At 38.5% G+C, this 144,179-nt stretch overlaps 1 protein-coding gene across 1 annotated transcript; it reads left to right on the top strand.

Moving 5' to 3' along the window:
• Positions 1-68,109: 68,109 nt before the first annotated feature.
• AHR (aryl hydrocarbon receptor) lies at positions 68,110-123,568 on the top strand. Its single transcript, XM_069860341.1, has 11 exons — positions 68,110-68,191; positions 75,598-75,785; positions 103,203-103,318; positions 105,873-105,962; positions 107,680-107,803; positions 110,218-110,348; positions 111,188-111,390; positions 112,214-112,323; positions 113,787-113,928; positions 114,601-115,852; positions 119,860-123,568. The coding sequence occupies exons 1-11, from the start codon at positions 68,136-68,138 to the stop codon at positions 120,013-120,015; spliced, it is 2,568 nt and encodes an 855-aa protein (XP_069716442.1). The 5' UTR covers positions 68,110-68,135; the 3' UTR covers positions 120,016-123,568.
• The last annotated feature ends 20,611 nt before the right edge of the window (positions 123,569-144,179 follow it).

Genomic DNA, 144,179 nt, shown 5'->3' with positions numbered 1-144,179 from the left:
ATTTATGGCTAGCAAAAAGTCAGGAAGCAGGAGAAGAGAAGGAAATAATGGTTTTCTTTTGTGCAGTAGAGTTCTGAATTGCTTACCAAAAACTGACTGCAAAACAAACACTTCTTTGTATTTGCGGCAGGCTGAGATTTCTGACTTATAAGCAGCTTTTGTACAACCTAATAGCTATCATGTATTTTTAGAAAAGGAAGAAATCCTGTTAAAGGAAAAAGGTGATGTTGAGGTAATCAGATCTGGATAAAATAGATTGGAAGAAGAAAACCCCAGTTATCATCCCAGATGCAAAGCCTCGTCTGCACAGTTTGAAGTGCTGCTAATTTCTCCTTGAAAGGCCCTAAAGGCTGGCAAACGGCTACAATTCACAGAATCATTTGCATGTTATGCCATCTGCTCTGCAATTACTGGCATTTCTGAAGAACTGGCCTCCCTACTGGGGTTTTGTATGGTTTGTTGCGGTCTATACCACATCATTTCTCTTAAGAATGGAAACAAATTATGAATTGAAAAAGAAAGGCATCTGTGCATTTAGATTACATTTAGCAACCAGCAAGCAACAAAAAGACCTATTTGCACGTAGATAACAGAGTCAAAGAGTCAGATCTTGAATTGACTTACCTTCAATTTACCTGATTTTACTTTTTTTAAGATTATGCAAAATTACATATGCTGCTCTTACTTCCCCACTGTCCTCAAGGCAATTCAAAAAAGGCTTCTGTTGTGTAGCCTGTCATCACTGCTAGGAAATATTTTTCCTACAAACTGTTTATTTCAGAGCCAATTTGATTGAGAGGACGTAAAAGCATGGATGGTGAAGAAATACTAGAGTGAAAGAAGAGCCATTTGGGGGCAAATTGTTTTAAGCCATCATTCCTGAACACTATTGTTTCTTACTTGCATGTAGTTCAAAAAGTGTGAAAAAAAGTCTCTTCATACAGTTGAATAGTACTGGCTCAGGTTCCTAACCATAAAACACCATCCAATCCTTTGCAGTATTACAGATAGAATCAGTGGGTGAAAACTTCTATGTAATGTAAAATGTCCTAAATGCATTGCTGCAACCCATAGAGATGACCTGGTGCTATCACAAGAGGCTAGTTCTCCTCAAATACCCTCTCCGTATCTTTAGATGGGAAGAAAAGACAGACTGAAAACCAAATAGAAATTTAATTGACATGAACTAGGTTTTTTACAAGATGTGTAAGCTGCCTTTGGAGGAAGTTGAAAACATTGTTCTGCAATGAGGTGAATGCAGTGCAGAAGACTTTCTAACAGGTCAGATTTAAGAAAACAATCAACAAGGAAGGGCTACGATAATTTCAGTTCAAATGTGTTAACTTTTGTAAACTTAATATGGGGTTTTATTATTATTATTAATAAGTTTTAAAGAGAAAATTTCAAATCTATATCTCATAGACAACTCTCTATTTATGCTTAAATGTTGTGGGTACGATTGCAAAGTCAAATTCTTAGGTCAGCCTAATACCAGAATATTGTATTAACATGATAGTGACTGAAGGACAGAAAATACACATTTAATCATTGTTAGGGATGTTTTATGTACTGTCATGGTTCTGTATGTAGAACAGCTCACCTCAAAATGTATATAAGGAGTGGGACTTGGAGGTGAAATCTCATTCAGACATTTCCAAATGCCTAAAAATGTGGCAGCCTGAGCTCTACAATTAGTGATTGGAAGCAATAGGAACTTGGAGGCACGGAAGAAAATTTTGAGGAGTGTGCCATAGGCAGCAGTCTGGCAGCAAGGGGGAACACAGGTGGCATGGAAAGCAACTTTCCATTTTGGTTCCTTTTTCATCTGAGAAAGAGTATAGTGAGAATAAAGGAAAGCATATTAATTTTGGTATATCATCAAGATTTCAAAGCTTTTGAAAAAAATTAGTTACAGGATGTTTGTTCTGGAACAGAGATGGAGAGAGCCCTTCTTGCTGTTGCTGGCTAGTTAGAGCATTCACCTCAGCGCTGACAGCAGCAGATCAGGAAGGTGAACATGAGCCAATTGCTCCAGTCACTGTTCTCTCCCCAGTCTGTATGAATTACTATTAATAAAACATGAAATGCCTTCAAGAATAGTATAGCCAAGAGCCTAGTGTCAAGTTGAAGCTTGTTCATTCTCATAAAAAGAGCTGATTTAGAAGAAATGGCATTTTCCAGCAATAACATACTAGCGAAGACCTCTCAGTCTTGTTTTAAGCACAACACAATCTGTGAAAATGGAACAGGAAGTAATCTTAACAGAAGAACCAAAATCAAAATGTCTCTTTCCAAGGCCAACCTCAGTGGGTCTAATTCCACTGATAACAGTAAACTTTAGATTAGATCTACAGAGATGAACGGTTGCATCCTGTAAAAAAAACAACAAGACAAAACAACAAAAGCAAAAACAGAAGAAAAGCCTTTGAGTTCTCTCAGCTCTTATATTGATGTTTTCCACTTTGTCCCTTGTATGCTTCCTTGTTTTAATCTTTACTTTCTGTCTATAATTTCTGCCTACAACTCTAAGAGACTGATTCTTTCTGGATGCCTTAAACCACTTGTTTTGCTGCCTTAAACAACTGCTGAGACTGCAGCAGAGGCAGCATCCTTCAACACCTTATCTCACTTTCACAAGCAGCCCAAAGAAGAAAAGTAATTTAAGAATGAGTCTGTATCTTCTATTGTTTCTAAAAATGTAGAAAGAGCGTGAAGAAAGCATAAGACACTTCTTCACAAGCTATTATAAAACGTGTTTAGCAAGTTTGGACTTAGATGCTCTACAAAACTTAGCAGTGGGCTAAAAATACAGGGGAGTGTGCATTTTTTGTCAGCCTCATATATATGTTTCGGGTTGCTAATGGTAGGTGGGGTCAGAAGCCGAGGATCTTCCTCTCACTTATGTGTCTTTATGGTTCCTCAGGGACGTGGGGCTGCTGAGGCACTTGAACTGTATGGAGCACTCATTACACATCTGGCAGAAACGGTGTTGGAAATTTGGAGCTTTTGGCCCCAGGGTTGCATGGGAGACCCTGATACTAAATTGAGCAGCACGTTTGTTTACTCTTAGACAAGAAATTATGTGTGTTGGAAGTATTCAAGGCATGAATAAAAATGCTTTTTTTCTACAAGCTGTCCAATTTTATCTGATCCTAATGGCAAAAGAATAAGCAAGTATTATCTCCATTCCTTCACATACATATTGAGATTAGACACTCGATTGGTCTTAATGCTTATCTGCCACAGAATCACGGAATCACAGAATCTTTTAGGTTGGAAAAGACCTTTGAGATAGAGTCTGGCACCAAAATCTGAGAGGCTTGTGACAGCAGCACTGCGAGTGCCTCAAGCTGATAGCCATCTCCTCCTGCTCTCCTCACAGGCCATCACAGCAACCTCTGCGTTCTAAATGCACGTGTCAAAGCTTGTGCTCCCACTTTCAGCTTTGTTACCTGAACTCGAACTGAGCTATCACTCTCAGCTCTCCGCAGAGCACTCGATATGTTGAGGAAGGAAAATCTGTTTTGTGAAAGACCATTGGATTTCAATAATTTTTTTGGACTAATGCTTCAAAATCTGAAATCCCTCATGTGCTAGAGGCAGGGGAAGCCAAACAAATAAAAGATAGTTTCCATTGCAACATGCAGTATGGATGATTACCTCCTGCTTAGGCCAAAATGTGTTTGATGTAAAATGTTTTGTCCTGTAACAATATGACACTGATTTTGATATTTATCAGGGTTCATTTCTGGTTTAGTGAAAGAAATTATGGTTGGAGTGGTCACAATTAAAGGAAGCAGTTGTGTTCTGATGCCAACTCTCTCCATCAAAGTTATCTCAACTAGTGCTGGTTATAGCACTTCATAGCCTTGTTTTTGCCCTAGGTGGGAAGAAATAGATTGTGGCTCAGCCTAACACAATGAAAGGGTGCAAAAGCCACATAAAGTTCCTGCAGAGTCATTACAGCAGAAACAGAAAAGAGAATATATACTGTGTTCTTCATTCAAATGAGTGAAAAGGCCTCCCTGCTAGGAGGAGACAGAGACCTGGTTCTGTTCTACTGCCTTTGTAGTACCACAATTAGAGCTCATCTGCTGCAAGAAGGTAAGTGTTCTGCATCTAGTTTAAAGTCACCTTAGCTTCCTGCTGTGAAGAGTAGAAAGGGATTTTATGGCATAATGTTAACAACCCTTCCTGGGTCTTCCCTGGGAGTAAATTCAACCCTTACTCAAAGGCTCCCTCCAGTCCAAAGCAAACCCTTTTACTATTTTTATCATTAATTTCTAGAGCTAAAATAAACACATGAAAAATGCCTATTTTCTAGGATGAACTGGAATGGCTCCTAGAGAATTTAATTGGTAATAACTTATGCTGCAAATGCATGCTTGAAACAGTGTTTATAAATATCCCACTTAATGGAAAAAAAACAGTTATGAGTGGTGATAGAAATCCTTCTGGCAGAAAATAATGTGCTATCTGCCAGCAAGTAAAGATTCCCAGTACAACTTCAGTGTGGGTCCAGCTGTGTTAAAAGGCTATGTATTAAGGATAATTAAAATATTATAAATCACCACTCAAAATGGTTTACTCCAGAGGTAGTCTTCTGAATCAACTGCTACTGAAGCTAGGAAACTGGAAGGCCAAAATAAAAGGTTGAAAACAGAGGAAAAAAAAAGTAAATAATTGCTTTTTAAAGAACCAATTTCTTTACGCTTATTTCTTAAGAGTACTGATTCTTTCCACTAACAAAAGGACAAATACAATGCGTGGGGGTGAAAAATGTCATCAAAAGAGCACTTAGAGCTGATTCGTAATCAGTCTAACAAGATTTCAATGGAAGAATCTTAGCTATCTTACATATTAGTAACTTCTCCAGAAAGTCTGCCTACTACAGTGAGGTTACACCATAGAACAGTGTTATGGATTCCCTCTGAGGATTATGCCTCCACAGTAACTTCCTTCTATTCCATTTTATTTTCTAATATTTTTCTCGTATATATACAAATATATGTACATATTTATACGTATTTCCAAATGAAAGGGAAGTTAGCACGAACTGAAACGTATCCTCAATGTCTGTCAGCAGCTATAACAAGGCTTAACTACAACTGAATACTGCAGGGGGAGGAAGAATCCTCTCATGGCAAGCAACACTTGCAGGACATTTGATACACAATATTATGCTCTATAAACTACAGTCAAACAGAAACAATCAGCTTGATGACATATACCACATCTGGGTCATAGGCAGCTTGACAGTGTTTTTGCCTTGAGTCATGACCGTGTCAGCTTTAATGTGACATTTAGCATATTTAACCATGAACATATGACACATCTTTGGAAATCCTTATTGTCTAAATAGCCTATTTTTACATGCATAATTGCCAACAACAGTAAATAAAATTCATCGTGAAGTGACATTTTATAAGACCTTATCAATCTTGTCCTGTGGCATTAGTCTAGCATATGCTAGAGAACATGAGGCAGATCCTGAATTGCCTTTCTTTAAATCCTGCACATTGACATTATCTTTAGTATTCAGTGCTAATTGTAACAAGGGATGTGAACTTTACCTGGAATGGATCTGTCCTTCCTTTTCCTTTTTTATTTTCAAATCCTTTGGACAGCAAGTTACTGTATAAAAACCCTGTGGGTGACTGTCATAACTTGTGACAAGGTAGGGGGGCTCAGCTTGGAAAGAATCAGTAACTGTGTACGACATCATTGCAGCGTGTAGTAGCAGCTGAGCAACATATATGATGATGCTTAAAGTACTAATACTTTGGAGTCAACAGTTTGACATAAGGTACCTTTAAAGTTGATTAATTCATTACCTTTTGGGAACTCAACTGGGTTCTCTGAAAAGAATAGAACATGCTGTTTTTTAGTTCAGTGACATTGGTTCTAAATTTAGGACAGAACGTGAATCTTCAAAGGTATCAGGCTTCAAACTGTGTTGATAAAAGATGTAATTGCTATGTATTTTGGTGTAGCATTCTGGTATTCCCCTTTACTATCAGTCTTCCTTGTTCGTTCAGGTTATACTCCCACAGAGAAACCCACATTTCCAATATAACTACCTTTCTAAATAATAGTATGAGAACATCAAATCTAGACTCTGGCATTTCTTGAGAAGACTTGGATCTTGATTCTGATTAAAGTTAAAAGAAACATGCTTTTAGCCTGGCTGCTTGTCTCAGTGAGCTTCTAATATCAAACTTTAGCCTTGAAGAAGCTAAGGTTATGAGTGATTCCCCATCAGCACAGTTCTGTAACAAAATCACCTATGACACGTGTAAAAACCTAATTAGACTCTTCCCATCCTTACATCCGTAATGTCATACACAATAGAAATGAGGAATTATTGTCGAGTTCACACAAACACACACATTTATACATATGCATTTGCACACACAACCCTAAAAACAAGAAACCATTCACTCTTTTCAAATCTATTAGCCCAGATTCAGCTAAATTAACATTCAAAATTAAGAAAGATCATGCAACTGGATGGGGGATACACTTTGGGTGAGGCTTCTAACTGAATTTTTGAACACACATTTGCAACTCTCAGAACCTTTTAGGACTGGGCCACTGGACGTGAGTCAGTTCTGTGACTGATATACACCTTAATTATGCTTTTTAAGAAGAATAATCATTTTGCCAACAATCACGAGGGCAGAAAATTCGAAGACAGTTCAACAGGGTGAAATGGAATTCAGGACCTGGCAAAGGAAGAATAATCTGTCCGTCTCAATTTCTCACAAAGCTGAGCCATTTCTTTATTGGAATGACAAACGATTATGCCAGCAAAGATGTAGTGATAGGGGTTTGTGGATCTACTTCTCAATCAAAAACATTCTTGGTCATATAGGTTGAACTTCGTGTCAATCAAGAGAGCATATAAAGGGGAAACATATATGTATATATCTATATGGGGAAGCTTATTTAGTGAACATCTTTGACAGAGATGTTTTTGCCATGTGCACCAGTTTTTGATGAAGACAACACCATAGATAAATGGATAGCAAGAAAAAAGTATCTCTTGATATCCTTATGCCTATGGTGGTGCCTACATTAAAAACAGAGTGCTATCACACAGTCTTTATTGTTAAGAAGACTAAAAATCTACCTGTGACAACAGAATAGCAGGAAAGTGCACATTACAATAACAGTAGGAGGCAATAGAAGAGCCGGCGTATTCGCATGGTCGAGATTATCTCTGTGTCGTGCTTTGAATAGCTTGGTGCTTCTTCACCCTGCTCTAAGTCCACTGCTTGAAATATCTTAAATACCCATGACTTCATACAGAATTATGTATCTGATATCCTGCCAAAACTGTATCTGCTGTTACAGAAACTGATTTTTTTTCATTTGATCACAGGAACCTTTGTAACATTTCTTCCCCAGGTAAATTAAGAGGCGTTAGCCTCAATGATCAGCTGATGACCACTTTGTTCACAAACTTTAGTTTGCTCTTTGCTGTTCCTCCTCTCCCATTTGGAAGTCCCTACCTAGTCCAGCTTCACAAAGAAGGTAGCAGAAGTTAGAATTGTCACTTATTCAAACTTTCAAACTAATATCTGCATTCTGCGTTCCCTCCATCTTGTTTATGTAGATATTTGGAAGAAACTCTATAACCTGTTCTGGATGAAAAGCAGTTCTTGAAGGAGCAAAGCTAAAACACCACAACAGGGCTATGGGAGAGGCCAAGGTGGATGATCATAACAGTAAATTCAGATCTGGTGAAAAGGATTTTTTGTGTGCAACAAAGAGAAGCCAACAGTTCTGTTAAGTAACTATATTTCCTTTGCTGCTGTTGAACCAGATGACCAGAGAACTGTTTTCACTTCAACACTATTATCAGGTCAGTACTTTATAAATATTGTTGCTCAGAAAGTACCTGGTACATTTTACAGTACTGAAGTGATCGTGTTCTGAAGTTTGATTTGCTTTTTTTGGCTTTTTACTGAAGTACATAGTTAAGTTTTGAATAATACAAAACCAGAATTTTCTCAGCCACAGCTTTGTGCTAAAATAGGTTTAAACTAAAAAGAACTGAAGTTTCTTACTTGGTTTGATGTCTGTAACATGTTTGTGTTAAGAGAAACAAGTATGGAAAGTAAGATCTACCTGATGTAACTGAACCAAAGCAAAACAGACTTTAATCATTTTCAGAAGAATTTGCAAATTTCCATATGATCAGCTAAAGCTAATACTTTACAAATGATTTTTTTTTAGTTCCAAGTTCCATAATATAAATTATCCAGAAATATGATATCTGATATATGGCTTAATAATACTTATGCACTGGGAACAACTATTTTCCATAATAACTAATAGCAGTGGTCTCATATAATAAATAACAGTATGCAGAATTATTTCTGTTTTCTTCATTGAGATTTCATGGATGTTGCTTTCTGAAAGATTTCTATTGCCAGCTACTAAGCTCTGGCTGATGTGATAAAATTACAAACTGTTTCAGCATGCTGAGAGACAGCTGTGAGTTGATCAGGGGTTTAAAAAGTATCTCTTAAACCCAGAGAGAGGAAGAACCACTTGTGTTGGGGTTTAAAATGTAAATGATCTGCCGCATTGGCAGACGCTGAGAAAAATTATTGCTCTAACTATATATATTTAAAGTTAAAGAGAGAGTTGAAAATCTACGACCAGATCAAAAGGTCACAACTGACAAAGTGAGACATTTTCAAAAAGGATAAGAAGAATTTATGTCTTTCAAAAATAAAAAATTATGAACTAAAGGGTGAATCAGAAGGATGTGCTTATATAGCAGAAGAGATACTTAGCAGTCAGACCATCTGAGGTCAAAGGAAGTTTATGTGGAATGGAGAAAAAAAAAGAGATGTAAGCAGACAGACTCATGCACTCTCTGATTTGAACGGGAGTTCCTGGGAGGGCAGCGGATGCTCAGGAGGAGCACAGTTAACCACAGGACTGACTAACAGCACAGAGTCTGGGATGGGATGTTCCCAAATTACTGTGCAGTCCCTCTGCAAGCACTGAGATTGGCTCTAGATGCTCAAGAAGTCACAGCCTAACACAGCAGAAAAAGAGTTTCAAAGCGTTATTTGAAGAAAGGGAAATTTGGCTCACTGTCCTCATATCCCCACTATGCTGTGCTTCGTTTCACCAGGTTTACAATGAGCATAATTGTGTTTACATAACAACATAAATAAAAGGACAGAAATGGTAGTTATTCTCGCCGATACAGTGTGTAGCAGCAAGTCCACAAACTAGCATTTGGTTTCATACTGTAGATAAGATTTCTGTTTTAGCTTACAAGAACTTTTGATGATTTTATTATACAACCTTTATTTCCTAACTCTTGACTAGTAATGAAATTTAAGCTTACAACTAATCTACATTTCAATTGTTTGTGTATCAGGTATATTCTCTAATTTCCTTTTTCTTTCTAGGACATTCTTTTACTTTCCACAAACCATTTGGTTTTGTGCCTGTAACTACATGTTTAAGAAAGAAGCAATAATGCAGTTTGCTTTTTAGAGTTAACTTATTTTACTGCATCAACTCTGTATGTTGTATATCTCCTTCCATGACTATATTAATCCAGTTTAAACTGTTGATCTTAGCAAGCTAAACTAAGTTAACATAAACAGTTGAACAACACGTTTCACATATGGGATCAATTTAATGTAAATTTCAGTTTTATTTGCAGAATCTTGGTATTTTGTCACCCTTGCTTGGCTCTAGGTTATTATATTGCAGTTTGGAAATCATTCTATTCAAGCAGCTTCTTGACATCCTGATCCTCTGGAAGATGACTGCTGTGTCCTTTGATTATGTATTGCAGTTAAAAGCTGAGTGAGGTCAATAATTCTTTTCAATAACAGGTTTTCACTCCTTTGAATACTAAGACCTAGTGAAAAATGACATTTTTTTTTTTTTTACCAGGAAGACTTTCTGACAAAAATATTATGTTTTCAAAAAGACTTGATGGAAATACATTTTATGGGATAAAAGATTTTAAAGGAAATGTTCTCAAGGGAAAAGAGTACCCTGACCAGTTTTAATAATGGAACAGTTTTGTCAAAATAGAGTCTTGAACCTGGAGGAAAGTACAATTGATTTATTTTATTTTATTTAAATCGGAGGAGTTATAAGTATGTGCAAAGTAATTATCAGCATATTTTATTTTTTGCAATAGTATTTTTTTTCAGTGGCAATAGTGTTTTGTTGCAACATGCCCATAAATTCTCTTTTTTATTGATAGGCATTATGGCAGATGATACTACTATAAGGTCAATTTCTGGTTAAAAAGACAAAAGAAATATCTTTCAAGGTACCTACCACATACACTGTGAGCTGTATAAAATTTTGTGTAAGCCCACATTCTGGCTGTAATAAAGAAAGAGGAAATTAAAGGGATTTAAAAAAAAAAATCCCAAACCTTAGTATAAGAAAACATCCATGTCTTAGTTTGATTCTGGTAATCTCCCCAAATCTTCCTTCTTTGTTGAAAAATCTCACTGACAGTTTTCTTATTCTCCAACTGCTCTGTCACTACATCACAGCGCCTCCGATTAAGCTGACTCTTACCACATTAAGCTCCTTCCCCCACTTGTTTGGCTTTAGGAAGAGTCCACTTGCCTATTTTCCTCCTTTCCTGTCATCTTTCTTCTACAGCAAACAAAATATTGCAACCTGCCAAGGTTAAGCCAAAGCAGATAGGTTAATTAACTAGTCAGCATCAATAAATTGCACGGGGCTGATTGCAGACTGACATGCCTGAACACCAGAGCTGGTGAGAGGGGCAAGTGCCCAGAGTCCCACTCCAAAGATGCCTCTGTCCTCATCCTCTTACACATGGCTCATCTCCATCAGCCCAAACCTCCCAGTCTGAGCCACCCAGGAGTTATATATTTGTGTGTGTATATATATACTTCACTGCTGATGCATGGAAACACCCCACAAAAGGAAGCTGTTTGAAAGAAAGGCTTTTAAAGCAATTTTAAATCGATATAAATTCAATAAAAAAGGAAATTCTTATTCGGACTGATGCAATCTTACTGATTATGTGAGAGCTGCCCCTGGCAGCCTTTAGATGTTATTTGGTCTGCTCAGCCCCACACTGTAACATGGTATCTGGGGAAATCAGACAATATTCAGCATTCAATGAAATGCTTATACTTGAATGCATACAAATGCACACAAAGATATGTAATACCTGGAACAAAACATTTGTGGAATATTTTATACATTTACTTTGTAGTAAGACTGGAGTTACTTTCTGTATTCACTGATAATTCTTAAATTTACATTAGTTAAAAGCAAAATAATTACAGTTCTGTATATTTTAAATTCCCCAATCACCTTTTTCTGCATCGTATCACGTAGCCATCTATAATTTTGGATGATAATTCAGCCTATTTAACCTTTTGTTTATCTCAGTTTGATAATTTTACATTATGGGGACAATATCAAGGAAATGATGTAATTTTGTTATTTCATTTGTATAAATTAATTTGTCTGAACTATAGCTGAACCAGAATCCAAACTTGAGTACGAAGGACTAATCCAGGCTTGCAGATTTAATGTGAGAAGGAATATTTCTTGGATCATAGTTTAATTTTATACCAAAATTACTAGGAAAAGATGACGATCTTAAAAGAAAATGCCATGGAAACTTGCAATTGCTGCTGCCCAGAGGAAGACAAGTGAAGAAGCACAGGAGAAAGGTGGGGTCAGCCAGTGTTGAAAGAAAGCACAGGACATTGCTTGCTTGGAGGGATGCCTTGTCTCCTCCTCACATATGATCCAATAGGCAAGTGTAATGCAGGGCTGCGGCTTTCCTAGTGATGACTCTACAAAGGGTTGGAGTGAGGACGCACGAGCAGAGAGTGAGCATGGGGCAGGAGAAAGTCTGGAGCACTAGTTTCGATCTCAACACCAACTGGAGCTCTGTGCTTGGGGAAGCAGTTTACTACGACCACTGCTGTTTCTTATCTTAAAACCCTCATATGTTTTCTGATGGCAGAGAATAATTGTTTCATCTCAAACATGTTATCACACATTCTTGGACTAATGGTCTTTAGATTTAAAAGGAAATCTTGGAAATTTTGATCTTGGATCAGTGATAGTAAAAATTTTCAGCCTCTGGCACCAAATTTACTTTAAAAAGCACTGTAGTTCACTGCCGGTAATGCCCAACCAAATCTGTCAGTGCAAAACTTGGCATCACTACAAACACTTCATGACTGTCTGCTTAGACAATGGAAAATTTCTTTGTAATTCAAGCTGCCTGTTGAATATGTGTGACATACTGCACTGCTAACCAGGCTGCCATTGTCCTTCCTAAGGAATACTTTTCTTCCTAAAACATTACACTCGCACAGAGAATTTAGCTCAAAAGAAATACTTGGTGTCTATTGCATTTCTTTACCCGTTTGTAGAAGACGCAAAAGTTCTTAAGCTGCACAAATCATATTACTATTCTCTACGTTCAGTTTTGAGACCAACATTTCACTTGTTTCAGAAGAATGCAGTTAAAGCTGTGCAGGAGCTTGTATGGATTAATTTCCTCTTAATGGAAGTTTTTAATTGACCCCTGTAAGTCTGACATTTTTTTATGCATTTAGGTCTGGTATTTCTCATTCATTCCAAAATTAGTTTTTTTAGTTGACCGTCACCCTTAATGAGAACAAGGGTTGGCTTAGAAGACTTAATCCACACACAGTATTGCAAAAGGCACTTCAATGGGAAGGCTGCAGCATCGCCTAGGAATACATCTTTGTATCTGAGTTCCAATTATTTGCTTATGCATTCGGAGGTCTTGTTTGTCCTTTTTGTTTTGCTTTGCTTTGAATGTAGACATACACTAAGCTTGATTTTACCATTCAGCGGTTTTCTAGTGCTTCATGACTTCTCTATTTATGCATACTTGCTGTTTTGGTTCCTTGTCCTCTAAATCTATGCAGTGTATTTACATTAGTCTAGTAGCTGAATTTTTGATTGCTGAACCATTCACCTAAATGCAGGATGTGAATGTAGAGGATGCAGATGAAATGCTGCCCTCTTCCAACAGCAAAGTAAGGTCAAGGGAAATGAATTGGACAATTCGGCACGTTGCATGTGTGCCGTTCCGGGATACTCTAAGTCTAAGGAGAGACAGAGTGAGATGTGCCTGCATCACATCTAGAAACTAGTCTTTGAAAAGGTTTGCACCTATATTGAATAGCATGCAAACAGAGGGAATACTAAGTAAGTCAAAACCAGAGCATAGCCCCTTCATTTCAAGAAAAGTGGGAAGAGTTTTCCCAGGTATGAATCTTTCATTATTGCCTTTCCACATGACCTGTATGAGATTTTCACCTCCTTTCAACCTTTGTGCTCTCTTAATCTCTTTTGGCTTTCATATTAACTTCCAGTATGTCATACACGAGTTTCACAGCAGCTTCCACACTTATGCGTGTGACACTGCCTCCACTCTTTCACTCCACTAATAAATTTTCTGTGGAAGACATGGTCAGACGTGAGGCATGACAAAGTCTAATCCTACGTTCGGAAGGTAAGGACCCTGCTACTGGCTGGTTTAATACCATCACAACAAGAACTGCCTTGAGAAAGCAATCAAATCTGAGAAATGGGGCTTCAGGGGTAGTGCTATGTTGATTAGCTTCCTGTGTTTGTATTCTTTTCTGAGATACAGTGCAGATTTTTTATATAAGCTTGGTTGGATATTTCTTGATTATTAGATTATTGCTTTTCTTTTTTGCAAAGCACAAAAACTAAACACTTGCCTTCTTAAAAAAAATGAAGTGTGTGAACATCCACTGCCTTTCCCACAGATACCCTGCAAGGAACTAGGAAATCAAGTAGAGCCTATTTACTGTTGTTTGTTGTTATACTCAAAGCACAATTTTTAATTTTTTTTAAAAGGTAACAATTGCCCAAAGTGGTAGGAGAGCCAATATTTCAGAGATACTTAAAGCAATACAAACATTCCACACACAGTTGATTAAATGAAAAGCAACACTAAATAACACTCTGTCTATGGTACATATTTCATTCATTGCGCAGACCTGGCCTGAGGCTTGTTTAAAAAAGCACCAGATGTTTCTCCAAGAAATGTATTTGTCTTTGTGTGATGACAGATGCGCTTTGAAATTACAAAGTATGTAATAGCAGAGTTTGCCATTTGAAATCAGGAAATTCAATTTGTTTTCTCAGAGGCACAACTGAAGGGCAAAGCCCAGCAAGAATTGCTCCATAAACTAATGCTTTATAACATTATGTACTCAACTTGCTACTTTGAACTTCATTTTCAATACTGTTCCCAAGCAGAAATGAGAAAATCAGCTTCCAAATACAAGAGACCTCTGCCAGTGGGAATTTTTACACTGTACTTTCCCAGTATGTAGTTTTTATTAAACACAAGTTTACCTTTTATATTAGTCACTTCACATGGTCTTGTAGGCTGGGTTTAAAATAAACTAATCAAATGGCTCATGGGAGGTAAATGTGCTCAGTATGAACTAATTAAAAAGAAGAAATATCTGCATACTATGAGATGTATCCTCCCAGTAATTCTCACGTTGCAGCCAATTAAAATGATGCAGTGCAGCAAAGGACAAATGCATGCCTAAATTTGAGAGCAGAATGGTTTTGTTCCAGACTTTTCAAAACAAACTGGCATTAAAAAAAATCACCAATACTATGAGCCCAATATGTGAGTTTGTGGAGATATATCAATAACTCAGAGAAAGTGATGGGCAAGCAGAAACAGAACTATGACTGAAAATAAGTTTTCAACCAAAAATGCATAAAAAATTGTGGGGGCAAAGTGGGCCCAAATTTACCCTGTCTGGGCTTCTGTTAAGAATCAGGAACTTCTGACTCATTCATGACAAAGTTTGTTGAGGTTCAAAACTTTGAAGACTTTCATGCATCCTTAGTTTATTAGAGGTATGGGTTACAAATAATGTAAAATCCCAGTAGCTTGGGCAAAAGTTAAAGCATAAATTCCAGGTCATGCATCCTTAAGAAGAGAAAGAAGTCATTTGAAAAGTGTCTCATAAGGTATATGTCCTGTAATATGTCTGAATATGCAGAACATGATTCCTCACACATTGAGAGCAGCTGAGTTGTTTCGGGCTATAGCAACTTAACTCTAGATTACTTTGAAGTGTTCAAGTGTAAGAAAGTTTTTTAGCTTTTCTTTTTTTTTAGTGCTTCCATGGTTTCAGTCTTCATCATTTGTTTTGGAATAGGACCTTGAAAAAAAAGTAATGCTTATATAAAAGCTTTTCAAAATCCTTTTGCTAAGAAACAATTTTCTTGTAAGATATTTGGCAACATCTGGGTTGAGACAGAAATAGCACAGAACCCCCATATCTTTATGTATCCTAACTGATGTGCTTCAAACGTTACCTCATCTAATGTAATCTCTTTGCAAAAAAGATACAATCTTTATATCATAGTCCAACTCTATTAATCTATAGCAACATAAAATATTCATAGTTCCCTAATAATAAACCCTATGAATTTTTCCACTGCTTTGAGTGGACCCAGATGAGATACACCTAATCCTTTTCTCACTAGTGTGACTGCGAGTTTATGGGTCAACGACAACAGCCATTAGAAGAGGAAATTCAGGGCCAAGACTTGTTCACACAAGAAAATCAGTGTGAATAAAATTAGGACGTACAATGCAATGACCTTGGAAAAGGCAATCCTGCTCCTTTCTATCTGTCCCCACCTGTGCCAACACTAACACACGTGTGACCATCTGATAAAGTAGATCCAGGAACCAACCTGAGTTGGAGCTGAACTGGCAAGAGAGAGGGAGGTTCACTTCTTTTTGGCTGGTGCAGTGATGGCTGTGATGGAAAATGAGGGATCTGCCCTTAGACCCTACCCTTAGAGAACATAGAGAGTCTTAGGAAAATAGCTTCTTAACATGGGCATCATATCTTCTTTTCCTTTTTTTTTCCAAGCTCCTGACAGCACGTGCTGAACGTGCAGTAGACTTCTCAGCTTTCAGATTGCCACTGTGAGGGTGAGGTCAGAAGCTGTGTATCAGCCTTCCAGTTTACCCTACACTAACTTTGTTACCTTGAAAACAACCTAGGGAGAGTAAAGCTTCATTGCAATCCTGCACTGTAAAAATCAGGTCTTTCAGTTATGTTGAGTGGGTTTATACAAGTACAAAAGAAGTCAGAATCTGACTCAGAGGTTCAGATAGCAGGGTTAGGTTTGGGGAATTCCTGAATATAACACTTCTCCAGATTTTGTAATGTATAAAAACAGTGGTACTTTTATACCTACTTCCAGTAACAGTCTGCCCATTACTGAAAAAAACCATGTGTATAGTTAAATATTTTAGGAAGTAATTATTGTGCTCTTAACCCTGCAATAACTGGTACACAGGGGACTGGTCACTTCTGAACACTTTACACTTCGTGCCTACATGACTTCCACTCATTTATGAGCTTTTCCTTTGTTTTCAATTATTGGCAACTCTTAAAAGGTTTTTCACTGTAAAATTTAAATCCTTGAAATTAGATAATGTGCTATATTTACCCACTCTTTGATCATCACTTAGAAATATATCCTAGTAACTCACATATTCTTAGGTAATACATCTGGCTTTGATGGCAGTATTTCTCCTACTGGGCAATATACTCCTGGGAGTGTCACTTAGAATACAAAGAGACACATAACCTGTGGATAAGTCTTTGTGACACTGGGGTCGTATGAGTCCTATTTTTTACACTGTGCTGTGTTTTCTTCATTTTTCCCCTCAGGTAGCACATAAAAGAACTGAGATCAAGTTTCTTCATATCAGAATTGAATTCAATGCCGCATTCATTTTTTAGTGTCGAAGTCATTAATCCATGATAGTTGCTCAGTTGCTGTGGTGCCACCCTATCTCTTATTCCTGATTACAACATTTTTGCTTATCCCTAATAGCCTCTGCGCTGCAATTAGGTACAGAATCACAGAATCATTTAGGCTGGAAAAGACCTTTAAGATCATCAAGGCCAACCGTAAACCAAACACTGACAAATCCACCACTCAACCATGTCCCAAAGTGACACATCTACACATCTTTTTTAATACCTGCCGGGATGGTGACTCAACCACTTCCCTGGACAGTCTGTTCCACTTCTTGACAACTCTTTCCATGATGTAATATTTCCTAATATCCAATTTAAACCTCCCCTGGTGCAACTTAAGGCCGTTTCCCCTCATCCTATCACTTGCTTAGACATGGGTACAGCTTATGAAGGTTTCTGATGTTAATGGATAAGAGCAGAGATTTGAACCCTGGAGAATCTCTGAGAAATGTAACTTCAGTGAAGGCAGGATTTCTCTCTATGAGACAAACTCTGTGCTTAAAGGTAGGTAGATGCTTGCATCACCTGCTGAACTGCAGGCTCAGTGAAAAGAATTTTTTTTTTCACTGTATTTTGCTTCAGGTTTCATATAACCACTTCAGGACTTCATCCTGTTCCATCAATGAAACTCTGATAAAGTGGTCCTGAGAGAGGCATCCTAATTCATAAACTCCTACCACATCATAGAGTCCCTTTCATTACTTTATCCTCATCCATACATCTATAAATCTTTCACCCTTGAAGCTTCCAAAATATGTTACATTAATATTGTTTTATTCTTTTGATGCTATATTTAAGTGAGATAATTTCATGTGCTCATAGCAACCAGAACATAGGGGCCATCAACACAGAAGAAATACACACAAAACTGTTACCAAACGTTCTTGGTATACACTTTTCAATAAAAGAGAAACAAAAAAATGTGCATAGACTGACTTCTCAACATGGCCACTTAATAATTTACTTGACAAACATTGAATAATAAAATGCAAATGAATTCCTTCAAGATTTTGGATTCTTTTAGCACCAAAATACAGAATATTTTCAGTGAGTGGGTGGTCTATGAATCCACCTTTTGTTCAACAATTTTTCTTGAGATGTGAATAAGTCTGTATTTTCCTAAGTGAATCAGTGCAACAGTGATATATTATCAGATAATTCACAGGGCAAATTGGTGGGGAAGGGGAGAAAACATGAATGAAGGTCTTTTGCAAAAGATTGACTCTTGAAAGTAGGAGCTACTGGTAATGAGCTCCAGACACATCGCTGCAGGAGCGATAAGAACGGGAAATGCTTTGGGCAACATTGTTCTACGAAAATAGCCCTTTTAAAAGGCAACATGGCTGGCCTGACTTTAGCAGCAGAGTTGTTGAAAGGATTGCATTAAATGAATTGTACGATAGATGACTCTTGACATGCTGGGCTCCTTCTTGTTTCAGATTCTGCTTCATGGATCTTGTTAAGCTCTGGGACTGGAACAGCAGACTCTTTCAATAGATAACACGAACAAATTCAGCTAATCTTCTCTGTAGCTCCCTGTTATCTAAAATTAATGAAAAGATTAAGAATCTTAGCTTATTCTCATTTGATGGGAAAGGCTCTGGGTACTTTTTTTACAGCCATGAAAGGAGTGTCTGACACAATCTGGGAAAGTACTGACATTCAAACAAGTATTCTTCTGAACCCAGACAGTTATATAAGTTTCTCTGGGTGCCATTGCCAATTTACTGAAAGCAATGTTTTTGATATTACGTATCATTTCAATGATGTAAAGACCCCGCAGACCGGAATATTTGCTACCTCTTGTTCTAAAGACTTTATTAGTTTGGGAATGTCAGATTCCAAACAATGCAACTATTTATCATTAAATATTTTACCGCTTTTCCCTCTGGAATACACTCCATTTCAGGCCAGGCTTGTTGGGAAACTTCAAATAAGAGCAACCAGACAGTAAACAAAGGCAAAAGTTCGGTTGTCATGGATGTATTTTTAAATCATGTCCCAAAAGCATTGCTCATACAAAGGTGTGCAGGTGTGTAAGCATGACTGTAGTTATGCAATACAGTAATTATCTAGGTCTAAGGGCTTTGCTGTTGGCAGAAAAAAAAGTATCAACAGTTTCATTTAGCAGTAGACAGTTTAGGCACAGAAAATTTGCAGCAGATGTTCCCTGCAAAACCTTGACCCTTTGGAGGCAGATAAGACTTCTGGATACATCTTTCTACAAAATACCCACTTCCAGAAATTGCAGAATCTGCTGTGTAGTTTGCTACTAATCAGAGAATAATACTCCATAAAAACAATTGCGTGTGAACTCTTTCCTTTAAAAACACAACCCTCAAAGGGAGTTGACTTCCTTACTCTCTTCTGAAAATTTCATCCCTGGTATTTATTATTATATTAGTAAGCAGTTATTATTCAGAAATTGTTACTGGCTAATTACATTAATTGGAGAAGGCAGATAAGGAAGAGACCTCATGACTGACTAATTACAGTAAATAGTATGCATGTCTTCTTAATTGCGGGGATACAGTGAGTTCTGCAAAAAAACTCCACTTCGAGCTGCAAAGGGTGCAGAAATAAGTAATTTCTTCTGAAGATACATACCCTGTTGAAAGAGCTTTTCATTTTTCACATGGTTGCACTTGCATTTTCTCTGCAGCTATTCATTCATTCCCAGACTCCTACACTGTTAAGAGAGTAAGGCTTCTGAGCCCATCGCTTCTCTGAGGTTGTCACAGGAACTAAAAATGTCAAATTTATACTCAAAATCTCAGTAAGTACAAGAAGAAACAGTACGGCTTATATCACACAGACATTGTTGGAGTAAACTCTTTTTCTCTCCCAAAACAAGTATAACTGGCCAGACCTAAAAGTTACTAAATCATGGTAAATAGGCTCAGTCCAATCAGGAGGACTTGAAATTACTTAAAAAAGGTCACTGAGTCCCAAATGACAACAAACAAATGGGTGCAAGCGCGCATTACACACTCTCTGAATATGCTTTAATGTTTTTGTTCTAAATGCCTGCTTGAATATTTTTTGATTGTTTTTGGCAATTTCTTTTGGCATGAGATTATGATCTATGATGAAATTATAAAGGAGACATTGTTACAATGGAGCCAGTGGCTCTGAATCATAACTCCCTGCATAATTGTTTCTCTCTTTTACCGGCAACGTACTAATACTGAGGATGCTTTTGGGTGTCAATTCCCTGTTACTGAGGTATTTCCTATGCCCTGCGGTAAGCATTCTTCTCATGGAACAAAGAGTCTGAGAAAACAGTCTCTTTAAAGGACTGAGTTACGATATCTGGGAATAATGGTGAAATAAATTCATACCCACAAGTCGTAGTATGCCTATAAACCAGTTAAGTGCTGTTATTCTATCCTAAAGAATGGATAGGTCAGATCTGAGGCTTCTGCAGCTCAAGATGCTCTTTCTTATTTTGATCCACAGCAAGTGACGCTGCTTAGGAGTCTCCAAAAATGAAAAGCATCAGATATAAGAATTTGGTGGTCATTGTACTGCATTGTGATAGGCAAAACTATATGACATGTTTTATATAAAAAGCTCTCTATTGCAAATTGTGTTGAAGCATGGGGTATGTTCAGCAAAGACTGAAGACGAAAGAAAGTCAACGTGGCATCCCTGATTTGGGTACCAAAAAATATGCTGTACCTGGATTTGGGTCATAAGGTTAGGTATGAATTTAGGGTTATTTTCCTCTTTAATTATTCTTGTACCTGCCACAGGAATGTAAATGCCTCAGAAAACTACACTCAGGGCTTTAAATTTCCAGTCTCCTTTTCTAATTCATCAATAATTCTGCTTCTCACTGAGGAATTATTGGTCTGGCCATTATACTGAGTTAGGCAAAGACAATCAACAGTTAGTATTGACATAAATTTATTGAAGGTGCGCCTTTCCGAGTTTTATTTTTTGATATGAATCTTTCAAAACACCTGGCTCATGCCAAAGTGATTTAAAACTAAGAACAGAGAACACTCTTCCATGAATACTCTGTGTTCTTTGAAGTTATTTCCCAGTTGCTAAGAATAAAAAACATAACATGAAATGAAGGCATGAAGTGCATAGAGCTTGTATTGGGTTTATATTAAGAAATAATAATCTAGGTTGTAAAAGATAGCATTGTTGAGTGAACAACTTAAAAATTTATTCTTCCAACAAAAAAATAAACTTCCCCTACGCAGAAGGAAATAAGTCCTAGCAAAATTTTTGTGTGGAGATTCTATGGCTACAGAATCGTGTAGGGGAATGCAAACATCACGTGCTTGCTACTCCAGTTATCAAACATTTTGCTCTAATATAAAGCTCTTTATCTAAGTGCATTGCTTCTCATTTGAGGTCTGGTGCATATAGATGCATTTACATCACTCACAAGAGCTTCCTTTCTTAGACATAGAATGTATAATTTATCCTATTTTTGAGCAGATGAAAGCAGAAATTGACCCAATGTGTTCTAGAGGCATCTTAATACCTCTCCATTTGATCCAGAATTATTCAGAACTAAAAGTAATATTTGATACCTAAAGCTAAAATTAATAGTGTTCATGACTGACTTAAATGTGCAGGTGGATCTCACTCAATGGAAGAAACACACAAATTTTAGAAGTCCAACTGTCAAAATTCCTCTCAGGATGGGGCGGATTGTTCAAATTCAGACCGAATCTGTTTTTCTTCCTGCATCTGCTCTGAGTTTACATGTAAGTACATGAATTTGAAATAAATGGAATTACGTATGTGTAACTGAGAACAGAATTCAACCCTTCAGCTGTCTCTGCACTTCTCCTTTCTCATAAAATTTTATTTTTCTCAAGCAAATGATTTAAATATGTTCAGTTATATTGTTGTCCAACATAGATATCTGCTCATTAGGCATCTGTGTTGTGGACTAAGCTGTGGATCAGTGGTTAAACATGAGATTTTAAACAGATTCCTATAAACCCTGGTTTGTTTCAAGTCCAGCACAGATGTAGAGCTGTTCATCTTCCTTTAATAGCTAGTATATCCCTGAGGTTTTGGTATTTAAATGGTCTCATTTTGCCTTCTATGCCTCATAATCTTCATATTGCACCTCTTCATTAAATATTGTTTCCAGGCCATGATATGCAGCTCACTGTTATTTAATTTTCCTTACATTTTTTCCCACTAAATTTCTTCCTTCAGAGCCAAAATTGGAGTGTTCTTACAGGCTGAAATCTTGGTGAAACTCCCACTGAAACTGGTGCAGCCAATACTTGGTGCTCTGTTTTCATTCTGACAAAATAATTTTCATGGCAGCTGGCACTCACTTAGGAAACTCAAGGCACTTTTAGCCCCTATGTTAGCCCCACCAGTTAAGACAAGGAAAGGATCTCTGAGCTTGGCGGTCTGTGAATAAATTGCTACTATTTTTGCTAAACCAGTTGCTCCCTATGAAACCCTTTCTGCAAATTCTCTATCTGTAAGCACTCTGTTCCCCTCCTATTGGTTCAAATCTGGTGACTGGATTACTATTCCAAGGACCATAAGTACAATATAAACAATGTTTGCATTACATATTCATAAAATAAGAATAAATTCCCATGACATTCATGCAAACTTCTACTCTTGTTTGTATAAACTGTACATTCCCAGTGTACATAGAACAGACTTTATTATATTAGTGAAAATAGGCTGAGAAGTTAAAAGAAAGTATTACTGATTCCAACCCAAAGTAAACGCATAAAAAATCAAAATTAAAGACGATAATGTTAGAATCTTGGGGATTAGGTGGAGGGAAAAAACTAACAACACAAATGTGAAAAAAAAGAACAAGTTAACCTTAAATTCCCTGCTGGCATCCTTAGCTTGCACATGTGTTTGGCAACCATGAAATACTTGAAATATGAGACCTGGCAGTATCATGGTGCCATAGTTAGCATTAAAAATATTATTCCAAATTATTAAAAGGTGCTCTGAAACTGCTGCAAAAACAAAGAGCTCCTAATCCTAAAATATACTCCTTACATTGAGCATATATATGTATTATCATCCTTCCATTAGAAGAAACCGAGGTAAATTTACAGACTCAGGACAGATCGTCCTCCATCAAATACAGTTACGAAATGGATCCAGGTTGCAAAATCACTGGTAATTTAACTTTACAAAGCCTTTGTTTTCCCCCATGATGCCATCACAGACAACTGCTAGAGCCTGCAGCGGCCAATCAAAGGTTTCTGCTACTCAACTCTGTGCTTTTTCTTATCAGAATTTACTTTTTTCACATTGATCATAAGAAAATGAAAGGGGTCAGCGTTCATTCAATTTCTGTAATCCTATGAGGTTCTAAACAGTATGGATAAATGAAGAGTACATCTTAAGTTTTTAAAGTACTACTTCTAGCAGTACTTTAACTTTATTTCAAATTTAGTTGATGTCAGTTCCTCTTGAATAAGTGCGTTCATCCAAAACATGGTGAGCACATGAAAGGCTGAAGGTGAATTAGAGGTAAACTTTCCTATATTTGCACAGGATTAATGTACGTACATATTCCCATTTGCCTTCTACAAGTATTGTATGGTTTAAGGGGAGCCACTGTTTAAATTGAGAAAAAACAAAAGGCTGGAAAAGTGTATGGATTTGGATGAAAATTCAGTTTACTTTTAAAAAATACATAAGTCGGGCCACCTGAAAGTAACAAAACAATCTTTTAAGGTAATGTAAATAAAAAAGCTTCTCTAACACCTCAGTGGAATATTCCCTATTTTACATTAAAATTACTTTTTTAACTAAGAAAACTCAACATTTTTTAATATTGAAGGTAGAGACATTTAAAATTTTTCAATATTTCCAAAAGAAATGAGCTATGGAAATGCATGATTTGTCCTTTGTCCCTAAGACAAACTAAACATGCTCCAGGGAACAACAAAATTCTCTGTTACAGTAACAGCTCTGGCTGTAACCCAGCAAATTCTTCCCTCTTTATAATCTTCTCTCCCTTGTGCCAGTAACAAATATGGTAGAAAGAACTTATTGGCTGAGAGTGTATTCCATATCCTGACTCTCCTTCAGAAAACTATTTAAGGACTATTTAAGGACTGAGGGACATGGTTTAGCATTTGATAGGAATGGTTGGACTCCATGATCCAGCGGGTCTTTTCCAACCTGGTGATTCTATGATTCTATGATTCTATGACTTATAACCTATCACTCAGTGTAGTGTGCCTGGTTAGCTGTAGGTTAATAAAAGCCAACTATACGCTGGTTTTGATCACTCTTTTTCCTTAACTTCTTTAGTTTTAGAAGATCAGTTAGAGCAAGACAGCAGGAGCTGAATGTGCACAAGCTGTCTGGGATTATCCATGTGGAAAATAAAGATTTAACATTGAGCTTACTGATATAAACCTTTTGAAGGATAGATGCATAAGAGGGAATAGCAGAGTCTAAAGCTTTAGGTACAGAGAAGTGCTGAAAGGAGACGAAAGCTCCATTGACATTGTACTACATCAAGACTGAAGAGTTGGTAGCCTAGTCCACAGGTTTCTCAAATAAACTTAACTTTTTGACCCACTTCTGTATACTTGTGCTAAGGGGCATGGTTTAGTGTTTGATGGGAATGGTTGGACTCGATGATCTGGTGGGTCTCTTTCAACCTGGTTATTCTATGATTCTATGATTCTATGATTCTTGTATAGCTGTGAAAACTGGTGACAGAAAGATGTGGTCACTTAATGCCGGAATCAACAACACTTGAAGTACAGCCCAATTCCCACCCATCCTCTCTGCTGAGGGAGCAGCCTTCAGGTCTCCATCACTTACAGGGGGATATGCTAGTGTCAGATTGGGTGTAGGTTAAAGTAGGAGAGTTAATATTCATGATGACTATATTTGTGCATCTGGGGACAATAATCAGCAATTAATCGATACATAATTGATGATAAAGAAAGAGTAATTATCTCTATAAAAAGACATACAAAATAGTATCTGAAATTCCCTGTAGTACATGTTTTGCATTTGTACATCTCTTAAGACTGCAAACCATCTGTTATGTGGGTGTGTAAAATGTTGCTAATTTAACTGGTAAGATGCCAGAATATAATCTCTGTAAAAGTAGTTGGTGGTCTCTTTAATTTAAAATTTCTTACACCCTCCTGCTGGTAGTTTTTCCTGTAGACCTCCTTTTTCTAGTTCCTCAGAGTGTGATTTTCAGCAGCCAGAATTTTAACTAACTCAGTCAGATTTAAAGTTGTTTAGGACAATATGTACACTGAGAGTTGGAGGGAGGTTTAAGACTCTCTTAGGCAGTGAGTTTTGAAGGCAGGTTCTCAACAAAGAAATCATGAAATGCATCTACTGCTTCCTCTTAATTCAATGACAGACTTTCAGACTCTGTGGAAATTGTTAGCTTTAAAAGACCAGTCTGCCTTTAATTATGCCAATAAACTCTGTATGTCTATCTGTCTATTAGCAAAAACATTGCTGGCGTTGTTTTTAATACGATGTTTTTAATTTACTTAAAGAGTAGGAAAATAGAGTTAAAACCATTGTCCTCCAAGCAGGACTTAGAGGAGAATGCAAAAAAAAGTGCTGGGTTTGCCAGTGGCTAAGAATGGATTTTCAGCAGCCTGACAGAAAATTTTCCGTCTTTTCCTGCCAAAATAATGCAATGAAAAGTAGAAACATAAATGAAACACATACTAAAAGTAACAGGTCATAGGCCATATCCTAAAATTGCTATTAGTACCCAATAATTTCATAAAACTAGGAACTGTGATCATGGAGCACTTGGATAGGAACCCACTGCAACCTACAGAAATTCACAGACAGAATTTGAGGCTCTAGATTGGGGAAACATGAGTACAAGGGCCCATCATCAACAAAACCATAACATGGCTCTCCACAGAAGCCAAAGACAGAGGTTCGTGTCAAGTCTGTCCTCAGCGTGTTGTAGTTGAGGAGCCTTTTTTGGCCAGGGAGTCCTGGGAGCCTTGACTCCTTGCCTGTTCTCTGAGGGAGGGATGGGGACCCTTTCCCCAGATCATAGGATCATATAATCACCAGGTTGGAAGAGACCCGCTGGATCATCAGGTCCAACCATTCCCATCAATCACTAACCCACGTCCCTCAGCACCTCGTCCACCCGTGCCTTAAACCCCTCCAGGGAAGGTGCCTCAACCACCTCCCTGGGCAGCCTCTGCCAGGGACCAATGACCTTTTCTGTGAAAAGTTTTTTCCTAATGTCCAGCCTGACCCTCCCCTGGTGGAGCTTGAGGCCATTCCCTCTCGTCCTGTCCCCTGTCCCTTGGGAGAAGAGCCCAGCTCCCTCTTCTCCACAACCTCCTTTCAGGTAGTTGTAGAGAGCAATGAGGTCTCCCCTCAGCCTCCTCTTCTCCAGGCTAAACACCCCCAGCTCTCTCAGCCGCTCCTCATAAGGCCTGTTCTCCAGCCCCCTCACCAGCTTTGTTGCCCTTCTCTGGACTCGCTCCAGAGCCTCAACATCCTTCTTGTGGTGAGGGGCCCAGAACTGAACACAGGATTCGAGGAGCGGTCTCACCAGTGCCGAGTACAGAGGCACAGAGTAACCTCTCTGGACCTGCTGGTCACACCATTTCTGATCCAAGCCAAGATGCCATCGGCCTTCTTGGCCACCTGGGCCACTGCTGGCTCATGTTCAGTCGCTGTCAACCAACACCCCCAGGTCCCTCTCCTCCAGGCAGTTTCCAGCCAGACTTCTCCTAGTCTGTAGCTGCTCAGGGTTGTTGTGCCCCAAGTGCAGGACCCGGCATTTGGCCTTGTTAAACCTCCTGCCATTGGTCTCAGCCCAGCGGTCCAGCCTGTTCAGATGCCCACCTTGCTTTCCTGCTGAGGGATTTTCAGGGCTGGCTTGAGGTAGATCCAGGCTGTGTTTGTGCATGTGTGGTGTGGGAATCAAGAGGACAGGAGGTGAGGGAGCATGCCCTTCCCAGGAGTCTAGTGTGCTACTCATAGACACATCTCACCAGCCTGGACAAGGCCTTGGGCTGCCCAGCCCACCCATATATTCTCATCTTCATCCTAGAGAAATGAGTGTTGTATGGCAGGTCACTGAAGTGCATAAACAACCGTGACCAGATGATTTACACCTACTTAGAGGGCAGGATGCTGAGTGTCCTTAGCACTCAGGACCCAAGCAGATGTCTAGGTTTACTGCTTTTTCTTGGTCTTTCCCAGCTGACTATTTCCTTTACCATTATAACAATTCCTTTTCCTTCTCATGTTTCAGAGCTTTCTTTTTCACTGAAAATGTTCTACTACATGGCAATTTCAGGATTTTTTTTCCCCAAAACTTGGTTTATTGTTCAGTTATTAATTCTCAGGAGTTTATAGCTTTTTCTTAGCAGAGGCAGAGTAGGCAAATGATGTGTTGTACTAACATTTCAGAAAAGCTACAGTTACCAAAGGGAACCTCTTGAAAGTTGAGTCTCTTGGAAGTTTATTCTGTTTGACACTAGTAAAAGGCAAAAGTCCCAGCTGAAATAAGATGACAGTTGTTTATATAAGCAGATCCCAGTTACTTTAATTATTGCTTTTGGCAGGGTCCTAGAAGTTTAATCTTTCTTAAGTCCCACAGTAATGTCTGCTGGCTAAAGGATTTGGTTACCATGAAAAAACATTCAGCCACTACCTAACATAAATGCAGCTATAAACCGGGGAAATGTTACCCAAGACAGTTTCACTTGGGTGAAGTGGGAAGATTGTTCCCATTTACTAATTCAGCTGCAAGCCTGCAGAACATGAGATACATATAAATCTAATTTCTTCAGCACAGCAATTTAGAAAGACTTCAGGTCTTTGAAGTTAAAAAGATGTTATTTACATTTCCTGATGTAGGTCAGTCATTGCAGCACAATTTGCTCAGTCACCATTTTCGGGGAGCCAGTTTTATAAGAACAAAAAAGAGTATATTCATAATATGGATACACAGTGGAAACAGCCTGTCAGTTTAGGAGGAACTATCCCAGTGTGCATCAAAGGAGATTTCACTGCCATTGCAGTTCCAAGACTTCAACTTACTCTTGAAAATACCGCACAAAATACCAGGCATCTGTAATGGACTGTGGTTTCTGGGGATGCTGAGCTGCCTGGTGACTGCAGCTTCGTGATGGAGAGGGTAAAATCATTCTTTGAGTGAAGTTCTGTTCAAGCCAACTGCAACACGGCTGGTCAAACCCAACACCAATGGTCAGGAGGAAATTTATGCTCACTACAGTGAGATTTTTCTAAAGCTGTGAGCTTTTACTTTTAAAATCTATTTTGACTACTGATTTGGCTGAAATATCTGCTTAGTTAAATTTTCTTGTACAATGAATGACTAAAAGCTATCATTTGATAGTAACTTATCCATCCGGCCTTAGCAACTTTTCCTCTTCTCTGGGGCTTGTGATTCCATACAGCCCCATTAATTTAAGAAAACCAATGCCGTGACTCTTCTAGGTTGAATGATAAAATTCCCTTTTGTTTCAAAGCGCAACTGAAGGTGGAGTAAATCTCTACTTCTAGTTCTTATAACCCAAATAAAATACTTCTTGGAGATTTTTAAGAAATAAAGATTTTTTCACTTCTGCATTTTATTTCTATTAGAAAACTGGATTTTGGAAAGGTGATCAAAATGTAAAAATAAACTTAAGACAGTTTCACCTATTGCTAAAAGTTAAATTACAATTTACATTACACTTAAAAATATTATATCGAAATAAAATATGAGTTTGAAAAATCTAAACATTTCTGGAAAGATAAAAATGTTTCTGGTGAAAAATTTCATTACTGGCAAGCCCTCATTTTTTCAACTAAAAGTTTCAGTCAAAAAGAAATAATCAGATCTAGTGGCCACACTATCACAGTATCCAATCATTCAATAAGCAACTGCACATAACCAAGCCACGTTCGTGTGACAATTCCATTAGCAATCAAAGCAGATGCTCTGTATCCAGTAACACTATGCTGAATCACCACCAAATAAGCATTTTATCAGTTTAATATAAAAAAGGGTGACATCAGGAAATAACAAATGACTGCAAAATTTTTGACATTGAGTCTCTGTGAACAGTACTTTACTTCAAGAGTGATTTAACCTCCTCCCTCAGTATTATAGTGCTTGGAGGAGCTCTTCCTGAGGTAAGGCATGAAACTGATGTACATGTCACTCGTGATATCTGAAGATTCCTTGATAACAGATCTTTTTATTAAAAATGTCAGAAAAAAATAGAGAAACACCCAACAGACTTCTTCTCAAAATAGGTTTCCATGAAAATAAAGAAAGATGTAGCATACAGAAAAAATGTATATACTGTTACATATTCAACATATGGTGCAGTGATTTCAGCCATAACTAGGAAAAAATAATGTTTGGATTCAAACATTAAGTAGTTTAGAGCTATTGAGGGTTTGGGGTTTTTTTACATTTTTCTGTCGTATAGCATTGAGTAAAACAGTCCATAAAGATCTCTTTGTTCCACTACGGGTTGCCTTACTGGGTATTTTTGAATCATTTTAGTAAGTTCTGGCACAAGACACTAAAAAGAAAAAGTAAAATATATTCCACACACAGTTCTACAACAAGAGTGCAGATGCTGTGTCAGAAACCACGTTGGAGATTGTGCTGACTGTGTATTTGGTAATAGCAGAGAAAAGCAGAATGTGTATGGAGGTCAAATGGAATTAATAAAATGGACTAAACTATTTTTTTCACATTAAAAATTGAATCTAACTTATCTCAAAATGCCTCTTGGGGGATTGGATAGAGATCTCCTGACAGCTGCAGATGTAGTCACAGCAGTTATTAGAAAAATAGAGATTTTTTCTTCCAAAGTTCAAGACCTGAGCACTGCCTAAAAAGGGAGACATGCCTTCGAGCATTGAACTTTTGATATTTTTCTGATTTTAATGCATGCCAACACTTGAAGTTCAAAGCATGGATTTAGTAACCCAAGGAAAAAAAATATTAATTTCAACCTGATTACATAACAATGCACAATACAACATAACTTTTACTTGGGCAGCCTTGGAAATACCTGACTGTTGTTTTGGTTTTCTTTTCCTTCTGGGGTAAAAATGGAGCAGGGAGAAAAAAGGGTTGTATTCACCATCATCTAAAAAAATTTCAAACTTAGCAGACACTTCTGATAGGTGTAAAAGTGGAGATATCTAGCAGGTAGCAACACGAATGTCTTCAACAACAATGTTATGTGCTTCCAGATTGAGATAGATGGTTATCCAGCCAGCAACCCAAACAGCTGTCCACGTCATCTGGGCTCCTGTAGTGCTGCTCTGTGCGAGGCTAAAGCCAGAGGTGCCTTACAGTGTTTAAACAAATGTCGCATCGTTAACTTTGTATCTATAAACTGTATTTAACTCAGTAATTTTTCTGTAGCTCAGGCTATAAGAAATACAATCTTTTGTATTTTTAAGTTGATCTTTCAGTACTTGATGCTTGGAAAGTGGAAAAAAACCCAAGGCATTATTTCTAGTGGTAACTGAAGGGAAGTTTCACAACAAGAGTGTTTTATTCAGCCTCCCTTCTGGGCAAGAAAATATCACTGAGAAGATTCAGAAGAGCACGGTCTGTTGTCCCAGAAGTGTTAAACCCAGTGTTATCCTTTTTTCTATTGGTGCAAATCCCTATAGAAGAAACCAATGAGAAAAATTTGCAAGTAACCTGAGATAAAACGGAGTCTTTACCTAATGTAACAAATGTTCTCAGGTCCTGGATTACAGTCAATTCCTGGTCTCACTGAAGTCAATAGAGCTTTTATTGTTTATTTCAAGTGAACTAGTTAAAACTTAAAATTGTATTAAGAAAGAGTTACCACCTAAAATATGCTTAACATTTGACACATGGGAGATTCAAGGGAGCTTGAACATGAAGCAAACAGAGCTTGGCTTCCAGCTGGACCACTGATCCTGCTGGCCACATCCACAGTTATAATTATGTTACTTTTTTGCTTGTTTGGCAATGCAATGGGTCTTTGAAGTCTATATTTCCTTCCTGCAATTCTCTCCAAACCACTAAAGACATAAGGCTCTGCTCCAACCTTGCCTCCAGGTCTCTCACGTAGAGCCCCTGCTGATGTGCCACACTCCCTCCTCTATCAGCAGCCACATAGCGGAGGCTCCAGGGTCGTGGACACTGCAGCCAAAAGCTGGCTGAGAGTGAAGCTGGGAGAGTGGAAGAGCTGGCTCTTCTCTCTTCCTATGGGATCTTTTAATCGACTTCAGGGCTGGGCAAATAGGCTCTCTTTGCTTTGACTTCCTGGCAAGTTAAAGGGCTATACTGGTGTGTGCAGTAAACCATGGAAAGACAAGCTGGGGGAAGTGAGACGTTCTGCATTAGCACCTTGGAAATGGACTCCAGCTTCAGTCATTGGCCCCTACCTAGCCAGCTATGCACTGCACTTAGAAAGCCAGTAAAAAAAATAGTTTCTGGCCCAAGAAAAAGACTATATTGTACCCTGAAGAGTATATCGTGATCATCTAACTCTTTCTCACAGTGTGGAGGGTCTAACAAGTATCAGACTTAAAAGAAAATTTTCTTTTTTATTATCTATATATTCTTTATTATGATTTTATATCTATATACTTATTATTTTTATCATTTTTGTTTTCTGTGTTTATTATGTCAAGTGGATATAAACTCCAAAAAAGATAAGAGATTCATATCTTCTCGGATGAAAAACACTGAATGCAAAAGTGGGCATTGAAACCTTCTGTTGAAATCTGTTCCTAGCTATTTATTATATACATATGTATAAAAATAGATATAATTACAAGCAAGCTTAATCACATGGTCATGGGAAGACAGAAATAAATATTCCTGGTCTTCATTTGGCCCTCATATTTGCATTTTTATGTATTTAAAAGTTACAGATGTACACAAATTCTTTTTAAAATGCAATTGGCTTTTCTAAATATGCATATATTTAGGTATATTTACTTTCCATAGCGCAAAAAGATACTGTACAACATCTTACTAAAAGAAAACATGCATAAAATGGCATTTTACTCCATCTCCATGCTTCTTGTACTACAGAATTATTCTTCCCACAGATATTAGGTTTTGATAGCAATTTAGGGAACTTTTATCTTATCTAAATCTTTACTTAGAGTTAAGAATGTAAGTGCTTTGCTGGACCAAAGCCACCCTGCTACACCGAATCAGGTTTGCCAGGACTTCTTTCTGCCAAAACACAATTTAGTAAAAACCAATAAGTTTTGATTTGGCTACGAGAAATTAAAAAATGGTTTAAAAAGAAGAAGAATTTCTAATGAAAGTATGCTATAGTACATAGATTACCACGGGAAGTAGGTTTGATTCTCTTGGTAGAAGACACAGGTTTAAGTTACTTTTCTGATTGGCTTGAAGCAAAGATTTTGTCTCAGATCATTCTGAACTGAAAAAAGTATACACTTTCACTGTAGAACTCCTAAATTCCAAGTTTGGAATAATTGCCTTTCCCAGTACAGTGCTGAGCTTCCTCCTTCTCCTGAAATATCTTTATCATAAAAGTCCATAAAATATTCCGCAAGGTCACTTATTTGCGCAGAAAAGAAAACAGTTAAAGTATATTGGATGCCATTTCAGTTCTCTATCCTTAGAGCAGACAGATCTGGTGACAATAATGCCAGTTTCATTGAGAGTGAAAAAGATAAGATATTTTGCAGTTAATTGAAAATGTTGAAAAGATTGATTTAATCTATTTTGGATGTAAATCACATTGAAAATAGAAACTCAAAAAACCCACAATATTTTTTACAAACCAGAAAACCGCTTTAAAGTGCCTCCAATTTTAGCTTATTTCTTGTTGAAATGGTTTCAGAAATCAAGGAAGTATTTCAGTAAAAACCCATCAACCCCCTTACACAATTCAGATTCAGGGTGTATTATAGGTGAAATCACGTAGCAGAACAAATTTAACAGTTTTGCAGAAGACAGATTGTAAGCTGCAGATCATATCATTTTCCAGTTTGATTTCTAGTTGACCACTGGTAGTTCTAAGCCACAGAAATTAATGATGATATTAAGAAAACCTATTTTACACAACTTTTACAAGAAGTTGGTATTTAGCACTAATGAAGAACAGCAAAGCAATATTGTGGCTTGATACCATTCCGGTTGTAGCGATGATGTGGTAGGAAGTGGGTGTTACGTTCCCTTGGTAACAAATACAGGGTAAATGATACACTCTGAATCACCTATGAATCATTAACAGAATTCGGTTTCTGATTTTTGGCTTTTATTTCTAGATTCTAAAAACATAAGAGTTTTAATATGATGGATGAAGGTGTGTGGTAAGGGTTATATTCTTTTTAAATGTCCTAACACCATGAAAATGGGAAGTTTCAACAACCAGCAGTTGCTGTTTCCTTCAGCTACAGTTATTTAGACATATCCAGATTCTTTGTATAACAAGATAGAGGATGAGGGTAGAAGTATGAACTCTCGGTGGCCAGCAGCAGAACCACTAAGTTCAGCAGAGTTCAGGGAGGATGGGATTTTTCACAGTTTCACAAAGTTCACAAGAACTCATGGCCTGTAAGCACACGCTGTACTACACACTGTGCTGGAAAATGAACTACAGTATTTCTTAATGTGAATAAATATAAGGATTTTGATGACAAATCAAAATAAAATTATAACATATGCTAATTTGAGCAACTGGGATCTTCCTCAAACTTAAGAAATTATGCCACAAGTGAAAGTAAGAAATAGTTGAAGGGGACAAGGTTATCTTATTAGAGTATGTGTCTGTATACATGTACATACATAGGTTCATTATATGTGTGTATATTCATTATCATCAGTTTTAGTTTGAAATTGTTTTAAACAGAAGCCGAAAAAACAATAGCAGAGTTCAGACCGTCACTTTTTAATAAGTTTAATTACATAAATTATTTACTATAAAGATACACATAAAGTCTATTCTGCATTGATTCTTAATTCCTGTGGGAGTTCGTTCACTAGGACCTGGACCAGCTGAAGGTCAAGGTTCTGGTGCCTTTACACACCAGCTGGAATTGGACAGCAACCAGATCCACCCTGTCAGAAGCTTTGCCCTCCACTGGGTTTGTCTGTTTAGTACCGTAAAACGAACTGCACTTATTGAATAGGCAGGAGGAGAAAGAGGCTGGTAAAGTTTTAGCACAGCAAGTGAAGAAATTTATTCTGCAGGTTTTCCATCTGAACATTTCTAGATGTGGATATTTACAGCGATGTTTGCATATTTATTGCCAACCATATCAGCTGCAGGGTTTTCTTCTGTTACTAAGTGATTGCATTGAATTAACGATAGTCTAATAATATAATCTACCCAGGTCTTCGTAATGGTTGTCTTGCACATTCCAGCACTCCTGAGCTTGAGCAAACAATGTTGACAGAAAAATGTTTACGGATGGTGTAGGGCTATGATGTAGTGGCAGTGAGATAACTACGATGAAAATGAAGTGCATCTTATAGACTCTCAACATCACATGCTCTAAATTATTGCTTGTATTTCTACCAAGAGACATTTTCTCAGAAGAGAAGCATCATGACACATGTAGGACTAATTTATCTTTTTTTATCATCAAAGCTCTAATAACCCCTTTTGAAATGTTTAACTCTGGTCAAAAGAAAATTACAGATTCAAAGCTGGTTCCGGCTGCCACCCCAGGGCACTATAAAGAGTAGGTTTAAATTAGTGCATAGGCTGTTATCTTGGCAACAACACCACTACAACTTTTCTTGAATTTCAACTTTTCTGGTGTATTTTTTAAATTACAGAAGCACATTCAACTGTGAAAGATCTTGTTGGGTCATTCCATACCCTTTTCTTACTAAGCTGAATTCAATCATAAAAGTTTGCTTCCAGCAAAAGCTTTCAAGGGAAGGATACAATGTTCTTAACTATCACTCTCTTTCTGTCTTATGAAATTCTACATACATCCTGCTAACCTGAAAATCAATGTTTTTAAGAAAATGAAGTTTTTGATGTCTTTACTGGAACTAAGTAACTTCTTCTTCAAATCTATTGCATTAAATGGTGGTAAATAAATACCTCTGCAGATCAAGAGGTGACAATTGCAGCCAAAACCTTCCAAACATTTCTACCACCTGTACCTGTGTACTTGAATGCTGAGGTCATGCAGTGAAAAGCACAATGGAATCCACATCATACCATTTCGTGCTGTTGTCAGCAGCAGTTAGTGAATCTTAACATTAGAAAATTATAAACTAGCAGCCCAATTAAAGCAAGATTGACTCCAAACTTGACATGATACAAGGTTCTTATTCACTCTGATTTTTTTAGTATCAGTTTTCAGAATAAAGCCTCCATAACCATAAGGAAAATTGAAGCCCATCATTCTCTATTGGTAAAGGCCCAGACATATCTGTTCTTGAAATTACTGAGTTTAAGTTCAGTTATGACTCAAAAGTTGAGCAAGGGAGGCTGATTAGGGTCAGCAGATTATGCTTTCTCTGATTCCTGATGTGCACTGCCTGGTACTCAGCACAGTCTTAAGTACATAATTGTCTTCAGCTACCCTGGAGACTACACCAGTGCAGCTTCACCTGGTGCTTTTCATGGACTGCTGAGCTTAGTTCTCCCAAATGCAGGTAAATCCTCCATGTGATACAGTTACCTACTAAATCTTCACCCAGCAGAATCCTGATAAAAAAGTGGATGCATGTTTATGCTACAGTTTCTGTCTTGACTTCCTTTAGTAGCAGTATCCCAGGTGGATACTTTGGCCCCTCACCACAAGAAGGATGCTGAGGCTCTGGAGCGAGTCCAGAGAAGAGCAACGAAGCTGGTGAGGGGGCTGGAGAACAGGCCTGATGAGGAGCGGCTGAGAGAGCTGGGGGTGTTTATCCTGGAGAAGAGGAGGCTGAGGGGAGACCTCATTGCTCTCTACAACTCCCTGAAAGGAGGTTGTGGAGAGGAGGGAGCTGGGCTCTTCTCCCAGGGGACAGGACAAGAGGGAATGGCCTCAAGCTCCACCAGGGGAGGTTCAGCTTGACATCAGAAAAGAAATTTTCACAGAAAGGGTGATTGGTCCCTGTCCGAGGCTGTCCAGGGAGGGGATTGAGTCACCTTCCCTGGGGGTTTTTAAGGGACGGGTGGACGAGGTGCTTGGGGACATGGTTTAGTATTTGATGGGAATGGTTGGACTTGATGAACTTGTGGGTCTTTTCCAACCTGGTTGTTCTGTGGTTCTGTGATTCTGTCTATTAATTGTATGTGAAAGGAAGACCCTATGTTGATGAACTCCCCTTTCCTCAGTCAACATAAATAAAACCATGGCAAGGCAATACTAAAATGGGACTCTTAAATTGGAGACTCATTCACCACTGATTTTTGCTAAAGCTGCACACGGTTGGTGGAAGTGATTGTCATCACTTATCTCAACATGCTGGCAGCCCATCTGAACCAAATTGAGGAGCATGTGGTTACTCCAATTTGTACCAAAGTTTCGTTTCACTGACTCTGGATCAATGGTGAGAAAAATTCTGTAAGTTTTGATGAACAAACCCAAACACATGTAATGTAATAAGTGCTGATACTGGTGTTTAAATTTCACAAGTACAAAGTTTCTGCCTTTGCAGACTCATCTGATCCAACCCTAGCAGACATAGTCTTTCCTTTGTGATATTGTGCAATATTTTTTCTCAATATTTTGGCTTTTACTTCCTTAGTTAAGGAACAAAATAAATAGCATACCTTGGGAGTTTAGGAAGTTATTAAGAAGAAAAACTTTTTCAGAAAACTAACTTCTTGTTTCTCATAGATACCAGACACAGACAGAAGATGTTTTGTCTCTCCATTTTTTTTTCAGATACAACGTTGTCCTTTAGTTTATCTTCTTCAAAGTTCTGTCTGAATACAAAGCCTTTTCCAGACAGTTCTTTTTATTTTACAGTTGCAACCACTACAGTTTCACCTGGCCAGCTTCACCTCAGTATTTCATCAGTGTCACAGGTGGAGATCATTTGCTATGACTTCAAGGTTATTATTCTTTCTCTTTGCAGATGAGAGAAAACAGATAAGCTATTATTGGCCCTGAAGGGAAATTATTTTGTCTTGTACTAGCAACAACTCAGCAACATATTAGGATGTTTGTGATCCTCTCATTGCATGAATTTTCAGGTGACTGTACACAGAATGTTAGCTTGTTTGCTGTGCATTTTCTATTTCTTATTGAAGAATTGCATTCAGAGAATCATTCTGGGTTCAAACAACAACATAAATAAAATTTGGACAGCAGGGAATTACATAACTAATTTTACCCAGGCTCTGTCACATCTTTACCTTCTGAATTTGTTTGTTTATAGATATAGGATGAACATCTTATGTATGTTTGACTTCCATCCCTTTTTTTTTTATATTCTTCATACCTGGAACCACCTGTACTCAAAAGAATCCCATGGAGGCAAGCACAGCCCTCATGCTCAGCATCACCAGTGAGTAACAGAGTGCGGGAGAAGCTCTAGAGCCATTGGTATCTACGAGGTGTCTTTCCTCTCCATCCTTGCAATTTTAGGGAAAGTCACAGGGTGTGTAGCAGAGTGCCCAAATTTCAGGAGTAACCATAAAAACCAAATCAGATGCTTTGCCATTCAGATAACATTCTCGGATTTGGCCACATTTACTCTGTTCTGTGATGACTGACTCTTTACCATCTTGTTTTTCCTGAGTTTCATTTTACACTTTGATTCTTACCCTCTTTCCTTCAATATTCTCCATACTCTTTTTAATATTTGCTTTAGTCCTTTCTAGTCAATGAGGAAACTGAGATGAATGTGCTGCCTTCACACAGCTCAAATATATAATTATTTTACCACCTCGTCTACCTTGGGTCTTCCCTCTCAATTTGCTCCATAAGCTTTACAGGAAAACTGCCTCTGTATAGATAGACATAATGATCCAGGGTTTTGCTCTTTATTAGCCCTCAGGAACTACCAAGTAGAATCATATCTATGTTCTTAAATTAAGACCTGTACTTTGATGACAGAGAAACTCACCTGCAGCAGAGGTTTGGTGGGGTTTTTTTTTATTTTTTTCTGCTTTCTAATTTCCTCCCAGATGAAACCATGGAGTTAGAGGTTTCTTAAGCCCTCACTTTGAAGCTGTTTTATCTTGTCCACTTAATGACCAGGTAAAAGTCAGGCATGCAGGGTAGTTACAGCAGCTCACAGAATTACTGCATAGGAGCAGAGGCAAAGCAGGTCTTGATAGGAGTGTCTTTATGCAATGTGATGGAATTCTGTCAATGGTATATTGTAATTGTGAGTATTTACTCTCATCTTTTAAATACTTGATGTTAGCAGATTCTGACTTTTTTGGGGGGGCAGTGAAGGCTGTTTTAGATCACTTGTAACAAAAAGAAGCAGAGGTCATCTGCTTTTTTCTTCATTTTCTTATGTTATCCACTGAAGAAAAAAGACAAATATGTTTTGTCAACACTTCTTGAAGGATGCTATTGTTCTGAAAACTTGTGACTGTAACAAATCAACCCAGGTGTCTGACACAAGCTTGCAATAGGATTTATGATGGAAATAGCTCATAAGGGTTAGTTTTGTACAGTAAACGTAGCCTTTGAACAATTACTGCACTGCTCCACCGAGCCTTTGAAATAATGCAGGGCATCCTGGTAGCAGTGGGAGGTTAGGGTGTAAGAAGAGAGACTCAGGAAGGACACTTGGCTGGAAGAAGAGCTGGAGGAAGAGCTGTGGGAAGGGGGGGAAGTGATCTCTGAGAAGTCACCTGCGTAGATGTTATGTTGATGGCCATGCCAAATTAAAAGAAATGACTGAGGTGGGGGGAAACACAACTGAGGAGGAATGGCATTTCCTTTAATGCTGTGAAAGAGAAGAAGTGCAGTTATTTAGCCATGGTGTAATCTGAGTTATTTCAATGTGAACAGAATTACCTGCTTTGACTGGTTGTCTCTGGAGTGAAAGAACGCAAAGGGAAAAAGGTAGGGAGCAGCTGGAGCCCACCAGTGCCTGCACTGAGTGTCAGTGGGAACAGCCTGGGCTTCCCCAGGAGCGTCATTCAAAGTCTCAGACTGGTTTGCATAGTGAAATTCTACGTTTTAGTTTCTGCTGATTTTCTCCGTACCTACCTGTTGAGTTATATCTCAGGTTCCCATCTGAGATGCGAAAGAAAACAAAGGAACAGGAAATATTTTTCTTAAGTCAGAGGGGTTTGGGCCTTTGGACGGGGCAGGGGAGAGATCAATTTAGAACAAGGTCACCTCTTACTGAGACACTGTCATTGATGACAATTTAGAATATCTTGAAATACTTTATTCTTTTTTTTTCCATTCCCTTCTGAGGGACTGTGCATTTGTGTCTCTTGGATACATTTGTAAATCTTGTTGTCTTTTGTTATCAGTTCCCATTATTTATATTTCCCCTTCAGGGAAGAAAACTTCTCTTCAAGTGAAGAGTCAGTCTTAAAATAACAGAAACAAAAAGCAGGTGGACTACCTATTTTAGATAAAAGGATCTATTCATGAAAGTAATTTGGTTTGTTTGTTTCTGTTGCTCATGTCAGGACCTATTTACTTCACCTGCAGGAGTAATCTGAATTCAATTATTTCCACTCTTTGGATTGAAAATCTATCAAAAGAACAAAGCACAGATGTGTCTACTACAATTTGCACCTCAGAACATATAATAGGCTCAATAAAGCAGTATGTAGAGGTTTTCAGCTCTTAGAAAGTAAATATTTATTTCTTTTGGGACAAATGCTTCAAATTTTCATCCTAAATTAGGAAGAATATGTTTACAGAATAACTAAACAAAACAAAACACACACATAAAGCTTCATTTTAAGGATTATGACTTGAGTGCTTCTATTCTAGACAATTGTGAAAACATGGTGGTTGTTTTGGGGCTCTTATTCCAAAGCAAAATAAAACATTTTTATTTTTTTTTTACTTTCAAAGGAAATACTTTTCTCTAATACAAAATCTTAGGGAAGAAAGGGAACATACTAATCTAATTTTCCTTTTTATTTTTTTTTTGAAGCACTGCTAGGAAGTAATGCTCAAGTAAATTAGAGAAGCATGAAAATATGGCATAGGCTACAGTTCCTCTTCCTTGATATAAACAGGACTTCTTATCTGACACGGTTATACAAGGAACTTCATAATGAAGCAAAATCTGCCTGAACAATGCCCAAATGAAGATCTGGAAACCTTAACTTTATTTCATCCATGTCGGGGACTGCCAGACTTTGAATATGATGTTGTTAGGCTAAAAGTTTCAGAACTTTTCAGCACTTTCGGATCTTGTCATCCGTGTTCCTCCCCACCCCTGACATTTTCAGCTTTTCAGAGCATTTTCTCACAGTGGCTGTCCTGGGGAGAGAGAGATGTATCTCCTCTTCAGCTTTTCCATGGGTGGAAAGCTGCTTCATCAAGGTCTTGCTGGGAAATCTGAGCAGCTTTCTCAAGTGCATGCAGTTAAGTCTGATGGAAGTTGATCCTGCCATAGGAGATGGGTAGCACTGGATGCTTCACACTGGAGAGAACTGAACCTGAGGTCCATTATCTGTGTCCTAAACACATGGCTGAGTAGTAGATTGAGTGAGACACGGCTCTGGAGGTTGAAGCTGACTCACCTGTGCTGCTGAAAAACAGAGGTGTCATGGGGTAAGAAAGAAAGGAGGTAAAAGAGAGCCTGACCTCATCTGGCAGTGTGAGTATCCTGCTAAGGAACACAACTGAAATGCCGTGTCCAGGTTTACGTATGCATTTATGTTAGATCATCAGTGAATAAAATCAAAACCAGTCCTGGAAGTAGGGTCTACAACCCCAGTCTTTTGCTGAGGCTAGATCTGAAAAAAAGCATATGAATTAGAGAGAATGATTTCCATGTTGTTTTGTGAGAACTATGTTATTTGAAACCTTAAACAAATGCTATAAACATACGTAAAAATATACATAAACATGGATGAATATAAAAATAGTCATTTGTGCACCAGTATCACCTGCTAAACCATTAAGTGTTCATTAGTTAAACAAGAGACAATCTAATTGCTCTGTGCTTTATATTGCTGTAACTAATCCAAGTTTTCTTGATAAAACACTTGCCAGAAACCTGTGGTTTGCATATATCTCAGAACTATATCACTAGTTACTTCTATTATTTGGTGATGTTTCATTTTGGCTGTCAGATTCTAGCATCCCTTACTTTAGTGATTCATTTTTACTAAAAGAAATCAACCCCCCTCTAAAGTTGCTTAAAATCACTTGCCTGAATTACTAAGAAATGCAGTTCCACAATATCACAGGACTTCCCAAACACTCTTTCTTCAAATACTAAGTCCTGAAGTTCCTTTAATGCTGTTCCCAGAAAATGACTCATGATTCTTTATTAATTATGAAGGATGTTAACTTAATGACTGCACTAAAAATGTGTTTCTCTTCTCTCACCATAGCTTGAAGGAAATATCATTGCCAAGGAACTATCTCTAACACTGATCTCATACTAGTACTATACATGTAACCTTTTCATGATTGATTCTCTAAAGCCAAGCCAAATGGAGTTTTTTAACATGTTAATGCATATCTGATTTCATTTCATTTCAATAGACTACATCTTTAATTGCATGAATAATTGTTGACATTTAAGGTTAAATATTAATTTCTTAAAAAATGATGACAAAAACTCTCTGATGTAGAGTGGTCAGCATTTTGCCATGTTCATACATGAGTTGATTGTTGATACAGCACATCGGGCTACTAATCATTACTGGGTTTTGTCGTAATAATCTGAATAATAGTACACTGGAAATAACCTGCTTTTATGAGTCTGATGGATAGGTTATCCCAGTGTCAGGAAGTAAACGGATATATTCCAGTGTTAGCTTCAGATACATTCTCCTGGTATCATCAAGGGCATGTCTGTAGAAAAAATCTTGTGTTTGCATAGAGATGGTAAGTGGAGCAGTTCATATTCTTAGTTATGTTGTGCCCTCTGGCAAGCCTGCCAGGAGAGTGCTGTGCTTGTTTTGTGAAGAGAAACCTCTTCCACATTCCAGCTTGAGCATATCTATTGTTTTCAGAAATAAACAGATGTGTTCCTTACCTAAGGGAAGCTCTCAAAAATATGGAAGTAAAACAGAAGAAACTGATGTGAAACCACAACAGTATTTGCCCTGTCTGTATGCATTAATAATCCTAACTTTAGCTGAAGGCAGAGGTCTGTTGCATTCAGATTCATTTATTTGCTTGGTTTCTGCCCTGCAGTATGCAAGAGCAATAAAGGATATGAGTATTGACTTCATTTTCTAAATTTTAATTAGGATTTTGTTAAATACATACATGCTTATTATGTCATTCCTAATTGTTAAACATAGGATAATTCAGGTTTTCTTGGCATGAGCTGGGGAAAGCAAACATGTTCTTTGTTCTGCCAAACCACCTTCCATTCCACAGGCCAAAATATCAAAACTTGTTATTAGACCAAACTATAGATGCAGAACAGAGCTTTTTCTAATAATTTGGATAGGATGGATGAATTTTATTTGCATGCATCTCTGATGAGTGCTAACAAAAAAAGATATATATTTGTCCATACCTGGATCTTTTTCACTTCTGCACATTCACTTTTTGCAGCATGCTGATCTGTATTTTCCAACTTTAAAACCACATCTGTAGGATGTTCAGACGTGTTAGACTTTAGCTGTATGTGGGAGGTAAAATGATAACCCACAAGTGGCTCAGGTTTACAACTCCTTCATATAGGCAAGGTACATCAAACTCACATACCTACTGGGTTTGCACACATCCATTTGGAGAATTAGCATCTTGGATGTAACACACCTTATTTAAAAGCAGAAATCCCAATTTTTAATTCACAGATACCAGATGATCAGAATAGAAGCTGGTTGTGACTCCCCAGTCCTGGAATGATGAAACTGTAGTAGTACAGGAAGGATTTGAATCTAGAAAATAGTACGGCAAAAAGTGATGGAAAGATTCAAGAACTGGAACTTTTTTTGTAAACCTTGTAAATTCCAAAGTATTCAAGTTTTAAGTATTCAAAATCTAAGTAAAAGTAGCACCTCATTTCCATAAAACACAGTGAGACACAATTTAAAAGATGAGAGTAAATATAAACTAGAACTACCTGCAAAAAAAGGATAATTAATGGTTCAGAACACTTTTACTCAGAAACAGATGATTTTAATCAGTCTCATTCATAAGTAAACTGTAAAGTTTAATTTGTTAATGCAAAGATTTCCAGTAGAAATTCTTAAGAATTATAGTTATCATGATAGGCTGCTATCTTTTTTCTTTATTTGTTGTTTCTGAACGAGCATCATATTAAAACCTTGGTTTCCATGCTACTGCAGCGTGATTCATATCTTGTGGTTTAAAAGACTGGCTTTTGTTTCCAAAATTTCTGCTGTGAGAAAACATCTACCAAAATGTAGACAGTCTGTGGTGTGTGGATGAAATGTATTTTATAACCTCCTCCAGTAAGAACAGACTCATCACAAGACATGTGAGAACATCATCCACACAGTTGCAGTTGAGCTGGCACATGACGCACTAATTGTATGACAGAACATTTTTTCTATTTAGAAAGAAAAGTTTCATGTGATATTTCCACATGTATGATTTGAATAATTTCCACCTTCTAGGTATATACATTAATCTTGTTGCAGGATAGACCATCTCTATCACTTAAAATAAGATAATCAAAATTATTGGTCCATAAAATGTAATAACTTCTGTTACACAGAGCAAAGGCTCCTTACAATACCAAGAAATACTAGTTTGACTGGAAATCTAGCTTTAAATCCTAAGAGCAGAGAGTTTTTCTTATTCAATTACATTTTATTGGGCTATAATGGGAACTGCCTAATACGTCACAACATGAGTACTCATTGACAGAAGCTACCTAATGCTGATGGAATCTCTGAAGCTTCCAAATAGAATTCATATGTCCAGACCAGAAATGCATGGGTTTGCATCCCTATGCTTCTCTACTCCCTTTCTCAGGTTTCTGGAGAAGTGATATTACTTCTAGAGAGTGGTGGATGCAGACGGTCTTCCTGGAATCCCATTGTGGCTGAGACAGCGTTGTCATTTTGTATTGTAACATGGAAGGGAAATGGAATTCCACAAAGTTTTGATGTGAGAATTCTCATAAAATCATGTAATCCTTTAGGTTGGATAAAACCTTTCAGATCATTGTGTCCAATTGCAACCTAACACTGCCAAGTTCACCTCTAAACCACATCCTAAAAAAAATACCCTAATATTTTGTGATAGACAGGCAACTTGTGAGGATTCTGAAATTCAGGCTGCCTTAATTGGATCACAGTATATTTTCAGCTTCAGCAAGTTCAAAATGCTTGTATTTAGTGCAGACATAGATAACGAAATCATTAATACACTGTTGTCTAGCATTTTTTAGCAGTTGTGTGAGGAAGAATTCAAAAAGGACAAAACTTGTGGCTTTTCTGAGTATGTCAGACTATCTGATAATCAGCTGCCCACACAGCTTCTTTTACTTTCTCAGTCAAGGGCTTTGCCAGAGTTTTGGAGGTATCAGCAATATTCCTATCTAAGGCTACAATTTCATCTGCTTTGTTAAGTATCACCAGCAACTGTAGTGACCCCCTAATTTCCTTTATTTGGGTTGTAACAACTTTACTGTAGTTGTCAAGTACAGAGGGATAATGCCTCAATGTTTGCAGCAGACTTCACTCTAGATAACTAAGTGCTCATCCAGTAAATGTACATGTGTAATTTCATACTTAACCTTCTCCTTTCCATGTTTCTTCAGCCTCATGCATTTAACAGAAATGTCACTGATCATCTTCAACCCCCTAAAAAACACCTCAGATACATATGTTCTCCCTGATCTATATACTAGATAAAATACAGTTGAGAAGAAAATTTTCCCCAGTGTCAAGATAATGTTTTGCAACAAAAGAAAAAATTGCACTTCTCTTACAATAAAAGAGAAAAACAGAGTGGCCCCTTGCTCATATTTAAACAAGTTTTTAAAAACTATGTTGCACATAGGAACACAGTATGCTCACTTGTCCACAGGAAAGCTCAGCTTCATTTCTTAATTATTAAAATCAAACTGCAAACTGCATTCTAGACTTTAGAGAATATGGGAAATAAAATGCGTGTGCACGTACCCTGGCTGATTCTTTAAAACATGTGAAAATGTATTCCCACAGCTAAGTAGTTAATGTAACAGATGTCTTACATCCTCCTAGACTGACTTTTTCTTTTGCTGCTTCCTAATACTGAAAAGCAGAAATATGTATTATGTTTGGTAAGCAGTGTGGTATTCAAAGACTGATGTATTCAGCTATGATCCTAAGAAAATTTTTTTCATCATTGGTTACAAGTTTCCCCAATGGTGTTCAGCCATAATCTTCTCTAACTATTTTTCTTTGCTCTTTCTTTTTCACATTTTGAGATGAAGCTCGTTTTTGAATAGTTTGTAGGACTGTCTTGATATTAACAGATACGAAAAGAACACGTTTAGTTTGAGACGCTTGAAGAAAGGAGTCATGGAATGAAGTGGGTGTTCCCCTGTTCACTGACATTTTAAGAAGCTGAGATAAACTTTCCAATCACATATGCCTGTTACCTCAATGGGATTCCTCTTGTATGGAAGTGATCAGATGCTCTTAAGAGGGAACCTCCCTTGGATAGGGAACAGACAGTCTGATCAGCAGGACATATATTGTCTCTATAGGGAACTGTGACCTCATTCAAAGCCCTTTATGGAACTTACGGTATTGGTGACATTTTGAAAACTCATGTTTCCTTCCTTGATTGTCTCTCATTTTTTATACACAACTGCTAACAGTATGGTTATTCAAGTTTTAAAGATTTTTATTTTTGGTAGACATGGGGGAAGTAGTGGAGGAAAATGATTAATTTAGTTGCTCTGTGTGGGTGTGTAAGCCTATGGGTTCAGAAAGCCACAGGAGTACAGAAAGACATAGAGGGAGGAGAAATTGCACTGCAGATTTTGTCAGCTTCACAAGTAATGGGTGTAGTTTCTGATCTATATTTCTTTATATGGCTGTATCAGTAAGAACGTGGTTTTTCAGTCATGGTTTGATTTCCATCATTCTAACTGATTAACAAATATAGTAATGTTTTGTCTATCAAGTGGTTTGACAGCTCTGTGGTATAAATGTCAAGAAATGGAAGAAATTTTCACTTCTGGGCTGGTGTGCCTGAGTGTTTACCTCTGCCAAAAATGGTAAGTGTACAACCCCTGTCTGAAATAGATGGATGAACAGATCAGAAGAGTAAGCCTTGAAGCACTCCGAGGCTGCTTTGATCTGAAACACAGCCAGGCAAGGGCACACTGCAATGACAGGGGCTGTACAAAAGGAAAGAGGCAGGGGGGCATCAGCCACACTTTTAGAGGATTTTTAGAGCCTACCAAGAATGCCAAATTCAAATGCCAGCACCAAAACAATAATGTTTTGCTGCAGTATAGCAGACCTCAGTGCCAACATTGAATCTAAATCTGCCTTAAAAGACTAATGTTTTCTGCTCACTTTATATCCACCCAAGTATAAATTTTGAATTAACAATAATAACCACCCTGCCCCTTATCCTGACAGCATGTTTTTTTTAAACACGGCTTTAAAGAAAGAAATTTTGGAGACTAGTGGTGCTTTTTCTTGCCAAGTCTGGCTAAACTGGGAGTTATGGGATTTATTTCTGATCCCTGTCTCAGTCAAGAGACAAAGGGAGTGTTCCCTCACTCTTGAGGTGGGCTTCTGGCTTATGAAGCAAAGTGTGAACCTCTCACTCAAGAAGCTGATGAACTCCCCAGCAGAGGGAGCTTGCCCGTGGGCTAGGGGAGATAAAACAGATTTCTGGACTGCAAAGGATTCTGGCTGCAAGAAACAACTCACAAATATCAGCTAAGGGCAGTTTTTCCTCTGTGAGGTATAAGCGGCCGCTATTATTATTTTTATTTTTTTTTGCCACTAGTAAATGTTTGCATTTCAAAGGTAGCTGTGGATTTGGAGAATGGCTGGAGAAGACTGAGTCCCCACAGCTGCTTTTTGTTTTTATTTTTATGGTTGTTGTATATGTGAAGACACTGACTTGTACTCTGACAAAACAGAAATTCCACCTTCTCTTTTTGTCAGACAGGTGGTCTTCTGAAATGAATATTAACTGTTGATCTGTTTGTGTTCTTATCTCTGTGAAAAGCCATGTCCCTCAGGGGTCCGTACTGGGACCAGTGCTGTTAAATATCTTCCTCAATGGCATAGACAGTGGCACCCGCAGCAAGTTTGCAGATGACACCAAGCTGAGTGGTGCAGTTGCCACAGTGGAAGAACGGGGTATCATCCAGAGGGACTTGGACAGGCTGGAGAAGTGGGGCTGTGCAAACCTCACAAGGTTCAACAACACTGAGTGTAAGGCCCTACACCTGGGTTGGGGCAATCCCCGATTCCAATACAGGATGGGGGATGATGTAATTGAGAGCAGCCCTGTGGAGAAGGACTTGGGGCTGCTGGTTGATGAGAAGCTCAACATGAGTTGGCAACGTGCGCTTGCAGCCCCAAAGGCCAAACGTATCCTGGGCTGCATCAAAAGCAGCGTGGCCAGAAGGGCAAGGGCGAGGATTCTGCCCCTCTGTTCCTCTCTTGTGAGACCTCATCTGGAGCACTGTGTCCAGTTCTGGAATCCTCAACATAAGAAGGATAGGGAGCTGTTGGAACGGGTCCAGAGGAGGCTACAAAGATGATCAGAGGGCTGCAGCACCTCCCGTATGAGGACAGGCTGAGAGAGTTGGGGTTGTTCAGCCTGGAGAAGAGAAGGCTCCAAGGAGACTTTATAGAAACCTTCCAGTACCTGAAAGGAGCCTACAAGAAAGCTGGAGAGGGACTGTTCACAAAGGCCTGTAGTGACAGGACTGGGGGCAATGGGTATAAACTGGAAAGGGGCAGATTTAGACTGGACATAAGGAAGAATTTCTTCACCATGAGCGTGAGGAGGCCCAGGCTGCCCAGGGAAGCTGTGGCTGCCCCATCCCTGGAGGGGTTCAAGGCCAGGTTGGATGGGGACTTGGGCAACCTGAGTTAGTAGGAGGTGTCCTGCCCATGTCAGGGGGGTTGGGACTGGATGATCTTTAAGGTCCCTTCCAACCCTAACTATTCTATGATTCGATGATTCTGTGATCTATTCAGTGCAAACACGCAGGAGAATGTTAATGCTCAGTGCCTGCTGCTGAAGGTCGTAGACCTTTCTGTGAGAAGCGGACCAGAAAAGGAAGACATGAGTGATCGTTTGGTTAAAAGGCTAATGACTAAATTAGAGGCTAAGCTGAAGAAAGAACTGGAATGCAAGAGAGTAGAGAACTTACTCTTACTAAAGGTCAAAGAAGCCTTGCAGATTTACTTTGTGGCCTGTAGTTACACGCACATCACCCTGTATAGTGTGGCAGGGGAAGAAGCCCCAAAACATTGTGGCTACAGGATTTACAAAAGGGAATCATGGACCTCGTCTGGCGTTCTAGGTCAAAGGTTCTCTAACAGAGATTCAGGAGTTCACAATCAAAATTAGTTCAGGCTCTGTAAATTTTCAGGGCCAGTAACTAGGAAAAACATAAGGTCATGTTTCAATTTACAATTTGTTCCTTGCTGTCTGGCATTGCTGATGATATTTAAGTAATGGTTCTTAGAATGATTTACTTATCGTGCTGGGATTTGGCTCAAGATTTCTTTTGTATTTGTATACATTTAGAGTCGCCTATGTCCAGAGTTTGTTAGTTACAGCTTTTGAATCTGTTCTCCTCAGCATTGCAGAGATCCTATTATTTAAAATAACAGTGGGCACATAATGAACCAAGTGAGGAGAATAATCAAACACAACTGCCTTTAGCTGGTCCACATCATGTTATATTGGATACTCCATCAAAATAAAAAGCACTTAGAAAAGAGTTACTCTTTAATGCTAGTGAAGACCAAATATGTTCAAATTTTTATTGGAAATATTAATCAAATTACATCATGTTTCTCCCTTAATCCCATTAGGAGTTAAAGAACGTTAGTTTGTTCACTGCCTTCTTTCATCTAACACTAGACAAAGCACTATGTTAAATCATTATTCAGAGTCACTTTGATATTGTAGATCCCAATTCCATGTTTCTCACTCACACTGAAAATGGCTTTTTTCCTACTTGTCATCTAATTAATACCATATTAACAATATCAGTTGTCTTTACTAAGAGGGATGTGGCTGTAGCTTATCTGCACACTAAGGCTTTAGAAATGATGTTTAGTTCTGTTCATTTATATTCCTAGAAATGCCTCTTTTGTGGTTCACCTTTTGCCCAGGACCCTCATATTCTAGCTTTTCCATATTCTTATCAACACAGAATCTCTCTCAGTCCCCGGAAGGTTTGGTTTTAAGCCACTTGTTTCCAGTTTGTCTCAAATCTTTTCCCACAATATCATTCAGTGCCATACAGAGCAGCTATTCACCAGATGCCAGATGCATAAAATGCTCTTCGGTTGGCTCTTTTCCTCAAAATTACTGATATCTATGCCAAACTAATTTCTAATTTTTGGACTTCATAGCTGCTGACTGTGCTGTGTCCTCAGGGCAGTTGTACTGGAAACGGTCCCATATGTCAGTGACTACTGTTACAATACTTTTGAAAAACTCTCAGTATATTCTCTTTCTCATGCATTTTTCCTGGAACTTCCAAGGGTGAGAAACTAAATCTCAGTAGAAGTAGGTAACTGTGGAACCCAGAACTTGCTGCAGAGCTGAAGCATCATATTCATAATCTATGTGAGCTAGATTTCAATAGCTGCTTTTACATCATAATGTTATTTTAGAATCTTTTTCCAGACGTTATTTAAACACACATGACTGTGTAGCTATAGTCTTTGGGAATTCATTTTGCTTGCCTGCCCTACTAGGCTTCTTGACATTTTTTCTCAGAAGATGAAAATATGCATAAATAATGGTAGATGTGACAGAATTATGTTTGGTAGTTTACAGTACCACATCCAAGCCACATATTAATACTGCTTTTCCATTTCCTAGACTTGTTCTTCTCCCTTATTCTTCTTTAGGCCTAACAAAAGAGTCTTTTTTTTCTCCCTACCTCATACCTTGTAGTAGATGTTTTGCTGATCCTTTCCCCAGAGAAAGAAGAGGACACAGAAGCAACAGCTCCCCAGGAGCACAATCTAATCCCTTTAAGGACTTACTATAAGTCTCCCATCAGAACAATTTTGCGGAAAAGCACCTGAGTGGAGTGAGTACTTCTGATTTGCCTTGAGTCGCTTTCTCTGGAGAAGTGATGATTACAACAAGACACTGGGCAGTCTGTTGTCCCTCCCCATGTTCCATTCTCAGGACCTACATAGAAGTACAAAATAAAGGCCAGGATTTCACATTTGACAATATTACGTGGTGAAAAATACAAACAGAAGGCACAAAGGTGATTTTTATACACACCTGTGTCGGGTAAATCATTGAATAATCCCTGAAATAAGGAATCAAAGTACAGGTTTTCAGACACAATGCTCATTTTCCTTTCTGCATTTTAATCCATTTTACAAGAGATAATTTTCCTCTATTATATATATTTTAGAATATCCCAGTACCTTATTTTTTAAGATGCTGCAGCCTGTGTCTGGTGACAACATAAAACACTAGCATAGAGCTGGATTCTCTAATCTATCATCAGCCCTTCCTATTTCTCAGCACTATGATAAAATAACATTCTTTTACTTTATGTGCTGGCTATTCTGCCTTAGAGCCCAGCTTCCTCAGTGCTAATGGGATAGTTACAGCTGTCCAGTCTTCCCACTGCCAGCCCTCCAAGATTAAATACATCCAAACATTTTGGATGCAGATGAGGAGAAAGAGAATTCGGCTTCCTCGTTGACCTGCTTCTTATCAAAAGACAGAATAATCCTGGGTAGTGGTTAAAGAAATAACTTTGTTTGTTTTGCACATTCCCTGGCATGACAGACAAGTTAAATGACACATTAGTCAAGACATCGCATCCATTGGAGAAAATCCTAAGTGTCTTCTGAAATCCATACCTGCTTAGGAAAGTACAGGTGCAACTGTGGATGGTTTGGGTTTTTTTTTTTTAGTTATTGCTATTTGAATTAGTCCTACTGGAACTGATCTTTTATAGGAGTAGAACTAGGACTTTCAATTTAAGGAAATTTAAGAAAATCTTCTAAGAAAATAAATCCAGATTAAAAAGACATTGCGAATGTATCTTAATAATAGTAGCTATGCTCCAAAACAAATGGCTAATTTAACCATATGATATGACTGCAAACTTTGATTGATATGGTTAGAGATTTTAAAAATATATTTATTCATATTAGAACTTACTATCTACTGAATAAAAGGCTGGCTGCTTTTTCAGAGGAGAAGCAGAAGTCACCTTGGCTTTAAAAATCCAGATACACAGATCTACAGATATTTTCTTTTTATATAAAACATACCAGCTACAGGCATAGAGTTCAGCATTATGATAAAAACTATCTATGAGCTGTCCTCCTTCCCCTATCTCTCTTCCAGGAAGCATTACTACTGAGAAATTTTCACAGGTGGGAAGAGAGTAAGGAACGGTTTGAGTGTGGCTTTTTTTTTTAAGTCATTCATAACTTATTCTAATGAAAATATTTCTGAAACTGCATTTAACCATGCAGAGTATGTACAGTGCCATATCTACTGTGCTATGCCATGAAGTCAAAAATATGCATCCATGCATACATATTTAGTGCCTGAAAAGTTCTCTTGCACAACTAGTTTTCTGTCGTGTCATGTGCTGACACCTTTGAAATCTTGCTTGAAGTAGTTTATAGCTTTGTCAAAACTGAGGTATTTGCCCATGATGGTTTATACAACGACGACTTGCTCTTCGCATGCACAGCACTCTACAGTTGTTAGGTTTAGCACTGCTATATAAAGCATTAAGCTTATTACGCCCAAAAGAATTAAATTATGCTGAGGCAATTTGATTAGTTGTGTCCAAAGGAAGACCACAACTGCAATGAGTGAAAAGCTTCAAGTGAACACTGTTAACAGTAACACATCATAACTAAAGAAAAATATTTGCTTAACTATTTTCATTGAATCTACTTTCCCTTTTATCTGGTCTATTTGCAGTTCTTGTAAAAATGGGGGTTTGCCTTCCAGATGATTCAAAGCACAATAGCTGATGGAGCTTTCTAACCTTATTTCAGTATTTATACACACTACACACCATCTCTCAAATTCTGGATTTGTTGGATATCTTTGAAAATGTTATATTGAATGGTTGGACTCGATGATCCGGTGGGTCTCTTCCAACCTGGTTATTCTACGATTCTATATTGTAGGCATCTTAAATTAAGTTTTCTTGTTACATCCAGGACTGTGTAAGAACTGTGATATGAAAATTAAATAGCACCAACTTATTTCATTCTGGTAAACTTAGACCAGTCATGAATGGAAGCTGGTTGATAGTTCATTAACTTTATTTTCAGTTGAAGCAAATGGAAATCCTAGGTATCTCACAGTGGTCTGCTAAACGCTGAAAGAAAGAATCCTACTGAAGCAGGGAGGCAACAAACTGAGCAAATCAACAGATTCCCGCAGGGCAGGTTATTTAAAACGAGTACCTTGTCTTCAGAAGCAAGCAGTGATGCAGTGCTATTTTCAGTCAAAAATAATTTGATAAGCATTTTCATCTCAGCACAATTTTAGCATATTTATTCCTTCATAAGTTTTAATTCCTCTTAAGAGGAATGATCCTATCAACATAAAGGGGTCATAAGGATTGCTGCATGATCAGATTAACCTCTCTTCTACTTCATTGCCTCCAAGCTTTAGATCAGTGCAGCTTGATTTTGGAAACAGTTTGTGTGCTGTTTCCAGGCTACTCTTTCCATTTTATTGTCATGATATTTTATTTATTTATCACTATCTATCACTTTATTTATTTATATTAATATTATTTGCCCATTCCTATATAAACAGAAGGTCACAATCCCCTCCCTTGCCCTTCTGGCCACGCTTCTTTTGATGCAGCCCAGGATACGTTTGGCCTTTGGGGCTGCAAGCGCACATTGCCGGCTCATGTTGAGCTTCTCATCACCCAGCAGCCCCAAGTCCTTCTCCGCAGGGCTGCTCTCAATCATAGCCATCAGAACTTCACCTTAAGACTAAGGCTTTCTGGGTTTATGAATCTTAGCTCATTCCTACAGAAGGTTTTAGATGTTTCCTACAGTGGTTGGTAGGATACTGTGGTTGCCCTCTGAAGATACTTACAACAGTCCCATGATTCCTCATTGCCCTTGTTGAGCTGGAAACACTTGTTTCCTGGAGATCTTATGGGGTGAAATTGTGAGGTTGAGGTTGTTTTGCTCCAAGGTGAATGTATAGAATAAAAGCGAATAGGCATGACTTAGGGGTTTGCCTAATCAGGGTTTGTGCAGTATGTTTATGGCTCAGGAGCTATTTATTAGTTATTTAAATTAGTAATGTTATTATTTCAAAATCTGAGCCGGAATTGTGTTGGATTCATTGTGCATGGTACTTTATAAACCCATAGCAAAAAGCAAATTTTCTTCCATTTTGAGTACAGCTGGATTCAAATAGTTTATTTATTATGTGTATAAGATTCACTTATTTCAGTAAATCCACTGAGCAGTAATCCTGACTTAGTTTCAACTGACATTAAAAAAAAAACCAAACTGCAGTGCTTTTTAAAGTATTTGCTTCAAAGGCTGGAAACCTTAACCCATTCTTTTGGAAAGAAACTTGGAGATAAGGAAGTGTTAATTTTTCTAGTGAGTCTGAATTACTGCTCTTTCAGTGCAACCCACACAAATATTTTTCTGATTCTCTCTCACTCCTTTTTTCCCCCTAGAAAAAGAATGAGTCTACATTGTAAGAATAGGTCTCAACTTACACACTACACCCGTAATTTTCCATTGTGGTTTACAAGTGAGTATTACTGATATTTTCTAATTTCAGCCTTTGTATTTGTTTAGTAACACAATAAGAGTCACAGCAGGTAAAACCTCATGTCAACACTGTCATAAGAACTAATAAGAAATAAAATTATTTATTTTAATTTTATCTAATATCACTTTCCATGCAATTAAAGAGGATATTTATACTCCTGGATTTTTTGCTTGTTTTGCTCTTGTTTCTTGTTTTCTGCATGTCTTCAAAATAATGAAAGTTGTGTGTGATTTCATGAATGTGTCTTTGTGCAGTGTGCAGCTGCAGAAGAAACAAAATATTCTGAGAAGATCGATGAAGGTACTTTCATTGACTAATGTGTTTAGCTTTGTCTTGTTGCCTGCCTTTTCAACAGCTAAGAGTTAGATAAAAAAAAAGCAATAAAGGAACAGTAAAAATTGAGAAAGAAAGGTAAAGTAATAGTACTGGTACAATCTCCCCAGAAACTTCAAAGCTTAGAGAAAAGTGCTTGCACATTGAGTATATTGGGATAAGAAGGCTTGGGAGGAATACAACACAGATAAATCAGTAATCCTCGGATAAAGGGAAAGCAAAAATCTCAAGAATCCCTCAAACAGGAGGAAGCTTGAAAGAAAGGAGAAGCTATCAAAAATGTGCCATCGATAACTGCTCAAAACAACAAGGTGACTTTTTCTTTGTTTTCTTTTCAGAGGTGAGATTTGCTCACAAAGAGGATTTATTTATTTATTACTTTTCCTAAAGGCTTTCTACTTGCAAAATGTAATATGAATTACTCTGTTTTTAAAGCCTTCTGTCAGTGCAAACATGCCATGACAAGTTCCCCTAAGGAAAGTCCTGTAGGGTCCAAATCCCAGCTGAAATTCCTCAGCAAGCCCTGCTGGATGTTTAAGATTTACCTGATTGCTGGTCAGAGTGACTGGATTGCAGAATCCTGACTCGGAAGGTACAAAAGCCTGAGGATCTGTACATCTGGCAGTGCAGGTGGCTGCTTATCAAACCAAAGAGCACCATTGTTTGCGTTATTTTTACTGAATCCTACCACTCTAAGAAAAGTATGATAAAATTGCAAAAGTACTCATCATTGCTTAGCTTCTGTTAACTTTATATTGAGTAACATCTCTTCTTGGACTGCATTTAGACCACGGAGCTGGAGTAGTTTGCAATTGTTGCTCTGATACACAGCACACACTGACTTTCCTTCCTATTGGTGTTTCTTCTGGTGTAAACTGGAGTGTAGAAAACAAGGGAAGACGAAGAGAGAAAATTATATTCAATTGCAGCTCACCTCACCCCACTACTGGGTACATCCAGCACCTGCACCCAGGCTCATGGACTAACAGCACCTGCAGTTAGGATGAATCATTAATTTCGACACAAGCCTTTACAAAGCAGCATGCTGCTCAGAGTCGATGAGAAAAGCCACTTTTTCTACTAAATTTGAGTGATTTCTGGGAATAACATAGGCTAGATATTAAAAAACCCACACGAAAGTCATAGTTTTCTAGAAATTGTTACGCTTTTTCTTCCTATATAACCATTGTAATAGTTTCGGTAACAAGAGAAGAGAAGAATAGTGCCATCAGCTTGCTGTCCTGATTATTTTCTTGAACAACAAGCTTGAAAAGGACTGATTTGTTTCCATCTGTGTGCTTCTGTACATCTGTTAAGCTAAACAGATTGAAGGGATTGGGAAATACTACCAGACTTAACACTGTGATTTCTGTGCTTTTTATAGACAGAAATGACCTAGCTACTCAAAATAATGTTTTATTTCATAAAGAGGACGCAGGTGACTTAGAATAGGGACTACTATTCCAAGCTTATTCTGTAGGTTGTGTCATTCTTACTTCTGAAAACATGTAGTATCTCTGCTGTTCAGATGCATGCAAATATCAGTCTGAAAGAAGCTCAATTAAATGAGCTCAGTATATCAGATATTACTACTACAGGCTGTTCTTATACCTTGTGAATATGAAGAAACCCCATTAAATGCCTATTTTTTAATAATAGTAATTCAAGAGCAAAAAGGATATCGTAGTCTTTCCTTTCTCTCCCCTGTGACACATCGCAGCTTAAACAAGAATCATTTGTTCATTTGCAGGAGATTCTACTCCAAGTCTGCATATAGTTTGACATTAGAAATTGTTGTTTTTCTGACTGTATGTTAGGCATTTGTAAATCTCTGCAGGATAGTTTGATGTATATATACATTTATATATATGTCTAATACAATTTGCACTGCTTATGGCCTGCAGTCGTAATAAACTTGGAGAGAACCTCAGTAGGTTGTTCCAGCCACCACGAGCCTAAGTTACCTACTGTATCAGCATAAAGTTCAACGTCATTAATCATGTCGATGTGAAATTATGTTATAATGGCATCTGTGTGGCTGCTTATGGGTAGAGTGTACATAGATGCTACAGGAACAAACTCAGTGAAGTCAGAGTATCAATAAGCACAGCAGGAATGGAATGGCACAAACGTACCTGAAATATCTGTATCTAATGTTATTTTTGTCTAATAAAAGCAGTTCAGGCGAGCAGCAACCATGATTTGAAGGTAACCATACTTCCAGCTATTAAGAACTGTAACATTTTGTGCCCAAAATCCTAAACTGGCGGTTTTTAGTGATGGATGGGAATGGTTGGACTCGATGATCCAGTGGGTCTTTTCCAACCTGGTGATGCTATGGATTCTATGGATTCTTTATTCTGCTATGCCTACAATATAAAAATTTGAGATGAAGGGCAGAAAATCCCCAGTGAGCTGTGTTTCCTCCACCTGTGTAGCTACAAAGGGAAGGAAAATAAGGGGAAAATACACACAAGGTAACTAGCAGGTTCTGTCCTGATCAAGCTAACTGCCCCATTGTGTCCATTATAAATGTTGTCAAGACTTCAGTTCAAACTTCGGCCTTAAATAATGGAGACCACAAAAACACGGATTTGCTACATATTGAGAATGTTATGGGAACGGCCTAAATGTTTTATACAAGGGTAGAAATACATCTTGAACAAACATTACCCAGCCATAACATTCTGGATCACGGACTGTTGAAACAATTGTGGCTGGGGAGAAGTTCCTACAGGAAGACTAATATCCCAGAGTAAACTTGTTTTCGGGTCTCCTTTTAGAAAGGCTTTCTTTTCTTAATTTTACTGCAGAAGGACTGCGTGCTGGGGGAGGTGGAGTTTCCTTGTGTATGCCCTTCCCGAAGGGTTTCACTGAGGAAGAACTATTCTAAGTTCACTAGACGCTTTGGGAGCCAAAAGGCCACGAGAAAACTCTACAGAAAGAAACTGAAGATTATTCCCATATATTTCCCTTTCTTTGTCCGTTTTTCAGACTTACTGATTTTAGAACAGGGGCATTAAAGGCAACATCTACCTAGGAAATTAAGTAGATCCTAGACATTGGCAATGATCTAGACAACGCAGCTCAGGCATGTTAAATTTGTAGAATTTTTTTATGTCTCTCTGCCACTGTAATTACTGCCGTGAAAACCTCTAGGAAAGATCTTTTAAATGTAACAATATAGCAATCACTAGATTCTACAGTTACCTTCCTAAGTGGACTATTAGGAAATAATAGATTCCATGATTCTATGAGCTACTAGTGGAATTCTGTGATTTTCTCTTTTGCTTCTTTTTTTTCAGATTCTTTTCTTCTATATACCTTCTTTCTGGTCACAAGTTTCTCCTTAGCCATTGTCAGTTTTCCCATCAATAACCACCTCTTTTAACTATTGGCTTATTTTTATTTCCAGATTTCATTGTCTGCTGTGCTCTTTTTCCTTTTCATCAGTTTTCTCTTCCTGTTCAATTCTGGTTGTATTTCTGGAAGGTACTGTGTGAATCCCACTTTTACAGAGTAAGTCTTTAGAAGGTCTGTGAATGTCATAAAATGCCGCAAGACTTATTGTTGTTAAACTTTTCAAGATTGTATAGAGATGCTTAATTACTTTTAACAGATAATTAATGCATCACTGCACCAAGAACAAGATGTTCTCTTATTACTTAGCGTGCACACGACTACTTGCCAGATTTTCTGATCTAATGGAGATAGGGAAGTGGATGAAACATAGATTCAATTCAGTGTGTATTGTTATAACTATAGTAGGAATGTTCACCATAAAACAGAAAAAAGAAAACGTAACAGTTGTATTTCATTCAATAAGACAACTTCAGTAACTGAAACAACTTTCAGCTGTAACCCCTGCTTCTTTTAGGGTCAAGGGAGCAACAAGGTAAACCCCAATTTCTTCCATCTTTGGAAACCTGCTTAAAAGGAACCTCGTTGGTTTTGGGACATTATGCAGACCACATGCCACCTTCGTTCTTAACATAGACGAGACCACCTCTCCCACTTTTTGTGCTGATTGCTTGGTTTCTTTCCAAATCCCACTCTCCTTGAAAATACTGCCATACATTTCTTGAAAGGATTATCAACTACTTTTGAAGGACCATCCCTCATGTTGCCCATTACTAGAGAAACCTCATCCTTGATTTCATAACCTGAAAGAGTCCAGATCCAAACTTGCCCAGTGTTGAGGCAAGGAATTCTTATAAGCAAAATCTTAGATGAAAAATTCATGCCTGCTGGACTCCTGCTGCCTCTAAGGACATCTCTTTTAGTAAGCCTTCCTTACAGAAGAAGCTGAGAACTGGCTCCAAATATGCACCCTCTGAAATAAACCAGCAATATTTTATACCTCTTAAATGAATATTTTTTAATCTCTGGCAAGTAGACTAGACAGCAGCTCCACTGACTATTTAGGGGAAATGATAACCTTCTAATGCATCATGATAATTTGGTGATGCAGTCCATAGTAGCTATAGGGACACAGTAAGAATATTTTTGTGAAAAGCTGAAGAAACTTCTGAACACTATTGTGCTGAAATAACTGATATTGCTAAGAGTGCTGACAGTCACAAAAACTGGCACTGTGTGGCCTTTGAAGCTGTTTTTTTCTACAAGATTAGAGACACACACTAAAAATAAGCACTTCTTTTTAAAAGATCTTTCATCACAAAGAATTCCCTGACAGATTTTTTTACCACTTCAATATTTTATTTGTTAGGGACAGTATAAAGTTGCATATACAATACAGAATGCAAGCTAGAAATAGGAAAAAAAAAAAAAACAAACAAAAAAACCAAAACAAAACCAAAACAAAACCAAAACCACCCAAAATAGAACAGAAGAAAAGCTTTTTTTCACCAGAAAGATAGTTTTCTAATCCAGTATTTTCAATGATGTCAGTGCAAACAGAAAACTATTTAAAGAACATTCTGAATTGCAAAAGAATGCTCTAGACATCGGTCTGTTTTTTTTTTTATTTCTATAATACACAAACATTTAAGAGAGAGCTTCTGCTTTGCTGAGATTTTAAAATGTTACTTTTTAGATAGCACCTGAGGCTCTACATTGAAGCTGATGCTACATAGCTAGATGCGAAAATTAACAGATAATGCATTATAACTGGGGAGCTAAACATTGATCTTGTATGCAAGGCACATTGATTAGAAGGTTTTCAGAAGACTCATTATCAGCAAGTGTTAAATACTACACGTTACTCTGTAGGCTAGACTGAATCAGAGAACCAGAGATAATGGGACTATAAAAATGATACGTAGCTAGCAACAGTTGGGCCTGCTTATGGATACACGTAAACAAATTCTGGTTAGGGCACTTAACAGGATAAATGAGGAAAAAAAAGAAAGGAGAAAGCAAACAACATATCCGTTTGTGGGCAGTTTTCAGTACGTGCATGTTCTCCTGTAAAGCTGAGAATAAATCATGCCATGACTACTAGTTGTCGAATAGAAGTATCCAAGTGTTTTCCATAGCAAAAACCTACTCCTGCTACCCTTTCTCCAGCATTGCTGTTTGCTTTAATTAATGTGGTGGCTTTCTGGATTCGTGCTGACATTAATTCTCCAAAGACAGTTGTTTCCCTACTTTCCTGCCCTAATAGACTCACTGTCCCCTTTATTCAGGTCTCGCAGGCAAGGCAGAAATCAAAGAAAATTTATTGTTGGAATGATGGAAAGTTGTAATCACACTTGTTGAAAAAAATGTTACAGGTTTAAATTGCAAAACTTAAATATTACAACTGCTCAGTGAGAAACAGTCTCTAGGAGTAAGCCATGGACAAGTTTCCCAGGGAGGCTGTAGAATCCTTGTGACTGTAAACGATGGGTAGAGCAATTACCTGTCAGGCATGACACAGGTGAAGCTCTCTATGCTTTTGAGAACTAAGGACTCACAGAATGACTGCATTTTGTATTACATCAATGAAAATAGTTTGAACAGAACTAAGACATATTATACTTTTGTTCTCAAGTAGGCTATTTCCTCAGCAGATATTAAGGTCTCTATTTGGGCTTCCTTGTTTGGTTGGTTTTGTTTATTATTAATTATACATTACGTTCATGGAAATCTCTCTCTGCAGTTATACAGATTTTGTATTGATTTTAGCCTTCGTCTTTGGATCCAGACATCTGTGTATCTATTTGATATTTTTTCATATTCTTCTCTATGTATACCTGTTAGATTTGATAGGAACTCCCATTAAATAGTGAGAGAATACAGTTGCTGTTAGTACCATACCTGTAGCTTGTCTTTGTCACGGAAAGGTTTTATAAACTAAATCAAAATTCATGACAACTAGTTATACTTACTAAAATTAGCTCAGGCTTGTAGGTACACAATTTCAACTCCAGCACTGCATTGTCACTTCTAATCTAGATAATTTTTTTTACTCATTAGTTTTACTTTCTGCATACCCTTTCCTCTTAATGAGAGCAGAGAGAGAATTTGCAGCCTACTGAGTTATCCATCATAGCTGTAAGCTTGTTTCAGACTCTCAAACCACAGGTTTTGTTGCTATTATAAGCCAATTCAGCAACAAAGCCCTGTTAATAAATATAGTTCAGTAGGGTTTTATAGCAGAAGTAAAATGATCAGCTCTTTATGTATTTGTTCCATGTTTAACAGCACAGATGGCCTCAGTACAGCAAGACTGTATGTTGGTGCAGCTGGATCATATGCTGCCCACATTTGCTGATTGTCATGGTGATTTACTGTTGTGACCAAAACTTTCCTGATTCTGCAGACTAATAATTGTAGGCTATTTGCTTCATAGTTTTCATGCTGGAAGTATACTCCCAGTTTATATCTACACTAGTAAATTTAATGAGTGCCATGGAACTTCCTGGGCATTAAAATTCACATCATTGGTAATTTTAAATCATTAGAATCGTACTTTCTACTGTTTGGGCACGTTCCCACACCATTCCCAAAAGCAATTCAGAAATTAGCACAGGCTAGTGGCCATCTGCAGTTTGCGCGCAGCCACCTTAGTTTGAAAACTAAGAAAATATAATAGTATGGATCTGATTTGTTGTGTGCCAGGGAGTCTCTGTGGCAGGGAAGAATCGTGGGAAATGAAAGTATTTGTTGATCCCCATATTCTGACCATCAGAAACATCATACAATGTATGCAGAAACAGTGTTTTTCTTTAAATGGGTTTGTAGTTACAGGCATACTCTGTCTATTAATGTGACAAACATAAACTTACTTCTACAACAAGGAAGCAGGGGAGAAGGAGGGAGTGGTGGTCAGTCATACAGGTGTCTAACTGCTGCTGTCTTGGTTAAGAGGCTCTACCAGGTCCTTCAGACTTGTCCTTGGGAAGGGATGACTTGTTATCACTGATTGCTTTATAGTTCTCCATGCTTAATTGGGAAAGGAGTATATTGGATTAAAATAATGAGTAGCTCTTTACATTTCAGAAAAAAAAACCCATGAAGCTCATCAGGCATGATAACATAAAGACTATTTTAGCCATACAATACAATTTGCCTTTAATGTTTATGGGGGAAGAGGGTTGTTGAATGTCTTAGGCAGGCAAGATTAGCTAACTTGCTTGCTATATCTATGTAGCTCTTACATTATTTTTTTTTTAGATTAAAAAAGGGAGGTCTCTTGAACAGAGAAGCAGTTTCTGTATGAAGTTATGTTCTTTTCTCTAGATGAGAAAAAACCTGAAACTAGTAAGTAATATACTGGGTTTTATACTTATAATTATACTTTTATAATGATACTGTTCCTTTATTCCTGTATTTACAGGTTAAACATGCTTTTCATTTTACATTTTATAGGATCTGAGCAGAATTATCATCCTGCCTCACAGATAATGCTTATTAATTTCTCAAATTTTCTCAAAGTGAAGAAATCTTGAACACTGTCTCTAACACTGAAATCTTGAAAGAAATCTTGAACACTGTTCTCTTGAACACTTGTCTACTCCGGATATTTTTCTGACTCATGATGGAGCAATTAAGACTATAGATTTTATTAGTTTAATGTAATTAAATGAATTTAAAATAATTAAAATACCTTTATTAACAAAGATTAACCAGCACTTACCATTATGTGCAAATCATAGTCTTCTTGCTCAAATACTAATCCTGTTTCATATTTTTTAATCTTTTATGTGGCTCTTCAACTTCTGGAAATGCTCCCCAGTAAAGATACTCAAGAGAAAACTGAGCGTAATTTTACACACTGGCCATAAAACAGTGCACTATTAGTCCCATTATGGAGTTTCTTTCTTTCTAGGTGTAATTATTTGTGTTTAAGTTTTTAAAAGGTGGGGAACCATTTCCCTCAATATTCCTGGTTCCTCCCTCTATGGCCTTCCCAGTCACTAAGAATCATCACACAGACTATTCACCAACTCTAGTTCAACTTCCCTAGATAATTAGTTCCATGAATTGAGGATGAAGGGAGTTATCTAAGTTGCTATATTCTTTCTTAGCAGAACAAAGGTGCCACGGAAAACAATGCCTAAAACAGCAGCAATTCTTTATATCCGCAGAATTTGAGCTGCATAAATGACAATTTGAGATCACAATCTTTGTTCCTCATCTCCAGGGAGGTAGAATAGAAATGGAAGACAACCCAAATAGATTTCTTCTGCGTTATTTGCACTGGAGACAGCTACAACAAGTAAGCACACACAGTTAGGCTTAAAGAAGAAAAATCTTGGCCATGGACAGAAAGAGTAGGATAAAGACTAGAAATGAGTCAGAGATGACCCCAAGATAACAAGCAGTGTTTATAATTCTTATAAATTCCTCCCAAATGACAAGATTTTTGTTGATCTAGTGGTGATCCTTTGAAACATCAGCCCACTCAGGAATTTTTCTGTTTAGTATAAGTCCCCTCTTCCAAAAAGCTCCCACCTTGTGAAATGAGAGGCCAGGAGACAGAGCTGAGGAGGGGACTGTGCAGGGCAGGAGAAGCAGAAATGGGGCAGAATGGATGCACAGAGCAAAAGAGTATCGTTCATTTTGGAGTCAGGGCAGCAGATGTGACTGCCAACAAGCGAGACCTCTGAAAACTTCAGAGGATGATAAGCACAAAGTATACAAGGGACAGAACAACACATTCATTAATACAGCTACAGCACCTCACATAAGCTAGGGATGGGAAAGGTCACTGTTTGCTAGATGCGCAAACACATTTTTCTTAAAAATCTCATCACTGGCCAGCATCTCGATTCATGACTTTCAAGGCAGAAATGCTGGATTTAGGCAATAAGAAGAAAATGGATCACTAAGGGTTTGAGAGAAGTTACTATGGGAAGATATGATCTTTAGTTTAGACCTAGTAAACCACCTACGTACGTAGTAGACTAGAGATAAAATGAGAAGAGACTAGTTAGAGCTGTATAATGCACTTGCAAGTTAATTCCTTGCAAAGGAATTAAATCCTTTTAATTGTCCTAAAGATGACAGCAACTGTCAACTTTTGCAAGACCTAACATGTTGTTAAACCTGACAAATTATTACTTTAAAAAATATTAGTAATAAAAAGAAAAGCCGAACAAAAAAAACTTACACTGTAAAGAAGGCTCCAAGATACCTGAATCACAGTTATATAGTTTTTGCCTGTTTTACACTGGATATGAGGCAAGTACCAAAATAGTCAAATAAAAAAAGAAAATACTGAGACAATGGACTAGGCAAAGAGACAGCAAGTGCATCAGGAGAAGACAGATGTACAAAAGCTGCAGATAATGTGATACAGAAATTTTTAGTCAACTATCTAAAAGGCCCCAGTGACACATAAGGATGTTCTCCATGCATTCTGTGACTCTCTGTGTGCTGAACATCTGAACTCTCATATTTGCTGTTAAAATAGACGGCTGAATCATAGAACTGGATTTACAATAGCAGGCAGCAGATTTCAAATTTACAGAAGTGTTTTTTTGTTTGGCAGCACCAGTTTTTCTTACTCTATTTCCAACTTAGGGAGTTAAAGAGTAACCACAGTGCTTCCTGGTGCTATACAATTTCTCATGGTCCCAGAAGGGAACTGGGAGATGAAGTGCATTCCAAGAGGCTAAAGCCTACTTCCCTCTTCATGTAGCCCCCAGAAGATTTGGAGCTGGTACCTGAGGCAGTGTAAGTATAGGTGTCTCTGGCAGAATCTAGGTACCACAAAAGGTCAAGAAACACTTGAGAATTTGAAGTTCAGTGAAGAAAGAAGTTGATAAGAGAATTTTGTTCAATCTCAGTAAGGAAGTAAAAGATGGACCAAAAGCAATTATATTAAAAATTAGAAAACGAGGAGCCTTAAACGATGCTTGTGAGCTTGGAACACAAAGATAATGTCGCTGAAGGAAAGCAGAGCTGCAATTTAGGTTGTGTATGGACTGATCACAGCTCGCTTGGGTTGACAGGAAGAAACCAGTAAGCAGGAAGAGCCTAAGTGGGAAAGAGGACTGAAAGGGATTGGGAAGTTCAGGCTGCAAGAAACTGAGTGCTTGAATGGGTTTGGACTAAGGAAAACGTGTTCATTTCAAGTTTCAGCCCTAAGACTAAAAGAAGAAGTGGGCTGGAGAAGAGAAGGAAGGCAGACACGATGCACAGTATTGCCCACCTTTTTTTCTCAGGATGCTGGCAAGATCTTGTGAAGAGAGGAGAGAAAGTGAAGAGGAAAGGGATTGAGGAGAGAGGTAAGCTAGCAAATAGTTGATACCCTCTGCAAAGGTGTTGGGCTGGGAACGTGGCAGGAATGTCACTGCAAGGCACTGACCTCCTAAGCAGTACGGTTCTTTTATATTTGTTTAAAAATCTTGTTTGCTGCAAATTCACTTTTCAAGACATCATTTGACCAACTCCTGGCACACTAACAACCACACTACCATCGTTAAGGTTTAGTCAAATTAATTTTATCTGCATGTTGTGGCTTCAGCGTACTTTGCATCTGGGATAGCTTCCCAGGCAATTAAACCCAAGCAATTAAGCTGGTAAACAAGAGCACGGTTATGCTTCCTTAATTCCTGCTGCGAGATCCCGCGGAGGCCCGGGCAGTGGGATAACCTCTCCCATGGGATACCCTTTCCTGCAGGATAATGGCCTCAAGCTCCACGAGGGGAGGGTCAGGCTGGACATTAGGAAAAAATTTTTCACAGAAAGGGTCATTGGTCCCTGTCCGAGGCTGCCCAGGGAGGGGGTTGAGTCACCTTCCCTGGAAGGGTTTAAGGGACAGGTGGATGAGGCGCTGAGGGACATGGTTTAGTGATTGATGGGAATGGTTGGACTCGATGATCCGATGGGTCTTTTCCAACCTGGTGATTCTATGATTCTATAACGCCTCCTGTGGGATAATCCTCCCATGGGATACCCTCTCCTGGGGGATAACTTCTCCTGTGGGTTACCCCTCCCATGGGACACCGTCTCCCATGGGATACCCTCTCCTGTGGGACACCCTCTCCTGTGGGATACCCCTCCCATGGGATACCCTCCCCCCTAGGGTAACCTCTCCCATAGGATATCGTCTCCTGTTGGATATCCCCTCCCGCGGGATACCCCTCCATCCCCGGGGGAAGCCGGGGCGAGCGCCGCTGGGCTCGGCGGGGCCCGGGACCGTGACCGGGGCCGCTCTCCGGGGCCCGGGCTCGGCCGCCCCCGCGGGGGCGTTGACGGGGAGGGCAGGGAGCCCCTCCCGGCTCTCGGCTCCGCCGGGACCGCGAACAAGTGGTGCTCGCGCAGGGCGGCTCCCGGGCTCCCGAGTTCAGCCCCCAGATAAAATGTATTGCGGTTATTCCGAGGGGAGCGCCCGGCTGCGGCGACGGGAAACGGAGGAGGAAAAAGGGCGGAAGGAGCGGTCAGGAAGGCCCCGGGGCTGCTCGTGGACGGGTTTATTTATCAGCAGTTGGGCAACACCTCTTCCTTTCCGCGACGCTGCTCCTTTCCTTTAAAATAAGCGTTTCCCTTAAAACGGCTCAGGGGTTTATCCCCTAACGAGACGAGCCTGGTCTGGCAGGAGGTCTCATCTTGCAGCGCAGCCGGTGTCATTTTTCTTTCCCACCTGAAAGCTTTGTTTATTTTTTTCCTCGGGTATTTTTGTTGTTGCCGTTCTTACGGCTACGTGGCTGCTCGGAGCCGACCTTCATCCCCGGCCACCCTCTCCTCCTCCTCCTCTCCAGCGCGTTTCTTCTTTTAGTTTTGGGAGTGAAACTTGAAATGGATGCGTTTTCTTCAGTCCAAACCCATCCAAGCGCTCAGTTTTGGAAAAAAAGAAAATAAAAGAACCACTTTCCTTAGGAGGACAGTGCCTTGCAGTTAGATTCCTGCCACGTTCCCAGCCCAGCATCTTTGCAGAGGGTATCAACTACTTGCTAGCTTCCCTCTCTCCTCATAGAATCATAGAATAACCAGGTTGGAAGAGACCCACCGGATCATCGAGTCCAACCATTCCCATCAAACACTAACCCATGTCCCTCAGCACCTCGTCCACCCGTCCACCCAGGGAGGGGGTTGAGTCCCCTTCCCTGGGCAGCCTCTGCCAGGGACCAATGACCCTTTCCGTGAAACATTTTTTCCTAATGTCCAGCCTAAATCTCCCCTGGTGGAGCTTGAGGCCATTCCCTCTCGTCCTGTCCCTTGGGAGAAGAGCCCAGCTCCCTCCTCTCCACAACCTCCTTTCAGGGAGTTGCAGAGAGCAATGAGGTTTCCCCTCAGCCTCCTCTTCTCCAGGTTAAACACCCCCAGCTCACTCAGACGCTCCTCCTAAGACTTGTTCTCCAGCCCCTTCACCAGCTTTGTTGCTCTTCTCTGGACTCGCTCCAGAGCCTCAGTCCCTTTCCTCTTCACTTTCTCTCCTCTCTTCACAAGATCCTGCCAGCGTCCTGGGAAAAAAAGGTGAGCCATACTGGACATCGTGTCTGCCTTCCTTCTCTTCTCTGCTTTCAGTCTTAGGGCTGAAACTTGAAATGAGCACATTCTCCTCAGTCCAAACGCACAGGAATGGTTGGACTCGATGATCCGGCGGGTCTCTTCCAACCTGATGATTCTATGATTCTATGATCCAAGCAGTCAGTTTCTTCCAGCCTGAAGTTCCCAGCGCCTTTCAGTCCTCTTTTCCCACTCAGGCTCTCCCTGCTGACTGGTTTCTTCCCGTCAACACCAGCGAGCTGCGATCCCTCCCCACGCACCCTAAATACCCGCCGTGCTCTCATTCTTTCCTTCAGCGACATTATCTCCGTGTTCCGAGCTCAGAGGCGTCGCTTCAGGCTCCTCTATCGCTTCATCCCTGCCCCGACCCCCCCGCCCCCAGCCTCCCGGCGCTCCCTCTCCCCGCCCGACCTTCCCAAGATGGCGGCGCCCCCGCCCCCCTCTCCGCCCGGGGCCGCGTCTGCGGGGGCTGCGGGCCGGGCGGGGCGGGCCCCGGCCCGGGGGGCGCGGCGGGAGGAGCGGGGCCGGGCTGGGCCGGGCCGGGCCGGGCTGGGCGGGGCGATCGGGCGCCGCGCGCGCTGACAGGCGCTCGGCAGGCGGAGCGGCCGCCGTGCGCTCCCACCCACCCACCCCGCGATCCCTCCCCGCGCCGAACCGCTCCGACACCGGCGCCGCGGCGGGGACCGCGCGCGTGTGTGTGTGAGTGTGTGTGTGTGTGAGGGGGGCAGACGCGGTACGAGCGGCGCCGGGGAGCCCCGGCCGCCCCCCCTCCCCTCTCGCACACACACACACACACCTGCGCCCTCGCTGGGGGCGGTGAGTGGGCGTCGCCGCCGCCGATCACCTGGGATCCTCGCCCCGGCGCGTCCCCGCCCCCCGCCCTCGCGCGGCCGGGGAAGGCGCCGCCGCCGCCGGGAGCTGAACGAGCGCTGCTCCGGGCCGGGCGAGGCGAGGGCTGCGGCGCCGGTGCGGCTGCCCCGGGCCGGCGGGGCTGGAGCCGCGGCGAGGATGAACCCCAATGTCACCTACGCCAGCCGCAAGCGGCGGAAACCTGTGCAGAAAATGTAAGCGGGGCGAGAGGGGAGAGAGAGAGAGGAGGCAGGCGGGGAGGGAGGGACCGGCTTCCCGGCGCCGGGAGAGGAAGAGGGGGGGAAGCGGCGGGATTTCAAATTAAAATGAAAAAACGAAAAGGGGGGGGGGGGTGTCGCGGCGGTAGGAGGGAAGGGAGCGGTGGCGGCGCTGACCTAGATCGGGAGGCACCTGAGGTGACGGCTCCGGACGGGGGGGACCGGGGTGGGGGGGGGGAGGCTGCGCTGAGGACGCTGCGACCCCCGCCCCGCTCTGCCCCGTGTCCCCCGTGTCCGTCCGGCCCCCGCGTCCCCCCGGCCCCCGCGCCCCCCGTGTCCCCCCGGCCCCCGCTTCCCTTCCCCCCCGTTCCCTCCCTCAGCCGGTCCGGGAGCGCTGAACCGGCTCTGCCCCTTAATAAAGACATTAAATGTCTTTATTTATCCGGCTCTGGGCAAACCCGAGCGCTGCGGGCCGGTCGGGAGAGGAGAAAAGAAAAGAAATAAAAAGCCTGTCCGTGCGATGGCTTTTTGTTTATTAATTTGTTATTATTATTTCTTAAAACTCTTGCTACCCATGCAATTTCACGTTATGCACCTGCTCGAGGCTTTCAGGCTCCGCTAAGAGACTGTTCTCAGCAGAATGATGCTGAACTTGAGCTTTTAACTGAAAGTCAAGAATCTATAGGTCATATAAAACCGCAGTCGCAAAGCTAAAAGCAGAGCTAGAAACATCCCCGTGTATTTCTGCAGGGTAGCTCAGTCGATGTGAAATAGCTGCTGAGTGTACAAAAGCCTTAAAAGAGAGAATGACAAATATTTAATGAAATTCTGTTGTGGAGGATGTGTTTTTAGATTTATAGCAGGCAACTGTCTTGGAGGCAGGGGAATTACCCGGAGTACTTGTTCCCTTGCAGTTGGAGTTAGAATAAATGCATGTACATAGCTGGGTTTCACCCTATGAATTAAGACAGAATGTCTAAAAATGTATTTCTTTAAAAAAATCCCTTGCTTAGAGGATACATTAATTATGAAAACAGCAGTGGTTTTGACCATTCATTTCCAGACAGAAACGTGGAGATACTGAGCTCAAGTCATGGTGTAGACCTGGGTTTTAAGAATGAAATGACTGTGTTTTCATGAAGAAGTTAAAATGTGTTGGCAGTATTTGCAGGCGGTTAATAGGTAAAGGCAAATAATTCTTAAGTTCTGATTGTGAAAGGGTAAGGGGTTTTGCCTTTCTGGTAGGAATGATCATGTCTGGGTTACTACTAAATTCTGGTTAGTCTTGGTTAGAGGATGTGAAACCTTCTCTTTTACGTTACTGTAATATCTGCTTAAGTAATCCTTTTCCACGTATCTCCTTTATGTGAGTTGACTGATCTTCTCTGATTAGTTGAACTTGAACTTTTTAATTACTAATGGGAGCCACTTATCTATTGATGGACTTTGCCCTTTAGGACTGAAGGGAGAAGTGTATGTTTCTTTCTAAAATGGAAATTTTCATATTAAAATAGCTTGGTCACCCATAAATTGCAGTGAGGGCTGATGATAAACTCACCTTTAATGAGTTACTAGAAATTGTTCTTATGCAAGGCAGATTTAACTCGCATGTAAGGGTTATGTGTTGTTTTTTTCCTCAAAATGACTGTGGTTTTTGGTCGCTTCTTTGGTTAGACCCACCCGGCAGAACATTGCTAGTGGGTCAGAGGGCTCCAATTTCTTGTGTAGCTCATTACAGACCCTACCTTTAGGCCAGAAAAAGTGAGACACACACTAAGCTTTGTAACTGGCTGGGGGACGGAGGGAAATTGTACTCACTGCTGGTTAATATAGGTTTTTAAACTTTATGAACATTTACAGTGTTGTGTTTTCTTGTCCTGTGGTTGGACACTACCATGATTTTAATCTGTTTGAAGTTGGTTTTTCTTCCCCTTTTCAGAAAAAAAAAAAAAGTAAGAGAAAAGAAAAAGAAATGAGGAGGTGGTGCATTTTTGGGACTGGGATCTTCTATAGAAAAAATTGTTTCTGTAGATATTTCTTCTTATGTTTTATTTGCCATTTATGTAACTCGGAATGGAACATAATAATCAGCAACATGTGGTAATAGGCAGCTTGTTTGTAGAAATGGAAGAAGCTATTTAGATAATGCCATAGCTGCCATGGGGGAAAAAAAATAAGTAAAACTACCTCTCGCTTCAGGTTCAAATAGCTCATTAAAGCCATGGTGGTAACGCAGAACTGCTTCATGAAGCATGTCCCCTTTTTTATGATGTGCCATGTGAAGAACTGAACTTGGGAGGGAATCTTGGACTACTGCCCATCAGTGCCGAGTCTTGAAATGTGCTTTTTTTTGTGATTCAGGAGGGAAATGCAGCATCACAGCTGAAAAAGAAAAGCAATCATCAGGGAACTTAATAGGCAACTGTAACTGCAGTTCATCTTGTTATCTTGTCATCTGAAAAAAAAAAATAAAGTGCCTTCTAAACCGTGTGCACTCCAATTCTGTGTCATAGCCTGCAGAAATCACTTTCTGAAAACCCTGGAGCCTTTAAATTTCCTCCTCATCTCCTGCTGGAAGCGGCGAGTCCCCCTGCTGGCAGTGGGGAGTGTCCCTGGGAGACCTGGGGAGCCCTGGGTGGCCCCTGATGCTGCTTTTACAATCCTCAATGTCCTGAACTGCTAAATTAACCTCATACTATTATAGCAGGAAGGATAAAACGCAAGTTTTGTGAGTTTACTGCCGATAGAATCTAATGTTAGATGGAAGATGTTATATAAACGTCGCTTCAACCTGTATAGTTTTTATATTTTTCTGCTACGAGCTCCGATTTGCCTTGGTTTTATTTTTTTTCCAGTGATTTTGCATAACTGGTTGAATAATAGGTGAGGAAGGAGGCAGGGAGGTTTAAATGTTTCATATTGTGCAGGTGCAGAAAAAACCCAGCATGTTTCTTTAACAGACTAAATGGAAATGATGATATGGTTTTGTTCTGTTAGATGTATTTATGTTATTAAATACTCCAGAGAAAAATGTTTGACTGTTTGATCCTTCAGTGCGAGTAGACACAGTAATCTCTGAAAGCAGTACAGAGATACTTTAATTTTAAAATGAAATTATTTATGTATTTTTTCAAGGCAAACGAACAAGAAATGACAGAAAAAGCTTTCAGAATGGAAGCTCATCAGAAGAGAAAAATGATGATTTTTGAAAGATTCCTTTACATAGAGCAGCACCTGCTACGAATATCAGTTTGCCTCTCTTATTTGAAAGCTGTTATCATATACAGAATACATTTATTCTGTATAGATTGTAACTTGCCAGTCTTGGGGTGCCTGTGTGTTACACGGAGGCTGCTACTTAAAATTCACCATTGGTGAGGTTTGAGGGGGGTTTCTTGGCTGGCTGGTGTTCGGTCAGTGCTTCTTGTGGCCGTATGCTCCTTTTAGAAAGAGAATCTGCAGTGATTAGATAGACCAATATAGATAACATAGTCAGTAGATAGAATCATAGAATAACCAGGTTGAAGAGACCCACTGGATCATTGAGTCCAACCGTTCCTATCAAACACTAAACCAACATAGGAACATAGGGGTTTGGGTTTTCTTCCTCGTTTTTTTTTTTTCCAAATAGCCATGGCTTGTCATTTTAAACAGTAGTGATATCTGTTAAAACTGAGTGTGAAACTTGAATTCTTGTTTGATGTCCTGGCTGTCTTTCTCTTATCACTCTGGTGGAGTCCTCTATATGCCAAAACAACCTTAGCAAACTAAGACTCTATTTACTACTGGAGGACAAACAGGTGTCCAGCATCAGAAAAGTAGCACAACACTCCCAGGTTTGTTTGTTTGTTTTAGTAGAAACAATTTTATCCTTCCAGGTGACAGAAACTTTGCTGCTTTCATTGCTTGCTGGAGCATGTACTATTAAATATGGGATGGAAAATATACATAGCTGAAAGATTGAAGCCTTTGACTAGGTGACATATGTGTTCTTCCTGATGTTCTTCTTTCCTAGGTAATAAAACAGTTCTGATGAACTTCTAGTTAGCTTTTTAAACAGAAATAGCTTTTAACGCATCAGTATCTTTTATTTCCTGACTTCATTTCAAGCTTCAGTCTTGTTAATAAGGTATCATGCCTTTCAGTGCTTCATTGTTGGGGTTTTTCCCTTGTTTCAAAGTTTATATTGTCATATTATGAACAAAATTAATTTGTGCTTTCTTTTCATTTTCTCAAAGAAAATGCTTCAGTTTCACTCAAAAAAACCCCAAACATGAACATGTAAATACTGAAACTTTATTTTGGTCTTTTGATAATAATGAAGACTCGGGTACTTGGGCACTTTCTTTTCAATAATTTAGTGTTGTTAATGCCTGTGATGGCACATGTAGTAAGCATGTTTGATGAAAACTTCTGATTCAGTAGTGTGTAGCAGACCTGTGGAAGCAGTAGTTAGTATTATGATGGCAAATCCTTTAGAATTGTTAAAACAACAATTAACAGCACCTGCTTGTCTTGCAGCTGTTAGAAGCTCAGTTTGGAGCCAGTGAGTGTACAGAGACCTCTAGCCTTTGATTAGGGAATTCAGATTTCCTGTGAAAGGTAAAAGATCAAGAACTGAAAGATGAGCTTAAAATCCATTCCCTCCCTTAGTCTTCCCCCCGCCTTTTAAATAAGACACATGCATAGATTTAATCTTGAAGTGGCATGTAATTTTCCTTGGAGATAATTTTCTGCAACACAGTGAGGGCTGTCTTTAGCATCAAGGGTTTACGTAAGTGGATGGAAAATGGTTTAGCCTGCTACTTATGCCTTCAGTGTTTCCGCCCTCATTCCCTTCATCGGTGAAGGATCCATTTTTATATAATGGATTTTAGTTGAGGGATAAAGAAGAAAATTAGGGAAAATCAGTGTTTTATTTGGAGGGAGAGAACATGGTAAGATCTATGCTGCAAATACTGGTAACTTAATATTCAGAAATGTATAATACAAATAGAAAATCATTATGCTTTGAACTAGTTAAGTGTAAGGAAGACAGATTGCTAGAAAGTGAAGCAAAACCAAGTAGATCTAACTAACAACTCGATGAGATAGCATAACAGTTGCATATATGAGATGTGTATATATATATCTTACAGAGGTTCAACTAGCTTGTCAAATTGCTTATGTAAGTTTTAAGCAAAGTAGAGGACAGTTGTTAAGAAAAAGATTCTGCTATTTAGTGGTGATTTACTTGGAAAAGATTCCATATTTTGAATGGCTTCCACGGGGACCTCCAGTTTTCAGAAGCAGACCTCTTTGATTTGATAGTAGCAAGTTGTTCGCTGGTTGTTATAAAACTGTTATCTGCTTAAAACTCGGAATTTTCATTCTGTCTCTACATTTATGGCAGTTTAATACATAAAAATATTTATGAAGTAACTTTAGAGTTACTGGTAATGCTTGGTGATTTTTGAGCTTTTTTTATTAGGGTTATATTTAAATTCTGTTTATCGTACGGCTTCTACAAGTGAACGTTCTGCAAGATTAAGAGAATGAGAAGAAAGCTTACTAAATGATGTTGTTTAATATACACTTGAAGTCATGGTGAGCTACAGGTGTCATAGTCAGGGCTTGTGACCTCAGCACGCATCTAACCAAAGATTTCGTTTGCCATGTATTGGAGTTGATGATAAGCCTATGTTTTTGGTTTTTTTTTTTCCAAAAGAGAATTTTCATATTTCTTTCTTCATCTGTGTTCCCCACTTTTCCAGTGTTTTTAGGATAAAGCTGCATTAGAATTGTGTCCTGGACAATCTTTACCCTGCAGTAAGCTTAGCTTTGTCCATCTGGGGAGTAAGTAGTTGCTGCTGATATATTTCTGTGTGTTGACAACATTTTGTATTATGGCATCTTCAAGTTTCCAGGCTCCAGATGAAAGAAATGTGCTTCCTTTAATGTGCAAAAGGGCAGCTGTAGCGCGAGGGAACAGGCAGCCGGACTGAAGTGCAAGTTTTTGACAAGTGACACTTGAATAAACAGTGCCTGTAAAAAGGAGGACTTGAATTTAAACTAACAAGAAGTGCAATTGAAACATAAAGAAAAACAAGCTAAAAATAGGAATGTCCACTGTATCACTACTTATGTGACTGTAAATACAAGGTGAAATGATTTTTCAGTACGATTTGCTTTCAGCAATGCCAAGAATAGGAGAATTTCAGAATCACAGAATAACCAGGTTGGAAGAGACCCACCGGATCACCGAGTCCAACCGTTATTTGGGAGCTTTTGCAGTTTCTAGTAAAATTGATACAAGGCTGAAGTTTGGAAACAGACTAAGTGAAATACTGAAGAAATTAACTAGCAAAGGTCTTTATGTTCAATAGTTTTGCGAGTGATAAGTCTTGTGGAACCAGCATTCCTGTGAGAGCAGCACAAATTAACTGCTGCAGATCTTGAGTAGAGATGTGATACTGGAAAAGTGAGAATGAATCACTCTAACTAGAAGACTGTTTAATATCCTAATGTGTGGCTTGTGTTTAATATCCTTGTGTGGCTTGTGCAGATAAATTATTTGGTTTTGGTATTGAGTTGTAATGACTAATTATTATTACAATGAATAGGGGCTTAGACCTGTTGCTTGACTCTTGCATATATGGGAAGGTGTGTATCCAAGTGTCTGGAACTGGAACTTGGAGTGATTATGAATGGAAAATAGCAAGTTTACAAAATCTTTATTAAGCAATTCACAGCAGAAAGCTTTTTAAATTGCAAGGTACAAAGGCATGCCTGTGTCATGCCATACTGGAATGAAATGCCTTCAGGTGAGAGGTGACTTAAAGGATGAGCTCAACAGTATTTGCCAGAAAGGTTTTACCTGCTGACTGAGCTGTATCTCTTGTTTTCTTGTGCAGTTTTAGGGGCTTCGTTGTCTAGCAAGTTACTAAAACTTCTGTTGTATTCATTTCACAACAGCTTGTTTCAAACATTGACCAAAATTAAGGGCACCTATGAAAAATTGTAATGGAAGTGGGAAAATGTACTGTCAAATTCATTTGTACACAAATATTACTGAAAGGTATTGAGTTATTTGTAATAGAACATTTGAAGAATTCAAGTGAAATTTGAGTACAGGAAGCTTTTTATAAAAAATGCTGGAACTCATTTAAATGTTTCAAATGTTTGTTACCTGTTCTAATAGCCATTGTAGCTCTAACTGCTTCATTTAACTGTGTGTATTGGAGAAAGAGGTAAACAATCAGATTTTGGTTTTTTTTCCAGTGGGAAAGAGAAGTCACTTGGGGGAAAACCATTTTGCTTGTTAAAGTTTAAATGGCAATTTGTAACACTAGGTTTGGCAAATATTTACCTTTATTTTGGGAAGGAACTTGCAGTTATATTGTACTGGCTTTGTTTTGCTACAGAGTAAAGCCATCCCCAGCTGAAGGAGTCAAGTCCAATCCATCCAAGAGGCACAGGGACCGCTTGAATGCAGAGTTGGACCGCTTGGCCAGCCTTCTGCCTTTCCCTCAAGATGTCATCGCCAAATTGGATAAGCTGTCTGTACTTAGGCTTAGCGTCAGTTACCTGCGAGCCAAAAGTTTCTTTGACGGTAAGCGTTGGGAGTTTATTTGGTTTTGGACTGCTTGTAAATTTCTGTTATTACCATATGTTCATTTCAGCTGTTTAAGTACTTAAACCTGTTAATTTATCAATATTTTAGTGGAACATCCAGTTGTGTAGGTATATACAAACTAACTCTATAAAGTAAGCTTTCCAGTTGATTGAAACCCAAATGTAACTACTTCTATTTCACTTAAATCGCCAGCCTTTCAAAGCTTTGCATTTGGAAGTGATATTGCCTTTAATGAATCATAGAATCATAGAATAACCAGGTTGGAAGAGACCCACCGGATCATCGAGTCCAAAATGAGTCTTCCAGTCCTTTTCCTTAGACTTTCAAAGGCATGGAAGAGCTTTCATAGAATCATAGAATAACCAGGTTGGAAAAGACCCACCGGATCATCGAGTCCAACTATTCCTATCAAACACTAACCCATGCCCCTCAGCACCTCGTCCACCCGTGCCTTAAACCCCTCCAGGGAAGGTGACTCAACCCCCTCCCTGGGCAGCCTGTTCCAGTGCCCAATGACCCTTTCTGTGAAGAATTTTTTCCTAATGTCCATTCTGACCCTCCCCTGGTGGAGCTTGAGGCCATTCCCTCTTGTCCTGTCCCCCGTCACTTGGGAGAAGAGGCCAGCACCCTCCTCTCTACAACCTAGTTTGGTTGTTTTATTGCTGGGATAAAGCAGGGAGCATGTATTTAAATAATTGTAATTTTTTTATCAGCCTGAAGTTTTACAATATTGTATTGAAGATGGAATTATATTCGTCAGCTGTAGCTGAAGTGTCTTGCTTGCAATGGGCTAGATATTAAACTGCAAGCTGCAAGGACTGAAGAAATTTAACTGCCTAGGATAGATTTTCCTGCAGGAATACAGAACACTTATTTCTTGCATCTAGTGGCTTCATTTAATAGTGCTCATAAATTTATATCCTACATTTTATTGCTTGAATAATACATGCAAGTGTCTTGACTCCTGTGCTTTTTCTAGCAGAGTTCTTGGTACAGAATCTACTCAGGGTTAGGGTTGGTCAAATACTGTGTTTTTAAAATTATTTTCTCACATGAAATGAAAGAATTCTCTTGGTGCATCGGTTTCATCAAAGTCTTTGTTAGACAGTGACTCGCTTTTACTGCCATGAAACAAAAGATTTGGCTTGTCTGTGCTTTCTTGCTCAATTGAAGAGGAAATGAATGAGATCAATGAAACTTTTTTTTTAATTACGTTTTCTCAAACAAATACGTGATTGCATTTTTTTGCTGTTCTTGGGATGGAGTTGTAATAGCCAGTCTTAATTTCTCATGCAACGGAAATGCTTGATTTCTAATTTGCTCTTGAAGGTTCTAGAATAAAGGGGTTTATGGCTCTGATTTCTGAATAGGAGAAAAATTCATGGCTTTAGCTCCAAAGAGATGACCAAAATCACTTCACATCAATGTTTACATCAGTTGCTTGTTTCCAATTTGAACACAAATGTGGTGAAGAATTAGGCACGTGTTAGTGGCACAGAAGTTATATTTGCATTTCAGGTTGCAATTTAACTACTGCACACCCAGAATTGAAGCAAGCTTAACCTGTGCTTTCAGCTCAGTAGCAAACTATTAGGTGATAACCACATCAGACAAGCTCATGTAGGTGATGCTAGCATACTGGCCCTCAGTTGTAGGGTACAGGGTATTTAATTGCATTATAATGAATTAAGTAGCAGAATTTTGATTTACTGCATAGGAAAAGACTTTTCAAGCAACAAGCGTGTGCATATACTATGTGCATTACTGCAGAATATTTTTATGTAGTCTCCATAAAATGAAAATGCCTGGTGAATGTGAGAAGATAAATAATTTGATGTTTCTTCTCTTGTGCAAGACATTTGGCACAGTGTATGGTGAAGCAAGTTTAAGTTATACCTTCAGATAGAATAGCTTCAGTAGAAGTGCTCCTAACTTTTTTTTTTAGTAGAAAAAGGGTTTTTGCCACTTTTCAGGTCTTTGAACTACAAGTTCTTTGGACTACAAGTTAGATTAGTAATCAGTATCAATCTGAAGACATTTAAAGGCTAACATCAATGACTAAAAGTGAAGAAAAGCAAGAGTAATCAATCCATGATTGAACTATGATAGATTCAGTATTGGAAATAAGATTGTTTATACTATTTTGATGCACCTAAATAAAATGGAATCTATGTCACTTGAAACTTACCCTTCGAAAAAGCGATAAGTGCTTTGAAGTATAGAATTAACAAAAATATGGTGAAAACCCCTTGGTTAGAGGGTCTGTGCAGTGCTTCTTGGAGAACTGCTTTTTTTGAAGGAATGGATTGTGTAGTTCTTCTGTAGGGCTTTCTGCGTGTACTTAGATCTGACAAATGCAAGAGTGAGCGCTGATCGTCACCTTGAGTGCCTAGACTGAGCCAACGGGTCCACTTTATTAACGCAGCGGGCTGAAGTAAAGGGAAACGCTAAATGAATAACAGGATGCAAATGGGGGGTGTGCAAATTCCTGCGGAAAGTAAAATATAAACGTGTAATCATATAATCTTGCTTGAAAGGAAACCCAAGGTTTTGCTGTAACAATAGATATTTTTTCAAAGAAAGCACTTGCATTTTTCCAAGTTTAAATAATCCAGAGTAAATGTCTGTTTTCTGAAGGTGGAAGTCTGGTGGGGGAAAAAAAACCCCTCTTTTGTGAAAGACATCTCAAGAAGTTACATTAACTTGAATAAATGTACCTCACTTAGCTTTTAAAGTAACAACTACAAAACTTGTAGACATCTAAGTGTGTGTCTGTGTGCATATATATGTTTATATACATAAAAAAACAACACCAGAAAAGCATCTTCCCTTGCCTGCAGTCATTAAGATGGGACAGAACTGTCCCAGAGCTAAAGACAGATGAGTTTTCTGGTTATGTGGGCTGAAACTTCTGCATACTGTATTTCAGGTTGTGGGAAATAGGTATACAATTTTTTTCGTCTTCCACAACCTCAAAGCGTCTTGCTTTCTTCTGCTGGTGGTTAGTGAAATCAGTGTGCTTCTCAGTGATCCACTGCCCTTGAGATGTACTAGTTCTGTGTGGTCAGGTCAGTCTCATGTCCATGTGGTGGCAGAAGCCTTCTGTATCTCCGTGTGGGGCACTGACATGCTTTTATATATATACAAATATGACCTTGAAGAAGAGGGAGAATTCAGTAGTGGCTGAAAAGAATGTGTCCCAAGTCTGTTTGTTTATAAGGTCAAGTTCTTGTGTGGTGAGTCAAAGCTAAGAAGTGATTTAAGGTGGTGTTGCTTCTCAGATGGATGGTGCTACCTGCCTGTACTGTAGTGGATTAGCAGTCCTCAAAGTCAAGCAGGTTAGCAAATGACTGCTAGAGTATTTATTTTGTGCGTGTAAGATACTTTCTGAAAGTGGCTTAAGGCAAGCTTTTTCTTTTTAAGAGACTAGGATAAATCAGGCAGGTGTCTGCTGACAGTCAGTAAAGAAAGACTTTATATGTTGTCCTGGTATTATTTCACACTGTTTTGATGCTAAGTGCTCGTGCATGTGTGCATTTAGTGGTGAAAAAGGGAATATGGGAGAACTGCTCTTTGTGTAGGTGCAGGTTAGTGAGAGTTATCTGGAGCACAACTGGATGGTCATAGCCTGTGTTCCCCATGCAGACTAAAGCAAAAAGCCCTTTCCCTCTATCTTTGGTCCTTATATGATGAATTGATAACCATATAAATATTTCACTGCAGTAAGAATGCTTGTAATGAACCTTCTTGGGGTTTTGGTCAAGCGGTTAAATTAAAGGGATAAAAGTAGAGTTTGTATGATTGTTTTATTTTTTTAATGTTAGGGGCGTTCTTTTTCTTTCAAAAGGTATACCGAGAATCAAGGAGAGGCTTGCAGTATCTAAACTGAAGTAGCTGTGCTCTGTGTGTGTATCAGGACATTAGAAACAAAGTTTAACTTATTGGTTATTTAATTATTTTTTCATCCATTTCACTAAGAATTCCTGTGGTTTAAAGCATGTGTTTTTTTCCTCTTGCTTATAGAACAGTGTTCTGCAATTACAGAAGAAAGTTTCTGTTCAAAATTAATTTAGAATTGGTTTCTTATGTTGTACGCAAGTGATTCTGGCAAGCACAGCAATAACAAAATAATTAAGAATTTTTCCACTAAGTTTGCATTGCCTAATTTTGCTTTGTAATATAATTAACATGCATTCCTTGGCATAACATAGCTTCAATTTGCAATGCACCCATTGTCATCACATAGAATATATTCTTTGATATAATGTATTTTTCCTTTGATGCCCACTGTTCTATCATACTGCGTATTGGAGAGAACAGGCTGCATGTGGCTTCTGCTCTGGAGAGTGTAGCTCAAGATAAGATGTACATGTGGGAAAGGCAGGCAAAGTTGGAGACAATGTGTTTATTCTGTCACATTGAGAAGGGCTTCAACATACCCGTAGCACAAAATAACTGATTAAAAACCTGTTATGGCCAGGATAGAAGAGATCTGGCCTGACTTGCTTTTATTTGTCTGTTACTATATTTGCCTTCCTTGTTTGTCTAATGCACCTTTCCTCTTTCCCTGCTCCTCCTGCTACATATACAGACCCTCCCGATACCTTCATCATGCCATATAGGAATTTACCTTTGCCAGCAGCTTGGGGATGGAAGGGGCTTGACTAGTTTTACTTGATTCATGACTCCTTTTTTGTTCTCCCAAGGTAGAAAACACCTCATAGCTTGAGATAGTCGGTCTGTGGGTTTTATAGAAAACCATATGATTTTTATGTGAAGAAGTTAAATGGAGAATCCAACACATCTCTTGGCGATTCTTCTAGCAGATATATCACCCTCTTGAAATACAACTCAGATTTAAATTTGCTTGGTTGCCAGCCTTAGAAGTTATATCATTCTCTGTCTAATAATCTTTGTGTTTGGTATGCCTACGGATTAATTTTCACATTTTTTAATGACCTGCTTTGAATCTTATCTGAGAGTTGGAGGGGAAAAAAAAAATTAAAAAAAAGAAAACCCAAACAAACCATCTGTTTCTTTTGGTATTGTCTTCCCTCCTGGCCTCAATCCAAAATTTTTATAAAACATGAACTTGGAATTGTATGGCTGTTTCACTATCAGACTCCCACACCATTCAGGTTATTTCCTAATCCATCCTCATGCTTGTGCTTCTACACTGCTGTACTTGTCTTTTTTTTTTTATTCACCCCTAAATGGCCCCCCCCGTCCCCAATCTGCCGAGATTCATGAGTGTTTGTGGCTGTCTGCTACAGGCTATTTTAGCCTGTATTTTACATAACAGAACATAAGTAGGGATTTAGGCTTTGAGGTCCTAAATCCTTATCCTCAAAAATGATGATTAGAGCCATGTAGCTGTGACATCACCTTAAATCTCAAAATGTGTATGTTTTCATTGTTGCATGCTCATTCTTAGCTTGCTTAGGAACATTTTATTTTTAGGAGTGCTATGTCACAGGGCACGTCATGCAGCTAGGCAGCCCTGTACCCATGTGGATTGATGTAATTGACATTTAATATACCCCAAACCAAATGTGTAAAAATGAAAATTCTGTTTATATCACAACGAGCATAATATGCCAATTTATTTGTAGAATAAACAGGAGAAACTGGGTAAAAATACTCAATGTATTCTTTGGACTTGGTTTTCCCGTTGCACTGTAGTATTTCAGTGATTAATATTAATCATTGTTAGAACTCCCTTTGCCAGGAAAAGAAATAGGTCTCTGCCCTATATGTATTATTTAATCAAAGGCATATGGAAGTCAGTGTAGGAGCCTCTTGTGTTCCTCAGAGCTGTGGTAAAATTTCTTGAAAACCTTGTCCCACTATGCAGAGCATTTACCTTTTCTTTATAGCCCTTGCTAAGAGGGAGATTAGTTTTAAGCATTCTGTTCCGGGCTTTGCTCTGGATACCTGTCACAGTGAACATTTTCTCATTTGCAAGATCAGAGCCTAAAATATAATTTATCCTGTGCTGACCATGTAAGCGTTCTGGAGATGGACATTGTTAGGGTTAGTTCTCTGACACTGCGTATTCAATATCTTGTAATCTTCATTAACATTTTTATTACTATACTGTGGCACCTACAGATAGTGAGATTTGGAGCTTTTAGGTTTGGTTGGTTGGTTTTTTGGTTTGTTTGGGTTTTTTCCCTTTTAATACAAACTACAGTAGCTGTTGATCCATCCCCCGAAGACAGTTTGAGTGGAGAAGTATAATTGGAGGTAGCGCCGGGCTCTCAACATCTTCTCCGCCGTGGGCTTTGTGATTCACCCATTTGAATTTGTACAAGTGTGATTCGCTTCAATATGACCTTAAAAATATGCCCTGGTAATTCAAGACTTCAGCACGAATACACTTTAAAAACGCGTACAAATAATCTGTTAATACTGGGATGGCTTTTAATGCTGTGTTTGCCTTTGACTCAGCAGTTTTCCTCCTTTGTGTGCTTGTTGATGGGAGAAGTGCTGTAGCTTTTCCTGTTTGACTTTATCTGCATTCTGATAAGGAACTAAGGCTTGCTTGTATGATTGAGCTCTGTATATATTTACGGTTCTAGCTAGTTATAACACTGTTTATTTTTCCTGAGAAAACAAAAACTTTAGCTCTTAAGAGTTTCTGCTCCACATGCTTTGATCCACTAACTAGTTAAAGAATGATTGCTTTGTGAATAGTTTTGGAAATCTAGCTCAATAAATAGAAGCTAATTCTAGTTCCAAGAGCTCAGTTGTTGTAATGGATTAATTTATGATTTTTTTTTAAAGTAAATCTGAAAACCAATTTCCAAAAAGCTTTTCAGAGTTTCAGATGATGTATTGGTACATTTTTCCTGGGGAAAAAACATCCTGTAGGAGTTCTTGCACCTTAGTGAATCATAGAATAACCAGGTTGGAAGAGACCCACCGGATCATCGAGTCCAACCGTTCCCATCAAACACTAAACCATGTCCCTCAGCACCTTGTCCACCTGTGCCTTAAACCCCTCCAGGGAAGGGGACTCAACCACCTCCCTGAAGTGATGGCCTGTCCAAGCTATATGTTTTAACAAGACATTATGTTAATGTAGAAAGTTTATATGTATAAAGCTAATCAGATATTACATACCGTTTAAAAATCATCCATTTATTATTCTCTCGATTTGTGGAAAAGACAGGTTAATACCAAGCAGAATGACAGAAAATACCACTGATTTTTTTTTAATTATATCAGATGCAGACATCAAGAGGCAAAAATTAATTCACTGTAACTGAATACTTCATTACAAAAAGATAAGTGTCTCCTGCTGGCCCACAGGACTTGTACTGCTGAAGATGTGACAATGGAGTCTGAGCAGGGAGTTGGGATATTGGACCAGCCAGGCCATGGATTTGCTCCAGTAAATTCCTACTTTATGCAATCAGTTAGAATTTGTCTTGAGAGGCCAAGTATGTATGTCTTTCAGCTTATTAGATGTTATATGATGCCACACAGTGCGCAGCACTGAGCAATTCAAAAGGCACACGGGTTGAATTTCAAAAGGCAATTATTCAGTGGGGAAAAAATGAGCATCTATTTGTTCAATTAAAAACAGAGTTTAGCATGCATCACTGAGGGCAACTAATTCTTATTTCTACATCCCCTTCAACATCCACAGCCAGCGAACAGAAAACCTACAATTTCTTAAGGCAACTTCAGATAATTCTATTTAGTTCTCACAGTTAATTTCATTTAATTTTCTAGAATAACTATTATGATATTCTAATGTATGGAAAAATTAAGTTATAGGAAAATAAAACTCTGTTTTAGCAATCGGAGGTTCAAAAAACCAAAAATGTGATAGATGGGTACCTCTGTGCATCTAGCCTCAACTTCCCATAGCTGTCATTCCACAGTGAAGTAAATCACTTAATGTTGTTTTTGAATTTTCAACCCTCGCCTCAAAAAATTTAGTGACTCCCCCTTTTGTGGATAAAGCAATATCATAACAACAAGTCTGAAAGTAAGTTACTGTTCAGAAGCGTGCATCTCTCACTGGCTTTTTTGGTAGGAACAAGGAAAATGTACCAAGACAGCAATTGAATGGGAAATAACCTTGGAAGAAATGTGGGTGTGTCAGGAGATGGTTTTGATGATTCAGCAGGTGACTGTCATCTTTGCGATAGTTATGGAAGTTCATTGCTTCCAAGTCTTGAAACAGCAAGCAGTATACACTTTGGTATGTGGTAGTTAAGGTTCAAAGCTCAAGTGCATGTTGACAAATTTGAACTACTACGCGTGTCCTGAGATTTACTCAGGGGTAAATGATAAAAGCAAAAGTGAAGTTATATTCTCTCTGTGTATTTAAAAAAAAAAAAAAGAAAATCCTGTACTTAAATTCTGGCATGAGGTGCCTAGGTATGACTGGCAAGCTAAAAAGCGCTGCACGCTAGTTGCTGTTCTGCTGTGTTATAGCTATGTCCTGTACAGTGATTCTTCAGGGTGTTTTTTTCCTGAGCTCCAGGCTCTTCTCTAAGTTGAGGAGAATTACCACTGATATATTATAAGCTTGGAAATTTCCAAAGAGCATATAGATACCATTGACCCTCTTGGGCAAAGACTATAATTATTTATTCCTAGTCCTACATTTCCTGGTAATGTAACCTTCTGTTGTCTTCCTGCTACTTAAAAATGTCTGTTTTCCTTTCAACTCCCATATAAATCTCATCCCGTCTTCCTTTTACCTTCTTCCAATCTGGGAGCCTGATGGAGTTCTGAGGAAGAAGCACACAGATGGTTTTAGGCTTAGAGGGAATAAGGTTTTATTGCATAGTAGTTGCAATAGCTTCTAACTCTTCTTCTCCTTTTTTACCTTTTCTTTTTTTTTTTTTTTTTTCTCTCTTCACCCCCTCTTCCTGCCACTCAGGAGTGGTGGCTCCTGATACCTACCACACACAATAATTTTGAGGCATCTTGCACAGCACAGTTTGGGAACATCTGCTTTGGGTAGTGCAAGTGTTCTTGTGAACAAAGACTTGAGTCTTCCAAATGTAATGATTGAGCTCTCATTTTTGAAAGTAGGCGCATGTTGATTTACTGTAATGTTTCTGGAGTGATTAATTAGCGCACTGCGAACTAAGATCAGCATCACTCAGTCACTTAAGAAAAAAAAATACACAATTTGGCTGTTGGTTTTTCTTTCTACTTAAGAAAACTTAGCAGTATGTCAAGTACCGCTTTGTGGCAACTGAAGTTATGCCCCCATTTAAGGGAGGCTGCTGCATAAACACTTAATGTTCCACATTGGATAGTGCTGTTAGGCTTTTTTTAAAAAGCAATGTTAAAAAACATAAAGAACATAAAAATTACCCCTGAGTTCAGCTGTCCTGCATAGCAGAGCCTGAGTTGGTTTTAATCCATGTTGTGAACAATTCAGTGGTGTATAATGCTTTTTCAGATCTTTAATAGAATATTTTTTTAATTTTATTTTTTAATTTCTTTAACCTTCTGTGAGTTTTGAGGAATACCAGTCTGCTTCAAGAAACAGTACAGGACTTGTTGAGCTGCATTTTTGGTAAGGGCTCAAAAGAAAATGTCCAGCAAAAGCTGAGGAAACTTACACAGAATCTGGTTAAATTTCAAGTTCTTGAGTTATGTATTTTATAACAGCTTTTTATGCCTTTTTGATATATGTGTTGGGCAAGTCTTGTAAAATCTGATGTCTTTGCTCTGTAAAGTTCTTTTAAAACCAGTAAGTATGTTCCTTCAGGGTCATAACTTAAACACAGCTTAAGAATGCCATAGCTCCTGTTAATCCTTTTAAAAGAAACACTGATTCTATGTGGGTGTGATATCATAAGCAAAATAATTCAATTACTCTGCAATTTACATTTTTCAAAGCATTTTGCTCTTAAGAACACAGTGGGCTTTTTTCTACAAGCCAGTAGGGGTTGATTGACATCATGTGCCATGTAACCAACTTGACAAACTGTCCCTCTTCTGATGTCCCACATGAAGGACTGGAATATTATGCAAGGTAGTGAAAATGGAATTAATTCTACAGATGTGGAGAAAAAAAGCATTTTTCTGTTGCTAATACAACTTCACAGTTTGGTACCACTAAATTTTATAGATGGCAACATGTATGACTTGAGAAATGGGATTTAGCCAACAGTTTGTAGATTTGTCGGGGCAGGAGGAGAGGATGGGCAGTAAGAGCTCAGGCGTTAAACTGATGATGCTCATACTAGTCTTTTATTTTAGTTGTCTAGCAGTAGAATGTTTGAGATTTTTTTTCGGACTTGCAACATTTTTGGTGCCTCAAAAGTCAAGAGATCTCTGTCGGGAAATTTTTGAGGATAAACAGCTGATGTTATGGGACTTGAGTATTTGAGCTGAATCAGGCAAAGTTTAGCAGAACATTGTCAAGAGGCTTTCTATTTGCATTTAGTCTAATTTTGTGGGGGGTTTTGAAAACATTTTAAACCTACCACTTAATATTTACCATGCTTCAGAATTCAGGAGCAAAATAGATGTTTGCTTCTCTCAAACCATAGCAGAAGACAAGGTTATTGGCGTCTTCAGTTTATGGTAAGTTATGGTGTTCCTGTTGCTTTTTAAAAATTTTTTGCATTAGTGATATGGAAAAACAATGATTGAGAATCTTTTTTTTTTTTTTTTAAGTAGTAACTAATTGCCTGGGCTTTTGAGTACTGCGTTAAGCAAGGTGGTTTCCTTCTCAGACACAAGTTCTGCTTGCTTAATTGAAGTGCTTGCAGTAATGTGAACAGGCTTATAAAGCTCAATCTTGTTTTGCTGTACAGGCCAAGTAAAGGTTACCTTTTATAAACAATAAAAGGCCTTGATTTTAAAGAAAAAAATCAGTGAGATGGGCCTCTGTGCAAGCAGGTCACACTTCATGAAATGGATCTCAGCTGCCTGCTCAGAAAATGTGATTTAGTGTATATGCAGAATTGGAAGTCGGGGCAAAACTTCAAGAAGTGAGATGGATCAATTGCTGTACTTCTGATGTCTTCAGCAAATGCTTTTCCAGTAAAACATAGTCTGTAAAAATAAATAAATAAAAAATTGAACTGGAGCCAATTATTACCTAATAAGAATTATTAGAAGATTCTAATGATAGAAGAGGAAGTGCCTGAACAGACAAACTTTAAAAAAATAATTTGACATCAGGCTTTTCCTGTGTGAGAGCACTGGCAGAACCTTGCAGGCTTTCTTCTTGCAGGATTTGACTCAGTCTGAATTAGACCAAATGGAAGAATGAGACCAGAAACTTGCATAAAAAGTGGAAGAATGGCTGTGTTTGAGAGGAGCCGTAGGAGAATGTTTCCGTTCCACACCTCCCGACTTCAAATTGCTTTACTGTCATTTTATGTCCCCTGCAACATCCATTCCAGTCTGTTCAGTGCAAAGTCTTGTGTTTCTCGTGTTACCATTTACGTATGTTTTCATTCATTGGTTCAAGTAGCAGCGCTAAGGAGCCACTCAGGTTGTGAAATGCATTTCATCTGGAGAGGTATGGCTGAAATGAGTCATTACATCCATATACAAGGACATGTTTTTGAGAGGGCTGTTGACTGTATAGATTTCATTCTCTCTTTTAATGGAGAGAGACACTACCTGAAGTGGAAATGTGGGGACAGGTTATCTGTCTTTTTGTGCCTTCCTGAGGTCTCATACTTTACTATTAGTGAGTAACCTGACGATAAACAGCTAAGACTCTTCTTAATTTTTAGCCCTTCACCTTATTTTCCCAGTTAAAGCTGCAAAAGGTCCTAGGAAGGAATGTAGACGTATTAATTTTTGCCTTTTCTCTCCCAGGAAAGCCCATATGTGAATTGCTGTATAATCTTTTTGGAGAGAACTTGCCTGAATAAGAGACCAATGGAAATGACTAGGGGGGGAAAGCAGTATTGGGTGGAAGGAAGGAGATTGAAATGACATGTTATTGGACAGTTATAACGGTTCAGAAAACACTTCTGTGATAAACCCATCTTGGGGAAAATGGCCTTTGTGGAATCTTCCAGCCCTGTTCAAAGTCGTGTGCCGCTTCCTTTATGGGATCATAGAATCATAGAATAACCAGGTTGGAAGAGACCCACCGGATCATCGAGTCCGACCATTCCTATCAGCCACTACGACCATACATCCTCTCTCATACAATTTCACATAGATAGGATCTGTCTCCTTTCTGATCTGGTAATGCCTCCAAGCCTACGGTTGCTCTCTTCTGTAAAGTGGGTCACGTTCCCTTCAGGATGATGAAAATAAAACATGGGAATTTACACAGTGTATAAATATTTTCATACTTGAGGTGTCTTTCAAGAGTTCTGAAGATTCTTTGGCTGCATTAGCCAGCCCTACGTCCATAGCCATTTTAAAGTAAATGTCAAATTAGTCATATTAAACTAAATAGAAGGAACGGAACAACAGACTCTTGGATTAATTGCCTTAACTTATCTCTCTCTTATTCCAGGTTTCTGTTGGTTTAGTTTGTTTTTTTTCTTTTTTGGCTGTTTTGGGGTTTTTTTGTTCTTTTAGCAAGCTGCATTTCTGACAGTTGGTGCTATTAGGACCCTTGTTAGCATCAAGGATTTGAACTCCACATTCGAGGAGCTTTTAGTACGCAAGTCATACCAGCAAATGCTTATAGGAATACTTTAGACTTACAGATATCTGGAAGGTCCTCTGGGAAGATACACAGTCAAGATCATTGCTTTCAGTGTTACTGCTGTGATATAACACAGGAGGATTTCATCTCCCGTAATTAGAAACTTAATGCTTAACAGAGGGTGTAGTTCATTTGGCAGCATTTGTGAAATGTCTGGGGAATCAGTTCTGTATTTTAATAGCTTTATATTTTTGTTTATTTGTGACTTCATAATTATAATCGGTAGGAACCAAAGTACTGAACCACTTCACTATATGCTACCTTTAGTCAAAAATCAACCTAGGAAATAAAAAAACCCCACCCATATTATGGGATATTTATTATATTTACATAGATATTTAAGTCACAAACTGAAGTGTTTTCCTTTCAGGACATTGATAATAGCTGTAACTGATTTGCTCTTAAATGATAATTGCATAATTTCTGATAATTCAAAAATTAATATCAACCTTGTAGATTGTTAGGTGGTGCAGTAGGTTTTAATACAACATTGATACCACATCATCTTTTCCATGTACTTGTCTGCAAATGCTGCTTTCTCCTGTCTAACTGTGATAATGGACTGCATATATCTCAAATTGAATTTAAAGGTGAAAAGTCACCTTGTTTAAAGGCTCTGTGTAAGGAGTTACATGCATAAGACAAATAGAGTTGAGATGCAAATAATGAATTTTATAAAAGCGGATTAGTTTTTATTTTTATACCATGCAACAATAGAAGTTATAATAAGTTGTGATACCTTAATTTGTTTTTTAGTTTTATGAGCAGGATGAATTGTTTATAGCAGAAGCTTTGGCTGTTTTGCTTGAAGAGTTCAGTTCCTGGGAACAGATTGGATGTCAAGTATTTTATCACTTGAATTTATTCTACAAAGCTAGCAGTTATATATTTATGGATGCATAGCTGGCATAATACTGCTAAATGTTTGGAATGAAATAGTAGATTTTTTTTGGCACTAGGATCTAAGGATGAAAATGCCATTAGGTACATAAAAGCAGAAAGTTGCAAATTATTACAGTGCTAATTAGACTAAACTATAGTTCCTTTCTTCAGAAATACATCCCTTCATCTAGTTTATTTACAATATGCCCTTAAATTATGCTAGTTATGTTTGAGGAGAAAGGCAAGTATTGGTTTTCACAACCTTCCATCCATGAAGAACAAGAAATCAAATCTGATACTATGGGCACTACTTTTTTTTATAACTTTTGTGTCTGTCTTTTATGACACTGAACAAGATCAGTTCATCTCAGAGGGTCTGGATGTCTATCATGTCTATCCCAGATGCCACTTTAGCTTTGTACAAGTCGATATCTTCCTCTGCTCATACATCAGTGTAGTCATCACCAGTTTTATGACTTTTTAATTCTCTTTTGCATTTGAACTTTTGTTTAAACATACTTGAGACACCAGTCAGAAGTTGTGCTTTTGGCATATGAAATCTTTTGCTGACCAAACAGTTGATACACGTGTACCACAAAACTAGTGACAGTACGGGCTCATTTCACTTTTCCTAAATTGGTAAAATAACATAAATCGCTTAATTTTTCCAGCAGCCTTGCACAGTCAAGTTGTTTTAATTTAATATGTTTGGGTCAGAGAGATTTAAGGGCTGTTTATGAAATATTAACATTTGGAAAAGATAGCAGTGGTCATCAAGATTCAGTGACATTTAATATTTATCCATCGCATTTGCAAATATCATTTAATGTAGGCAAAGTTGGCTTACAAAGTTGGGAGGTTGCAGCTGATGTTACTAACTATGTTCTATTAAACTTTATTTGGGCTTCTGGCTTGCATTAGCAGTTGAGCTTTGCAGCAATGGCTGAAGTTTGGTAGCTGTGAATGTTGAGATGCAGCGATCTACTACTCACTGTGTTGAGGAAGCCTGTTGGATTTGTTTTACGTGAGCATCGTGTGCTGTGAACTGTCGTAGCTTAAAGGCTAATAGGTCCCCTGCTAAAGCTAGCCAGGTTGTAGAGCTAGTTATGGACACTTCCAGGTGGGAAACCAAGCTGGAGGGAATATTTGATGGCTGTTTTAGCTTCTGTTCATTAAATGCTTGCATGCTTTTCCATCTTATTACGTGCTATAAGAATGAGCGTCACTCAACTTTGAAGTCAATTTGGAATGTAGATATCTGAAACTGAACTTCAGAGTTAATAAACTACATCCAAAATTTGTTTGCATGTAAGTGCTATTAAACTGTTCTTCAAAGTTTTCAACTATGTTGGAGAAAGAAACATTCCTCTATGTCCTTTTATAAATGTATATGGCTTATTAAATGTAAAGGTAAAATCAATTCCTTATATTGACTGGAAATTTGGTTACAGAAATGGTGACATGCAAGGCTGTAAAGGAGCTGCATAAAGTTTTTGCCAAGAATTCTCATGTTGCTGTTTCTTCACTTGAGGGCAACGATATGAACTTGTGCCCAGAATCAATCGTTACTCATTTCTAGAAAAAATTTCAGCAGTATATTTGAAAAACAACCAAACAAAACAACCAACATCCTATTAGAATATGATGTAGTTTACAGACACTAATAAAAAAGTCTTGAAGAATTCAGAATCCTGCTGCACAAAGGCCTGGGATACAGGAAGGAAATGGGGTTCCTGTCAGTAACGGTCACTGTCTGAATTCCAGGGAGAACCCGAGGTCATCTTGTAATCCGTCCTCTGTCTGTTTCCCTCACTGACATATTAAGACTAATAATAGTTTCTCGTTCTGTTTTATCGAAGCTTATCTTTAATTAGATGGATTAATTTTAGAACAGAAGTCTTAAATTAAAAATATGGGAGTGAAACCTATTTTCTATTAAAAGATTAAACAGGGATGTGAATACTTAAAACTGTACCAGATTTTTTAATATAAAAATACATCTTGTCATTAATGACAGATGTTAAAAGAATATATTTATAAATGTTAATAATTCAAAAGGCCTAGTGAAGCGAATGGAGTCAGTTGAGTGAATTGGTCCATAGAGTATTTCAAAGTGTTTTTGTACAATTTTCTCTCGTATTTTGAACTGTTAAGCTAAATGCATATGTTTCTGCCACTAGGTGATTTTTTTTCCTGGTCAGCATAAAGAATTGAAATAATTAGTACAAATCTTATTATCTAAGAATCAGTTGTGCAAAGGTAAGTTGATGCACATTTTGGGGAGGAACTGCTTAACTACCAGAAGGGCTTTTGCTTTTCTTCCTGGCTAAATCCCAAATATTCTAAGCACATGGAACAATTTAGCAGAAAACACGTAATTATCAACCAGATCTCTTTGCCACCTTGAACATTATTTCTTGTGGCAAAGTAAATGGAACCTTATGTTTAGATTTTATTTCATTTGATCTTCTGCTGTGTTGGCAGAAGATTACAAAAAAAAAAAAAAGATGGCACCATTAAAATATGAGTTGATTTGTACTTACTCTAATATGAATCTGATTATACTTGATAAAGGCATGGCAGAAACTTCTAACTGAAATTTTGAAGCAGAGGAACCACGTTCTTCTTGGGACATGAACAATCTGTGTAACTGTGAAAACAAATTTAATATCATGCAGGTGTTCACAAGCAAATGTATGCAAATGCTTTGCATTCATTATAAATAAAGCTGCCATCAAGCTTTGGCTCTAACGTTTGGGGTTTTTTTTCTGTTTCTCATTTCTATGAGGAGGCCAAAATCAGTGAATGTTAATTCCCTGTTGCAGTGGCCACTCTGTGGGTAGATATCCCTATTGATGGTGTAGACTTATCTATAAAAAACACCTTTTACATTGTAACAGGTGTGCTGTCAAGATTAATTCAATATGCTTTCTGTTAAATGACTTCTGATTTCTCTTAATGAACTCACTTGGTCTAAAGTCCTTTCAAAACTGAATTTTCTGGACTAGGTTATGCGTTTCCCATGAAGATCAGAATGGCCCTTTCGGTGGGGACTGGATCAGGGATCCTTTGTGGTCATTGCCTCACCTGGGAACCTGTTTTCTGATTTTATTTTTATTTTTTTTTTCTTTGATGTATGGTAGAAGAATTTCAACAGGAAGAGTAGGTATCACCTGTACCCCCAGCTTTAAGACTGACTTCTACTGCAGTGGAAGAAAGGATTGAGAACCACCTGAAGCTGAGGGAGGAATGAAATCTGGGTTTAGCATATCCTTATGCTGTAAAAAAGGGCTATGTATTTTTCTCCAGGCATATAAAAGAATCATATAAAAGTGGCTCACAGCTGTCAGAAGAACCTGGATTTATGGGGGAAAGTCAGGAGAACACCTAGTTTCTGGACCGTGCTTGGGGTCAGAGTGAAGAACTCCAAATTTCATGTGTCTGGTCCTTTATACGGACCTGGCCTTCTGGAGTTGAGTTGCACAGTACTCTGGCCTATTGCCACATCAATCTGTATTAATACTGCCCATGTTGAAACAGTATTTCCTATTATGTAACTTTTCAGAAATCTGGGAGCCAGACAACTGTTCAAACCAGCTACTAAAATATTAAGTATGTTTTTTACTTCAGTAGCTACAGTTAATAAATACTGATGAAAAGTATTTTTATAAACTTGTAGTTGTTCTTTTTTCAGCTTTTGGGGAAGACTGTTCATGAAGTTGGGCTAGTCATCTTTTGTTCTTTCCTTTTTGAAGGTATTGGTGAGACCTCCTGAAGCAGTTTTGGAGATAGTACTGGGTGGTGTGTTCCCATAACACATGGTTACTCTGTTTATCAAATTCTGAGATTCTCTAGACTACCTGAGAGTTTGTAAAATCATTCAGTTTGTAAAATCAAGTTATGGTCTTACGAATATAATTGTAACAGATGCAGAGAAGACCTAGAGTGTGTAATTAGAGGAGATGACTCCAAGTTTGCCATGTTTAGCATAGCATGGAGATTTGAAGGTTTCTTGTAGCAAAATAAGCCTTACTAGAATTGCAGGAAGAAAAGAGGAAGAATTAAGTATTCTTAAGAATGAGCTTGATATTTATTGTGGTGATGGAGTCCCTCTCAGGTCTTAAATTTCTACAAATACTGACTGAAAATATTAGTCTCCTTCAAGACATTACACCTTCCAGTTCAGTCTTCCAGTGGCATTTCAGCTGCAGTGAAGGTTGAATGTACTTCAAAAGGCATTTCAAGAGGAAATGGTGATTACTTACATACAGCTCCAAATGTCAAAGTTTCTTTAAAAATAAGAATTTATGGTATTCCCAAGCAAGAAAGGAATGTGTGTGAAGTGAAGAGTCAAGTCAGCAAAAGGGATTGTTCTTTCTGTACATCTAGCAAAGCCTCATATTTTCTGTAAAACTGTGGAACAAAGTTCTATAGAAACAGATTTTTAAATTGTAGTGTAGAATTGTCGGCCCCAGAGATACAAGATACTGCAATAACTCATTATGGGTACCTTATCAGCTCACTGGCCTGGTAGTGTCACAACTCTAGAAAGGTCCCTTGTGCTGTCAGGTTGTCACAAGAAGTTGTATATCTAAATAGTTTGAAAACAAAGAAAGAAAACATAATACAAACAGAAAACAAACAAGCGAAACGCCCTAGACCCTCAAAACCTCTCAACCCATCCCCTCCCCAGGCAAGTCCAAACAAGTCTTGTAGCTCTTCTGAAGAGTGAAACTGCAACAAGAAACTGAAATCGCATATAACAAGTCTGAGATACTATCACTTGCCTTTGTTTTTTGTGTGGTTGGCCTCCAGGGCACTCTTCTAAAGGCAGGAACTTTCCTTGCTTAGATGTATCAATGGGTCAATTAAGTGGTGATGCTTAATGAACGCTGTTTGAGTAGTTCCATTGATTTATGAGCCAATTTATTAATAGTAGAATGGAAGTATTGAAAATATTGACAAGATTTTATGCACTTTTTGGTTTACTGAAAACCTTGTGGTATGAAAGGGATGTATCACTTCTGTGTTTAGAATTATTGGTAATAGAGCCTTAACTGGACTGATTATTAAGATCATAGGTAAAACTCTGGATTAAATGTTGAATCTTAAAACATAAAGTATGTTAAAATATTTTTAAGGTAAAAAAAGTGTTCTGTTTATGACAACTGGTAGATGTGTCTGCTAACGTGCTAATCAAGCTAGCCTGTTGTGTTGGTTTTACTGTGTCTTCATGGACTTCCCAGTCAGCTGAGCAGTTTCTTTTCTGAAAGACTAGAAAATCATAGAATGGTTTGAGTTGGAAGGGACGTTAAAGATCATCCAGTTCCAACCCCACTGCCATGGGCAGGGACACCTCCCATTAAATCACGTTGCTCAAAGCGTTATGCAACTTGACCTTGAACATCTCCAGAGATGAGGCATCGGTGACCTCTCTGAGTAAACTGTTCCAGTAGCAAGTCCCTGTTAATGCTCAGTGTAATGTATCCAAGGTATATTTCAGCATTTAGTATAAAATCCTCTGATGGTAGAATTAAGGAAACAAGCTCTGCAAAGCTTACAGTTGTGGTTTGTCTGTGGTTTTATCACAGAATGTCTGAAAATTGAGGTATTCATAGGTTTACTCATGGACATTCTGCAACAGGCCTTCTGTGAAATCATAGAATAACCAGGTTGGAAGAGACCCACCGGATCATCGAGTCCAACCATTCCTATCAAAAAATGCAGCCCCGTGGGGGAGAGCAGATGACAGGAGACAGATTCCTCAAATCCTTTTCTTCTAGAGTCTGTTTGCTCCGGCTCCCCTTCTTCACAGCCCTCCTTGCCTTTCTCCTTCTTGCCTCCTTAGGGTTGTAATGAATAAAATATAGCTTTTCTTTGCGTCACAGTCTAACCCCTAACAACAGATGTTATATAATGCTTGCTGCTGCTAATTCTGCTTTCTGACGCTTGATCAGAAATACAGGCGTCTCCTGTGTGACCTTCTAAAGCACAGTGCTTGCTAAAAGTGCCTGGGATGAAATCCAGTCCAATATTTTTTTCCCTTTTTCTGCTCTCTATGTAGAAAGAGATGAAATTTTTAATTTTTATATTCAGATTATAACCGTTCACAGTTCTTTAACTGATAAACTCTAGAGTTCATTGGAACAATCTAAAGCTGTCAGAAAAGATATTAAAATATGGTGCAATCATAAGCTTTAAACTGTGTATTATCTAATATGATTTTCATATGAATGGCACTAAAATCTCTCCCAACTACTGAATCTGAACTTCTAAATCTTTAGTGCATTTATCCTTGCAGTGCTGCCTGGGTTAGAGTTGCTTATTCCAGTTTCATCATTAAGGAAATGAAGTGTGAGGTGCCTGCATGATTTCTATTACATCGCACGGGAAGACGGTGTCAGAACCACAAAACCATCCATCCTCTCACTTAGCTTTTAGACGTGTTTTTGGTAGCTTCCTCCTTGTCTTCAGCCTCTCTGCCTTTCTCTTTTCGCCTGCCCACCACAAACTCTGCCCCACGTACTCACTATAGTGTAACTTGTAGTCCTGTATTTACTTGAAAAGTATAACAGTATCTGTTACTGTCAGAAAAATATACCTAAGCCACAGATGTTGTACTCTTTATAGTCTTTCTCATTTTTAGATAATAGTTCTACTGTCTTAAAATACTGCTGGAGAAGGACAGTTGTCGGATTTGGAGGCTGTTGCAGTTAAATATCCTAAAAGAATGACAGTTTAACTATGAAGGCTGAGGTGATTCTTGTAAATAACAGTGTAAATCCAGCATCTTGTCCAATTTCTGACTTAGGAAGTTACTGTACTTTTAGAACATCACGAAGAAACTCCTTAGCTAAGATGTAATTCCTGTCCTGGTTACCTGCCATTACCTATGCAGCTTTCCGTAGGAGAGAGGCTGAGGTTCATTTCGTGTGAAAGGCTTTCTGCTGGTATAAAAAGAAAACCAGGGAGAGCCAGACCTTTTTAGTAGAGGCTTTACCATATTTCATATTCTAAAAAGGGTTTTATGGTTTTCTTCCTCCTCATGTTTAGTATTTACCCATGTAGCTATGCACTTAGTAGAACAATGGATCAAATGACAAAAAATAAAAATTCAAATACAAATCTTCTGTGAAAGACACATTCCAATACGTACTCTGTTAAAATACAACATACCAAAACCAGACTGAAGAAAGGGAAATTAAAGTTTTATGTTACGGTATTTGGGATGAAGTGGTTTATCAACAGAAGGTGTACAGAAGGGTTTTGAAACCTTTTGAAAGTTTCTTCTTTTATCAGCAATATTAGATTTTTTTTAGAAGCATTTTTTTTGTACTAGAACAGTAAAACCATTGACAGTGTCATAAATAATCTTGTGGTCCAGAAATGTAATTTCTGAGAAATTCACAGCTCCCTTTGAGACTTGGCCAGTGAAATTTGCTTGAAGTTTAGGTAGAAAAAAGAGCGATTCTCCTGCCAAGTTTTTGTCCGTCTTATGATTTATAACTCTGAACATTGGAAATGTATCCTTGCCATAGACCTGGAAGTCAAGTAGCAGTGGTCTGAGCTCACAGACACTCGGTTTTGAAAGGGCAAACAACAGACTTCCTCTGCCAAAAATAGCTTTTGTGCTAAATTATTTCAGCATCGTATTTGATCACAGATAAATGGAAAATAATATTTCTTACTTTTGGCCTTTTTTGTATAGTGAGGGAAACTCAAGGTCACTTTAAAATTAGATGGGTTTTGTATGGTGAATCTGAAATACCACACACTCTAAAACCATAGTACTTGGCATTGAGAAAAATGCTGTGTGCTGTTTTTCTTCCTCACGTCTATTTTTTACATATTGGTCGCAGTGAAAACAATATTTTAGACTTCTTCAGCAGTTAATGTGTACCACTTCTGTGCTTTTCTGTTGTTCAGTGTAAAATATGTATGAGGACATGTCTGAAGTGTAAGTACAGCAGACCCTTGGGAAGATCTGAAGCTCTACCTTGAGTAATTTCAGTCCAATGCTGACAAAATAGTTACTGGGTTATTTTTGGATTTTAAGTCTTTTTTCATCTATAGTCTATGAAATGTTCAGGGATGATTTTTAATACAAGCTCAATTTTGAAAGTTCTTCATCTTGATTATACCAAAAATATAAAAAGTTCTCTAGCAAACAAATACGGTTTTATTGTAGCAGAAGATTTGGTGGCAACCCCTAAAGGTTTGTAATAGTTTCTATTGAAACCATTTGTACTAAGGCACTTTTAACCCTCAGAGTCATCCGCCTTTAGAGATGAAAATTTCCTCTTTTCTGTTTTCTCTCTAGGTTAAGCACTTTCAGAAAAATCCTACCTTTTTTCCTTCCTTAAAGAAAATGTCTTATACACTTGAACATCCTGACATCTGGGTAGACTTATGCTCTCTCTGCCGTGTCAGATTGTATAGCTGATGAGTTTGCATTTTACTTGGTTTGAATTTGGGTTAAACCAGAAGGTTCTGGATAACTGAAAATGTAGGAGTGCATGTGTGCAAAACTTGCATCGTGTTCAGTGCGGGTCTGTGGAACCAAGGGACTTTGGTTCCCCAGATGTAACATATTTTACTCGTATATGCAGCCTAAAAAGAAGTCTATCTTACCTCTTTGTAATAACATATAATAACATTAATACTTTAGAGATACATTTATGGTGATTCTCAACTGTATTTATTTTCTTTTGTATCTCTAAGTACAGAGCAATTCTTAGCCAGTTTTAATAATGACATGAGCAGTTCATGCTCTCTAGTAGAAGTGCAGCTATTTACAAAATATGCAATCAATGCATGTTTTATCTTAAGAATCATTAATTGCATTTTTTCTTTGTGTTACTTAATAACTTTCATAAACATTTTTCCCTTTACAGTCTCAGAGATAGCAGATGCATAATGTTTCGTATAATCTTAAGTATGGAGATAGCTAAGGTTGTATGTAGATAATTGAATATTTATAGTATTTTTCTCCCACTTAAAATGGATGTTTTGCCAGAATAAATAGTTTAGCATACGTTAATGATTTAGGCAGGAGTTTAATATTAAATTCTGTTTTCTCAGTAGTGTCTTCCTTGTCTTGTTTTGGCTGGTGAACATCGTGTTAGAGGTTAGTGTTCGTCACTGAAGCGAGTAAGACCAGCCCCCTCCCCATGAGAACTGTTGTATTTTAAAGTAATCTGGAACAGACTAGTTGAATTTATAATTCTACTGAAAAGGCTATGAAACAGTCTAAATTTGCTCTGACTGCAAACTTTGATCTGTTTGGCCAAACAGTGGGAACTGTGCCAAAGTTTGATATAAAACAGTTCTGGGAAGCGCTTTAAGATTAAATTCCAGGACTGCATGACTGATGTGCTAATGATATGCTTGTGATACAGGCAAGTGTTACTTCAATACAGTTTTAGGCTTGAACACATCATTCATCTAAAAGTAAAAGTTATCTCCAGTCTGATTGAAGTAATTTGTTGCATCTCAATATGATTTTAAAAGGCCCAAATAAAATTTGAGATCTCTATATTCCTCTCTACACTTCCCTGTGGTGAGCTACCCTGGCTTCTCAAAACCTTTATATTATGTTTTTCCTTTGGGGAAGAGAAGTAGGAAAGAGAAAAGGTGCGAACTTCGGAGTATCTTGGTATGTTTTCCGTGAAGCTTTTTAGCCAGCTGAATTGATTAAGCACTTTTATAACCTATAGCTGGTTTAGGTGAATTTTGAGGTGGAAAATCTGTTCAATCAGACATATCTTCACTCCTTTAATAATAGTAAGAGATGTTTGGTGTGGGAACACTCAGGTTTCAGTTGAGAATAATCTCAGTTTCCACAGCTGAGCACCAGCAAATGTGGTATATATTCTTCATTTCTGTTAGAAAAACTTTATTCCCTTAATGGAGAAAGAGATATTTTTTCTTGTTTATTTTGTTCTTTCTGTTCCTTTGCAAAAATGTCTTTTTTTTTTTTTTTCCAAATTAAGTAGTTTTTGTATTTTAGGGAAACAGTATAACAGAACTTGGTTGGCTGAGTTGACTATTGCCACTACTAGGGATGCTCATCTTTTGTTCTGTGGCCAGACAACTCAATATTCCATAAGGCAGTAGCACATGCAGGTTAAAGGGATATTTATTAGATTTCATTTTTCAATATTTGTTAAAATATTGTAGGTGTGTCATTTCTTTTTGTATTGGTGTACTAAGTCAGGCTTTTATATGACGCTGTATCCGCTGAGTAATCACAGTTGATGTTAAGTGTGTCTTAGTTCAGGGACCTGGCTTGAAGAGAGGAATAATCTGAGAATCTTCTCCCATAAAGGTGAAGGTGACAGGTCTAATGTTGAGTGAAATGCCTTTTGAAAGGCTAGATGTGTTGTTATTCCTACAACTCCAGCAGCTGCAAAGCGTGCTGATTTTTTGCATCACAACCAAGAGAATAATTTCTGAGCATCTCAGCAAATAGTTCCTGAAATTTATCTGTCATGTACTGTCAGTTAATTCAGCATGCTGCTTGTAACTCATGCAGTTTGGGATATATCCTGAAGCACATTCTCACACTGAATGTTATTCCCTGGAAAGAAGGAAGAGTGCTTAGTACCTGCTCTCCTTGGGTATTGAAAGTAATGTTTCAGTGAGTAATTATATGGGTTTAAAACAAAAGATGGCTTTTGGCAGTAGTTAGAACTAGGTTTCTTGTATTCTGTTCCAGACCTGAAGAAAGGGGTTTTATGTCAGGTTTATTTATTGATAATCTAATAAAGTCCACTACCTCTTTATCACCTGAATGCAATGGTTAGAACCAGAGATAAGGAGCTGGTAAACATCGCTGTTACCATTGTTATTTAATTTGTCTGCAGATACAATGTAAAACTGTCTTTTAATTTTGCTGGTTTGTGTGCTAGAGCATTTCAGAATTCTAAAACAAATGTACGAGAAACTATAATGTTCTGTGTCTAGAAAAACTATTAAAGGTCACTATCTAGTTTTTTGGGGTTTGGGATTTAGCTTTTACTTCAAATGGGGAAAGTCCAGGCAATCAAAATGATGCTTGTTTCTGGACACAGGATTAAGTGACAATCATTAACCTACTTGGAAAGCACGTGCTTAAAATCTAACCCTCTTGTTTTATAGCAGAAAATCTCTAACGTTATTCATGGGAAATTCTGAGAAATAAATTGATTGTCTGTTTTGCATTTTTGAGCATTATAGAGAATTTTTTTCTATTTATCCTATAGGAATATTGCATTGTGTTGTCTACCCAGCAGGAAACTCAACAAGCTGTTTCTAAAATCTTGACTGAAGTTTCTGAAGTCTTGTTAATCTAAAATATCTATATTCAGTAACTTCTCTTTAGCTCTGTTGGAATAGAAGGACTCAAAGTGAAATGTCAATATCTCACTTGTTATTCTCAGAAGTATTAAATAGAAATATTTGGTCATCTTTCCTGTTTACTTCTACATTATTACTTATATTTTTCTCACTTCCTCCTAACAACAAACAGATTCTGTTGTTGCTATTTTTGTGCTTCTAGCCAGTTTGGCTTTTGATATTTGTGACATTGCCCTTTTCTAGTACCAGATAAACACAATTTGAGTTTTATATAGTAAATGCAATTTACTTTTTATGCAATCAAGAAACCACACCTACCTAAGCAACATCTGCACTTCAGTCTGATACCTGTATTACTTGAGAAGAGGGATGATAAAAATTTTCCATTCCTTAGATGGAACAGTTAACCTTTTTCCAACTTAGCCTGTAAAAGCGTATAGGTATGTTAGAGCCATCACTCAGTGTTGCATATCCAGAGTCTCAGAACATGAAGTCCCCTGTACTGCAGTCTTTTCATCCTGTCTATGAGTGTTGAGGGAGAAATTCTAGTGACTGACTGAGTGGCAGGTGGTTTTTTCGGGAGTTGGACACACCAAATGACGTATCCCGCTGTAATTTCCACTGTATCTTTTATTCCTTTTACCCCAGATTGTCAACAGTTTTCCATCTGTCTCAGTTTACAACAGCTCGGTTTCATCTGCACTCTTACTTCTGCAAATACAGCAAAAAGAGTGAATTCACCACTACCTATATATAAGCTTTGAAAGCTAGGAGGAGTACAGCCATACCAGTATTTCAGCTGTGTTTGAGCTCTAGAGCTCTGTTACTTGATAGAGGTGGAACAGAGGTCGTTGGTCAAGCACCTGTAATTCCTCCTTCTCATTTAGTATTTTATAAAGGAAAAAATCCACATGTATGTAATTGAAAATGATGTTTTTCAGAATGCGAAGCGTGGTTAGATATCTTTACTTGCAACTTCCAAAGCTGAATGTGGCATCTCTCAGTAATCATACAGTATAAATTAAAAAATGAAATTTTATTCTACTGCCAGTGAACTTCAGGGAGGTTTAGTGAGTGTTATATATATCCCTTTAAAGTAATACTTGGGAAAAAGAATATTGCTACCTCTTTCACTCACTTTGTGATCGTAACTCTGTGTGGCCCATTGCAGGACTTTTTAACTATCTGGTAGGAAGAAAAGCATTAAGGTTTTAATTTCAAAGCAAACCCTCAGATAAATTCCTGACTGATTAATCAGTTAATGTCTTTTTAGAACGCGTTTTTACTCTGCAGTGCCTTTGAGGGATATTTTAATGAAAACTGTCTGGCTTGAAAGCTGTTAGCAGCAGTGATAGCTTAAAAAAAAAAATGAAAGGCATAATTTATCTTTCAGTTAATATACTTAGTGTAAAATATCATTTAATGTAGTTGAAAAGTGAGTAAACAAGCGTTCTGTAGGATTCTTGACTAAAGTTGTGAGCTGCTGAAAAATGAAGGTTTTCAGCAGGCTGAAAAATCCTTTGGGATTTAGGGTGAATATCTCAGTGTTACGAGATAAACTTTACAGAAGTGCTGTTGCTTTTATAAATTGCCTTTGCTTTGCAGTTTAGAAGGTTTTGGGTAGCAGGGCTGGAGATGGTGTTTAGCTTTATGGTAATGGTTCAAGGTTAAATTACTCGAGTAATTTTAAGCTTTTTAGACACTACAGACCCACACTGACTTAATTTCAGATTTGGAGGCTATTAAAATTTTTAGGGCTATGTGGTAAGTAGATAAATTCTGAATTTTTATGGACAATCGTGGAGTATTTAGTTTTACTTGGCAGCATCATGTTTAGTAGAAGACACAGCGCAGAGGTGGGAGGATGTATTCGTGACCTGAATAGTGGTGATTCATGGTTATGGTATTTTATCTGAAATTGGAAAGTTTGCTTAATTGTTTAAATGGTTAAAATTTAACTGTGGCAGAAAAAAAAAAAAACACCAAACCCTTTTTGTTTAAATAGCTTTCTTTTGTTTTCTTTAATATGTAATATGCATTTAGGGTTCCTGTGTTTTTCCTTCCTCTCTCTAAAGGGAGTTTTATGTCTAGGTCAGGCTTATCTGAGGTACCATAGTTTAATGTCTGAAATTAGATGGGTAAGTGGTGTCGTCATTGTTATCAGTTTATAGGAGGTGGTTTTATGACAAACTAAAAGTGAGCCTTATAGTAAAGAGAAGGAGAAGTAGAAATAAAAAGAATAAAATAATGAGATTGGGAATTATTTCAATAATATTGATTCTCTTGTGTAAGTATTAGAGTTTATGAAGGAGATGGGTGATACATTTTCAGGTTATCTCTAAAGTTAAAGAAAAAGCCTGACATTGAAACAGAAATCTTTCATTAGATTGACTTTATAAGCATTTTTTAAATATAACTTTTCTTACACAAAATACCACATTATCGCATAGATTTCTAGTGAGCCTTTCAAAGGTCAAACAACTTTTCTCTTTCTTTTTTTTTTTTAGTTGCATTAAAATCTTCTAACTCTACAAGACCAGAAAGAAATGGCATTCAGGAAAACAGTAGAACAGGAAAACATGGAGAAGGGATGCAGATCCTGGAAGGAGAACTGTTACTGCAGGTATGTTTTGCATTGGGTGCATTCCAGAAAGATTTACATTTTCAAGGAAGGATTTTATTGCATCTAACCTATCAGTTATTCACTGGTGAGATTTAAAAAGGAATTTTTCTTATTGTTAGGCTCTTTCCTCATTTTCTTTGGGTTAATATACACCTCTGGCACTTTTCTCTGGTGGTAGTAATGACTTTGAAGAGTGGGTGTTAGACTACATCATACTCAGCTCTTTCTGAGGAATTTTAGATTTGGTTTTTTTGCATCTTTTTGCATCTATTGTTAATAAAGATGTTCACATGAAGAAACAATTTTCATAACTAATTGTTCCTTAAAAGATCTCTGGCGTGCTGGATATCGTTCTTTCTCAGGGGTTTGAAAGAGTGCAGAGTTCACAGTATAGACTCAGGACAAATTTTACAGGGCTTTTAATAACTTTTAGCAATGTGAACTCCTGGAAACTATTAATGAAAAACAGGGATTTTTGTAAGTATATAGTTGGTTTTACAATCTGTTTTAATGTCCTGAAGTGTCAAAGTACATGAAATATAACACTGTAATGCTACGTCCAGATTAAACTTAAGAAATGACTAAATACAATAAATACTAAATACAAATGATCTAGAAAGGTACAGTGTATGACTTCCATTGGAGTGAAATGCAGTTATTGTTTTACTTCTAAATGGAAATTATATGATGAGGCTGTTATAGCAAACTACTTTCCCATATGAAAATGAAATGGATGATATATTTGTTACAGTAAATTCTGCCTACTTGGGAAGTAAATAAATGAACTGGATTTTCTCAGTTGAATTTCTTGCTTTTTAAATATTTTATGTTTAAAAATCGGAGTGAACGTGCAGATAGTTTTCTTAGTGAATGTAACAAATAAGTGATGAGAATGGAAATTTTCCAGAAGATGCTGAGCATCAGTAAGGTGTAAATAGTGGTAACAGCCTTACTTCTGCCTGAGCTTAGGAGTCTGTTTTGTCACACAGGTTTCCATAAACCATAACTGATGATGAACGTTTCCTTTTTATTCTCGCTCTATTTTCTTACAAAAGTAGTGTGAATATATGCCATATTGGTTTTATTTGGGTTTATTTGTTCATCAGATGTTTTTTATTGTTTCAGAACAAACAGAAAATGGTCTCTTTAAATTTCAATGTTGAAACTGTCTTACCAAATCAATATGTTTTGGAAACAGAGATCAAATACGTAGATGTTCCTTCCTGAAAATTAAGCTGTATCTTCTTCTTAAAACTTGCAGATTATTACTGTTGTTTGTTGTGGTTTTGTTTTTGTTTTTTAAGCTCATACTGTTTTCAGGTATAAAAACTATAAGGAGGTTTTACAGACCTTATAGCTGTTTATGAGAAGAGATTAGGAAATGTCTCCACATTGAGTAGGTGATTCACAGCATTTTAAGACCAGTCATTTAGTCAGATCTTTAACCTTAACTTAATTAGACTGTATTAGTAAAGAACAAGAACTAGTAAAACTGTGTATTTGGAAAACATGGAAAAGCAACTGTGGTGGTTACCAGTGTGAGGCTGTGGGGTTAATGTTTGCAGAAGAATGATGCTGTTTCATAATAATAACAACACATTATGTTGTTGCTAAAGGAAGCTATAGGATATCCTTCTCTTACTTCGCATTTTCTATCTGTTAAAATAAGTTCACATAATGAAGAGATTTTAAAAATGTGCTTTGTGTATGCTGGCCGGCTTTGGGTCTGAATGCAGATGAGGAAATGAAGTGGCACAATATACTTAATCCAGTCCCTCGAGACAGCCTTTTGTTAACTCTCAACTGAAATCCACAGAAGTACATCAGCACCTTTCAGATGAGCTGCCAAGTCACAAATGTACTGCTTGCTATCACAATTGCCATGAAACATATTGATTGCGAGTTCAGATAAATGTCCTTTGCATGACTTTGAGTGAGGAGCCACTTAGTCTGCTGCTTCATGAAGAGGGAAATCGCTTCAAAAACATTGTTTACTTGCAGCAGTCCGCGTGTGCAGAGGTCTCCTATTTTAAGTAAGCTATAAAATGGGTTTTTTGGACTATATAGGGGATCTTGATCACTTGATTTCCTGTCCTCTTAGGCCTGTCTGCACTATGAATGGAACGTATTCTGGGAATGGATTTGTGACGTGGCTCCTGTTCATGCTGCAGGCATGGAGGCTTGAACTAAAGCAAACGTTCTGAACTACTATATAAACCTACAGTTGATATAGATTGATATGATATTAGATAAACCTATTGTTCACATTGCTGTCCCTCATCTTCTACAATCAAGACTAAATAAGTCATCAATGGGCTTTGCTTTCTGCCCTGAATCTCCCTAAAGAACGTTTTTTATTCTTGTTGTTAAATGTGGTTTTCTTCATTGTGCCATGTATAGTTTAGAGAGGTGCAACAGAGTCCTTCTGTTCATGCTGTTTGATAATCATAAGATCTTGCATTTTATTGGGGTACTAGAGTATAGGTAGGCTTACAGACACAATAATAATCTAAATTTTCTCTAAAGCTGACAGGTCGGTGTGTTTTCTCCCCAGGCATTAAATGGTTTTGTATTAGTTGTTACGGCCGATGCTCTCGTTTTTTATGTCTCTTCTACTATCCAAGACTACTTGGGATTCCAACAAGTAAGTTTATTTCTTTCTCTTTTTTTTTTTTTTCCTGCAGAGGTTTTGTCTAATTTCAGAGGGTATCAGTGTTAATATTTGGATAGTTTGTGTAATAAAAATCTCAGTTAGGTACTTTGTGTTGGATTACTTTGAAACCGTATTACTTTTTTATCAGCTTACATAGCTCAAATGGGACCTCAGGCCAAGCACAACAGGAATATAATTTCCAAAGCTGAGTTAGGCGAGATAGGATATTTTCACACATAATTAGTCTTTACTGGAACAACTGTTTGAAATTTATGCTGTGGTGTTACCCAGTTTATGATGCTGAGTGAGACATAATTCAATGAGAAGGTAATTATTTTAATATAAACCTTTCGTACAAAATTAAATCAGTATGCCTTGAGGTTTTAAGTATCGGCTGAGTGATTTTAATATTTTTAGAATTTAGTGTTCTCTCACGTGTATTTACTTAGTTTATTTACTTATTTATTTCAAAACAAGCATTTTTTATTTAAAATTTATGGTGCAATCATGTATAGATAACTTACTTGGGGTCTAAAGCCAGATACCAAAATAATAAAGACCCAGAGTCAGTGGGCATCTATTGCCTTCCTTAGAGAACTCCTAGGATTTAGTGTACGTTAAGGTGATAGAAACTTATTTATAGTTATCAGTTGGGTACTGGATAATGATCAATCCAGTTGCTGCCTGAAAATAAGGAGAAACTCTGCTTGGTCTGCAATTTTAGCTAGCGGATAAGAGATTGTGGGATGTTTGTGTAAAAGAAAGTATTCCAAACATAATATTATTGTTCCTAGGGTTATGGATTTTGTTCAGTGTTGGGGAATGAAGAAAAAAGCTTGAAAAACAATTTGGCCTTAAAATTTCTATTGTAATGTCAGTAAATCAAGTGCATGATACAGAATTGAAGTCTTAAAGTTACAAAAATTAGCCTTTCTGGCAATTTATTCTGGAAAATGCTAATTCTTTTAAGAAATTCATCACAGCAAAGTTTGCCTTTGTCTATTGCCAGCTTAATTTCTTTAGATCTGTGTTTTATTTTAAACATTTTCTGTTTATGTAAGGGTTGAGTTTTCAGTCAATGCAGAGAACAGGCAATTTAACTCCTCTCTGTTGACTGAGGCTTTTCTTGAATATTTTAGGTTGATTTTTTTCCCTTAATTTATTTCACTCGCTGATCCTGGCTGTTGTAGCTTTGCCATTTAGATCACATTCCTCACCACACAATTAGTGGTGTTTAGTAATTACAGATTTTAATGCATCTGTAAGGAGTGACAAACCTTTCAAGAAAACAAAACCAATGCTTTTAACCTACTTGGATTAGTTTGGCGAGTTATTTGATTCAGGTTCTTTGGCTTTTTTTTTTTTATTGCTGTAGCACCTAGAATGGGTCAGCTCCAAGCTGTATGTGTATGTTCACCAGTATGTGAAATTAAATTATTTAAATAAAACCTAAATAACAATTCCAGGCATACTTTGATAAAAGCAGGTAAAGAAATGCTTCACACAGTGTTATTTTTTTATAAGGTGATATTGTTTATTGTTATTTCTCACATTTGCAGTCGCGAGTATGACTGAATTATTTTCTGTGCTGCTAAAAATTGTTCTGCAAAGCTTTGCCGCATGCATGAAAATGTTATGTTTTTATCACTGAGCAAGTATAAGTTTCTTATTCTCTTTTTTTTCTCACCTTTTTCCTGTCTGTTTGCAGTCTGATATCATACACCAGAGTGTATTTGAATTGATTCACACAGAAGACAGACCTGAGTTTCAACGACAGCTACATTGGGCATTAAATCCTGCCCAGTCTGCAGAGTCTGGACCAAGTGCACAAGGTGACAGTGCAGCTAACTTGTTTGGGTTTTCTTAAAATTTATGTATGTATTTGGACACTGAGGCTTTTTAAACTGAATTTGGATTTATAACAAAGGATAATGCTATGACTGTAAGAATCCTCCCCATTTTTGCTAATTCAATTCATTTCTTTTTTAATATATTCAGCTGGCATTGTGTAGGTATTTATAGTCATTATAATTGTGCTCAGGCTTAAGCACAGATTCCAGCCTGAGTCCAGGAGCTAATTCTGTTTTACTTAGTCTGAACTGGTTGCTTCTCACTGAATACTCTGGTATGGCCCTAGACGACCTCTCTCCTCACCTGTTTACTGTGATTCCAAGACACTACTCCTAGTCTTGTGTTCCCAGAGAAGATTTCAAAATTCTGGTTTTTTCAGTTCCATATACCTGTTTTACGGCCTCGAGTTTGGGCTTATCTTTTCAAGATCACTTGCTAGACAACCATGTATGGTCTTGAGGTTAAAGGGAAAGAAAAGGACTTAATTCACAGCATGTTCTGCAGTTTGCCTCATGGTGTCAATGAACTCCAATGTAAACTTCACAAGGAATATGGGTTCTACCCCCTGTAGTGTTAATTGGTAATTTTTCTCCAGGGTTTGCAGGTACTCTGCATGACTCTCTGCCTTCTAATACTACATCTCTTCTCCAGGGTCCTGGCACTAAAACCTCTCTGACCCCTGTCTGCCTGGGAAATTACAGCAGTATTCCTATCACAAACTTCGGAGGCTTGGGCTTGAAGCCCATTCCCTCCTGTTTTGAGTTCTGTTCTCTTTCCTCTTACAAGCTGCAGATTGTATTACTACTTCCAACAATGGCTTGGGAACAGCCTGTTTTACTAGGGATGTTGACAGACACTTAAGAGAATGTAGATAAGATACTTGCATTCAAATTCCAGATTTGTATTTACCAAAAGAGTAAAACTGAGTTGCTCCAGTGGTAGAAGTGCTGAAAGACATGCCTGCCAGTGCCAAAGATGCCAGCAGAAAGCCTTGCACTGCTTCTTGGATACTAGAGCCACCCTTAGCAGGCACTCCTCAGCCTCAGATTTGTCTGAGTTTTAGGACTCAATTGGAGCCTTACAAGGAACCTGCTGTTGATTCTCTATACCCTCTCCAAGAAGTTGTCCACAGTCCCAATTTTATTTTGGCCTCGCTAGCTGGCACCTTTCTCAGCAGTTGTCAGTCTTGCAGGAATAAAGTAGTGGCTGCAGAAAAGGAACACGAATATTGGGATTGCTTGGGAAAAAAAAAAATAGTGGCTTCCTTGGTGCTGATACTTGTGAAACGTGAGTGTTGATATGTGCAGTGGGTTAACCATCTTGAAAACCAGAGTAATGGGCACGCAGAGATTCTCAAGGATGTCAGAGAAGGTATTTTTGACAGATGAGCTGGGGATTTTCAGGCGTTCTTTGATGTCCTTTCTTCATAATCATTGCTTCTTCAGAGAGCGTCTAGCCTATTTCAGTATTTTATTACATTTATATGTAATACAAACTTTGCTAAATTTGCTGTGAGTAGTCATGCTCTGGTATCTCTGTATATGTAGTGTCATGTACAACATGTATTCTGTCAGAAGTTTATTGATTTACCTTCTGGATTTATTTTATAATTAAAATATTTAAGTCTGTTTTCTAAGTGCCACTTAGCAGCAAATGCTTGTCATAAAGTGGCAAAAGAATATGGTGATGTAATCCTAGATGCCAACCATGTTTTTGAGTCTTATTTTTTTTTAAACAAACAGGCCACACAGAAATGCAAATACTCCAGGTTCCTCTGTTTTCTTGAGCAGCAAAGCCCAGAAGGATTTTCACTCTTTAATTGGGGTCTTATTCATCTGTTAGAGAAAGTATGCACATCAATTCATTGTGGTGGTTGCCCAAAGATGCTTCTTTTTATTTATTGTTGTGGCTTTCACCTGGATGTCTGGGAAGTAATGATTTCAGTTTGATACAATCTACTGAGCTGTTGAATACTCGGTTCCTGTAGTTCCTATGCCTTTTGCAGATCCTGCCGTTCAGAAATGTGGGTCTGCTCTCTGCTGAGAACTCCACTCTCTGCAACTTGTTCAGAAACTAGATTGTTGACAAACATAACGAATAAATTAAATGCCAAACACAAACCCCAAACAAAGTACAAACCCCCACCAATTAAAAAACAATAAATTACATGCAGTTTTCAAATACCATAACCTGCAAATTGTAATCCCATACAAAGAACTGCGACTTAACCTGGTGTCATAATCAGTACAGGTTCTGAGGATGTTTCCAGTCTACATTGTTCTCTCTCAGTTCATGGCCTAATGCTTTGTTTATGAGACAGAAGATGATTTGTTACAGATAGCCTTCGCTAGGTGTTCTTCTAAAAATAATCCTTATAAATAATCCTTTCCTGTAGGAGATAATGGCTTTTCACAGCCAGCAACCTATTATAACCCAGACCAGCTTCCTCCAGAGAATTCTTCCTTTATGGAAAGGAATTTCATCTGCAGGTTACGATGCCTCCTGGATAATTCATCTGGGTTCCTGGTGAGTATGGAGTTACATAAAAACTTCCACACGTTTGCAGGTTGCATTATCTTTTCAACATATACAGCAAATGGGTTTTTTTTCCATTAAGAGCCTGAGCTGCTTAACCCAGTATGTTTCAGCTAGTGTCATTAAATGTGTTCCCTTCAATATGTTGGTACAGCTAGGTGCAAGTTCTCTCATTACTTACGGCTCAGTTTCCTTGGTGAAAAATGAATAAGCATCTGCTTCTGTCAAGTGCTGCATGATCTGCAGATAAAAAGAAGCATTAAGAAGATTGCTTTCTATTGGATATCTTGAAATATAATAAGTCATAATAAGTAGCAGAACTGTAGTCTTACCTTGGGAAAGTCTGTGCTTGCTCTTTTTAATACATTTTTTGGTTTGTCAGTGCTGCAGATTTAATTTAAAAGAAGAATGGGTTTGTCACCCTCCAGGTGACTTCATACAAATACAGTGGTTTGTGTAGGATTTTGCAGTTGTGTGTGCTTGCGTACCTAATGCTAACGACTAATAAAAATGCAAGAGAAATCATGTCAATTGTATGAAAGAATAGTGCAGTGTTCATTAGAATATTAGAAGGTCTAGTTGGCATTTGCTGTTACGTGTCTGTACAGCCTTCCCATCAGTGTTTTTTTCAGGTTTATTGGTAGATCTCTAGTGACATGCTCAGGGGTACAGCAACAGTATTCTGTGAGCTAACTTCTGTGTATGCCACGCTACTAAGCTTGAATCTGATGAGTTTTAAAATAAATAAATACACATTTTACAGCATAACAGAAATATCTTACTCTTAAATACATCTGACATATAACAATTCCTTATTTCTTTGTCCTAAGGCTATGAATTTTCAAGGAAGATTAAAGTTTCTCCATGGACAAAACAAGAAAGGGAAGGATGGTGCTACTCTGTCTCCTCAGCTCGCTCTGTTTGCAGTAGCTACTCCCCTGCAGCCACCATCTATCCTTGAGATACGAACCAAAAACTTAATCTTCAGAACTAAACACAAACTGGATTTCACGCCTACTGGTTGTGATGCAAAGTAGGTGTAAATTATTCTGACTAATGCTGTAATACTTCGCTGATGTTTCGAGTGTGTGTTTGAAATATAGAGCTGGTTACTATTTCAGTCGATACTGATGAGTGTTTAGAAATATAAGGATTTCTAAATCTTATGTTTACTAGCAGTCCTGCTAGTAAGTAAATATCTCATAGTATTCACACAGATGTTAAGTTCTTCAGCTTTCTGACTTCTGGTAAAGTACTCTCATTTTAGCTAGCAGGGTCAAACATCACTCTTGCCAGTTCTCCTCTGAGGCATCTCTTAGAACGCTTACATGCAAACACAGTGGTCCCAAACCACTGAATAGCAAAAGGGATGTAGTTCTGAGAGGTGCCCTGTTTTGAATTTTAAGCTTCGAAAAATACTAATTTAGGCAAGGAGATTTAGATAACTGCACGTAAGTCTCTACACGTGAGCACCTATAGGTAAATGCTGTGAAATAAGGCGAGTCAAACAGTGTCTTTTATTGCAACAAAAGGCAGCTACCTGTTAGAAGTGAGTATGTTCAAAAGTATGGAAGTAAGAGTCCAGCTGAACTGTAGACAGATGCTGTTTTTTAATGATTTAATACTTTGTGAATCTGTTCCTAGTCACTGAAGATACCTTGGGGGACAAGGAAAAATTTTATGATTTGGTAACTATTTTTTATTAGAACTGTCATGCTTCTGTGTACAGTTCATATTGCAACAAAAAGTAGTTAGCATTTACGTCTGAAATGTTCTAGTCATAATTAACTTACTTGGCATTCCTTCTGTGAGCTGGTTCATCAGCAGTGTTGCAATTTTTTGTTTCTATGTTCCAGAGGAAAGATTGTTCTGGGATACACTGAAGCAGAGCTTTGTATGCGAGGAACAGGATACCAGTTTATTCATGCAGCTGATATGCTTTATTGTGCTGAAAATCACGTCCGAAGTAAGCTTCGTTTCCTAAGAAAGGCTGAAAAGTCAAAGCATGAATTTTTTTTGTTTGTTTTAAAAAAGGTGGTTGTTAACAAAAAGAACACTGTTCATTTCATGTAATCTTTCCGTCCCTATAAAACCATATGTTGGATGAAGAAATATTTAGTATTTCTATCTAGACCCTTTTAGGTTATATATTGCAGTTTCTGTCACATCCTTCTCTTCTCACTTCCCTCTCTGCTCAGCCCAACTTCTGCTATTTCAACAACTTCCTTTGGGCAAGGAGACTATTTCAAAGATAGCTTTCCTGGTAGGAAGCTAAATAAAATATTCTCTTTTGAAATCACTGCAAGATTTTCTTGACAGGAATTAACCTCTGATTTAACGTGCTAGTGACTTATACATTTCTGGATTTGATTCTTGGCAGCTTGATTTGGTTTAAGTAACATGTTTAGGAGAGAAGCATAATGTTTTAACCTAAGGAAATAAGTATCAGCTATCTGATACATAACTTTTTACTGGGCTTCTTGCTTTACTTTTGGTTTAGCTTTAACATATTTGTCTTTGGAAGCTATGGAATCTTCTTCAGATATTTTGGTGCTTCTTCTTTTCTACTATCTTTTATTGAAAAAAAACATTCTTTCTTTTGTCCCCTTGTATACAGTTAAATAAGCCCCCTCAGTGGGTTAGTTCTAAACTGATATTAAGCATTTTCTCTTTTGGGTATAGTTCAGCCACTGTTGCCTATCAGTGGTTTTATTTATTTAGTAAGGAATAAGATAGAAAATATTTCCAGCATAGTCGTTTGAAATTTTGATTTGAAACTTTGTCTTATAACTAGTTTTGCTTAATTTCTGATGCTAAGATTAAAGGTCTTGTATCAAAGATTATTTTTATTTGGATTCTTAAACTTTCCTAGTTGTTTTTTTTTTTAATTTAATTTTTCTGATGAGGAAGGCAGTGTTTGCAGCCATCTGAACCAAAAATGTGGTATGTTTATCAAACATTGCTAGTGAAGTGACAGTGGGAGTTAAAAGTAATGGATTTTGAAGTACCTCTGCATTAACCATTCAGAATGGATTCAGAACTAATGTGTTTTCTAAATTCTTAAGTAATAGTCACTTTTTGAATATAAAGAAGACTTAGGCTTTTGTCATTTACATATCTAGTATTTATTAATTTCTGTTATTGCAGAAATAATGGATGAAGCTCCATGTAGGATGTTGCCAATCTCTGGTGGATATTTTACTATTGCTTGCGGTTTTGGCTTTTATTTTACTGGTAAATTAAAGTAGTTATCTTAAAGTGAAAGATCATCCTGTTTCACTAGGAGTACATTAGTGCCACACAGAATGGGTGACTGGGGACATGAAATTTGTAAAATTGCTTTGCAAATGGGATTGCTTTCATGACATGCCAGATTTTCCTGGTTTTATTCATTGGACATTAAACTGTGTGCTTACTCTTTAAATATAGTGATGAAAACAGGTGAGAGTGGAATGACTGTATTTAGGCTTCTAACCAAAGAAAATCGATGGGCCTGGGTCCAGGCAAATGCACGACTTGTCTACAAAAATGGACGACCAGATTACATCATTGCCACGCAAAGACCTCTTACGTAAGTCATCATTGCATAAATGAGAATGCATAAAACAGTGAAAACTTTTGAGTTTGTTTATGTTCAGAAAGGAACGTTTTTTTTTAAATAAATTCCATTTACAAGCACCAAGTTATTCCATCCAATGTACTTTTAATTCAGCATCTCTGTTAGCAAAAATTAAGAAATCCAACAACAGTTGTGTTGAAGAAATAATAAACAACACGAGGAAATAAAGTCCTTTATGTTGCTGAAGTAAATTCTACGTAATATGCAATTCAGCAATATTATACCGGTTAAATAATTTTTCCTAAGGAGTCCATAATTTGGAGAAAAAGAGGTACTGCATTGTTGAAGTATTCATTTACTTGCTTTGCCAAGAAAAAACATAATGCATGGAACAAAGCTCACTTATTTTCATTTCAGCTCATAATGCACAGAAAATGGTGTATACTATCTAGATTTAATTGCAAATGTAATATGTAAAGGTGGCATTACAGACCTAAGCTCCTTATTTTATAATCTGCCTCTTGGTTTAACTCAGCCAAGTTGAGCTGGAATAGCTAGGAATTTGAAAAATGCCTACAAATAGAATAGTTCTTTTTTTTTTTAGTATTAATTCCAGGGGACAAAAAGATTACACTAACTGTTTAGTACTGCAGTATTATGCTATGGATCTGATTTATTTTTCAGAGATGAAGAAGGGGCAGAGCATTTACGGAAGCGTAACATGAAGTTGCCCTTCATGTTTGCCACTGGTGAGGCTGTATTGTATGAGGTTTCTTTCCCCGTGTCGAACCTTACGGATCCCTCTCAGGTGAAGAATAAAAGCACGACGGGAAAAGGAGCCAAGGCAACACCACACAATGATTCTGTGGATCCAAACTCCCTCCTCGGTGTTATGTTAAGGCAAGATGAGTCTGTGTATCTCTGCCCTCCAGCGCCACATAAACTTTCCTTCGAGCGGAACTTCTTTGCAGACAGCAGGGATGAGCTGGGTGGTGTTAGCAGCAGCTGGACAGATAATCTCCTACCTACTGGAAATCACAACATGCTCAAACGGGAGCTTATGGAGTGTTCCCAAGACAGTAATATACCGCTTCCAGAAGACAGTGCAGCACTATTTCAAGATAACAAACCCAGTGATTTGTACAGCATCATGAAAAATCTGGGTATTGACTTCGAAGATCTGAAGTGTATTCAACAGGATGAGGAGTTTTTTAAAACTGATATATCTGGTATGGATGATATTGGGGACATCGACATAACTGATGAAATCCTGACTTATGTTCAGGATTCCTTAAATAAGTCTGACTTTTTATATTCAGGCTGTAACCAACAGCAGCCCCTGGTCCAGAATGAAGGTTGCCTGGTGCAGCAAGAATTGGATCCACATCAACTTCATCAGCACCAGAAACAGCTTGTGGAGCAGCAGCAGCAGCTCTGTCAAAAGATGAAGCACATGCAAGTCAATGGGATGGTCACAAATTGGAGCTCTGGCACCAGCATGCCTGTTAGCTGCTCCCAGCAGCAGCCCCAGCAGTTTGTATTCCCTGGCATGCACGCCACTACATCCGAGTTCTCTTACAAATCAGAAGTAAACAGTTCCCCTTACGCATGTAGGCAAGAATTTATTCCTTGCAAGCAACCCCCAGCAGTGATGCCGCAGCATTCTAATTTTGCCCAAATGGATTTCCCTGTGGCAGGTTTTGAGAGATCGACCTATTCTGCATCTTCCAACTTGGAGGATTTTCTCAGCTGTTTGCAGCAAGTCCCTGAAAATCATGAGTGTGGGATAAACTCTGAGTCAGTCATGCTAACTCCTCAAACACGCTATGCAGGCGCTGTTTCGATGTACCAGTGCACACAAGAAGCTCAGCCCAGCTGCGTGGATCCAATGCAGTATGATCCTATGATGGCAGGTCAGCAAACCTTGCTGAACAAGGTAATGTAAATGGCATTGTTCTAGTGCTTCCATTTTGGATAGTGGATTTTTTGTTGTTTTGGGTGGCTACAGGTATGCAAAGTTTGTCATAATTGAATCACTGAGTTTGATGGATTGGCAGCACGTGAATGTCCTTGCCTTATTTATTCAATAGACTGAAGAGAGTTGCCTTTGGTCAAGTTTTTATGTACGCTTATCCACATCCTGGTAGCTCTCTTTGACAGTATTAAAGAAAGAGTGAGTGAACAAGTCTGTTGTACCTACCAGTGATTTTTCCAGTAGGAGCAAAGGAAAAGCAGATTGGTCAAAAGCTTGGAATTTGCATATATGCTTTCTTTTTAGGGAGTGGAATGGTGTCTGTAGTACTGTCTGGCTTGTTCATCTTCATGAAGTATGTTGTAAGGATCCAGAAAAATATCTTGTTTTAAGATTTTAATGTTCTCTAGCTACTCACTCTTCTATGATTTTAGGATTGCTTTAAAACATCAGATCATAATATTACATAAACAGTATGAAATACTATGAAGTATTACATTTCTACGCATAATACTGCGAAAATATTTTTACATATTTCCATAAATGAAATTCAGCTTGTTCCTCAAGCTGCTGTATAAATTGTCTGCTGAAGACAAAGAAGAAGGAAAAAAATCACATTCACCGTAGATAAGTTGGACCATTTTTATGTTGTGCTAAGGAGAATGCGTGATAAAAGCCATAGAAGAGAGGATCCTTGCTGTAGAACAGGCTGCAGTTTTAAGTGCAGTTCTTCATTGGGAAAATTAACTTAGAAAAAAAAATTTGATTACTAAGGCAGTTCCTGTTTCTGAATAACCTTTACTGAAGTACTTTGAAGTGTATCATTTGTTTCTGTTAATGCTGCTCAGGTACATAGCCACTATTTTTTTTATTTAACTCGATGCGTTAATGTTCTAAACTAGTGATCCTACAAATGCTTATGGACGGGCATAAGCATTTACAGAATTGAAGTATTATTGAGCGTTTAACCTACAGAAGACAGATGAGGAATGCAAGTGGGCCATACACAGTTTTTCAGTATGCTTAGTAAAAGTACTAAGCATCCTTTTAAAAACTTTTGCACTAGTGGAAAAACCACAGTTGCAGAAATTTAGCTGAAATATAGGACAGCTCAGTAGGATGACTGGTTTCTGCCCAAGTGCCCAGGAGCTGTAATAGCTTGAAGTGACTTCGTTGAACTACAGTGCACAACCTTGCACAGTGTTGGCCGTATGTTGCCTGGCTGTGGTGTTATTAGTCCCTCATGGTGTTTAATAACAGGGTTGCAAAGCAGTTCCAAGGTCATCCAAGCTCATCCTTATAGTATAGAATTGTTCTTTTTGCAAAAGCTGTGTTTTGTGGTCCATCACTATTGAACAGCCAGCACCCAAGCAATTCCATGTCTTTCTTGTTTGTGGTTGATTTCAAATTCTTTTATTTTGTAGCTTATTTTGTTGTTATGCTGCCTTAATTGCTTCTTATGGCCCTCTTTTAGTTATTTTCTTGCTTACTCTTGTCTCATCTATCTGTAAGAAGTTCAGTGACTAATAACTAAGACGGCATCTCCGAATGCAATAAATAAATAAGGCTTTTACATCATATTTACTAGAATGCTGCACTACGATAATAATGTTGTGTTTAGCTTGTTTGCTGTAAGAAATGAACTAAGGCCACTTTGTGCAATGTTATCTTTAATCAAGTTGCTTAGAGGCAAATTCAGCCCCTCTTCCCGTGGTATTCCCAGGCTTTGTGGGTCTGGATCACGTTGCGTGAACAGAAGACACCTGGTGCAGAACTGATATTACCCTTGTGCACATTTGCTCCTCTCTTACCTCTGAAGAGATCTGCTGAACATTTGTCCAAATGAGCTTAGAAGAGAAGCATGCTTCTTGATGAGATAAGGAAGGATTATTCCCCCGGCCTCTTTTGTAAGAGTGATCGTGGATAGCTGATAGCTATCTCCGAGTCCTTGTGGGCCTAAAACTATATATACCAGCTGGGTGCAGTGGGGGATGGGAAGAGGCTGCTTGTTCCTAAACCAAATAGCATTGATTTTTGCAGCCTATACTGCTATGTACTGTTCACGTGGAAAAAACTAGCATCTCTTGTATTGGAACGTAATCAGTTTTGACCTCTAGTTGTATCTACCAATTGACGTTTGTATAGATTGAGGGCATAGTGAAACTCTGTGTAAACCAAAGTTGTCCTGGAGAAACGTTTTAATGTAGAAACGTTTTTTTTTTTTACCTAGAAGCGTCATTGCTCCAAAGAAAAATAAACCTGTATTTATATATGCTTATATGACAGAGATTGTATGTAGCCTTGTATCAGAGGAGTTAAGAACTTCAAAATATGTGAACCCGTTGGAACTAGTAAGACAGAAGTATAGCTGCTACATTTGATGTGATCTTGAAAAATATCACGTGTGCCAAAGCCATGGTGGCAAATAATATAATTTTCTTTATTATAAATAGGGACAATGTATCAGTGTTTATGATAAACTTCAGGTTTAATTTTATTTCTAATTGGTAACTTTAGTGAGGATGAGACTAAGTAGATAGGACAGTGCTGTCTGAGCACACATTCCTACAGCCAAGCCAAAGTAGGGCAGTCTTTGTGACTGGATTTAGTACGCTGACATCCCTCTCAGTGGTTGAAATCTGGAGAGAGGACAGACGTTGCTATGTCTTTTCCTCAGCCTTCTAACTCCCGTCGATTCCTTCTAACTCCCGTCGATTTCTACATGAAAAGACGAGGGGATTAGAAAGCCAGAAGGGTCTGTTGTGGTCATCTGCCTTGATCTTCTGCCTAACTTGTACTTGCAGTAAGATCGTGGCCGATGCAGTCTAAAAACACTTTCGATGATGGAGAAGGGCAGAAAGGCCTTAGAAAATTTAATTGCTGTTTAAGGTCGGTATTCCTTTATTTAACAGGAGAAACCTTGCTAATTATTAGATTGTGTTGAGAACTTTCTTAGAAATTTTAATGAGCATGCTCATCTTGTTAATGAAGAATATTGAAATAATCTGCTTCTGTCTGGAGTAATCCTAGCTTATGTTATTGTAGCTGTCTCTAGAAGTATGGCAGCTTTGATTAAAAACATAGTTCACATGTCTATGGCCTTGTTAAAAACTTAGAATAACTGTGCATAGTTACTCGAATTTCAATGTTTGTGTAGAAGGGGGGAAAACACAGTTTCCAAAACACAGCGTATTTTAATAGATGAATGAATGCGTAATATATGGTTTTAAGGACAAACTTTGAATGAATGAGAACTTATACTATAAGCTACTCCCAAAGAGGTGATGGAAACATTTAAAATATTTTCTTTTCTTTTCTTTGCACGACTGAATGGAGTATTTTCTGGATAAAGTGACTTTTCCTTAGCATGACAGGAAGCATTAAATCAGATGATTAAAATAATCCTATGAACAATTATGTCAAGACTGATGAAAGCCATTCGTAGCTCTTACTTGCCATCACCAATACAAAAACCGTTTGTCAAAAAAGCCCACCCAGCTCTGCCTGTGAACTGAACGCGGGGCACTTCAGCTTATGAACAGGGATTGCATCTGCATTCCTGGAAGAGCTGTAAAGTCTGCATCTCATTGCATACAGGAAAATATGTAAATTGATTGTTTTATGATATAATAGCTGAATGTGGAAATTCGGAGTGCTCAAACTGCACTTTTTACAAACAGAAACTGTACTATGATTGAGATAAGTGACATTTCTTTCCTTAGCCAGGGTGATTCCTACTGACATCAGCATGGGTAAGTTTTGATGATGATTCGAACCCTGCATTAATGCAGATTTACTTCTCATCATTCATTATTTAAAAAAAAAAAAACCACAAAACCCTGAACGTTTTAAACCTATTCATTGTATTTTAAGAGTTCGTCTAGTATATATCTTTGGGAACGCTTCTAAAAACTTCTAAATAAATCAGTTTCCCATACTAACCATATATATTGTCTTTTTTTTCCTGCCAGTTCCAAAACAGTTTCAATGGAGGAAATGTAAATGAAGCGTATCCCTCTCAGTTAGATGTGATCAGTAATGCACAGACTGCCACACATCTTCAGCCTCTTCATCATCAGACAGAACCCAGATCCTTCTCAGATTTGGCATCTAGTGGATTTATGTGATTCAGATCTAGAGCTCCATCTGTGATTTTGTCTGGGTGTCAGGATGCTCTGAGGAAAAGCTTTGAGGAAGGCTCTGAGGAAAGTCTATCTTTGAGCATTGGACTTTAACACCTAAATTACATTTTGAGGCTATGAGGTTGGTTGCACTATGTACTGGTGGATATGTAATCCAAGGCGTGGCTTTTTAGAGTGACAGGTGGAATTAAAACTTCGACTAAAAGTGTGCACGTGCTGTTTTCCATCAGGCTGACTGTGTCCTTGCAGTATGGGTTACATACGTACTGCAGACTGTCATGCTGTACAACATAAGATAAGGCAAATGGTTTTGTTGTTTAGAAAATAATTGGGCACTTTACAAATAGCATCAATGGCACAAGGAAGAAGATTTCACATGTGGATTATTTCCAGACTTTATTTTTAAACAACTATTAAAAAGCTCTGAATTCATGAGAATCAAAAGCACTTAATTTTATTGCATACTAAGCTCTTTAATCACTTATTTTATATTTAAATCCTTTTGGTTTAAGTCTCCATTTCTAGCACTTTAATAGAAGGCTTAATACAAGGATATGATATGCAACTTCAGGTTTTCTATGAAACAGATCCCTTGCATTCCTCCTTTTCTTGTCAACCTTAAGTGCCTCACAATTTAGCTACCTTGTTTCTGACGAGAGCTTCTTTTAGCAAAACTCACTAATTGTCATCAATATTATGTCAGTTTTAACTAACATCTACAGTGCAACTGACTGTATCTTTTTTTTTTTCCCTCTCCTAAAGATAATTTCTTTAGACAATTATTTGATTCTTTATCTGTGGATTTGTTACACTGTTATCAGGAGTTGTTAATGTTCTGAATTTAGTTCAGCTGATGAGTTTTGGTTAATTCTATACTGCTTTTCTGCTTTCTTCAGGTAATACAGGGTATAATAAAAAAAAGCAGATTTTGCCGAGGGGGAGGAACAGATCCTCAGGATTAGTTTTAGATTATTAATGCTGAAAAACATGTGCCTTATCTTGTGTTAAAAAGCTCATAATGTTCTTTAGAAATAATACAAGGCTGCTCTATGCAAATACTCTCATTAAAATGGATATTGAAACGGATTGCATTTTAAATAAGGGGGAAAGAATTGTTGATAGCAGTTGGTATTGACATTTACTCTGATGCAGTTTTCAATGTCTGTAGTGGAGAGAGAATCAATTGCGGTTTAAACTTCATCCTTAGTAAATTACACTGCAAAGTATAGTGAGGTTGTTCTTTTTATGCATGTTTATCCCTTTGAAAAGTTTTGTGCAAAATATTAAATTGGGAAAAGAAAAAAATTCGTTGGAGAAATTCTCCTTGTAGTATCTTTCATTTTCAGGAAAAAAACCCACCACATTCACAAGACATTCTAGGGGTTTGTTTTATTTTTACCTGAGAGGATTGTTAGAATTGCAAACACCAATGTTTGGTGCAAAATAATCTACATTAAAAATACAGAAATGTGTATATGTTCAAAATATTTCATATTCTTGTGTGTTGTATAGTTCATATATAATAAAATGTCTTTGTAAAATATTTTAAAACAGTTAATTTTAAAGTGTTACATCATTACATGTGAAGAACAATTTTATTACGTGTTATATATAATATAAAATAGCAATTTATCCTGTTTGTTTAAAACAGGCAAAAGTAAATTGGCCTCCTCCAGATGGTTAGTAGTATTGTTTAATGTAAGGACAATCACTTAAAATTGGAATCCTTTTGTAGGTGAAACATTCTTTCTTCAAAGAGGAGCGTATTTTCTTCTAATCTGTGTGATATGATATGCTAGGCCAAACTTCTAATTCAGTTACACCTTTTCGGATTAATAATTTCAGCAGTTCTTTTAAGTGAAATTACCATATATGAAAGGGACATAAAGGAAGCAATTACTATTCAGGAAAAGCCCATAAAGACTCTGTGGGTTGTATTACAGGATTGCAGGTTTTTGTTTTAACGTTTCAGATTGTTTTGAGCACAAGACATCAGTAACAGATTTAATTAGTATAATTTGTATTGATTTGTGATTCTGTCTTTTTTTTTAGTTGAAAGTCTTGTTTAAAGCCAATATCTGAAACGTCTTCCATATCTAGCTAGAGCATCATGTTTGCATTTGAACTTGAAAATTAGAGAAATGTTGTTAAACTGGGAGGTTCAAAGGGATAATATATGTTTTACATCTTACAAACCAGTATATATCCTGTTTATGAGTTTAGTTAAACCAAATACATGTTGTCCTATCACTAAGTGCCAAGGGTGCAGTGCTACCACTGTGCTGCCCTACTTACTGTAAAGAAATTAGTTGTTTATATGCATATCAGTGTATTTTGTGCATTATCTTGTGTGTACAACATTGACTGTATTAGTGCACTCTTGATCTGCACCAAGCTGTACCTGCAATGCACAGATCTCTAAATTGGATCTCTTCTAGCCCTTCAAGTCTGTTCTGAGTATAACCCAGTGTTAGTCAGTGTTACTGTCCATTTTTGTACAAGTTTTCGTAGCCTGTTTTTCTTTCCAGTTCTTTTCTCTCCTTTGCTATGCCTGCACAGACCATGCAACACACCTCTTGCATTAAGGTATGTTTTTGTAGTGCTCTTGCTCATCTCCAGTAAAATTTGTAAGACATAATATATGGTAATAAAATAATCACTTGAATGTAGCTGAAATGTATGTTCTTTTACTGAAAAAATGTTTGATTTCAGCAGTATACAAAAAGATATGTTATCGTGCAGTTACTAATCTTTTCAGAGCTCGTCATCTAGTAGTTTACAAAACTTGTTATTTACGTCACTGTGGACTTTGCACTTCTCTGAATATTAGATGCAAATACAATGTATATAATTTAGATTGGTGAACAAATGTGTATTTGTCCATTGAATTAGTATTTTATACTTGCATGAAAATAAGTTTATAAATAAACTTTGTAAATAGTAAGCCACAATTAGCAGTTGGAAGGCTTCTATATTCATTGCTTAGTGACTGTAAATTCACAGTTGAACAGTACTGAGGCAGGAATAGATTTCTGCAGAGATGTTGCTAAAAATAAAAAGCATTTTCTGTTTTGAGATTTGTAGCTGGCCATTGGTAACCTATTAACTGGTTATTGCTATTTCATAGATAGTAATTTTAAGTTAAAAATACAATTCTTTTAGTTTAATTACTGATCTTACTGTTTCCTGTTTGCTATATCGGCTTTGCATGATAATCTTTTAAAATCAGTTGTGACGCTCTATCAGATGTTCCTCTGTAATCTTCTATGCAGTTTACCCAACTTAATAGGTCTTTAGTTTTGTGATATGTTGGACAAGAATTTAATTGGTTTCAACTACACTATTATCTTGTAATGTATTAAGACACGTCTTATCCAGACTCAGTACTAGGCTGTGAACCCTGTATGTAGGTCCTCGTGTTTACTCTTCTTGCAGAGCACAAAAAGATGAACTAAGATACAAGAGTAATCAGCAAGGCTGCAAATCTATGAAGTAACATCTGGAAATAATCAGGCAATAATAAAAGCAACACAGGCCATCTTTTTGTGTAGTCTGTTGCATTTGTTAAAAGGATACCTTCCAGCCACATGTCGACCTGTTCCTGGAAGTGGAGTCCTCACTCCGACTGGTTTTGTTTGAAGGAGGGAAATATTGTCTTTTGGGTTAAGCCATTTTCATTGTTTTGTGGAATTCTATTTCTAATTTACAGAAGGACAAGTGAAAACAGAAAAAAAAAATGATTGAATTTTCCCCTTTTTACTGAATATGGACATGGAAACTTCCCTCAACATGGATTAGTGGGCAACTGAGCTTCCAACTGCCTTGATTCTTGCACACCCTGGCAGCAGTGAGCTACTCTGCTACCAAGCCCTCAAGAAGTTTCATACCTTCTGTTTTCTGCAGCTCTGTGGGACCCAAACCAAAGTGGTTTCAGAACATACTGAAATTTGTCCAAGGGAAAGCAGTTAAAGTCTTCTGTCAAAATGAACTAAAGGGCAAGCAAAAGACACTAGTTAGCTATTATCTACCTTGTTAAGATGTGAATGAGATGAAGGTTTCTTAAGTGGTTCATAGGATATTCTGAAATGAAACAATCTCCTCTGGAATTGATCCACTTGGAACAAAACCAGTTTATGTATAACAGAGTGGCAGAGCAAGGGATATATCATTTAGGAGACAGGACATGCACTTAGGACAACTGGGTTCTTCGTCAGGACGTGCTGGGTACCCAGGTTAGTCTGTAGCCAAGTGATTGGGGCAGTTGCTCTACTCTTCACCTGCACCTTTCTCATTCTTCTAAGGAGACAAGTGTCTTCAGTTCTGGATGGAGGTTTGAATGTAAAAGCCCCAAACCAAAGAAAACAAGAACAAGTGGCCTGACCACATATGGTCTTACATCTGCAGTAGATGAAGGATCTTCGTAGCTGAAATATGCTCTAGGAAGGTCTTACCAGTGAGGTTATTCCTTTTGATTTTAGTTGTCCATACTGCCACATATATTTTTATAGTTCATGTTTTCAAAGTTCTCATATCATTACAATCACCAGTGTCTCAGAGACCTATTTTTACAAAAGCTGTGTGTTGCTCTTCCAAATTACAAATAGAACTGTAGCTAAGAGAAGAATAACTTTCTGCCAGTGGAGCTTCAAATACAATACCAAGATCTGGTCAGGGCTTCAGGGTAGTGCCAGTCATAAAAATATAGCAGGCCTTTTGCTTGCAGAAGTCCCTAAAATTACTGGACAAAATAGTATGCATTTTTTGAGTCTGTGGTGGGTGGCAGTAGCTTTGCTATGGATCATGTACATGCGTGCATGCAGAGCACCCTGTGATCGTAAAGGCATGTTGTCATGTGCCAAAGAATGTTTTAATTAAACTGGCATATAATCAACTCTTGAAAAGGTAATAAAAGCCTGTGACACCTCATTCAATAGAAAGAAGTGTCTGCATTAAACTTCAGATCTAGACTTATGATCAGTACATAAACTTCATGGCTCAAGTCTATTTTCAGTCCCTCGATTGTTCTTAATAAAATAAATAAAAGGAAATTCTCAGGCAAAGAAATGTTTTTCTGAGTTAATGCTTCAGTTTTAACACTGTGAGGTAAAACAACAATGGCAGGAACTTCAGACCAAGAATATTTTTGTTAAGGAGCAAGATTATGGAAATTATCAGTTAAAAGATTGTAGATAACAGAGAGAGACAGATTTTCTTGTTCAGCTGTGCCTTCAAAATTGTGGAAGTTCAAAAGTCTTTGCTGCTTGCTCTCTACTGGTAAAATTTGGACAAGAGTGAAGTGTAGCAAAAGATCCTGATCTGAGGGATGGACCACTGGAACATTTATCAGTGCTGTTATTTATTTTTAAAAGTAGGATTTTTTTGTTTATCAATAGACACGCTTGCCTAACTGCTCTCAGGAGTCATGTAAACCTTGCACAGAATCTTCTCCCATAGATGTTAACAGAATAAGACAAATTTGAGCTTGTTGTTTAGATGCTATCAATGCTTCTCGTACCTTCTGCTGCTTCCTAATGAAGACAGCTGAATAGCTTCTGCAGAAAGGCCAAAAATACAGTATGACTATTTGTTCAAATCGCTTGAGTGGCTTGTTCCCACGTGGCAAAGGCACAGAAGGAGCTCAGAGAGCTCGTGGCAGACTGTGTAGCAAGAGTGGTCACTTCACGGCTGGAGAAGTTACTGGTTTCCTTAAGGAAGGAGGTAGCTAGACTCCTGCCACAACAGTGCACAGCAGCTGAAGTTGCTAATGGGACGTGCAAAGGTTCAAAATCACTCAAAGCTCTTAACCACTTCATATATACTGTGGAGAGAGACATATTGCAAACTGCTGCTCCCACTACAGTGCTTGGAGCCAACTGTAAGGTTCTAGACCAGACTTGTCTGAGACAATTGTGGAGAAACTGGTGACTCCCTTTTGTGTAATAACCTACCTCTCTGCCGGGGCTTGACTGGCGGCAGCAAGGACTGCATCCAAACGGAGAGCGTTGCAACAAACACCAGCTGAGCTCCTGCCCAGGAACTTGGAGTCCAATTTAACATGGATTACTTGATGCTTAAAATGAGCAAAATTCCCTGCTTGTAGATACCCATCACTTCACAGTTATGGGGGTGGGAGAGGTGTTGGGGGGGGTGTGGGAATTCCAGCAATTTGAGTAAACAGGATGATTTATAACACCTAATGCCTACAGCAAATACCAAACTATTTTAGAGCCTGTTTTCCTCTCATGTGGCAACTGTTGGGTCAACTCTTGTCCACTTTGCAATATCACTTAAGTAGCAGCCCTCAATTGATAAAACCTGCTGGGTAACATGACCCAATCTGAACAGCTGCTAAATTGCTTGTGTTATCTGCTTTCTGTAGCTTTGCAACTCTTCTTTGCTACTATTCTTTGCAGCTTCTCACTGATCTCCATGCCTCGCTCTGCCAGCCGCTCTCTTTAACGTGGCACATGGGTGAGTGGTTCCTGCTATGGCAACTCAGAGCAGATAACCATGAAAATAACACACAACCTAACATATGTGTTTATGTGTGTTAGCTTAAACAGCTTTTCACAGAATCACCAGGTTGGAAGAGACCCACCGGATCATCGAGTCCAACCATTCCCATCAATCACTAACCCATGTCCCTCAGCACCTCGTCCACCCGTCCCTTAAACCCCTCCAGGGAAGGGGACTCAACCCCCTCCCTGGGCAGCATCTGCCAGTGCCCAGTGACCCTTTCCATGAAACATTTTTTCCTAATGTCCATTCTGAACCTCCCCTGGTGGAGCTTGAGGCCTCCTACTTTGGCAACTTATGGGGAATTTTTGCATAGTAGTCCTTTAATGGAGATATTGATTTTCTTTTTAAAACCTTGGCCATCAGTCTTACAGCACAGCTGGCAAGTACGATACCTCTCTTGGGTTTATTCCTTGCTGCCACCATTCTTTCTCTGCCCCCTCCATGCTGGGAGCAGGGACCTTGCCCCAGAGCCAGACTCAAGGTGGTAGTTCAGCACTCTCATTGCTAGTTGCCTCTAAGCCGTGTCTTTCCTCCAAGCAATCCTTCTCACCTTTTTGGCCTGTCAGTCTTCCTACAACCCTGAGATGAGGAGGAACCAAGCTGCTGCCAGCAATGAGAGGTAGGTAGCAATTCCCTGGCTAAGATAAACAAACCCAGCCAGGCATTACAGCCCACTCATGTTCCCTCATCTCTCCCCATGTTGGAGGAATACGTACTTTTTCCACCCATTACTTCTTTGAAGTCTTTATTAATATCCTAGTTGTAACCCAAAATTTAAGAAACAGTACTTTAAAAATAGCATGTAACAAATGATGGAGGACTTCCTTCCATCCCTCAAGAGTCAGTATTTGACCTTTCCTTTGCCATACTATATTTTTAGTAGTATAATTTCAGATACAATTACCTACACTCAGCTTCTTAAATCATGCATGAAATGCTTTTACAGAGCCACATTAAAACTAGCTGCTCAGCTTGCTGGAATTAGAAATCAGATATGTTGTTTTATTTACAATATAAAATCAGACTGTGGTTTTGGTGTAGATTGCTATAATAAAAAGGAAAGGTCCCTTTGGTGCTCTTCAATTTATGATGCACTGTAAAATGTCCAGGCACATTTTGCCTAGTAGCAGAAGGAGGAAAAATAGTAACTCTTGGCTGGAGATTAAAAAGTCTCACCCACCATGAAGGCATTTTGAGATCCTGTACATCTGCAAGCAAATCAGCTACTTATCTGCTTCTGGTATTTCGCTCTCTCATAACCACAGTGCAGGCTCTGTGGCTTTTAAGAAATTTTTTATTGTTTTTAGTCTGCCTAAAAATCACTCAAATCAGGTGAATGTCAGTATAATGCCCGTAAGATAACTTTAAAAAGATCTTCAGGCTAATGTTTTTGCCTTTGCAGGATAAATTGCATCCTGTTCTGATTTTTCTGATTTGTAATGTCTCAAAGCCTGCTTTTTAGGCCCACTAGAAACTAAAAATAGTCAAGCACTGTGAATTGCAGCTATATTGTGCTCGTTAGCCTGCTCTTGTGAAGTCTTGTCACTGTTCCGCTGGAGCTTTTCCTGTGGAGCTGCAGAAACAAGCTATGATCTGTGGTTTTCTATAACTTGTGATGAGAGCGTTTAATCTCTGCTTATCAGTCAGGAACCTTCAAAATTAGCATTTCACAGCAAGGCTTTTAGTACATCACCTGATTAACTTCAGTAAACTGCTTCAGTAAATAGAATGGTTACTAGTGAATGACGGAATTACGCAAAGACTTCTTACATCATCTCTCTCCTCCCACGGATGGAACAGGATTCCTCATTGTTGTGAAAAAGCTTCGTCTGTCTCACTAGGGCAACTATGCTAAATCCTATTCACACAAGAGCGTGATCAGCCTGTGCAAGGTCTCCTTGGGAGAAAGATTTCCCTTCTTTCATCTTATGTTTTTATTTGCTTTGTTTCACCCTACTAGTCTCTTTATGTAGTTATCTCAAGGTACTCCCTCCCAGATAGCCACACAAGAAATTATTTCTTGACTATTACCCTTAGTCATTTTGCAGTTCAACATGTATTCATGGACTGTTATTTCTATACAACACGCAATAAAATAGTTGTTATGAAGACAGAAGATAGAAGAAATAAACTGATCCAGCAGAAGTGGCAGGAGACCAGCTACTATTTTTTCTTGAAAAGAAAGCAAGTTTTTCAATAAAAATCCTCTATCCTTTCCTTTTTAACACAGATTTGTTTTTTATTATTGTGTTTCCAACATGTTTTCATTTTAGCAAGCTGGGGTTTCTGTTTTTTATTGGGGGGCGCGGTTGTTTGCTTGAGGTTTCTGAAACTGAATACAGTTCATTATGGACAACGAGACATTAGTTGAATCAATTATTCATCATATTAAAGAGAGGAGTACATGAGAAAATCTCTTGCCTCCTTCTTTATATGATGAAATTCATTTCGCATGCCAGATTTGTATTGATCTGGTTTTGGTAAACATTAGGTTGCAAACTCATGTCAAATGTCCTATCCAGCGCATCCTTCTCCATCACTAAGAATCCTTTGTTTTCTTCATAGTTTGAAAGATGTGAAAGTCTGTATTTCCCAAACAGTAAAGACAAAAAGAAAAGGGAGAATTGTACTGACAGAAGTGGACGCAGCAGAGAGCTGTTAGATAAAATCATGAGAGACCAAAATATTAAGGAAGGCTGGGAGAGTAACAGGAGATCCAGTGATGGTTCCTTGGGGTTGGTGCCATTGTGTAGGACACTCCAGCCTAGACTGAGATAGCTTGTACTCCGAGAACAATTTGTGTGACTTAATGGATTTCTCCTTATTTTTTTATTCACAACTCAGCTTAGCCCATGACTGGGGCCTTTCATTCTATGGGAAAAAGATGTGTGCACAGCCCAAGAGTGGATGCTTCCCTGTGTGCTTTTAAAGAGCTCCTAGTTGCCTGCCAAATTGCTTTTTCTTTTTGGTTTCATGTGTTTTGAAAATCATACAAAACCTTTGGATGTGGCTCACCCAAACACTTCAAAATCCATCAAGAAGAATTGGAAAGGGAAGGTGTTTACTCCCTAGCTGACAGCCTGTGTGTGCATCATGTCTCAGGCTGCAGCAGGTGTTCTCAGCTACCATCAGGATGCTTCATAGGAGCTGAATATACATTTTCCTTTGCTCATTACATTGTTTTATCTCATGGAACCTGACAAACTGCAGCATAAGTTATCTGAAATTCTTTTTAAAAAAATGCCTGTAAACCCTATATTTGCTGCTTCTAAATATCTCTGCAAGGTCTTGTGGATTCATTTGAAAAACAAACAAGCAAACACACAGTTAGATTTACTGACTCTCTGTCTTCCCCTCCATTCCTGCCTGTGTCCCTGCCCTGACTGCTCTTCCTCACCTGGAGGCCCAGTCACAGTCAATTTAGTTCAGTCTCGAAAGTAAGAAAATTAGCTTTTTTAAAGCTGACGGGTGAGTTTAGAAGTGATTTACCATGCTTAGGAAGTGGATGCCTCAGGAAAGAGATCACTTCTGCCTATCCATGTAGAAAAATACAGACCATATTTGCAAAAATAAGTCTACTCCTCGCATGCACCTAACGCAGTTCTGGTAGTCTCTGCCTCCAAATTTCACCTCTGAGTCAACCAATTTTGCTCCCATTCCAGCAGTAACGGTTACTGCCTCTGAGACTGGCAAGGATTGTCATTCATATAAAACACAGAAAAGCTTTTATGACTATTTTAAAAATGAATATGAATGAAGCTTGGAAAATATTGACTTTTATGGGTTTTTTTAAACCTCAGTTTTCTGGTCTCTGCTACAACCTTCTTGGCACCAAAGCAGAGAAAATAAAAAATATTGCATTAGAACAAAAACAGGGCTCTATCCACATTTCAGTCCTGCCACTACTTGGTTCATTAGGCAGGTGTATTTTATAGGCAGGTATTTTTCATAATTGATGATAGAGCATTTGAAGTGGTTGTGGCAATAGAAAGAACTTCGTACTTTATTTTCTATATGCCTTTTGGAAGATTATATTTTCTACAGGTAAAGAAATCAGCTTTTATGTTTTTCCTTCTTTCTATTTTTAATTCAGCTACTCAACCTCTCCTCAGCATCTGTATAATTTCAAAGAATGCAATCCCTGCCCTTCAAGGAGAAATTGAAACTTGTGCTGTATTAGCAATCTACTGTTACGGTCTTACTGGAATGCATCTTTTCCTTCTTGCTCAGCGATAATGTCATCATCCATTTTACTCTTAACTCTGAGAACAAAGAGTGACTATTTAAAATCCTTCGCTGTTGCAAAGGGAAAGGATCCATTACCGGATGTAATGCTAGATGTAGCTTTCTTCTGTTTTTACAGAATATCAAGAGCGTGACTGAGGTATAAGATCAAAATCAGCCATTTAATTACTTAGGGTATACATAGCTAGTGATTACACAAATAAATCTTGAAATTCTGAACTCGTAAATTCAATCTCCTACCCACATCAATGAAAGACACACTGGAAGATATTCAGGGACCTAAACACAGGCATCCAGTGCCATTTTAGCTATCGGCTATCCGAAGCATCTACATAAGCGATCTCAGCCTTTTGGAGCAACAGCTGATGGGCCAGAACAGATTGAAGCCTACACCAGGCATATGAATTACTGCCCTGTTAGGGCATCCTCACATTTTTGAGGAACATTTAGGATGAAAATAATTAACAAAGAATTACACCTGTTTAATATTCTGACATGATCAACGTTGGTTTCTTTAGCATGCTAATAGGCAAACAGTTTGAATTACCTACCATCTCACAGACCTGGAAATTAGGAGGGCAAGGCTGAATTTAGCCACTTCTCTTTCTAATCCACCACCCAGTCATAGTCATTTTGTGCTCATAAATCATAGAATCATAGAATCATAGAATAACCAGGTTGGAAGAGACCCACCGGATCATCAAGTCCAACCCTTCCTATCAAACACTAACCCATGTCCCTTAGCACCTCGTCCACCCGTCCCTTAAACCCCTCCAGGGAAGGTGATTCAACTAATGGCTAATGTGGTACTGATAAAACTTTCTAAAATATAGAAAAGTTTATTGTGTCACAAAAGCATCTGGAACGCAGAAGCTACCTAGATTTTTATGTGCAAAGAAACTGTCAATCTCGCCCTGTTAAGAAAATACAGTCCCTTTGCCCAAATGTGACTGCATGATAGCATATCAGTTCTGTCCGCTGGTGCTCAGGCTTCAATATAAAACAATGGTGATCAATTACCCAACACATTCAGCTAGGTTGCATCCTGCTTGTAAATGTTCTGTGAACAAAAGACCTTGGGAATCATCCATTTGCTGCTGCCAGTGGCATCTTGCCTGTTCCCCTCCCTGTGACTTGGGGTAAGAAAGACAAGCAGAAAGCTTTTACGGTGCCACAGTGCAGGCTGTTTGCCAGTACCACTGGGTTTTACAACAATCAGCCCAGGCTGCCTTAGGCAGACACGAAAACCAGATAGAGTTGCACAGCACTTCAGCTCTGCTGGAACTGCTGGCACTCAGCTCAATTTTCTATGCTAATTCTTATTCCTCCAGGTCTCTGGCGTGGTGAGGGAGGAATAACATTTCTGAAGAGGTATTTCTGAAGCAAAGATTTTTAAAGCTGATTGTGATCCCTCAAGCATATGTTTTGCATGTATCTGTGTAGCATCAGCTAGCTGGAACAACACTGGATATTTTTCATAGATGTTGCATCCACTTTTCCAAGAGAAGCTCTGCTATAACTGCTCTCTTCTTATCTCCTATTTCACATTCTGAGGAGTCTTTCTGCTTGCAGATGAGGTAATGGGCCAAAGACAGGCTTGCTGATCATGAGAAAAATTCTGTGGACAGTTCTGCACTGTTTCACAAAGTGGCTGATCTAGTAATTCAAAAACTGAGAGAACTGTAGAAAGGCTCACATGAGATGTACGCACAACGTAAGCCCTCTTATTAGCTGTTGTGACTACATCTTTCAGATTATTTATCCACAGATTTTACCTAAATAAAATTAAAATATGAACAGAGAGATTCTGAGAAGGGTACTGAGAAACTGCATCTCCTCCATTAATAAGGCTGAGAACTACTAAACCTCGCCAAGGTCTGGGTTATAGGGGAATAAGTCAGTTTTTATATATATTTTTATATGTGTGTGTGAGAGAGATGTCTGACACAAAACCCCAAGACTGCACCTTTAATGTTTTATTTAACAAATCAAGAAAATCAACTAAGATCACCTTCAAAACAGTCCCTTTCTGAACTGACACACAGCTGCATATGATGATGCTGATATTGAAAGCAATTCTGCAGATCATTTTCTGCAAGACTGTTGGAGGATCTCAGTCAGTTCTTCTTTCATATCTTCCACCAACAAAAAATAAGTTCCGTTGAGCACCAACTTGATCTTTGGATTCTCTCCACCTTAAGCCTCAGTCAAAAACTGAAGAGTTTCAGACACACATTTCTTCAGTGTCACAAGAAACTTGATGTTAACTCACTGTTCACTCCTGCACACTGACATTTTCTGACCAAGGGTAAGAAATCTTCTGTATCTGAACACGTGTCCACTCATACCGAGTGAAGCGATTGAGCTGAGCCTTGTCTCGCTGTGACAGGTTAGAACATGTTCTATAACCACCTTTTTTCTTTGTCTCTCTCTTCCTACTCTTGGTTCCCGAGGTATAAGGGTAGCCTCAGTAGTCTGGGGTTTTTTTTGTGTCAAACGCCCTATGTATATAAAATATAAACACACACACGTGCACACACAGGAACCAAGAACCAAATTCCCACTGAAATCAGCTTGCTGACATAGATGCAATAAAAGACACAAAGAAAAAGCATTGTATTTTATAAAGTCCTGATCTTTAAAAAGCTTTCCTGTGACTTCTTCCAGTAAATCTGCTCCTTTTATAGATTTCATCCTTGCCAAATATGTGTATTGACAATAAAAGAGGTATTTTTTTAAAATACATGCAATACATGCCTAAATTGCCTTTGAAAAAATTTTGCTTCAAAGGAGTGCATAATAATTATCCCACACCCAGCAATAATAACTTCACTTTCTCTGAAAAGCAGTGGTACAGCATTTTTCTTTGGCTTCATGCCAAATGCAGAGACGTTCATTAAGGTTTTACTGCATTTTTTTGAAACATAGTCTGATGTACCTGCAGCACCAACATAATCTTTGCCAAAAAGGTAATTTACCGAGAAATTTTTAATATGACACATTTCACATGGGGTCTGACTGTCCTTTGAAGCCAGTGACCACACATGCCAAACCCTCAACATTGTGACATCTGTGTCCTGATGGATGCTATGTAGGGTCAGGTCCTCAAACTCCTTCTTTTCTTTAGAGGAATGACAGCATAATACTTTGCTTTCATGCCCTTCTCGTTGTATCAGTCTTTCCCCATCTATGTGATTAGTTTTCTGAGTCTCTTCTTCCAGTTAAATCTAAGTTTATCGAGATTTATTATTTTTTTTTTTACTTCTGTTTGCTGAGTGCCACTGACTTATGTTGAGGAAGGAAAGAAAATATACAATGTCACATTAGGCAAAGGGTTTTTATAGTTTTTGTTAGTTTCATGGTCATCTTTTAGGTATGAAAAAGTGAACTAGAAATGTGTGGATACTTCCTCTGGCTACTGCAGTGGAAGAAGTGTGCATTTTCCACAAAATGGAAAAAAATGAGAGACTGTATCAACCTCATTTTCAATTGCAGGATGAAAATGTAAAGTACTAAATGTAAATGTAGACAAGTTTGGGTTCTGTTCCCTGTGTTTCATTTTTTTACTAGATATTTCCTGGTTTTTCTTCACTGACAAAGATTCAGAAAAATGCAGCTTGTTCGATGTCCTCCCTGAAGTGCTCTAGTCCTCCTGACAGAGGAGGCTCAGCCAGAGGAACTGCCAGCCAGCAGAAACAGGCAGTCGTGGGCTAACACACGTAACGTCAGGGCACATGGGCACAGCAGGACTTCCAAAAAACAGGTAGAAAAGGAATTGCCAAGCACCTGAGACAGTGGTTATGAAGACACGCACAGCAGAACTGGGGCAGAGGTGCTGTGGTGCTTGAGCAAGAGGAGATTTCTGAGCAGTTGTGGAGGGAGGAACTGGAAAACAAACAAATAAAAAAATACCCTGTCTGTGTTCAGGTACGCTGGTGTCATCCTCTTATTGCTGCTACCCCATCTTATTTTTTCTCTCAAAAAGAAGTGAGCTTCGACTAGCTCTGGCATACAATTGCTAAAGTCAGAACAGCTTATGTTTATTTCTAAGCCACCTGGTTTTCAGGACTGCATAGGCAGATGTTGCCAATGCCACTTCGTGAAGTAAGGCAGGAGTTTAGGTTTACCAGCCTAAACTGGGACAGGCACCGAGAAACTCCACACAACTGCTAGACACACACCTTCCTAGTCCAAGCAGGGAGAGTGAGTGGGCTCCTAAGGAAAAGTTTGCTTGTTTTCCCTTTACTTCTTTTGCAGGAGCAGATTTCGTTCCAAAGAGAGCTGTTCACCTCCCCTCCTAATTATGACTAAATCTTGATGGACATAGGAACCCGCAGTTCTGGTTGTGCCTGTGAGACACTGAGTCATGTAATCGGGCTGACCCAAAGCGCTGGCGATTACCCCAGTGATAAAATGTAACTACCCTCCGGTTCCCACTTAAACAGGAGGCCCTTCTTTTTAATTAAGGTTGAGCCAAAAAAAAAAAAAAGTTTTCGCATTCCCTTTATGCAGACTTCAGCATCTGAAACCATTTTACTGAGCAATTGAAACTTCTTTTGATTTACAGATTCATGGAAGAATCGGAATGATCTGTGCCAACTATGGTCATAACAGTGTTGTCTTGACTCATACAATTGAAAAAGTGCCACGGTAACAAAAGCAAAGTGAAAGGATGGGTGAAGACGCCTAATTTTAGAAATCCACATGCGAGCTGGGTGTCAGTACTGCAATTGTTATCAACAGCAAAGATCTTGACCTACAGTCAGAGAAGACTGTAGAGTGGTTCAGGTATTAAGAGTCTGGTTTAGTGTAAACAGAACAGCTCCCCAGTACTACCTGAGGAAGACTTCTACACAACCAGAGCTTGCCCTTCAAATGTGAAAAGAATCTGATCACATCATCCCACAAACAAAGTTATCAAGCACCACTGCATTTTTATGATGGCTAATTTTCTAATTGCTGGCCTAATCATGGTCATCCAACGATTATTTAACCACCAAAGCAGGAGAATCCAGGTCATACAGTGACAGAACAACAGGACCTCAAGGCTTTCCCCTCAAGTCATGCAATTCTCCAGTCACTTGGATCCAGCTCTATACTGTTTTGACCACTACAGATGTTTCAGGCTCTAATCTGACATCTTTTTACTAGATGAGTTACCCATTCTAATAGCACTACTTTGTACTAGAAAATGCACTGTTCTGTATTAAGTTTCACATCTTTATGTCATTCTTTGAACTTTGTTTTTTTTCATTTTGCTCTGAAAGCTCCAGAAAGCAACCTGCCATCTACTTTTACCACACCCACCTATCTGCAAAGTCTAGAAATTATTTTTTGCTTTAATCAATTCTTGAACAATTCTGCTAAATTTTTCCTTAATGTTGCAAGTAATAGGTTTCTCATTAAAAAAACAAAAAAAAAGAAAAATACAACAGGACATGTCCTGCAGCTTTTATGTTGCAGACCATCAATATCTCTTCCCAATATAATACAATACCTCCAAAATAGGAACAAAATGAAAGTTTTGAATCAATTTTGTTGCTGACTGTTGAAGTCAACCATCAAAATGACAAATAAAATAAATAGAAGATGACTGAGATAGTTCTGAAACATGCTCTCAAAGTGCGTTTTTGCAGTTATTCTATTTCATTCTCTTTATGTTTTCATACCTTGAAATATTATACCATTTATTATGTTCTTAGAGAAGTTATTTCAAGAATGGTTCACAGTCCATTTATTGTTATTCTGTACAGAGTTGTGATGAAATCAATGTACTCTTCACCGCAGGCATAATATGAAGCAGATGGTTTTTCCTCAAGCAATGAGTACATTAAAATCTGAACTATAATACAACGTATATAGTGCTTCTAGATTAAAGCTCTTGCATGCCAGATTTGTAGCTTTGATTCTCTCTGATTTTACTGCTTAGTAGGATTTATTCCAATGATTCTGCCCTTGGGCCAGAATGAATCAGCTTTTATCTAGGATGATCATATATAGGCTAAGCCCTGTAGCTTTTCTTTTAATAAACATGTAACTTTAACCCACCATTACATGTACTCAAAACATTACAAATCAAGATTACACACAACACTATAGCCAAAACTAGAATCCATTAAGGTTCAAAATGAGACTCATTAATAGAATGAACACTTTTAATGTGTCCTTTTAATTTCTGATTGCCTTCTAGTCAGCTTTTCTCTAATCAAATCCACTCTTGCTCAAGCTTAAACTTATTTGTGGGCACTACAGAGAAACATCTTCAGGCTTCTATGCTTAACAAGAGGAGTCTTCATAGAGTTGCAGTTCCTGACCAGAAAGTGACATCATCCTGTGTGCAAAGTGACTCTCTGATTTTATCATTTTCCTTGGTAGCATAAGCAGCAACTTTAAAGAATGTTAATATATTTGTCTTATTTTCCTAAACATCTTTGTTTCAAGGCTCTGCTGACACTCTAAAATATTAAATTGCCTGAATCTGGAATTATTATTATTTCCCAAATCTCAAAAAATACATTGTGTGGTTTTGAAAACCATCTAGCAGTTTGTCTTGTTCAATATATTCTTTTGTCCCTGTTCATGGGCAAAAGCAAAAATCTATCTCTAAAGCTCGTGCACGAAACATACCAGTTAGAGCATTAACTTCATGTGCTCCCCTCTTTTTGGTCCTCAGAGCACATGGTGCGACAGGGATCTAAAAGAAATGAGGGCAAGTTGCCAGTCTTCTCTAGAGAATTTCGGTTGTCTCAGCACATGGGAGATTCCTACAGGACTATATTCAGGCTGTAATTGGAGGCTCTGGGTCATAAGCAATTCTTGCTACTAGTGATGTTTTCAGTAAGTCCTTGAAAACATCCTGAGTTTTCTAGGAATATGGGCTGGTTTTGATTGGATAGATACTTACAGAATATGAAACTGGAAGAGAATAAATGAGTATCAGGAATACAGTTCCACCTGCTGCCCAAATTTAACTTATTAGTTACGGTACAATTAGAAAATAATCCTTCTCACCTCAAATTGTCTGGACTACTCAAAGAAGCAGGAGCAATCTGATCTGAAATATCTCTGTGACATCAACTATATGCTCTAGTTTCACACATTTAGCTCATGAACTCAGCTATTGCCTGGGCAGTCCCACAGAGAAGCTCTCAGGAGGAGGAAAAAAGACTAGATAGGACTGAGCAATTTAAGAAAAGGTGAAAAAATTGTTGCAGTCAGTCTATTGTGTTGAAGGCTACATTTTACTCAGGAAAGAGTCTTGTACCTGCTTGCAAAGGGATCCATAATGCTCCTGCCCTACCACCAGCCCTTCCTCTCTTTCACGCCAGTTTTATAGACCTACTTAGAATCAGCACAGGGTGTTTTTTCCATAACTAGAGTATCAGCTGCTCAATAAAATTACTTCAAGCACCATCCAACATGATAAAAGAGAAACACTATCATTCATAGAAATAAATCAGAGGGGGTTTTGCCTCCCACTACTTCTCCTACATGCAGTGCAGAGGCTTGCTTATCATTTTATGTAAGTCTTGCAGCTCTGAGGTTAGTATTGACTCAGGGCAAAATCATTTACTCTAATAAAGAAAGAAGGCAAAAATTTCTCTCTAAATTTAATGCAGACCTTTTTCCTAACTTGATCAAATTCAGAAGCAAGGAGTATAAGGGTCTCACTGAGTGTTAATATAACTCATGTATAAAAGACCAACCAAGAGAAAAAGTGCAGAAGGTGAGGATAAAGCAGAGACTTCCTATGCTTTCTGGTTTCGCTTTAAGATCATTCTACATACGACTTACAGTACATTTCCTGCAGCCTCTAAAAATGCTCCATATTTGTAGCAAGTCTCAACAGGTCAAACAAAAAACAATAGTTATTTGAAACAATTTGAGTATTCTAAATGTTAAGTTAGCATGGGTGATTTTATTGCTGTTTGTCCTTCAGATGTCCCCACATGAGCTTTCCCAAATCTGTCTGTCAGGGGAATATTTCTAGAGGTGAGAAGTAAGTGCACAGCCCCAAATGCTGAGCTCCTATTCGGTGTGCTAGGACAGCCTTCTAAGCCCCTCGACAACAGTGAGAGATTTACTGATATGTGGAACTGAAAATGCTGCTTCATTTCACTTAGAAAACAAAATTCAAAAGATCTTTATCCAGGACAATAAAAACTTTTGGTTACTATTGACCTGGGCTTCTTCAAGCCAGCTATAGAAAGATGAAAGATGTCTCACAGTAGTTATCTACTGAAACATCACAGTCTTTTTTAGCTCTGGATTGAAATATGGTCAGTTTAATCATGGTATTGACAGAACTTGTTCACCCTGCCACATTTAATGCAATAGGAACACAACTGCACAGCAAATTATTTCATCATTATTTCATTTTAAATGGGGGATATAAAATTACTGCAGTGCATGAACTCCCATTTTTTTAATTGAAGAACTCATTGTTCTCCATGAGATGAACTGTGACTCTCCCATATTTTTCTTCTTCAGTTGGAACAGTGGTGTTTGGGGTTTTTTTTTGTGACTGGTAGGAATTCTATAAAACTACATTGAGCATTTGTGTTCAAAGGAGTAATAACAGTATGAATTACTGACATTTTCCTGCACTAAAAAATCCCATGTCTAATGCTATTTTAGCTAGAAACATATTATCTTCCTAATGTATGGAATTCTCTCCTTCACAGAAAGAAGATTGCCCTTTATTTTTCTAGAATCTGAGGTGGAACACAATATAGAATTATGCATTCCAAACTTGTTTGGATTTTTCTGTGCCATGTACAGTGTGTGTACTTCCAAACAATTCAGAAATAAAACTTTTGCACAGAATCATCTGTTTAATATAAACCTATACTAGAAAATAGGAGAAAATGTATGTTTTTTTCTACTTTTGAAAATTTCAACAGCTGTTTCAATCAATTAAATCCTCCTCTCCACAAAGGAATTGTATTTTAAGAAGAAAAAAAAATCACAACAGAGAAAAACATGAAGTATAGCATGGAAAACATGCATGTTACAAAGGTTATATTAGAGAACATAATGGTATGATTGCTTTTAAGTGGTGGGGCATGGTCCTTCTCTGACTTGTACTGACATAAATCAAAGGTAACAGCTATGTCATGAAGGATAATATATACAGAAATAAAATTTAAGTGGTATTAGGCAATGTTATATTATACAGATATATGCATATATACATATATTTGTCTAGTTGCCATCGACATTTTGCTGAAAAATGTTTGCAGAGGTCACTGTCACCACACAGGCCACGTAATGATCCTGTGGGGCAGTAATGGTTCCATCTGAAAATACGTTGTGGTGTAGTGCTGAGTTCATTTACTTTCTGTTTAAATTTGGTTTTCATTGTTTTATTATGTAGTTAAACATGTATCTGAATTATGGCACAGCTTAGCTATGGAGCTTCTATATTCAGGGAAAACAAGGATGAATAAAACTCAAAATAAAATAAAACCATATGCCAAGTATGAACGCTTTGAACCTTTGCAACAACAGAGGAAGCGAATGTGAATTCTTCTATGTGAAAACATTTGGCAAAAGTATGAAATCTGGGAACTGGCTGGATTCTGCACTCGGTTTGTTTACCAGAGCAAACACATCATTGCACCAGGTTACGCAATGCACTGTCACATGTCACCTGCAGTCCCTTCACAGAGGAGATTTTCAGGAAGGAAACACTTCATAAAGGAAAAAAAAAAAGATCAAAAGAATCTGTAGTTCCCACATAAAATCAGCCCTTTCTTAAGGAAACTAGTGGTCGCTCCACAGCTTTGGAGAACATCATTGCTCTCTACAACTCCCTGAAAGGAGGTTGTGGAGAGGAGGGAGCTGGGCTCTTCTCCCAAGTGACAGGGGACAGGACGAGAGGGAATGGCCTCAAGCTCCACCAGGGGAGGTTCAGGCTGGACATCAGGAAAAAATTATTCACAGAAAGGGTCATTGGGCGCTGGCAGAGGCTGCCCAGGGAGGGGGTTGAGTCACCTTCCCTGGAGGTGTTTAAGGGACGGGTGGACGAGGTGCTGAGGGACATGGGTTAGTGATTGATGGGAATGGTTGGACTGGATGATCCGGTGGGTCTCTTCCAACCTGGTTATTCTATGATTCTATGATTCTATGATTCTATGAACAGCAGCAGTTGTTGCTGGTACTGAGAGATTGTGGGGGGCATCCTGACTGCAGCATCAGAGAAAACTGGAAGATATTTGGGGAGTGTCTGAGACAGGTGTAGTGCATGGCTGGAGCTGGGAAAGAGGAGGAAAAGCCTGGTTTGGACAAGGTCCTCGCAGGGGACACTGGGACAGTTAAGTTTAGGGGTCAGATGAAGAGACAGAGTCAACAAGAGGTGAAATAAATGAATGTCAGTGTAAGCAGACAGAGAGACAAAGACCTGTTTTAGAAAGGCAAGGGATAGTTCTGAGTACCAGTTAATGCACTCTGAGTCGGATGCAACCAGACCCTGGATTCAAGCTAGGAGTCTTAAGCAGAATTTGAGGGGTGAATGCAAAATTAAGACACCAGATACCACCGCGCAGCTGCCACATAAGCCTGCAGGCACCTAGACACCAGGGAGGCTTCTCTCTTTCGCTGCAGCTCCCCGGTGTCAGGGTTCACATCTCAGCACGTTCCCTGAACGGGCCCATTTCTGACGGGGCCGAGCAGCTGGGAGCTGGGGAACCAGCATTCCTCTGCCTAAATCCCCAACGGGGCATGATCGGGGAGGCATTTGCAAAGCATGCTGAATGCACTCGTGACTGCCACTTTCCCTTAAACACAGCCACGAGCAGAGGGGCCCCTTTGCAACACTGGTGGGGTTAAAGCACTTGCCTGGGCTGCAGAAGAGCACTTTTCTTCCCCTAGCAGCTATCTCCAGGATCTGGGAAATGAGCCTAGACTGAGCTTATCTTTTTCTTAGTTGGGTCAGCAGTCAGGTCGTGGTCCCTGGAAAAGTTATCGGAAATAACTTTGCATTCAGTTTGTAGGAGTGTGTAAGCACCACCTGGACTAGTGTCTGGTACAGACCTGGGGGAATCACATGGCTGCACCACGGTGGAGAGAGAGAAGACGATGTTCTTCTGAAAAAAAGGATGAACCTGCCCAGCAGCATGGCCTGCGAGCACTTCTGCAAGGCCAACACTTGTCCAGGCTGCCAGCCACTCTGGATCCCATCACCACGTGTCTGCTGGACCCCAAGAACTGCCAGGGAGCCCCAGTGCAGCTGGCAGGGTGCTGGTAGATAGGTTAACATTAAAAAGGAGACCTTCAGTAAGTGTCAGAGCGTAGGTGTGTTGGCAGGGGCAGGCACTGGTTGCAAAGGTAGAAGTGAGCCCTACATGGCATTATGTCCCATGCAAGCCAATCCCTATTGCTATTTATTTTTGTGGTAAGAGCACCAAATAAACCTGACTGGTACTTTACATGATGTTGATTTATAGCTTCACCACCTAAGATTCATTTCCTTTTTTATCTCTTCTTTATTGACTTTACTCCCCTCAGTGGCATACCATAGTTTAGAACACACAGATATTTATTACACCCACGTATCTTTATCATACGTCTTTGCATGGCTACAGGAACAGAAGGCAAAGACAAAGGAATAATGTTATAACAATCGCTGCATGTAGAGTCACTGCAATAGCTGCTTGATTATGTTTTTTAAGTACATGCTTTACTTAACCACATATAAAATGCAGCTTGTATTCACAGAATCACAGAATCATAGAATCACCAGGTTGGAAAAGACCCATCAGAACATTGAGTCCAACCATTCCTATCAAACACTAAACCATGTCCCTGAGCACCTCGTCCACCTGTCTTTTAAACACCTCCAGGGAAGGTGACTCAACCAACTCCCTGGGCAGCCTGTTCCAGTGTCCAATGACCCTTTCCGTGAAAAATTTTTTCTGATGTTAAGGCTGAACCTCCCCTGGAAGAGCTTGAGGCCATTCCCTCTTGTCCTGTCCCCCATCACTTGGGAGGACACCTCCCTCTTGTCTACTACCTCCTCTGAGGTAGTTGTAGAGAGCAATGAGGTCTCCCCTCAGCCTCCTCTTCTCCAGGCTAAACACCCCCAGCTCTCTCAGCCGTTCCTCATAAGGCCTGTTCTCCAGCCCCCTCACCAGCTTTGTTGCTCTTCTCTGGACTCGCTCCAGGGCCTCAACATCCTTCTTGTGGTGAGGGGCCCAGAACTGAACACAGGATTCGAGGAGCGGTCTCACCAGTGCCGAGTACAGAGGGAGGAGAACCTCCCTGGACCTGCTGGTCACGCTGTTTCTGATCCAAGCCAAGATGCCATTGGCCTTCTTGGCCACCTGGGCCACTGCTGGCTCATGTTCAACCAACACCCCCAGGTCCCTCTCCTCCAGGCAGTTTCCAGCCAGACTTCTCCTAGTCTGGAGCTGCTCAGGGTTGTTGTGCCCCAAGTGCAGGACCCGGCGTTTGGCCTTGTTAAACCTCATCCCATTGGTCTCAGCCCATGGATCCAGCCTGTTCAGATCCCTTTGGAGCCTCCCGACCCTCCAGCAGATCCACACTTCCACCCAGCTTAGTGTCATCCGCAAACTTGCTAAGGGTGCACTCGATGCCTTCATCCAGGTCATTGATAAAGACACTGAACAGGGCTGGACCCAGCACTGAGCCCTGGGGAACCCCACTTGTCACTGGCCTCCAGCTGGATTTCACACCATCTCCCACCACTCTCTGGGCCCTCCAGCCAACCAGTTTTCCACCCAGGAGAGTGTGCGCCTGGCCAGGCCAGAGGTGACAGTTTCTCAAGCAGAACGCTGTGAGAAACTGTGTCAAGGGCTTTACTGAAGTCCAGGAAGATCCATCCCCAGCCTTTCCCTCGTCCAGTAGGCAGGTCAAGATACCTCAAGCCCTGAATTTCTGTCTGTGTTTCCGCCTCCCTTGAACCGCATTTTCTTCCCGAGTAGACTCCTCTCCATGTGCTGTGTGCCTGCAGGTGTGACCCCAAGCATACCTGCAGCCCATAACCTGGGGTGCCTGCTCAGGCGTGCCTGGGGGTGAGTGTGCTGCCAAGGTGTCTGTGAGACACAACTGTGACAGGAGAAGGCTGGCACCTAGGCACCACCACTCAGCCTCTGCTCGCTCTTATGACTATCTTGGAGATAGTATTTTTCCACTAGAAAAATATCTCCCTACTTCCTTTTGACCCACACATTGGATTGTGCAGAATGGGAGCCCAGTCTCTTTGACAAGAGCTTTAATAAGTTAGTAATTTGTTTCCTTGTACTTTCATCAGTCTTTCTGTCATGAGATAAAAGTGAACAAAGTACTTTTTTATGCTTTTTAAAAGCTGTCATTTATTTCATGCTTAAGCTACTGTTTCACTGATGGTGATAAACAAGTGGGAG

The sequence above is a fragment of the Phaenicophaeus curvirostris genome, chromosome 6 (assembly GCF_032191515.1).
Source record: "Phaenicophaeus curvirostris isolate KB17595 chromosome 6, BPBGC_Pcur_1.0, whole genome shotgun sequence".
Lineage (NCBI taxonomy): Eukaryota > Metazoa > Chordata > Aves > Cuculiformes > Cuculidae > Phaenicophaeus > Phaenicophaeus curvirostris.
Note: the sequence above shows the minus strand (reverse complement) of the source record. Positions and strands in the feature narration are given on the sequence as shown.

Coding starts and splice junctions, on each gene's coding strand:
- AHR (XM_069860341.1), top strand. CDS start 68,136: ATGAACCCCAATGTCACCTACGCCAGCCGCAAGCGGCGGAAACCTGTG. Junction 68,192..75,597: donor CGGAAACCTGTGCAGAAAAT/GTAAGCGGGGCG, acceptor GTTTTGCTACAG/AGTAAAGCCATCCCCAGCTG. Junction 105,963..107,679: donor ACTACTTGGGATTCCAACAA/GTAAGTTTATTT, acceptor GTCTGTTTGCAG/TCTGATATCATACACCAGAG.